Source organism: Lampetra fluviatilis, chromosome 29 (genome assembly GCF_964198595.1).
Source record: "Lampetra fluviatilis chromosome 29, kcLamFluv1.1, whole genome shotgun sequence".
Taxonomy (NCBI): domain Eukaryota; kingdom Metazoa; phylum Chordata; class Hyperoartia; order Petromyzontiformes; family Petromyzontidae; genus Lampetra; species Lampetra fluviatilis.
Genome location: NC_136303.1, coordinates 4,869,307 through 5,013,485, shown reverse-complemented (window position 1 = coordinate 5,013,485; position 144,179 = coordinate 4,869,307). Strand labels below are relative to the sequence as shown.

The 144,179-nt window shown below is 43.7% G+C and overlaps 2 long non-coding RNA genes across 2 annotated transcripts; both read left to right on the top strand.

Annotated features, from left to right (window-relative positions):
- Positions 1–46,687: 46,687 nt before the first annotated feature.
- LOC144943059 (uncharacterized) lies at positions 46,688–115,314 on the top strand. Its single transcript, XR_013639444.1, has 4 exons — positions 46,688–46,759; positions 88,645–88,762; positions 91,756–91,873; positions 115,273–115,314. It is a non-coding gene; the product is annotated as an uncharacterized LOC144943059 (long non-coding RNA).
- Positions 115,315–116,191: 877 nt separating this feature from the next.
- LOC144942967 (uncharacterized) lies at positions 116,192–133,958 on the top strand. Its single transcript, XR_013639432.1, has 2 exons — positions 116,192–116,319; positions 130,766–133,958. It is a non-coding gene; the product is annotated as an uncharacterized LOC144942967 (long non-coding RNA).
- The last annotated feature ends 10,221 nt before the right edge of the window (positions 133,959–144,179 follow it).

Below are 144,179 nucleotides of genomic sequence, written 5' to 3'. Positions count from 1 at the left end.
GATTATGTTGTTTTAAGTATTTTTTTTTTTGTCGCGCGCCGAAGTTTTTTTGCACGAACATTTAGCGGGTTCGGAAGTTGCTCGCGGTTAAAACTTCCGACGAAACTTTGAAAGTTACCGTTTCCTTTTCGCAAGTTTGGGGAAAGTTACTCGTATTTATACGCGCGCGCTAATCGCGGGCTTCTGCGCAAGGACGAGGATTGAAAGATAATCTGACAGCTGGGAAAATTTGCAGTAACAACTGAAACGATGCGTGAATGGATTAAATTTCTCCATTAGCTTTGCGCGGTCTTTTTGGTTTGCTGTAACGGCATACGACGTAATTTGGATGCATGTTGGTCGCCCGCTTTTTAAAACGGTTACAGAAATATTAGCGAACGCTTTGCGACGGAGGGCGCTTTGTGTTTTTTAGCGCGTTTCGCCAACCACGGGAACGAACGTACACGATCGCCGAATGGCGAGCCTGCGATATTGTATGAATAGACAATGGTTTGGCGTAACTTACCCCCCCCCCCCTTCGCAGTTGGAGTTAGCGAAAGGGGTAAAAAAAATTCTATTGTATATATTGTAAGCGGGCTTCATGATAACGTACGGCGGATTTCGATGCGGTCGCCAAAGAAATCGCGAGCGCATCCGGGAAAAAATATAAACCTGCAAATGGCCCGCATTGTTCGATCGCCCGCCGCCTGTGTTTTTGCCGCATACAGTCGCAAAATATTTTGCGCAAACTTTCCGCCGGAACAGAGTCTTTTTTGGCAGTACCGTAAAATTACCCAAAAGCTTCGTAATTCGTATAACTTTATTGGGTGCAAGCACGTCACACGACGCAGCGTCGTGTGCGCTCGTTTAGTCGGACATTTTGCGTTACGGTTCGCACGTAAACAATTGCATCGTTTTATAAAATGACTGACCGCGATGAATCTTACACATTTTATTATAAACCATACGATATTTGCTTGTCGCACTGTGTGGAAGATGATACGCATACCACGGGGGTGTGCGGGGTGTAGAAGCCTATATGGACACCATGTAGGCGCGTGAGATGTTTGACGTATTAATCTTAATTTTATGACACACGTTGGCTAAATGAGCGAATCGGTGCATTTTCCACAAGAGTGTCGAGGTATTTTGCAAGTAAAATTCCAGTTTAATTTTAAAATCATATTAAATACAAAAAGACAGCTTGCTTGGCGTGCGTGCGTCCTTACCGTTGCAGTACAATAGCACTGGTGAAAAATTGCGAGGCCTCGGTGTCTTGAAAGGCATTTCTACGCGCTTCCGTTCTTGAATACAAATATGGAAAACAGTGCGGCAGAGGATACAGATGCTTGCTAAGCCATCTTCTTCCTCATTCGAAAAAGGGCCGCTGAGTGTTCGATATTAGTCCGATCGATGAATGAATGGAACAAAAGCCAACGCGAACGAGACGGCCGCCTCTTGTTTTTTCGCCCCCCCCGCGCCATGCAGCGAGGAGGTATGACGTGTGCTTTCCCACCAGTCGCAGCATTTGTTATGAGTTTGAGGGGGTGCAGGAGGGAAGCGAAGAAGGGGGCGGCAGTTGGGTGACCACCGAAGCTTAAGTTCCTCCTGCTGCTTAACTAATGCTGGGAAAGTTCGCCGACTGAATGGGGCGGACGCAACCGAATTAGCCAGGAGAGCAGATTTAATTGAAATTCATCTCCACGGAAGACAAGTTCACTCACAAAAGAAAGGGGAGCCGAGGGCTTTTTGGAGCGAGACAGACGCTCTGTGTGGGGGCAAGCTGCCCCTGCAGCCCTCCCTGTGCGTCCCCTGCCCCACCCCTCCTGCTGGGCCTGCAACCAGACTAGCTGCGGGGCGCTGGGACACGGGACAGGGCAGGGGCCAAAGGTGGGAAAGGGGAGGGCAGCCGACCAGAGTGAGAAGAAAGGCCTGGCCTGTTTGTCTGCCTGTCTGTTGCCATGGCCACCCGGGCCGGGATTACAGACCTTGCCCTCGGCCCACTGTCTGCTCTCCACCAAGGTCCGCCCTCTCCCAAGGCCTTCACAAGCCATCCCTGTGAAAGGCTGCATTGTCCATTGGTAGGGCTGCATGTGCGCGGTTCGCATGCTTGTGTGCGTGTGCCTTGAGCAGAGCAAAAGTCTTCCTCTCTCTCTTTTTTTTTTCTTTTCTGGCCCGAGCATCTGTGGGCTTTTAATTTTACGTAAGCGTGCGCTTGGCGTAAACGTGCGGAATTGTTGAGTGCGCGCCCGCGTGCGTGCATGCGCGCGCCCCATGTTTACGCGACGCTTTTGTGTTTCCGCTGTTCGTAGCCTTGCTCGGGCGTGTGTTGCCCACATCGCTGCCGGAGCAGGAGGCGAGGGAGCGGGTTAAAAGTGCCATTTCGGGCCTAACTCGGATGGATGGGGTTAGCGGCGTCCGCGCCCCTATGGAAAGCGGACGCCTTTGGAAATTTCAGGAGCGCGTACGCGTGTCCCAACCTTAACGAAATTTTTAAACCATTCACAGATCTTGATTCAGAGAGTGAATAACCTAAAAAATGTTGACCAAAAGCCATCATGGGGGTCAGTTGCTTCATCCAGCGATGAGCTATAGTGAGCGTTGTAATGGAACCGTTTTATTAATTTAATGTGACTTTAGAAACATAGGAGTTGAGAGTTAATGGACTGAAATTTGAATAATAATATTGTGGTATTGTAATATATATATTTTTTTATTAAAATAAGTAATTCAGATTTGGATGCAAATTGGTGTGATATTCAAATATGTGATTCAATATAATATGTAATATTATACTTAATATGCCTTATAATACCACATTTAAAAATATTGTTAAACAAAAGTGTGTGTTGTGTAATAGACACATTACCCAGTTGACTGAAACTGGTTCCACAGCTGAAATGTTCCTTCTTTTTTTGTGTAAGAAAATATTGAACGAAAAATATTGACCACTTTTAAATGCTCTCCACGATGTATTTTGCCAAATGAACTTAGAAAAACCATAGATGTGTTATTGTCTCATTTGAAATTCGATGCATGGAGATAGCTATGTCGAGGTTAGGTCACGGAGATGACGTTAACAGAACTAGATTTCAGATCATCTGAAGTGGACTGATTGCATGGGCCTTTTGAAATGTAGTAGCTACCTCACAGCATTGTGTGTCCTACGTAAACTTTGCAGCAAGGAAGACAGACTTACAATGTAACATTTGAAGGTCAGACTTTGAATGATGGGAAGATAGGGGGCAGCAAAAACTATACTTTTGGTGACTCGAGAGTTTGTATGTAAATGCAGAGAGTCTGTGTGTGCATAGGAGTCTGATCAGAGTGACAAGTCACCGAATGCGGTAAACTTCGGTATTTCACCCAGTGGCGGGAGGGATTATCACTGTCGATGTAATAATGTGTATAGGAGAGGCGGAGGAGCGACGCTCACAACAACGGGCAGTGTGGCCAGGTGGCTAAAGCACAGTGAGTTGGCATGGTGTGGGGAGCGCAGGTGGCGCATCTGATCGTATGCTTGAGTGAGTTAACCATAAAAACCGAAGCGTAACCCCCCTGACCTTTTACCTATGAGACTTTGCCACGTTAGGTAGTCTCAGCATACACCTAGCCGGGCACAAGAATTATGGTGATACCAATGCAGCATAGTTGCAGAATTAAATTGTTCGTGTTGTCTACATTTTGTTATTGTTATAGCATAATATGTTATTGCGTTGAGTAATATATTGTCTATCATTGCCAGGTGTTAAGTAGTCTTATTTTTTTTTAAATCACTTTCTCTTCATGAGACATCAAATAATAAATGTGGCTCTTTTTTAAATCCTTTATATTAAGTTTGCTTGCTTGCTTAGGACCGTGCAAATCTTTCGGTCGTTTTTTAACCCACTTCCCGTGATCCAATCGAGCTGACATTTTGCACACAGACTCGTTGTGCGTGACAATTAATTTTCGTGAAAAAATTTTCCCAAAATTGTACACTGTTTAGGGGAAAATAAATAAATATTTAATTACCAATTGCTTAATGGTGGCAGACAATCATCTGACCCATAGGTGGCAGCCATCTCAAGCCAGAGGACGAGAGGACTCTAGCCGCCCCGATGCCACGCATATAAAGGATTTATAGTGAAAAACTTTGTTTTTACGGGTTAATTTTTCCAAACAAACAATACCTTCAGGCACCTTAACGTTGTTTAATCCATGGTGGATATGCTTACTCATACTTAAAAAAGGGTTCTGGCTTAAAACATGAAGACACTCTCTGAAAATGTGCATGAACAAGCAAGTTGAGTTGTTGAATCGACCCATAAATACATTCCCCAAAGCTCTCTTTGCCAATTTTTTTAAATCAACTTTTGAACACAATTATCTCGAACACCTTGGGTTGGACAATATATTTTTAAGGGCCCATTGTATATAATCCATAAGTTTCATATTTTGGGGCCCATCGATTGTACTTTTGAGGTTTTTTAGGTATCGTTCACATGTGACCTTCGTTATGTGGTTCAGTATTTTGGTGCCAGTTTTTGTTTTCATATATATCTGTGTGAGGCTGTGACGTTTCTTCAAACTGTGACTTAAAAAGTTCAATACCATCGAGGAAATGGACAAAATTTTGGGCACTGTAGTTTCAATGTTATTATAATCGGATGTGCTATTACAGCCCTGTGGGATTTTTCCTCCACATCTAATGGAAAGCAAGACTAAACTGTTCTTCTGTACACGTGGCCACTGAAATATTTACAAGGCCTCAAATATTTTGGAATTCGATGCAAAATAAACATTGCATACACAAAGCACATAGACGAGGTATTTTGAGAGCAATGAGCATGAATAATTGAATGTGATTGAAATTGGGCACTGCTGGAGTTTATCTAATAGTAACATAACGGGAAAGGTCATTACTATATTTTATATATATATTATTTTTCATATAAAGTAAGTTTCCATATTGTGTGTGTACGAGTATGTGTTTCATTTAAATTGACTGTTCTCCACCATCGGAAAGAGGAATTTCCATTATTTCAGGATTGAAAGTTAAGTTCATCAGTGGGCAGTATTTATGAGAGCGTACCATTGTTTAAAGAAGCAGTCTGTATATATTCTAGGCTCTATGTGTGTGGCTACCCTGAACGTAGTGTAAATTTCACTCAAATACAAATACAATCACATTCTTATTTATTTTAAAATATAATTAAATAGAATAATATTAATTTAAGAATACATAAAATGCTTATTTGTAAAAATAAACATTTTATTTGTCAGAAGCCCATAATCCACTTGATATCTATTGATTAATTGGCTACTCAGAAACATCCAATTAACTTGTTTATTGTGTGAATTAGTCAAATAAAGTGTCTTGGGCAATCGTGTTGTAGCCAGGATTGCTCTAAGGCACACTTCATGTCACTGTCCCAGATCTCCAGAATTCATGACAGTCGTTACCGTAGGGTCTCTGGGAGGGCATATACTTGTTCGATTTGAGTTTGGCACCTCCAGGTACATTTTTTTTCAGCAGTTTCTTACGTGGCATACGCTTTCTACCCACGGGTTTATTGAGCCTTAATCTAAGTTGTCTTGTGGTTGTTGTTGTTGTTGTTTGACTTGCATCCCACTGGGATTTTTGCACACAGCGTTGGTGTACGGTGTTTTTTCTGCAATATTTTGCTGTCTTTTCTTGGATTTTCTGTTTGCACTTAGTCACATATTCACTTTAAGATGTTTTCATGTTTTTGTTTTTTGTCTGTTGCGGTTGCACCCGATTCAAGAGCCGAATGGCTCACAGGGCTATACCTAATAAATTAACTTGAACGGTGTGTCATTTTGCCAAAAAAAAAACATTTAGTCATTAACGGTTGCTAAAAAAAAAATGTATGTTCTGTATACTCCTGATTATATAACCGACTCTCCCCCCCCCCTATTAGCACGGTTGACTATGTATGGTATGAATTTCAACATGCATACGTACACCTATATATATACCGTGTACGCCGTGTGTGTGAGTATGTGTATTCCTGGCCACGGACATTGGTCCAAATTAGTCTTAAAAACTGAACTTGCATCTCCCGTTGGTTTTCTCAGAGCCTGAAATGAGCACCTGCTGTGAAGCAACAGACATTGGCGCTGGGGAAGGGGGGTTACAGAAGGAGTTAGTTGAGCGTACTAATGCCCACAACATCAGCTTGTGTGCCGTATTGGCCTTGCTTAAATATGTGCTCGTGCAAAACTTCAACAGTCAAAATTACTCGAGCAAGGGTTCTGTGTGTGTGTGCGTTTTTAAATCCTTTATATTAAGTTCGCTTGCTTGCTTAGGACCGTGAAAATCATTCGGTCGTTTTTTAACCCACTTCCCGTGATCCAATCGAGCTGACATTTTGCACACAGACTCGTTGTGCGTGACAATTAATGTTCGTGAACATTTTTTTCAAAATTTTACACTTTTTACGACAAAAATATTATATTTAATTACCAATTGCTTAATGCTGCCATGCAATCATCTGCCCCATAGGTGGCAGCCATCTCAAGCCAGAGGACGAGAGGACTCTAGCCGCCACGCATATAAAGGATTTATAGTGAAAAACTTAGTTTTTACGGGTTATACTTATTATTGTTTGTGCTTAGATTTCTTCATCTATTGCTTAAGATGAGAAGCTATGGCTGCACCTATGTAGCCATGTATTTAGCCCATGTTTACCAAATAATATGCATGACTTGTTCCCTGATTGTATGAAGCCAATCTGCTTAGATGCCAATCCTAGCTGAGCTTTTTTTTTATTTGTTACAAGAATTGTAACCTCTCCCAGAGAGTAATCATGTATTTTATGGCTATAAATAATGCAAAACTTCAAAAAGTTTACACCAAATTGCTAAATGACACTTTGAAAGTTGCATTATTGCAGATTTTTTTTCCCATGGTAAAAATGTAAACAACATTGGCTTAGGCTACAATAAACAAACACTGGCCTCTTACTTGCAAGGTGGTGAGAGCCTGTATTCCTTCGTGGTGCTGTGTAACACAAAAAATATGGCCCACTTATATATTGTAGCAGTTGTCAAGTCTTGAGTTCAGAATGTTTCCCATCTCCCTTTGCCGTGTCACGCTTTCTCAGCGCAAGAAATTGCGGTCTGCCTGCCCCTGATTGGAGCTAGCAATTGGGGGGTGTGGGAGGGGAGGGACTATCAGCACAGGTAAAGAGTCACCATCATACGACAGGGTACATTTTGAGCCCCTTCTCAGCTTTCCCCATTTACTTCAAACGCGCACTTTGTAACTTACTTTCGGCGTGCTGTTTGGGTTTCTTGAAAGCGTGACCTCGCCTTTCAGTAGTGGAGCGAGGTGCGGGGGTGGGGGTGTGGCAGGGGGGGGGGGCACCAGGGAAGGATTTCACAACGCGGAGAGCATTTGCAAGGCTGCACCACTGCCCAGAGCTAAGTCAGCGTCTTGTTGCCCGAAACGCAACCGGCCCATGTCATGTGGTGACGGGCCAACTTACAACCGCGATGGGGGGGGGGGCCTTCAAGGAAAGAAGGAAAGGCGGCAAGAGTGAAATTAATGGGGAGTCGGCTCCCCTAGCTCCCCCCCCCCCCCCCCAAAACCTCCCCCTCCTACCCCCATGTGCCATAGCTCGGTCTGTCAAAGGTTGTAACGTACGTGGTGAGTCTGCCGTATCTATTACCCAAGAGGGGCCAAATAATGACAGTTATTCATATATTTTGCATTGGTCGGAAAGCCTGCAATTTCGCTGTGATAAAATTATAATGAAAAAAAGACATTCATGATTCAAAAGGTGCAGCGGTGTTCTAAAGCGTTCATGCACTATACATAGGCCCGTGCATCACCATGAGAATGGAAAACACTTTAAAAATAGCGCTCGCCTGTGTAGGTAATAAAACTGAACGTGTGTAATTAAAGCGGAGAAATACATTTTTATGCCAATTTAGTAAAGGTTAAATTTGTAATGACATGAAAAGATGTAGATTGCAGGTGTTGAGTAATTATGATATATTACAAGTATTTTCACAAGTATTAGTAATTACACGACGATATCTTTGGTTTATGTACCATATTTGCTCAATACATATATTCATAATATGCATATCAATTGACCTACGCTGATGTATACATTTGACAGGCTATGCACTTGGCAAAACAAGTGGGTTTAAAATGTCCTTGCCTTGTCTAATTTGGCATAAGTGTGTATTTTCCTTAAGATATTGCAATTTTCTTTGGCCTTAAAATTGGTTAGAAATATTTAAAGAATAGTGGAATGTTACGAGTGAGTAGATTGCAGTGAAGAGTCCCATGAGAAGTGAAATTGCTGCGGTGTTAAGTAAGTGGGTAGAGGTGGAGAAGCTTCCCTTTTCAAGATGAATAATTATTCGAGGCCACGTAGGTCGGAAGATGAAGTCTTCTCCCCCCCCCGCCCCCAATATTTGTGTGTTTAGCTTTCAGTTTAGTGACTTGCCTCGGTTATTGAGGGCTTCCCAGTTGAGTCGCGCTGTGTTGCACGCGTATGAATTCCGTACGAATAAAATGCATGCGAATGTGTCCGCGATACGTGTGCTTATATGATAATATTTCCGTGGACAAAGATACGTATCAATACACTTGATACTTTCACCTTGAACGAACGAATTTGATTCTCTGGAGTTAAAATAATAAAATTCGTGTGAAAATGGCAATTAAACCCTTGTTTTCATGTTATAATCAGCTTTGGTCACCCCTTCCGAGATGTGACATCAGCTTTGTACGGCATTGTCTCTCATTGTCTCACTCTCGCTCCTTGGCCTTTGGCACCCGTGAGCCACGATGCATTCTTTACCCAGCATGCCATGCACTGTAATGCTGGTGTGTCGAAAGCGCTGCTATATTCCTTATGATTCAACACAATTTCGTCATCTCGATGTATACAAGAACAACAAAAAAACCCTGCAGTTTTTGCAACGCCATAAAATCTAAATGTTCTTTTTTTGCAGAGAATGTGAACTCTTAAGGAGGTCATGTTGTGTCCCTATCATTTTACTCTTGCAAAGGTCATTATTTTGCAAAGGTCTGCCCCATCTAATGTAACAGTCACATTTTGCAATACGTAACAATTTGTTAAAGAATGATTCAGTTTGTTTTGACAAAACCAGACTATTAATTGCACTCGGTGTAGATAAACATGTTTTGTATATACAATTTAATCTGCAAGTGAAACATACTAATTTTAAGAAATTCACAATGTTACATCATCTTCCTAATATTTGTTGGGCTGATATTTGTTGTAAATACGTATTGAGTATTTTTTTTCTCTAAACGCATAAGTCATGATCATGACAGCCTAGTAAATTACTCAAGGTCAAATTTAAGAAATGTTTGCATAGCTTGTGGTGTGCGTACAGTGTAGAATGGCTATGGTAAATTCAGTACTTATCGTTTCATTGAGTGGTAACATACAGTACATATTGCTTCAGTATAAAAAAAAACTGAAACCATATATATTTTTAATATATTTAGTATCGTAGGTAGGACATTTTTTGGTAATAGCAAAATACGAAAAAATAGACTTTTTTTGTAGATATATAAATAATAATATTACCGACAACTCCCCCCTCCAATTTTTTTTCAACGCATTCCCCCCCCCCTCTCTGCTAACACCTTTATTCAATATTAAAGGTAACTGTTCAAAACATGTGTTGGGCACATCAGGTGTGATTTGGGTGCCTCTGATTGGAATGAGAGACTTTTGGCTCCACTCCAGACAGCTCCTCATCCCATGATTGCAGTCACCGAATCGATGCCTATTTCCCCTGAACAATGACCAAACAAATATATTGTAAATTGATTGCGTAGTGCTCACTAGAAAATTGCTTTTACAAAAATCATTAAAGCCCGTGACATTGATAGCAACGGGAAAACTGCGGGCACTGTAAATTGTTTGCTTGCTTCTGAGCAGGCTTTGACACAAAATGTAAATCACTTTCTAAAGGGCCCTTTTAGCCAGTGGGGGAAGAAAAATGTGAAAAAGGGTGAAAGTCTTATTGAGAAGGTGGTTGTCATATATTTTATATTCGTAACTTAGCATTTCCCAGGATGACGGTGCTAATGATGTGCACACTTACAGCTGAGAAATGTTAACGAAAGCGCATTCGCAATTAGCTTTTGTGTGTTTGAAGAAATTATGTTTTGCTTAATTTAATTTTTGGGCTTCGTCGCTGGGTTTTCATCCGGACAGATACCTTAGCGTGTGTTTCACACTGTAAGCTGTCATGGGTATCACTGACATGCAATTTTGATGTTGTTTATCCTCAGATCTCATAGGAGCCAGTTTGGGGAGCGGTGGAAAGACCTTGACTGAGTAGCGCATCAAGAATTCTTGGGAGAAACATTCATCCAAAATTATTACTGGGTAAGTGATACGAAATAAGTGCCACTTGAAAAAATATCCCACTTATATGAGCTCATTCATTGCTTTTTTGGAAGTATTTTTTTTCATTGCTGTTGCAGAATTATTTCCCATATTTTTTTGTATTTGATATTTATTGATGTGATATGGAGAGTTTTTCTCGTGAATATTAGTAGCCTGGTTACACTATTTGCTAAAGTTACGTCAAATGTTTCCGTCACTTTTATACTTCAACATCAATGATATTATTTTTGAGCATTGTATCCAATACATACACATGGGATTCAATTATACAGGTACAATTGCCAACACACAGTGATTACATGCGCCCCGTTGTGATTTATAAAGTGGACAAAACTTCAGTATGCACTGCTAAACCCACAGGCTGCCATTTCTCTTTAAGTTGATATAATTGAGTGTTGTTCGATGTGGCGCTGTGTACGAGCACACAAAACTGCCGTGGGACCATCATAGTCCAGTTGCAAGCTCCAGCCACGTTCTTTTTGTTATCCCCTTCTCGCTCTCTCTCTCCGAAAAACAAAAGGCAGCGAGACCGTCGGAACCGACTGTTGACCCCGTGTAGAGTCACGTTGTGTGAGACGCTGCAGCAGCCAGTGGTCAAGGGCGGCAGGATTAGGCGGCGTTGCTGTAATCATTGTACGTTGCCGATGGAAATTGATCAAAACCCGAAGCAAACACGTTTCCCGTGATGCTGCAGAAGCAGTGTTGCAAAAGCACGAATAACAAAAATGCCACACGTTCATCGATAACGCTGCCCTGAAATGAAAAAAATATATTAATTTAGGCAACGGTTATGGTAATGGCCCTTCTCTGTGCTACGAAGAAGGACCATATATACACACGTACCTTTTAGGGCAGTGTTATTGATAGATGTGTTGAGTTCTGTTAAAAAAGAAACAGTGATAATTTCACGCAGAGTTTTGGATCTTATGCAACGCAGCAGGATAGGTTTCTTTGAAAGGTCTTCTCATCTGGGCTTTATGCAGCTATCATGGGGATATTGGATGAAAGGGCAGTCTAAATCACCTCAGCAGAAGCTGTGCAATCTTAATCATCCGTTAGACAGCCGTCCATGAACTGTGTAACCAATGATACTATGGCACACTGGCCTTGGTTTACCATACAAGCCAATGCTGATTGGTGATTTGAATAATGTACTCCCAGAGTATAGGGCTTATTTATTAAGTTAGAGGGTTTGTTTTGTTTACCTGTCAGATGCACTTAGAACGGAGTTGTTTCAACCAACATGGCAATCGTTTTAATCACACGTAATTATTTTCTAACCCGTCCTCCTAATGTTGCAGTTAATTGAAAGGTTACATGGGACTTCCCGAAGCATCAGCTGAAGAGGAGGCCTCATTTTGTTTTTCGTTAAACAGGGGAGCGAAAGCGACGGATATGGCCCTCCCCGACTCGGAGCGTCGTGTTTAATTCCCCTTGACGTTGATGGGTCTTTTGGTGGCCATATTCAAGAGAGCAATTTTTTTACTATTTCCACATGAGGAGAATGTGCAGGCCAATAGCCTGCCTGTGTAAATCTACATTCGCGATATATTTTTTTTCTATTTCACAAGCATTTTTTTTTTCTTTTCTTCCATACAAAATTGTCACGCGGATATATGCTTCTGCTGATGACCCTTTGCTTGTCGTGCTTAAAGTAGATTTTCGGTCAGGGCGTTTACATTATGGTAGACTTGGTTTGTTCCGCAGTGGTGCAGGCCATTGCGTTAAATTGCTGTTGTTGAGAGGGATAGATGTGACTAGAGAATGTTATCTTCAAAGGGCCTTTCTTATACCTTGCGAGCACCAACCAAGAGCTGACGTGTTCCTGCTCCGACATTTATAGTTACTTGTTTATCTTTTAAACTAAACTAAACTATTTTTACTCTTGGGTTTTTTTGATAATTTTGCTGTGACGGTTCCACCTGAAGACGGAGGCTTGTGTTGCCTCCGAAACGTCGTGATTTAATTTATTTGTTTTCTTTTTTAACCTACGTGACTTTACCGAAAAAACCAAAGAGTATGGATCCTTACAGTCACGAAAGCATCAAATCTAGAATTAAACTATTTTTATTTTACCAGGTAAAGCCAACTGTGCTATATGGCTCTTATTCGGACGCAACCTGGCCACAAATGGAAGCTAAACGAAGTGGCTTATGTTTAAATTATACAGAAGCCAAATGCTCTAAACGCACGTTGATTCTAAATGTGGAGGGAAAAACCGGAGGACCCGGAGAAAAATTCACGAGGCCACGGGGAGAACACGCAAACTCCACGTATACAGGCGTCAGAGTTGGGATCGAACCTACGACCTCCTGCATATCCGGCGAGGAAGTTAACATCTCGCCACTGTGGCGCCCGTGTATCATTTTGTATTTGTTGTTGTGACTTGCTCACCCGCCCGTACTGGACAAAAAGAGCTTCATAGCTCATCAGATTCCTCTAGGATAAATAAATAGTCTGATTCTGACAGTAGTTTTTTGTTGCCAATCTCAGGTTATACGTTGAAAGAAATCGGAGGCATCAAAAGAGTTATATTTTATTTTTTGTTCCAAACTCTTTATGTTGGCCACGACTTGGGATACATAGCAGAAGGTGTGGAGATTTAATTTAAGCAGACTTTTAAATGTGGATATCGTTTGGAATTAATCTCAGTTACTAGATCTGTACAAAAAAAAACCACTCCTCTTGTCTACAATTTATCTCATTCTTAATGTCAATGATATGCTGCCCTTCATCAATCCACTGCTAGATGAAGGTTTCCCGACAGCTTGTCAATCATGGGGATTGCTTGACCGCATTGGTCAGTGCAGGTTGGTGAAGGTGAGCGCCCATGAGCGTTTCAGATACCATTCGCCACTAATGTTAGCCGTGGCTCCGAATAACTCACCTTGCCAAGGTCATAGGTCAGCTTGCTTACCACTGCACCATCTCTTCACCCCATCCTAAATTTAGAAATGAGTTGTACATAGTTTACGTGAAGATTTATAGCACAGCTTCTAATTAATGATGGCCAAATTTTAATTATAGTTTCAAATCATGTCATATAGCACGTTAAGAATCCCTTTTAGAAAATATCGCTCTGAAATAAAATTTTGTATAGTTGGCAAACATGCAGATAACACTTGCATTTGTGTTGCTTTTTGCGGTTATAAAATACAAATCTCAACACCAGCTTAAGATGAATATTGTACTGCTTGGTGGGGCGGAATGGATAAACCTAAAAAATATAGACTCAAAATGTCATCCAAGAAATGTCCATACAATTATTCCACATCCGTGTTTTCTGCTTTGCGGTTAGCATCTGAACAGCTTAGGTCTGACTTGCTGCGCTGGCTTTCATGTGTTAAAATTCAAGCATTCAAGCAACACAAAGGCAGCTTATTAAGCCACAACGGTGACTCAGGGCTGAGCTCCAACTGATATGAATTGTTGTTTGTAGCCATGGCAATGCTGCGATCGCATTATCACGAGTCACACACTGCCTGCTCACATGTATTTATATGGCAGCGGAGACTAAATGTTAAGCGACAAAATATATAATAAATTAATCAGTAAACAAACAAAATATGAAAGGTGAAAATCAAAGCTTTGATCAAAAGTCATGAAATTAATTTAACGTGAAATGAATAAAAATGATAACGCTTAATTTTCGATTTATTGCAAAATATGGCTTAAAACGTTCAATGCATAGTAGACATTAACCTTGGACTTGATTCCTAATTGACACTAAACCATGCCTACCACCGTGTGAGGTTTGCATGGTTCAAAAGAGTCCTCGTTTTCTAATGATCAACAAGGTTATGCACAGCAGGGAGGCTCACGCAGTGCACACGCGCACACACACGCACGCACACACGCGCACACACACGCACACACGCACGCACACACGCGCGCACACACACACTCACGCACACACACGCACACTCGCCGCCCGACTCGCTACCATTCCCAGCCACCCTTCCTCCAAATCACAGCCCACACAAAACACTCCCAGCGTTCTCCCAATAGCCAAAACACCCCCCCAACCACCACCTCCCTCCTCCGGCCCCTCCCTCCATACCCCCCCCCCCTCATCCCCCGACCAGCCCCAGCTAGCCCCACTCTCCTCATTCTCACCTGCCTGCCTTGGTAATGATGCTGGATCTGTAGATGGAGCAAGTGGTAGCCCGAGAGAGAGGGAGGGAGGTTGGGTGGTGGCGGTGGGTGCTCCGGAGTGGGGGAGGCCAGGCGTTGGTGATTGACGTGAAGGGCTCCTCCAGGATACGGTGAACTCCAACGCCCGCTCGACATCCCGCACCTGTGGACGCAGCTTCCGATGCGTTAATTGCAGACCGAGCTTCTTCCTTCCAAAGCCCGTTTGTCTCAGTCACCTGCTCTGCCATGTGCATGCACTATTCTATTATCTGGAAGCTAATCATTATTATTATTATCATTATTGTTTTCTCGGGTTGAACCGCTACTTTTCAACTGACGGTCGTTCAGCCAGATAGCGAAGCACGTTTTTACTAAAGTTTTAGTGTCGGGGGGGGGGGAAGCAAGCAAAGAAATACATTTCGTAATTAAATTTGGCACGAGATACTAATGTGATCGTGTTATATTGTGTAGCTGTAGTTTGATAGGCGACTGCCTCGTATGTTTATTTTGTGGCCCCAACAGACCGTTACCTCCCCTTCTTCCGTGGACTGTAGCCAAACATAAAAAAGCGTGTGTTGCGTAGGCCGTATCACTACACACAAAGTTTGTGAGTTCTAATTATATTTTACGATTGGCAAAAGCGAAAGGTCCTGGTCTTGAAACCTCACAATTATTTACGGCAAGTTCCAGGGCTTTGGCCTACACGACTTTTTTTTTTTAAACCTGCTGGCTTGAAGTAATGAGAGAGAGCTTTTTTTACCAGACCAAACAGAGCGCCTTTCAGATGGGATCATTTGTATTGAACTGGTCGCCGGTGATGTAAGCGCCGATTACTCAAGACATACTGGAGAAGGTTGTTATGACTAATTGCCAGCTGAGGTCAAACAGTGGACAGCTGCAGGAGGACACAATCTGCTAACAACACGGAGGGGGAGAAAAACACGGAGCTGTTCTGGCTCTTAGAATAGGACCAAAAGAGGTCAGTACAGACATCTGTCTGTTGAGTCACTTGACGGCCCAAGGAGACTTTAACCCCGTTCAATAGCAACACATGGCAGTAATTTGAGCGAAGGATTTTTTAGTTTTCACGTTACAATAACATACTTTTTACAAGTGAAGGTATGTGTGCGAGTGAGCTGGGGGGGGGTGGGATTTGACTTTTGAATCAACTACAGTGCCCGCTTTTTTTGTTCAGAAATACAGCCATGCAATATATTTACAGTTGTCGAAAATTAAAGCATTGCCAATTAACCAGGAGCAGCCATTAATTAAATGCGCCAAGCCAATTACAAGGAACAGAATGGGGATTATTTACAGTTGCCATAATGCTTATTTTCAACGTTTAATATTGTGCCATGCCAGGACAAGTGCAATGGATTGAATTAAGTACACTTGTGTGTACCTCAGAGGTCGCAAACGGGTTTTGATTCTTTACCCGTACCCGTACCCGGCCGCACCAGGGTCGCAAACGGCTACCCGTACCCGTACCCGGCCGGGTAGCCGGGTATCGGGTAGGGTACGGGTATCGGGTACCCGGTTGCGACCTCTGGTGTACCTACATGTATGCAACACAATTCTATATATTAAAAAAAATGTAATGCAATTTTAAACCATTAAAAAATAATGTGATGTCCAGTGCAGCCGGCTACCAATTTCAAAGTTTGCTGATTTATGACAAAAAAATCCCACTTCCCTGTCTCATTGCAAGGGACGTCATTGTGCCTGGGGAACACTATGAAATTTTGCGTTGTCCTTCAGAGGTGGTTTTCTGTATCCTGACTCGTGGGTCAAAAAGGTCTGATGACACGACTGCATTTGCAAGAGCGGACACCATCGTATCATGCCGCCATGACCATATGTATCTGGAAATTTACCTAGACCCACTAAAATTACCCAGTCGTGAAATCATATGGCCTCCTTGTAAATCTCCTCTGCAGAGTTCATCGGTGGGTACCCTCTATTACAAAAAATGCAAGCAATTGTTAACAGATAACTCCGCAGCTATTGCGCGCACCGCTGGTCAAAATTAAGTAATGGTTTGTTAACATCAGCTCCAGGGTTAATAACGTTTATTTAATCGTTTTTACGTTACGCGACGCGTAACAGTGTAACCAAATGTTGTTTTGGCCACCGCGTGTACTCATTATGAAAAATAAGAAGAAGGTTTTACCCTTGCTGGCAATAAAACAGGCGTTAAGCTGTTCAAACACAAAATAGAAACCTTTTGTAAGGAATCAAGGCAGCATTAAGCACACGCGCTTAAGGTGAACAAATATTGCTCTGATAATAATACATGCAACGTCTTTGAAACTGATTGTTCTTGGCGTTTTCTGGTCAGGCACTGGTGAGACTGGGCCATAAAGAAGGCTGTCTGTCTCTCCTGTAGGCCAATCCGTTTGAACGACAATGCATATATTATCAGAGCATATTTTCTTACATGTTTTGCCACAAGTATGTATGGTTAATGCAGCATTGATTCCTTGCAAAAAGGTATCTATTTGGTGTTTGAACATCTTAACAGCTGTTTTATTTCCAGAAAGGGTAATATTCTATTCTTATTTTCCATACTTTGAAACTGGCTTAAAGGTCCCATAGACACGTATACTCGGGTTTGCTAAAATATCCGGCGGTCTGCGTACGCAGTTGTCAGCGTGAGTATTCTGATGTTTGGGACTGTAACGCATTATGTATGCGTACTTAAAGCCGGCGTGTGGCAAATTGAATAGTTACGCGTCATTTCAGAACATGGGATTAAATGGGACACGCTGCTGTGTGTAGTAGGCCTTGTATATTCCGCGTATTGTTTGTCCCGCGTGTGCAATTTTTTTTTTTACGTGACACACCCAATTGCGAAAAATAAAAAAAACCCCACTCTTGCAGGAAACATCTGGCTGGGAGGGGGCGAGGGAAAATGACTTAAGACCATTAAAATCGTGTGCTTTTATAGATTAATCAAAACCACATATTCTCTCACTGGCATATGTCATGTGATACGTTGGCTTTTCATCAAGTTTACAATTTATGAACATGTTTAGATATTTTAAAAATTATGTGACTTTGACATTCAAAGATGGTTAACAGTTGGAATGAAAGACAAACTCCCCACCCACCCACCCACCACGCATTACCAGAACTGCCATATAAATCATTTTTTTTAAAGTTTAATCAAACATTGATGAAGTAAATGCGAGGTATTTGTTGTGTAATTTAGGCGTATACCACACAGCTACTGCTCTGCATCGCCGTGTTAAAACGTCATCACACATTTGCTCTTTGCTTTTCACGTGGCATGTGTAGAAAACCGATGGAGCGTCTCTCTTGGTGTTACTGTCGCTTCATAATTTTAACAATACATTTTTTGAGATGTATTATTTACACAACGTGCGTAATTATTAGACTCAGAATATTTATACTGGAGGAATCCGATGAGCTGTAAAGCTCTTTTGCTTCGATACCCAGGAATTATCTCATGCTGGATGAACTCCTCTCCGCACCAAATGAATGGATGAAGGCCTCCCCACAATGTATGACCGTGAGTTGCTTCACCATACTTCACCATGCTGGTCATTGGGGTTCGTTAAGGATGGGGGGGGGGGGTCCAAGGACCGGTTTCAGATGTCACTCGTCGATTTTGTTAGCCTTTGTGAGGAATCAAACTCGGGTTCCCAGGCGCATAATGCAGTCTGCTGAACACTGCATCCGCTGCTCCATAAAAGAATATGGCTATTCAATCAAACCCTGCAGTCATGAGTGGTATTATTATGCTCGGTAAATTGTTTACGCTTGCTTAATTACCCTAGGCTCTTTCCAAAACGGATTCATGTACACTCATTATACAGCTATATATCACTTTGAAATGTCTTGTGAGATTTTGTAATGCCACCTGATTAATCGCAAAAAGTACAAATCTGCGTATACGCGTTTTTGTTGGCGTGCTCGTGCATGATCGTGTTTGGACAGCGAGACACTTGATACGTTTTGGTAACTTTGTTACTCTTTTTTGGAACGCTTTGAGAAAGCACAGCTGTGAGGTTGTTGAACAAAAAGATAGATCCACTGGGACAACAACAACAACAAAACCGCGCTTACATGCTCCAGCAATGTAACTCGAAAGCCTCATTAAAGCGTGTTGTATAATAATCTGTCCGTCGCATAAACCAACCGTTACCTCTGCCACTAGAAAATCACCGACCTTAGAGGATGCTTAAAATGTAATCGGTTATCGTTAAACAATTATTTTACGTTTCCATAAAATGAAATGTGAAATTTTGGTTTGTCAAAATATGTGCCTGCTTTGTGGGAGGAGCGTTCGCTTAGTGGTTAGCTTACTGCGCCGTGAACTTGGCAAATATGAATTCGATTCAACAACCACGGCTAATCATGAGTGACGTCTGAGATGGTCCTTGGCCTTCCACCTTCAACCTGCATCAACCGGCGTGGTGAAGTCTGGTCAATCAATGCCCATGATCCACATAGCATCGGAAACTTTCATCCAGCAGTGGATTGAAAATTGTCTGTATATTCTGATACATGTTTAAAATGTACATGTACGCTGTACCAAACAAACTGAGTTAGAATAGAGTGTCCTCTCTCATCGTGTGATCGCTGCGGTGGATTAGGACCACATGTGGTATTTGAAGTCGAAGGTTTGCTGTACAGATTTCACATATTGCTGGCACTGCTTTTGTGAGAAATGCCAGTAATATGTGAAATCTACTGGCTTACCAGTAGACTACAATAGCACATGTCTTATTTGATGCCTTTTTGAAAACAATTCTGGTACCGTTTGACCCACGTGCTGGCAACTCGATAAACCAGTAGCAGATATAAGACAGTTTTTAATTTGATGTATTCTCTTGAAGTCAGCAACAGCAAACACTCGGCACCATTAGTGTAATATTGCATTGAAGTGCACGACTTTAAAGTTCACCGCCACGTGTGTATGTTTCTGCGTTGAACTTCTTTCACACCGTACGTAGCCCAACCGTGCTAATTGGAGGTGGGAGGGGGCGGGAGGGAGGGACAAACAAACTGATGATTTGGCCACGACACCAGGTTACAGCGGCCAACACGGTTGACGAAGTCGGGGTTGTCACTTGTAGCGGGGGGTCCTCAAATCGCCATGAGCTTGCGCTTTACAACGCTGGAGACGGCGTGGTTGTACAGCTTGTAGTTGAATTGTACGCGTGTGAACAACTCGGTTTTGTCAATCCAACCTTGGATGAGGGCCTCTCCCCCCCCCACGCCTTTGCACGCGGGATATTTGACCGACATCACCGCGCCGGTCAGTCAGTTCGGATTTGTTGTCAGGATTAAGAGGAGTGCACTGCCACACTGCCCTCTGCTGCCCACAATGCCTATTACACCTGCCGTTTGCGCATGGTGATCACCCATCCAAGCGCTAACCAGGCGCAAACCCTTGCTGAGCTTCCCCAGGTCTGACGAGACCGGCGCTTTCTCGGCAACTTGGTAAGATCCCTAAGGCGGTTTAGGGCGCCGCGGTGGTGAGATGTTCACTGCCTTGCTTGGTATACAGGCAGTCCTGGGTTAATTTCCCACCCTGACGCCTGTATATTTAAGTTTCCCTGTCTCTCTCTCCGCATAGTCGTGTGGATTTTTCTGGGAAATCCTCAGGTTTTCCCCTCCACACTTAGAAACACGTGTTTAGGGTATTTGGCTGCTATAAATTTCCACATAAGCCACTTTCTTGAGCTATGCTTTGTGGCCGTGTCGCTTATAAAAATGCACTATATAGCTTAGTGGGCCTTATCTAGTAGAATAATTGTTTAGTTTAATAAAAATTGTAACAAAAATATTCATTTGTCTGCTACTGATTGCCAGTCAAGGTACTTTCCTTCAGATTGACCACTTGTACAAAATATCTAGTTCCTTTCATTGAGAAGTAAAGGCCATGAGAGAAAAATGAACCTTGCACACATGCCAATCAATGATGATGCTCTGGTTATGATTAATCTAATACCCATTGCAGCCAATAGAGGGGGCCCATAGTCTGTGTGTGTATACGTGTGTGCGCGTGCGTGTGTGTGGCTGCGTGACGAACAGTGGCATCGTAGTTTTCACACTGTGCTTCGAACTTCGTCAACCTGAGTTCGAGTCCCGACCATGCATAACATCAGCGGCAATTAATATCTGAACTAGTCCTGGTCCTTTGCGAGGTCAACTCAGCTTTGATTTAGTCCCTAGTGTGGTGTGTAAATGCCGGTACTGGTGAGATAAAAGTGGCCCGATTCATGGTCATCACATCACCCCGTCGTTCGCTGTTCTGGCATAGGTGCTCGCTAACTGAACTTCCCAAAAAACGTCTGTGTAGGCTTCATTGGGGGGGGGCGGTCATTTGTCTTTGTCGGGATGTGTGGTCCAGTGTCGGGCAGTGCACATCTGTGGCATATGGTTATCTGAACCTGGCATTGGTCTTGCATAGGTTGGTTGACACAGCCTTCTATAATTATCTGGTGCAGTGTGGTCTACATCAGCACTGGAGAGAGAGTAGCAAGTCTGGCATGTAGTTACTGGCCACACTCATCCTTGTGTTGCTCTATTAGCCATCATAACTCGAAGCATTGTGTCCAAGCCAAATGGCACATTTTGCGACGGTATTTGTCTGTTACGCTTCCGAGCAAGCGTCTGTGTTCAGCTCTTTTAAGTTAACTAAAATTAATTAATGTAAAAAACTAAACTGTTCAACGGTAGTAGTATGGGTTATTCATTGTTTAATTAACCTTTTAACGCTAAGTGTCCCTAAGTTTTGTTAAAACAATAAAGATAGTAGAAGCTTTAGTTCCATGAATAGGATTCGTCAAACGAAACATAATTCTGGGGAAGCAAGTGAAAGAGCAAGCAGGTCCCAAGAGTGACCCCAAATCGAGGGCCTCTGTGAGATGTCAACTACCTCGCCTGATGTCCAGGAGGTCGTGGGTTAAATCCCGACCCTGACGCCTACTGTATATTTGGAGTTTGCACGTTCTCCCCATAGTTGCATGGGTTTTCCGGTTTTCCCCTCCACGTTTAGAATCAACGTGCGTTTAGACTCTAGAGAGCATTAGGCTGATACACATTTCCACGTGATTATCTCACTTCGTTCAGCTATAATTTGTGGCGAAGTCACTTCTTGAAAAAGAGCTTTATGTAGTTCAGGGAGCCTTTACCTGGCCAAAAAATAAAAATAGTAATAAAAAAATAGTTCAAGCTTGTCTGTTCAACAAGGGAGGAGAATCTGGAACACGCACAGAGACTCAGCGGTTTTTGGTAAGTTCCGTTACACTTACATCGTCGTTTTTTTGGCGGTTGCTGTTTTCAGAAGCGCCTAGTTTATTGCTGGTTGTGTTCGTAATAGTACTTCATTATTTCAAGCAAATATCCACGGTTTTATTTTAAACTATTGTTGTTATCGCTACGATTGCAATTGTATTATTTTCACCTTCCGTTAATTAATTTCTAAAATTGATTCCCCCCCCCACCCACCCACCCTATTTCAGTTTTGGGTTCCTGTCATCTGACTTTTAAATAAAAGATGCCACCGATTGATTCCATAGATTACAAGTGTTTCGCCCTATCCCCTACGCGAATTTCCACCGGGCCGCTTAGCAAGGATTACATTTCGATTTAAAGCTTTCGTGACTGCAGGGATTCATCTTCTTGGTTCTTTTGGTAAAGTCACGAAGTAGCAAGGATTCGTTGAGAAGAGCTCTCGACCCCCCACCTCCACCAGTCACTTTTGCCACTGATCCACCCCGCCCTCATTCACTCAATTCCCTTCCACTTTGCCCGCCTACCCCACTCCCCTTGCCATATACCAGCAGGAGGCTATCGATGAAGCTAAGCAAAGCATCCTGTTCATTCGTGCTGCCCCCCGTGTTTGTTTTTGCACAGCGGGAGATGGGGTGTTTACCTACACGGGGGAGGGGGGGAGAGTAATTCACTCGACTCTAATTGAATGGGAGGGGACAGTTTGATTAGCACAAGAAAAGGCAGATTACAAGCATTGTTTAACGCCCTTTCTTTGACGCGTGTGTCGCGTTTCTAAAGTCTGACCAGGGCTGTCAATTGGAGCCACTTTCACAGTAGATAAAACACTCGTTCCCTTTACGGTTGTGGATAGAGAGAGAGGGGGTGGGAGCCCCTTATGTCGCAACTCATACATTGTAACTAAATTAGTGAGAATGCTACGATGAAAAATGAGAGAATAAAATGCGTTGGATTTCTCAGAAGAATAAAAAAAAAACATTCTGCTTATATGTTTCCTTTGCCGAACATTTCCCTAAGGGAATGATTCCTTCCAAGAAAATGTGAAATTAAACTAAAATTTTACTTCGTGCATTCCTTCTAGCAGGCTGTGATACGCCTAACTGTAATCCAATGATACTAATGTTATAAATATTGAAATGAATAGGTAGACTTATAAATATAAGATAAAGGGGGCATAATCTGAGACGGCTTACTTTATTTCTTTCAATTCGAAATTAGTTTTAATCTTATGGACGAGGCAGTTTTGCTACCCCAGCGGTTTACATTTCATGAGAGAAGCACAGGCTCATGGGAAAATCAGGCTGTGAAGTATTTTATTTTACGACTAACACGAGAAAAAAATAACTAATTAAGAAGTTGAGCTTCTAACAGACATGTACAATTCTACTGTAAAAGATTCCGTTTCAAAATATCTGTTAAACCGGTTTATAAATCGTCCTCCAATTTTTTGCTTTTTAGCATAGAAGGAAGGCGATTTTGTTCTGTGGGAAAATTGCTTTAATAAGCAGGTGGTTAACTCAGCCATGAATGGTCTGTTCTTCTCAAGAGGCGAGGGATCTTTAACGTGTCTAAGTGGGGGAAGATGGGTTCAATGAGCGGTGCAATTTGTGGCGATTTGCCTGCCGCATTAGAATGGCAAAATTGGATTAGGTTTCAAATCAAAGCTTCAACCGTGGCAGGTTTTTAAAAAAAGTGACTTCGCAAAGTTTGTATGCAATACTCTAGCCATTAAATATAGTGCACAGCTCTCACATTTGTGAACAGGTGCACCCAATATACAAAACCGCTTCATTGCCATAGCGACGGTGACATCTATGTGCGTCCCTTTTCCACGAAAACAGCATCTATTCTGATGTTCCCTCTTCAGGAAACAAGTAATGTCTGTGTGTGCCTCGCTTACTGTACACGGAATGTGAGTTAAAGGGTAAGGGTCACGTTATTCCCACACACACACAGATGCCATCTTCTGTCATTGCCGTGTTGCAAAAAAAAAAGCCCAGTTGCTGGAATAATTTCCACATTCAGCTGTGGAAACATTACACCACCACCACCACCTCCTTCAAAACAGTCATATCCGGCATATGGAACTGTAAACGTGACACCAGGACATTTAAAATCCAAAAATCTATGAGTGTTACACATCTATTATGCATTGACAATGATACCGATTCAGGACAAGTGTAAACGAAGCACGAGGTTTGAAGGAGTAATTGGAGATGGTCTACTTTCGATCACTGCACTCCGGTGTACTTCAGTTTGTAAAAAATGATGACATCGGCATAATCTTTTATCGCCATTAGCCACAGAGTGTAACTGTCTCGCCGCGTGTGCGCGCGTGTGCGCCGGGGCACGGTGTCCGTAGCGCTTTGTGTGCTTTGTGTTTCATGCCGTCGCGTGATATTTTAAAAAGAAAGAAAATGCATTGTTTGTTTTTTAGGAATTTATTGTTATTCTGGAACAATTTAAATAACCTGAAAGTATTTCTGAAATTGTAATATCGGACCACGCTTCAGCTTGCAACGGTAATTTTTAATACTCGAGTGGCGTGCAGCTCACCGCACATGACGGTTGCATCTTGCACAAATAGAATGCGACGAAATGCGTGCAAAACGCGTTTGCGATTTACATTTATAAAATTAGGTCATAATTGACGCATTAGGAGTGTAACTAGGCAACAGTGACGGTCCCTCTCAGCAGCAGCCTACCACACGGCATCCCAGTCATCAGCATCAAATACGTATTCCCATTAGTTGTGACTAATTCCCATTCATATAATAATTGGTAAGTAACAAAAAAAATTGGCAACGTTTGAGACCTCATCCTCCGTTTTAGTATTGGTTTGTTTTTGCAATGTCTTTACCCGCCCGTTCCTTGACATCTATTTGTTTTTTTTTTTAAAAGCTTCGTAGCTCATCTGATTCCTCCAGTCATAAATAAATATTCTGATTCTTAAGTTTCCCTTGCGCCGGTCAAATTCACCCCCATCAAGGCCGCGGTACAGTGCTGCAAGTCTGCCCTCGGGTGCAGGGTCAGCGACGGTGGGGAGGACGGGAAAAAAAGGTTGATGATTGATGGTCGAATATTTTGCGGCGTGGAAGAGCTCTCCGGCTCGTGTACCGTATCCCCCCCCCCGCCGCCACCCCTCACCACTGGCGTGTGCCCCCCTTTTGCTCTGAGCTCCCCTCTGGAGAACTCATTCCGGGCTACGGCACAGGGCGAGCACGTGCAAAGTGTTAAGTGAGACTTCGTCCCGGCAGAGGTGGGACCTGTGTGAATTACAGCGTGGTGGTGGTGGTGGGGGAGTTAGAGAGGGTGAGGGGGGGGAGTTTGTTTCTATTTCACAACTCCCGTTTTTCTCACCAAATGCGTAGGAAACACTTGTAGGTGTAAAAGTGTGAAAGGACCGTGCCTGATCAATACGCTGGCTGCCCTTTGAGCCTGTGGATGTTGTGGCTGAGTTGTCGCGCGACGTGTACATTGTTCACGTTTTATAGGTGTCAGCGCGTGTGACTGTCTGCAATGCTTCATTGGCTGATTTGGTAATTATTTGTCATCAGGCTTCGGTGTAGATGTGCCACGTGTTGGTTTTGTGTTATGAAGGCTATTTTCAAAATAAATATACGTTGTATGTGTTTCCGTGAAATTTCCAAGAAGTAGGATTGTCATACTTACGTCCGTTAATATTTAGGCCATCGGTAAATGTTCGGAAATGAAAGAGGTAGTTTACTGACATTTAAAGCACTTACTTTAAAACGTTCTGGCGAACAGTAACACAAAGCGATGTTCTGGTAAATACAGGGCAGGGTTTTTTAAAAACTAAAGCAAACATGGGTTTGGAACATGAGGTCACTGCAGTCACAATGTAGTAACATTGTACTTTTTTTTTCTCAAGTGCTATGGATTTTGCCCAAATACACCACCGAGGTCTCCATTTTGGAAGATAAATTCGTAAGCGGGTGTTTCCTTCCTTTTTGTGTGTAGGTTTGGAATATTTTTTTTGGTTTGGAATTATTCCAGCATGTGCAGTTACAACCGTCAAGTTAACAACACGGACAAATAACTGTGCAAAGCTAATGGTGAAGCTCTTTTTAGAGTCCATTCGTACCACGAACACCTGCAGCCAGACAGACAACGCAGTGGGGTCTTCATCCAGCAACGGATTTACAAAGGTGCGAAGATTATTGAATGATGTTTATATCCACAGTACAAAGGGTCGTGATCGTGACTCAAACGATTTGATGATCCAAGTAGTTCCAGTTTGCTTTGATCTTAATTGTGAGGCATATTTCAATGGGTTGGATTGATATGTGGTGTGTGGCAATCGTGGGGAGGGGATTCAACAGATTATTATTTTTTTTTAGACCAAAGTTGTAAGAAATGTATTTCACACCTAAAGGTGTTCCCCATTGTCTCTTTCCGAGAGCCCTCGAGCATGTAGATGTGTTTCAGAAAAGATTTCAGAAGCTCAAAATATCGTGAACATTTCAAGTGCTTTTTTGAGGCCTAGTTCATGTTCACGAACAATGGGCACCGTGAACTTGGGAGTTTTGGCACTGTCGTTTGAAGCCATGTCCAGTATTAAATACCCCAGAGTTTATTTTTTTTGTTACTACACAGAATGTTGACACTGTAACCTTTCACCACGAAGCATTTTTTTTGTCCATGCCTGCATTAATATTTTAAAGGAAAGCATATGGACACAGACCACACGGCCCGTTGTTGTTCCGTGATATATCAGCGACGTGTCCATTTATTATTCTATTTATTGCGCTCTAAATATTCAAAACAATTGGAAACGGAGAAAGAAACCAAACAACCCCCCTCCCCCCCACAAACCATAAAATGTACATTATTAGTAAAGTGTCCCGGACGAGGGAGACACAACACGAGTAAGAGTGAAAGTTTAGGTTTTCACTGCGTGGTCCGGCTGTGAATACAGTAACTCTCCCCCTCCCTTGAGCGACGACCCCTTTTCCAAGTTGACATGGGGGGGGTGGTGGTGGTGCGGAGTGGGGGGCGGTTGTCGGTGGGACGGGAAGAGGAGGAGGGCTGTTAGGGTTCGGGTGGAGGGGGGGGAGAGAACATTGTTGGCTGGTGGGGTTGGTGAATGAGTAAAGGGGAGGTACACGGGTGGGGTGAGAGAATTGAGATTTTAATACACTTTGAAACGGGACAGTGGCCACACCTACCTGCTAAGAGAGGTGGGGTGGGGAGGGTAAAAGACTACTTGTGGTGGGTTTTTTTTCTATCATCATCACCATTGAACTACAGAGCCATATTGTTCTGCTTGCAACTGTACGCAGGGGTACAGTGCGCTGGCTATGGATAGGCGCCGACCCGTGGGTCTGCGCATGCCGTGCATGCGTGCGTGCGAGTGAGCGAGCGAGCGTTTTGCGCGCTATGTTTTTTTTTTGGCCAGAACTTCCAAAGGAAGCCAAGCCCCAAACTCGCGAGGAGGCCCCTCGCTCAGGGTTCAACCAGGACTCGGCAACGCCAAGGTGCTTTGGCCACACCGCAGCAACAGCAGCAGCAGCAATCAACGGCAGCAGATGGCACACGCCAGGTAAAAAAGAGCACTTTTTAGTTACACCGCATTTTGGAACGCGTCACAATGTCGGAGACACGGCGTGCCCACCTGAGTTTAAATCGATCCTGCCACATACAGACTCCTGTGTGTGTTGATGTATGCAATGCATTGTAATGCTTTTAGCGGCTATTATGCTGGCAACATAGGAGCGGGTTTTGTTTGCATTTCGTTACCGATTGATTTGGCGGTTTTTTTTTTCTCTCAAAAATTTTGACGTGAATTTCTTTAATTAAATCTCAATTTAAAAAAATCGACGTTAAATTGTTTGGGCACCTGTTAGTCTTTTCGTATCGCTTTCATGCACAGGGACTCCTCTACTTACGGACATTCGACTTACAAACTTTTAGAGATACGAACAAACTGTCCGTATGTCCAGTTGCCTGTTCAGACCGAGAGCCATAAGTTCAACCGCCGGTGCAATAGACGGCGGTGGTGGCATCTACATCTGCAGAACATGAAGAACCAGTGGCAACTACATCTGCAGGAGATTATACAACTTTTGAAGCCATTCCCCGTGTTTAGTGTACACGCCGTACAACATGTTTGGAATGGACAGGAGTAAAGTTTGACTTGCGATCAAATCGACTTACAAACAGACCTCTGCAACCTAACTCATTCGTATATAGAGGAGTCCCTGTACTGTAGTGTAGTAGTATATAATGTAGTATAGTTGTGTGTAATGTATAGTAGTAGTTTACATGCCGTACATTGTGTTTTAAATGGACAGGAGTAAAGTTTGGCTTACGAATAAATCGACTTACAAACAGACCTCTGCAACCTAACTCGTTCGCAAGTATAGAAGTCCCCGTACAGTTTATGTAAAATATAAGTACAGTCCATAATATAGGTGTTTGGGTTAGGTCGCGTGAATATAAATGTGTTGTTAAACCCGCCACCACCCGACACAGCCAATTAGTAAGTTTTGTCACGTAAACAGAACGTGCCAATTCATCACTAGTACAGCACACCGGTGTGTTGGAGAGCAAATCCGAGTACTGTGTTTCTCTGCCCTTATATTTCCACTGAAATTCCTCGGCTTGTTTCGTTGTTGTTGTAATTCTTCTCCCACGTTTGCTCTCCCTTCCCTGATTCAACCCTGTCGCATTCCAGTCTTAAAACCGGAGAAGTTAAATAATCACCGCACTGTTTTGCTTATTATATTTCATAGCCTGGGGGTGGCGGGGAGGGGGCTGTCACCTTACGGCTGGCGTGTGTTTATACTGAGAAGTTATACTTACAGTTGTCGAATTTAAAGAAAAAAAAACCCCACTCTCGGACTCAAGACTCGAATGAACTAGGCGGGGAAAAATACGCTGGGGGAAAAAAAGCATTCACACCTTCAGGTTTTAAGTGCAAAATCAACTTGAATTACGAAGTACATGTTTTAATGAGATACATCGTTTTTCAAACAGGGCACCATTTATGACAGGCAAGGGCACCCATTTTGCTTTAAACAATGTGGTCAGGCTGAATCTGTAATGAGGCCCTTGGACATGAACCAGGCATTGATCCTGCAGTGACCTTTTCCTCTTGGGGGTTTCTTTGCAGAATGTATAATGGATTTTTGGCATCTACATCCAAAGAAGCGAGAGAAAAGAGTAAAATGTTTTGGCCATTAAAAAATATATTTTCAGAGGCCCCTGTGTACCTGATAATTCAGTAAAGTGTTTAGTTTGATTACATCGCAAGGCTTCTGTTCTTTTTTTTTTGTTGGGACTGCACATTTGTATTCACAAGCAGTGTTCCCAAACACCGGGAAGAACCCACATTAAATTCTTTACCTTCATTGGCTTGACCTTAACTCTGCAGCCTGGCTTCTGTCGCCAGTTGGGGGTTGTTTATTTATTTACTTTTAGTTGCTGTCAGGCTCGCTCTGATGTTGCAGACAGTTTTTGGTCGAGGGTGTGCCAGCCCGGCCGAACGTGCGGTGGGGATGTGAAGGGGAAGAAAAAGGTGGGATGTAGAGACTGAATTTGGTGGAGCTCAAATGGCAGACTCCAGGCGAATTCCTGAAGGCTACATTTCATTGTGTCTTGATCGCCCGTGGTCTCGGCAACGTGGGCAGGCTTACGTGCCCGTCCGTCTGTCTGGCACACCGGTCCAGCGTCATAGGTAACGTGGTTAAAGGGGATGTTATCGCAGGGGATCTTAACTCCCAATGAAACATTGCGAAACTCGTTATTGAACCTTGTTTAAATTTCACTCGAGGACATGCATATTTGCGTGTGTGCATTTGCTCTATGGGTATGTCTCCTTTTTCTGGTGCACGAGTAATCCTATAGAGTAGGACATTTTAGAAAGCAATAAGAGAATATCATAATTTTTTTGGTCTTCCTTGAGAATATAAACGCCTCATGTGTTTTTTGCTGGGCATGATTTTATATACTGTATATATGAGTATGAATGAACCGTCGATCAGATTAGCACTGTTGACGAAAGAGTTGAAAAATATCACCCTTAAAAATGTGCCCCGCAGTTTGAAATGGAAATATCAACATGCTTTATAAAAAAAAAATCACAAGAAAAAAAATATTGTGCTACAATGTCATTTGGTCCCAATGTGCTGAACGCTTTGTGTCCATAAGCACTGGGAACTGGTCTCCCATGACCCAGCAGCAACAGTCCAGTTCTTATCCAGAAGCAGTACCAGTGTGTCCCGACCTGGGTGCCCCGTGTTCTGTGCTCCTCTCTATAAGCCACCCTCCTGATACTTTGGGTCAGAAAGGCAGGTTTTTAGGCATTTTTATAGGCGTTTATTTGGTTAGGCCATGTTACGTGGCGAGATGTTAACTACCTTGCCTGGTATACTGCAGTTCGTGGGTTCAATCCAAACCCTGACGCCTGCTGTATATTTGGAGTTGGCATGTTCTCCCCGTGATCATGTGGATTTTTCTCCGGGTCCTCCAGTTTTTCCGTCCACATTTAGAATCAACGTGCGTTTAGAGTGTTTTTGGAATGCGATAAATTTCCACATGGTAAGCCACATTGTTGAGCTGTCATTTGTGATAGCCAGGTCACTTATGATGAAAGAGCTAAATAGCTCAGTGGGCCTTACCTGGTTAAAATTAGAAAAAAGTTTTAGTTTGTATTTGTAACAAAGGCATGGCTGGGAATTTGACGAAGTGTTGTGACATCACAGCCAAGCGTGTCTTACTTCCACGCTGACCTTGTGACGTTACCCACTCGTGCCCACTGTCTACGTTGCTTGGGTCAAGTGGTGACTTCGGGGGTCCAGAGGTCAGCCAGGCTGAGCTCATGCGCAAATATAGATTCCTGGGGACCAGATGGGTACGAGAATTGCGTTCCCGCAGGCTGCGGAAATGGAGCATAAGATAAGTTAACATTGTCGATGTGTGTTTAATTTTCACCTGTTCCTATTGGTGCTCATATCTTAAATTTGAGCCTTATAATAACATGTCCACTGCATTTTTGTTACAACTTTCAAATACGGCGACTTAAAGCAACTACGTAAATTAATTAATTGCTGCCACAGTGGTCCCTGCACTGTCCAGTGAACCCAGGGTTCCATTCCTGGCCAAGGCTCGCATCAGTGGCAAGAAAATAGATGAACCAATCCTAATCTTTCCCTTCACCGACGTGCGCTGGCCAAGTTTGGTGAAGCATTGTCAAACGACCCCACCACCGGCACTGCATGCAAATGCCTTTACGGAGCAGCGTATTAGTCAAAGGGACGGAAAAGTGTTATTTTTTTTTTATTAAAGGTTAATTAATGACACATTAGCGAGTTCTGCAGACTGATGCATCAGAAGGCCATGGTGGTGCTTCATCCCCAGTGGCATGGAATGAGCATGATAAAACTGGCGCACGATCAAACGATAACTCACATTATTATTATTTAACTCTGATTATAACGAAGGCTCATGAGTGGCATTTTACTATTTCAGAAACAATGAGAGTTTGCGGTGTTTAATTGGACGGTATGTGATTCATGGTAAAGTACCAAAGCAATCTGAAACAGCATTTACGTAAAAATTTATTTAGATCAGTAACTTTTAACGTCCACGCTGGCATCACAAACTCTCTTGTCGTGCCCAGAATATTTAGCAACGAATTAGAGTCCGTGACAAGTGAAAAGAAAAGTGTACGCACTCATTATTTTACTAATTTATGCATGTGCTCATTAATTCATTAATACCACACGTTAATTATTCATGAATTCGTCAGGCAGCTTCTTCGTTTAACTTTTTTTTCACGCGAGCTCAAACGTATAAATTGCTGTCCTTTAGCCAGTTACATTTTAGCTGCTGACACATTCATTCTCCTTCGGATAATTAAGACAAGGGGCTGCCCTTCCTCGGAATCTTATTATACAGCCAGGCAGTAACTTCATACAACATTTCTATGAATCGTGTTAAAGTGGAGATTTGTTTTGCCTAATTTCATTAATGCCCCATAAACCTTGAAGAAAACATTTTCGGGATTATAAGATATTCCAGAAAGGAAGACTCACCCGAAACTTGTCAGTAGAGTTAGACAAAACTGTTCACAGACACATGCACCTAACAGGATTATAAGATGCACCCCCAACTTTTGCTTTAAAATATAGGAGAGAAAAGTGTATCTTATAACCCGGATGAACACAGTGTATTTACTGAAAGATGTAACTTTCTTATTGTACATGCCGTTTTACATGCGAAGTTAGTGTACTACCATTTTTATCTTAAACGTCGTTAATATGAGCCACATAGCCTAGCTTGTCACCCTTTAGACATATGCTCCAAGGACCTCACAACTTAATAAAGTCTGTTGGTATAACTGGGGTTGTAAGTTCGAAGTTAGTACAGTGATCACTTAGTTGGCATTGGGGCATCACACACGATCAGCTGCAATGGCTGAGTTTTATTTTGTTCTCTGCAGACATATGCTTCAGATATCTCCATATTTAAATGTGCACACATGTGCGGGGGGTGGGGGTGGATAACAGCAATGTAAAAACAACCGTAAGGAAATGTTGCGGGACCTTGTCTTTTAACTCTTCTTACTTCTTCACTGCTAACTTGCGATGATGGAAAAAGCCCGTCGGTAAACAGGATGTATGGTCTTAGCTAAAGGTTGCTATCCCCCCCCACCTACCAAGTCGTGAAAGATTATGTTAAGGAATGGAGCCAACGAGTTTCCAAAAAAAAAAATCTTTGATTTTGCCACGAGACAGGGCTGCCAGATGACTGCAGCTCTATCAACGTTGCAGTGAGATTATTCGGTTGAAGCGAACCGGGGCAGAAGAAGCCTCTGTGTTTGCATGAAAGTGAAGAATTCGCTCGGGGTTTGCTCGACAATCGAGCTCGTGGAGCAAATGGGACATTGTCCGACTTTAACGACATGCACAATGTTGAATTGCATGGCAGTGGGTTTTGACATTGAGACATTGTGTTTACACAGTACTACGTACACTTTAAGTGTAATATGCATTATTGGCTGGATATTATAAACAGGGCGGTTTTGTGTCTGAGACTTGATAGTAAATGTAAGGTGAGCAAAGTTTACATGTTATTTTCAAAACCTGTATGAATCCCCTTGTGCATATGTATACACACAGACGTACAACATTTTACCCAATGCAAAATAATATATTTACCATGGTAGTTTATAAGTGAGTGCCGAACTTGTCTCGTTCGTGGGCATGTAGGGGCTCGAGTTTTAGAACATGTTTAAACGTTACTGAATTTACCACAGAATTCCCTGTCAGAAGTGCCTTACACACACAGTTGTCCATCAAATAAAGGGACTATGCATCCTGCATTTGGGGGTTGGAACAGTGCTTAGCTCACCGTGCCACGAACCTCGTTACTTGAATTCAATTGCCGTCCGTGGCTCCTGTCAATGTGCAATTGATATCCGAACCAGTGGAGTACAAGGGGGAACCTCCCATTTATCAACCCTCACCAGAACGGTGAAGTATGGTAAAACACCCCCCCCCCCACCGCTTTACAGCATCGGGACACCCTCGTCCAACAGCGGATTGACACATGCCTTTGAATTCTAGATTTGAAGCTTTCGTGACTGCAAGGATTCATATTCTTAGGTTTTTTCGGTAAAGTCACGTAGGTAAAACTATTAAAATTAATAAAAGTAAAATAAAATAAAAATCACGACGTTTCGGAGGCAACACAAGCTTCCGTCTTCAGGTGGAACCGTCACAGCCACGACAGCTGTATCAAGTAAATGTTTTACCTACGTGACTTTACCGAAAAAACCTAAGAATATGCCTTTGAATGTTTAAGATGACGTCTGTTCGTGTGAAACAATACACAAACAAACCGTGAATGTTTATAATGGTAAATTACTTCTAATAACTGTTGTGGCAAAGAGACGTGTGTTGGGCAATCTCATCTCACCTCGTCTACAAACGTATTGTTTTCTTTCCCCATCAGCTTTGAAGTGACATTTGGGAGACCCCCGTGCCTGGCAGAGTGGTTAACTCTTTAACACCACTGGTAGGCGTTTTAATGTAACATTAAAGTGGATCGAGGAGGAGCAGTGGCGCAGTATTTGGCCTGCCGCATGCAGTGATTCTGGCAACCTGAGGTGGATTGGCGCCACGGTGGTGAGATGTTAACTAACTCAACTGGTATACAGGAGGTCATGGGTTCAATCCCGACCCTGAAGCCTGCTGTATATTTGGAGTTTCCATGTCTCTCCTCATGGCCGCGTGGAGTTTTGTCCGGGTCCTCCGGTTTTCCCCTCCAAATTTCAAATCAAAATGCGTTCAGAGTATTTGGTTGCTATATATTTCCACATTATAAGCCAACTTGGTTGAGCTATCATTCGTGGCCAGGTCGCTTCTAAAAAAAAGAGCTACGTAGCTCAGTGGGCCTTACCTGGTAAAATAAATAAAAGTTTTTTTTTTTAAAGTTTAGATTCCCAGCTATGGCTTTACATGAGTGGCTTGTAATGTCCGAACTGGTTCAAACCCTCCACCCCACGACCCTGAAACGTCACCAAGCCACAGTGGTCAGCGTGGTTGAAGTACGTGCACTGTATGGTCAAACGAACCACGTGACCAAACACCGGGGAAGAAGATATAATACCAAAAACAAGCACGTCAACATGAACTCACCATTAAGGTTACGAGGACCTGCAATTTTATCCACGTTTATTTTAATATTCTTTCTGAAGCGCACGTGTAGTAACTGCTTTGGCAATTACGTCTTGTATTTATCCTAAGAAGTAAATACTTGCGTTGGAAGCTCTGTACGTGCAAAACTTGGGCCTCTTAAACATGCTGTGTTTGATTAACACCCACGAAAGTGTCTCCTCCAAATGTTACTTTCACAAAATGCGCCTTATTAAGCTGCCAAGTGGATGCTTACGTGTTGCAAAATAACCGTGAACACGACCAGCTCGTTTACGAGAAAAACACGAGACGCCAATTTGACGATACGTTTTTGACTGCAGCTAAACATCCCACATGAATCCACATACAGTATTTATTGAGTGTAACCTGACTATATTTTTTTCAATTAAATGCGTGCTTTTACTGTACAAGGGACCACATATTACCAGACCTGCCTCAAAATCGTATCTCACTCTCCCGATCGCTTTTTGGGTTAATGTTCAATAGGGGACGAATGCTGCCAATGAGTAACGTTTGCAGAGTAAATTATAAGCGCTCGACATGCAAATATCGACTGCTTAGGGGGGGAGTCTTGAATGGCTCCTGTGCGCCAACATTCTCACCCGAGTTCTATCGCACAAAATCGTCCCACGCTCGCCCCATCTTGCTGTCGACGCGAGCCCTCGGCCGGGAGATATTTTTACGCCGCCCGTCATTGTATGTGTGTACGTTGGAATTCTTTCACGCCGCACATGACCAACCGCGCACGGCACTCTGGAGGCTGCAAACGTAGCTCCCGAAATGTAGTTTTATAAACACTGTGCGAAGGAAAAGCAAGAGAGGGGTGTTTTGATTTAAAGCTTTCGTGACTGCAGGGATTCATCTTCTTGGTTCTTTCGGTTAATGTCACGTAGAAGGGAAGTAATAAAATAATAAAAATAAAACATAATAAAATTATTCTCGCGACGTTTCGGCCACAACGCACCTGAGGACGGCTGCTTGCGTTGTGGCCGAAACGTCGTGAGAATGATTTTATGATGTTTTATTTTTATTATTTTATTACTTCCCTTCTACGTGACTTTACCGAAAGAACCAAGAAGAAGCATTGCAAGATATCACGACCTCATTTGGTGCGGTGCTTTGCATGAGCTGACAGCAATGAGGCTTGAGTGACGCGTATTTCCTGTGACATGCTCTTGGTGGCCGTAGACCTGTCAAAGCTGGGGGTGGGGGGGGGCAAGTCAAGCTATGTAGCAATCACGTAATTTATTCTGGGGGAAAAAATAACGAATTAATTTATTTTTCCCACATTAAGTGCCCTTACTATCATTCTGCGCCGTATCCATGAATATGTGTTGTGACATCATTATGTGTGGAAGTCAGCTGAATACTATTGTGTTTCGTTTCGCCTTCCGTTTTTCACCAATTAGTTCAGAATGCAAGCTCAGTGTAGCAAACTCTGTCAACATAATAGATGAATGGAGTACACCAATACATCATCTTATCTTCATGCCTGCTCCGTGATTAAAGGGAACAAAATTAGATGGTAGGTTTTTTCCCCATTGGTAAGGCATATTTATATAGCCCTTAATAACCACATGGGAAAAATCCGTGTAGGTGTTAGCATTAATATGTCAAATTGAATAATGACCAGAATATTTTTTCAGAAAAAAAAAAATCAAGAGCCAAAACTGCTTGAAGCACTGCAACACGTGTACGTATGCATTGGAACCCTTGAATAATATTGCACGTGCGAGAAAACATATCCAGTATTACAATCCTATGTAATGAATAGTTGACTTTACTTAGATTGTAGTGATTTTCAGAGCACATTTTGCCAAGGCTCTATCAAAGCAATCCTAAACTTGGTTTAATATGAACATACATTTAATAATGTTGCAATCACAAAGAGAAAATGTACGTGTGTATGTACGTTGAACTTTCGCACATAGCCCACCATGATAACCGGAGGTGCACACAACACTCAAAACATCTTTCATTCCTGTCGTCAAAATTTGAACATTTGATATGTATGTATGTTGAACTTCTTTCGCACCGTACATAGCCAACCGTGGTCTGAAGATGTTTTGTCCAGAAAGATATTGCATTGGGATGTTTGGCCAGTTGCATTAAGTAATGTTTTGCATGTGGGAGAAAACTGTCTCCGTCGCTATGATCATAATTAAACAGCCATGATCTAGCCATTCCTGGATGAAGGCCTTTGCTGTACCGTCGCTATCTTTCATGGTCTCCATATACCACAATCTGTCTCGCTCCTGCACTTGAGCTGACGCAATCACTCCGTCTCCACCGCGGTGGTCATACTCCTTGGATGCGTTCCCACCATTTCCTGCCACTCTATCATCCTTTTCACTGATGTGTTCTGCCGAGACTCACACTTACGTTCCCTTAGAATCAACGTTGTGTCTCTTAATTGTTTGCATTTTGTTCTCGGTTCCATAAGTTCACCTTTCTTGTCTCTCGGTGTAATTCCCAGCATTTATCCCCGTGTGCTTCGTTGTACACTTCACGGGTTGTGTTTCATGAGTCCATGATTTCAATCCATGCCATGATGGGTAATATGCACGGATTGAAAAGTTTTTTTTTTGGGCACCACAGTGGTACTGTATGTTTTCATCATCAAACTTTATTTTACAAAAGCATTTCAAACTGCTCTTGCTCCCCTCTTTATTTCGTCATTTTTGATCCTGGAATGCCTTCAACAATTTCCTGATGCACGTGTAAATGACTGTTGCGCAATTGCTTGCCTTCAACAGTTATTGCCTTCATAATATAGGTTTTTGGGTCAGATCGCGTTATTTATAAATGTGTCGTAACCCTCCACCACCCGACACGGCTAAACAGTTAAAAATGTGTCACTGAGGGTTACGACACATTTATAAATAACGCGATCTGACCCAAAAACCTATATTATGAATAATATTGGTCGCAAAAGCCTACGTGTTAAAGTTATTGCCTTACGGCTCAACAAAATGTGTCGTATGTGACTTTTATTCTGCTGATTTATCTTTAGCCCCACTGTTTTTGCAGCTTGCTTTGCTCAGTTTTTCACTCATTGCCTGTCGTTACTTTCCATTGGTTGTTATAATGACACTGTTTTGAGTCGATCTAAAATGGCTCATCTCTTCATCACTTATATTTATGCTCATCCCCCCCCATTTAATTTACAGAGAATATCTTCTAAAAAAATATCTGCCAATTGCCATGATAGGAGAGTTGTTTCCTTGCCTGACTCGTCCGTCGATGCGTAATGCTTTTTCCTCATGCAAATCTCAGTTAATTGTTACATCTTTATAAATGATTGTGACAATTGCTATATTTTTCGTTTCAAACATCTTGTTTTGTGCGAGCTATAGACAACGGCAAAGGGGACGCAACGGTATTTTGTAATCGCTTCATGGGCCTTGTTTCACGATACTTCACCGTGATGGAGTAATGAGGAGAGACTGCATTTTGTCTTGATTGGGGATACCCTGTCAATTAGAGATATACCGTACTCGGGTTCCAAAGGCTCCTTCCAGCCTCTTTGCCACCCTGAAAGAAAACTGGAGAACCCAGAGGAAACCCATACACAGGAGGGCATAACACCCAAAGCTCTGCAAAGATTGATTTAACAATCCATTGCTACGCTGCCATCCCTTGCCCAGTTTAACACGTAGTCTTTCATCTTCTTGGTTCTTTCGGTAAAGTCACGTAGAAGGGAAGTAATAAAATAATAAAAATAAAACATAACAAAATAATTCTCACGACGTTTCGGCTACAACGCAAGCAGCCGTCTTTAGGTGAAGAATGAGACACTGCCAAGCTAGGAGCTTATATATAAGCTGGGTTGGAGGTTGAAGAAGAGCGCCTTAACAAATCGAAACGTAGTCTTTCGCGACCAATATTATACATAATAGAGGTATTTTTGGGGTTAGATCGTGTTAATAGAAATGTGTCGTTAAACCCGCCACCACCCGACACAGCCAATTTGTGTAGGGTGGTTGCGGGTTTATTTACGCGATCTAACCCAACTAAACCCTCGTATTATGGATGTGAACTTGCAGCTTTGCAGGCCAAGTTGACACTACTTGGCATTCTAAGGAAGTCTTATCGTGCAACTAGTCACCAGGTTATCAACCTGCTTGGCTTATGAGACCTGACGAGATTGCGTGTGCATTCACGGGGTGACATGGTTGTAGGCAATTTAAATACCCCCTGTTGTTATTCACACGGAATTATTTATTTTTCAGGATCATTCAGTATTAATTTTAAATGCGGGTTCTCTCCAATTTTATTGAGGGGCAATAGCTATATTTGTCTAAATTGATCAATAATTGTTTTTAATTGAAGTTATAGGAATATGTAACATTTATTTACGGCTTACAAACTATGCAAATTATTCTCGCAACATTTTGTATAACAGTTTGATTTACATATATATGTACCAAAATACGTGTTCTGTTTTTTTGGTAACAGGTGGAATGTGTAGCATTGATTTAAGAACATTTTACAAATGATAGTACCTGTGCTATTCATCGCTCTGAAACCTAGAAAATAAATAACCCAAAATGTAAAAAAAAAGTTTATTTTTAATGAGCTGAAGCGACGTAACACATTTAAAATTTAATTTGGATTTGTCGATTTAATCAGCAAATTGCAGGAAACTGCACAGGGGTTTAGAATTATGTTTTGACGGCATAGTCTGATCTCTGCTCGGGGAAAAATGCTCATTAAAAGCTTCTTGTAAGGTTAATGTCTATTTAACCGGGTACAGCTTGACTGGCATGGAATGTTTAAGTCTGACCACATTTCAGGTGCACTTTCAAACATGAACTGCACTTACTGCCTTTTACGGGGGTGAGAAGGGAGAAGGGGGGGGCTAGAGGGTTTGGGGGAGTGGTTTATTCGTGGCAAATAAAAAAAATGGCAGTCATTTTGATTTGGATTCTTACCTGTTTGTATGAGGTACAGTTAGAGAGAAGGGTGGCGGGTCTAGTTCTGAGGGAGCTTTATTGATTCACGGTGGGTGTAATTTGACATCTGTTAGCGTTTAGTCGTGCCGGGAGCAGGGAAGGGTGCTTGGAGGGCCTATTAGAGCCGGAATGGAGGGGCCTCCTTAGCAGTGGCCATTTATCAGCCTGTCATGAGTGATGGATGGCACAGGCTGGGAGGGGAAGCTTTGACTCTTATCTCTCTCTTTCCTGCGTCTCCTGATCTCTCTCGATTCCTCATGCTATCGCTTTCCTTTTGTCTTGTTCTCATTCTCTCCCTCTCTCCTTCTTCCATCTATAGCTATTGTGAGCCTTTATATTTCGTCACGTTTTTGCGTATGCCCCCGTTCACGCGTGCGCGGTCCTTACAATGTCCATCTTTGCCGTTGTCTCTTTCTGTTGGGAATGTAGTCGTAATTACCGTTTGTTATTTCTTGGCTCGTCTTCGTCCTCATTGATTTTGAACGTTGCATTGCTCGGTTTTTCTTCCGCTGCGAAGGGGGGGGGCACATGGTGTGCATCTCTTGTCACGAAACATTATCTCGGGCACCTCGTTATGAGGCAAGCGCTGGTCTTTTTTACCGTGAGCTAGAATTTGGAAGCCACGGGTGAATTTTAATGCGATAATATTTTGCTTGTTTAATGTCGGCATCGGTAATGGCAGCATACAGTAGATCATCGATTATCCGGAGGCCTCGGGCGGGTGGTCGTGCCGGATTTTCATGAACGCCGGATAATCACAAAATCATGATTTAAAATAGCTTATTTTTGCACATTTTTGTATGACATGTTTTTAGGCGTTATCTATATTTTTTAGGTGAAATTGGCATAAATAAATATCCTACTTTAAAAAGTGACTTATTTCTTTTACCGTACTTAGCACTCCAATCTCGAAGACTCTGTATGGAGTGATATATGTACGTGCATTATTTTCATTAAGCTGTTTTTAGTGTACAATGTAATGCATTTAATATTTGACACTGAAATCGAGCACAGCTACTTGTTTTGTCACGCACATGGTGCCGATTGCTGTACTGGTTTACAACCTTTGGAGCGGTTTCGCCGGATCGGCCTAGGACTGCTGGATAATGTTGGAAGCAGCCGAAAAATCGATGATCACCGGTATATTCTAAAACGCATTTTACGTTGCGTTCATGATTTTAGATCTATAAGTTGGCACACGTCACCTCCGCATGAATGAAGTTCGTTCAAAGTTAATTTTAACGACAAAGAATTCTGCTAATCGGTGTATTTTATTGCAACAAATTAAACACAGATTTGGCCCATTTATCAATGTCGCTTGTGCATGAACTGGTGAGGATATTTTGTCGAAACTCCTATTACTGTACGACTATATTTGATCGTGCAAAGAGGACTAAATAATGGGAATATATTTGAATGTTTAATTGCGAGAGGAGGGATGTTGGTATACTGGTTAGCATGGCTAACATCTCGATTTAAAGCTTTCGTGACTGCAGGGATTCATCTTCTTGGTTCTTTCGGTAAAGTCACGTAGAATGGAAATAATAAAATAATAAAAATAAAACATCATAAAATACAATTCTCATGACGTTTCGGCCACAACGCAAGCAGCCGTCCTCAGGTGAAGAACAGGTCTTTCGGAAAGACAGCGTCTATTATTATTTCCATTCTACGTGACTTTACCGAAAGAACCAAGAAGATGGCTAACATCGTTGACGAGATATATCCGAACGCATTCTCCCCCACAACCTCAACCCCCCTTAACCAGCTTGTAATGAGCATTGTGGTCAATTATCGACAACGAAGGACCAACATGGCCCAGAGAGACCTCCATCCAACAGCGGATAGACCAGAGGCTCTACATTTTTCACAATATAACTGTTGATTGAAATAAAAGATTGCCGAAACATTTGTGGTTTCCTTGCGGGGGGGATCACGTTACGTATCCATTTCCATCTGGGAATAGTAATGCACATTAAAGGGGATGTGTCACAACATTATTTTCCTTTTCGTCTTGAGTAATTTAATGTTTGTACAGTGAGCCGTAACAGCAATTGACTGGCCCATTAATTTCGACGTTATTATGCATTTATATAGGGTGTATAGAACAGGAAATGTCAATGACATCTTTACAGAGAGTCCTAGTGTTTACAAACTAAGCATATTAATTGCTCACTCACCAGCGGGCAATCGCCTCTTGTCACTCTTCTATCATTACTACTACCATGGTTAATGAGTGAACATCACTGAATGAGTGAAATTTCACGAATTTTCGCATCTTAGCACGGTTGGTTGCGGTACGGTGCGAGAGACGTTCTGCATACATGCGTTCCTCAAAGTGAATTCATTTTAGACAATGGCTTTATCTGATTATAGAGTCATAGTAATTTCCTTCACACATGTTGAAGACTCGGTCGATTACCACACTGACTGTATTGTCTTGTCCGTGCTGTGTTCATATGGGACCTTTTTTGCCAGTATCAAAATGATGAAAAATATTTATGTATTATCATTTTGCCGATCCAAGGACGGGTGTATTGTAGTAAATCTGAAACTTGCAAGCGAAAAGCAGACCGCGACGTGATATTCATTGCATTAGTGCGTGTGCAGTTTGTAAGGGCGCGGTGATACAGACTTATTTCATGTTAAGGTTATCCCTTGTTCATTATGACGTCCTTTTTACTCTGATGTCTCAGTAGCGTTACGGAGATCGCGTGACGTGAGGGTTCTGCCTTTGTAGTGAGGGTTGTAAGTTGACGCTGAGGAGGGGGGAGGAGGCGTCTCGCCCCCCCATGTGGAGTGATGTCACCCGCTAATTAATACTAATGGCGGTGTCCATTTGTAAGACGTCACCTGCTCATGATTATTAATGAGGGGGGCTGTTCGATTTGATGTGACGTCACCCGCTCATGATTATTAATGAGGGAGGGGGGTGCTACATGTGGCGTGACGTCTCCCGCTCATGATTATTGATGAGGTGGGCTGGCCGATGTAGAGTGACGGTACGCGCGGGACACACAGACATCATTGGCTCATTATAGTAGTAAATCTGTTTGGTGTTTGAACATCTTAACATCTGTTTTATTGCCAAAAAATGGGGAAAAGCCTATTCTTAGTTTTGCATAATTTTAATACTGCCAAAAAGGTCTCATATAACTGCTCAACCTGAGCTATTGATACTTTTATACTTGCATTCTCTTTGAACTGTTCACATTTTGGGCCTTCTCTGATCTAACTGGTGAGACTAGGCCATAAAGAAGGCTGTCTCTGGTGTAGGCCAATCAGTTTCAAAGACAATGCATATATTATCAGAGCACGTTTGTTTCCATATTTTGCCACAAGTATGTGTGGTTAATGCAGACTTGATGCCTTGCAACAAGTATCTATTTGATGTTTGAACATCTTAACACCTCAGCGAATGCGAATAAAGTGAGATTAATTTCTATTGACCCTTTCGTTCCAACAAAATATATATGTTTAAACGTTGTTCTTGATAGCTACTCGTCCTGTAAGAGATATGCAGCTGAACGCATATTTGGAATTATGTTAAACTGCAATGAAAAATAGTGTGAGTGTGTGTGCGCATGCCTTAGTGTAGCAGTTAGCGCCTCTGTGCTACGAACCTGGCAACCCGAGTTCGATTCCCGCTCACGGCTAACACCAGTGACGATTAATTGAATCGGTCCTGGGCTTCCCCTAGGTTGATTCAACCTTAAATGAGTACCTGGTGCGATGCGTAAACTTCGCCACCATGGAGACAAAGGCGGCCGGGTGTGGCGCTGTGACCACCCACCCCCTCGTGTGCCGTGCCAGCCTTCATAGAGGTGCTCACTAACAGCACTTTCCCCAACAGTCTGTTGAGGCTATACAGGGGATATTTGTTTTGTGTGCCTGCACGTGTTGTTCAGCACACTGGCAAAGGTTGCCCCAATATCAGGCCATTCCAGGGCATTTTGTAACTCTAAACATTGTTCAAATTCCAGCAAATCTACTCCCAACTTGCCACCCCTCGCTCCTCAACGGGGGCCGTTCGCTTTTAGCGATGTGTTTTTTTATGAGTGTGTGGGAGCCAAGGAAAATGGAGACGAACTATTTTTAATCGTCATATCTTTACAGCTCGAGACAATTGAGCATGCGTATGAATAGAGTATTGATGGGATTTTTTGTGTGCCATCCTGTGTATTCTGGTATCACAGCCCAAATTCCAGATTTAACTGGGAGATGTAATAAACCCATTGGGATACGTGAAACATCGTGGCCGCTTTTATAAGGCCAACTTGGGGTTAAATATTTCATTAAATACTCGTAATTCTAACAAAAGATATGCGAAATAAGTAAACATTCAAACTTTACTTTGCTTAAAACAGATAATGAATCTTAAGTTTTCTCGACCTGTCTGATCCACTTTATGCACTCCAAAAAATGTGTATTCATAATGGCAATTATTGGTCAATTATAATAATAGTAGCAATGATGGCTCCCATATACTCAGTCACTTACATATTACCCATATTAGCCTTAACTAATTAATAGCAGCATTTCACATTGGTGACAAATCCGCATTATCCCTGCAGGTAACATGAAATACTAATTACGGTTTTAAAATATCACTTAAAATTGTCGCATATCTTAAATAAACATCAGTTTTGAAGGCAGCTGTGTGCGGTATACATATTAATCGCACTAATCAGCCTATTCCTAATCATCCTTTTTAAACGTTGATCTTAGGTCACCATTTAAGTTCATTATTACACATCTCTTACCTCCTAGATGTGTCTATTGTCTTCAATCAGCTATTCCAATGTATTGTCTTGTCCTATAATTCTTTGGAAATAAACAATTACCCTCCCTCCACATTAAAGGGTTACCCGCATTGCTGCGAGCACATTGCAAGGGCGGCGAGCGCAGCAGATAGGGAAGGACCTGAATTTAGAAGGAGTACTAATAATAACAACAATTTCGATTTAAAGCTTTCGTGACTGCAGGGATTCATCTTCTTGGTTCTTTCGGTAAAGTCACGTAGAATGGAAGATTATGCATAATGCACGGGCATAATATGACTTTGAAACCCCCCGCCCACCTCCTACGCATTCCACAAGTAGTGACTAATCCCATATCTGCATTTCCCATAAATATGCTAAATTCCTCTTGATATGCAAATTATTTTGTCAAGGCGCTCTTCCCCCTCCAACCCAGCTTAAATATACGCTCCAAGCCTGGTGGTGTTTCATTCAGACGCTGTCTTCCCGACAGACCTGTTCTTCACCTGAGGATGGCTGCTTGCATTGTGGCCGAAACGTCGTGAGAATTATTTATTATGTTGTATTTTTATTATTTTATTATTTCCCTTCTACGTGACTTTACCGAAAGAACTAAGAAGATGAATCCCTGCAGTCACGAAAGCTTTAAATCGAAACAACAATACCAATGCATTTTTTCGATTTAAAGATTTCGTGACTGCAGGGATTCATCTTCTTGGTTCTTTCGGTAAAGTCACGTAGAATGGAAATAATAAAAGAATAAAAATAAAACATCCTAAAATAATTCTCACGACGTTTCGGCCACAACGCAAGCAGCCGTCAGGTGGAGAACATCAGCCGTCCTCAGGTGGACAGACCTGTTCTCCACCTGAGGACGGCTGCTTGCGTTGTGGCTGAAACGTCGTGAGAATTATTTTATTATGTTTTATTTTTATTATTTTATTATTTCCATTCTACGTGACTTTACCGAAAGAACCAAGAAGATGAATACCAATGCAGTGGCTATGTGGATGGCTGAGGCAGAGCGAGGGAGGAATCTGCCTTTGGCTGTGTGGAGGCGACAGGAGGTCAGCAGAGAAGGCCACCTCGTTGGGTTGGCGCCGGGGGGGGGGCGAGTGGGGTGGTTAGCGTTTCTGCCCGAAACACCGGAGCCACTTTCAGAAAAGTGGCTGAACTTTTGTCCTTGTCAAGTGCTTGAGCGCTAATTAACGCTCGTCGGCACAAATGGATGACGGCTCCTCCTCTTGCGGCAACACCGGGGCCTTAAAATAAAATCCGCTGCTGGGTGAAAGGATTGCTCGGTGTGGCTGTTTGCCTTTCGTCCCTCGTTTTTGTTGCATATGTACCGGTCTCCGAATGCAAGGTGCGTTGAATGTTATCTACCCTGCCAGAGTAGATAACAATGAATTGCAACAAATTATGAATATTATGATGAATGCCATTATCACGCAGCTGCTCACTTTGGGTTGTATTTTGCTGTGTGATGTAAACATTTAATTGTCCTCTACAGGCAAGTATAGCCCCCTTCTGCCTTTACAGATTCATAGCATGGACTCCCGTTACATTAATTAGATTGGGCGGTGGGGGAGGCTGGGGAGGGTGGTGAGGGGAGGTGTAGGGGTCTTCACAGCTAGGGGTCTGGGGACCCCTTAGGGGGCCACAGCAACCATCTGGGGGGTACACAAATGATCAAGGACTGCATATGGATTAGCTATCGGGAGCTGAGAACCGGCAAGGAGGTTGTATTAAAGGATTTGTGTTGCCAATGGCATTGGGGCGCCGTGGTGGCGAGATGTTAACTCTCAGGGGGTCGTGGGTTCGATCCCGACCCTGAGGCCTGTATATTTGGGGTTTGTGTGTCTCTGCCTGTGGTCGCATGGATTTTTCTCTGGGTCCTCCAGTTTTTCCCTCCACATTTATAAACGTGCGTTTAGTGTATTTGGCTGCTCTAAATTTCTCCGTGATAAGCCATTTAGTTCGGCTATCCATTTGTGGGCAGGTCACTTCTGAAAATGATCTATATAGCTCAGTGAGCCTTAGCTGGTAAAATAAAAAATAGTTTAGTTTTGTAGTGGTCAATATGTTAACACTTCCATGTTGACAACCATGCACAAAACGCATCAGTGGCAAAACTTGAGTACCCATTGTATTTTATGCCATGAGTTTATTGTTCCTTATGCTTACAGTAAAAAGATACGTTGTTAAAAATGGTTCACATTTCAGCCGAATGAAATATGTTTATAGATATTTTAATCTAGAAATGAAAATCGGATTTTGTTTCAAGAGGCCCCAACTGTTTTAAAGTTGAAACATTTTTGAAAATGTGTGTGGGGTGGGGGGGGAGTGGAACAAATATTTAAAATTATTGAGCAAATACTCCCAAATCCAACCACAGCAGGTATGACTCTTTAACGTAAGAAATAACAAACAAATACCGAAAATCTCTCTCCGTACACTTATAGCAAAGTATTTGTGCTTTTACAGAGTGGGCGGTTGTTGTGGACTGGGAGCGTTCTCGCAAGTGAAGGTCGTCTGTTGAATCGACGGATATCAGCGCTGGCGTGACGTGGGTACGTTCCATCTCCCTTACGCGTTCACTTTAACCAGACAACGGTTTAAGTAGTCTTGAGTAGACTTTACAAAACACACATTTACTCAAAAAAAAATCGAAAAATACGTTCACAAAAACCGTTCCACTGTATCGTGTAATTATTTTAAGGGGTTAAAATGTACGGGGTGTGTTGTAATTTCCGTAAAGCGCTCATTCCGTGCAGTTCTTTAATACGGGATATCACCAGATTAATGGGGGTGACTGGAAAAATAAGTAATTGGGCAATTGACGCTTATAGAACTGTATTGATTAATGTGTGTGCATGATTTATTAGAGTGGCTTTTCGTGGGCAAAACTTTATTTTGAGAAATTTAACCGTCAAATATACAATCAACATTTCATCACACAGAGGTAATTAGGCCAAACCTTTAGCATTTTTTAATTGTTAAATTATGAGTTCTGCTATTGATTTATATAAAGGATGCTATTTTTAAAAAGGCATTTTGCCTCTAATCGAGACCTCTTTAAACTTTAAACAATGATTGATTTGATCGATGTTGAATATTTGTAAAGGGCAAGTCATAACAGCTACAGTCGGTAAATAGTTTACCCAGCGCTTATGGCTAAAGCAGAGGCAGTGCGGTTAAGTTTGAGATGCATCATTAAGCTTGTGTTTTTCCAACACAATTAACTGGGTGGCTGAATATGCTACACAAGATTACAAGCTTGTGCGAGTATTTTCGAACCATTAATATTGTTAAAAGGGGCCGGTGTTTGTTTGTAAAGTTATGGTGATGATGCATTGCCGGCAGAAATTGTACCCAGAGGATGATATCAAACCGTAGGGTCCAACGCCAACACTTTCCTGACGGAATTCCTCCTCCTCCTCGTGGGTTCATTAAATTTGCATGCAACTTTCTTATGCATGTAAATAAAAAATAACAGTGGCAGTCACAACGAAGCAACGCGCTTGCTTTGTGCAGTGTGTTTTGAAATGTGGCTTATTTAGAAGCTTACATTTTTTTTGCATTTTATTTTGAGAGGATTTTGCTTTCATTTTAACAAACCCCCGATTTAATTTTGCTTTCTAGAGACAATTTAGAGGTGACACATTTTTAGACAAGGTTCATTTTATTCCAGTTGACATTTGTGATGCATTTGGTTGGATATTAGTCTTCAAAATCGAAACGTGCATTTCGTATAGTGTTTAACCATCACTTGTAAAATCACTAAAATAATATGATAAAGTGATAGGCCAACAACATGACATAGTTAACAGTTTATCTTAATACTATGCTGTATAATTGTATTAGATTACGGGTGGCAGTAATGTGCATTGCTCCCACACCTGTGCTCCCCGCCTTCACTAACCGGCACTAACCGGCGTGGTGAAGTATGGTCGCATAAATGCCACGGTCCTCACGCCACGGAGAGGCCCTCATCCTGCATTGGATTGACAATTGAACTTATATATTTTGTTATGCTGCTGTGGTGATTCCTGCACTGATAGTGGTAGTGGTGACAGCTGTTGATTCGTGTTGTATTCGCTCCTGAGGCTGCTTACTCATCACAGCAGTTGAACCATGTGTTGCCGTGGTTTATGTTTCGTTGTGGATCCAGTGGTGGATCTTCGTATATTTAAATCATTAATTATTTATTGCTCATTCAATCATGTGTTAACCACGGTCGAGGCGCAGGGGGCTTGGAAGGGTGCTTAGTGTCGAGTAACATCACAGAAGCAGCTGAAATGCTCTCAGTGACCCGTTCAGTAAAAAACGTGCGCTTTCAGCCATGTGCTGCGAGAGTTTGACTCGTACAGGAGTCCATATTCTTTTTCTTGTTGTGTTTTTCACACCTGACGATAATTGCTTGTGTTGCAGTCGAAACGTCGTGAGAATTTTATTGTTTTATAATTTAATTGTTTTATTGTTTCCCTTCTACGTGACTTTACCGAAAGAACCAAGAATATGAATCCCTGCAGTCACGAAAGCTTGAAATCAAAATTCGTACAGGAGTGTTTTGGGGGGTTTTTTTGTTTTAAACGTCCCGGCGTGAGTTAGAATCGAGCGTCTCCTCAACCAGGCGTCAAGTCCACCTTGCCCTCGCCGTTCACTCGTCGTCTGCGCGTGAAAAAATTGTGCAGCGGGGCACGGAAGTGTGTATCCTGATTGGTTGGGGAAACATTGTTGGAGGTGTTGGAGAGACTGACTTTGTTCGTAAGCCGTGGCGCTAAGATTGTAAACACAACGTGCAGCAAAACAAACGAAAAAACAAATACGTATAAAGATAAAATAATAAATTCAATACTAGCAGACGACGTTTCGATTGCAATACAAGCAATCGTCATCAGGTATAAATGAAATAGAAACACAAATCTAGTATACTTAGAAATGTAATGTAATACAACAGAGAGTCGGATAACATAACAGTCAACACCCTACCTGGTTGATTACGTTCTTCCTGAGAATGCTAAATTTGAGAGAGAGATAAAACACAGAACCAGAGACATATAGGTATGGTGTTGACTGTTATGTTATCCGACTCTCTATTGTATTACATTACACTTCTAAGTATACTAGATTTGTGTTTCTATTTCATTTATACCTGATGACGATTGCTTGTGTTGCAATCGAAACGTCGTATGCTAGTATTGAATGTAATTTTATTATTTTATCTTTATACGTGACTTTACCAAAAGAACCAAAGAGTAATTCCTGCAGTCACGAAAGCTCCAAATTAAGTATGAAAAAACAAACACTTTGTTGCGGACACAAACCGTGTTAAGGGTGCCATGCTGTTTCATACATTTACTGCGAATCAAATCAATCACGCGATTTCTCTTATTTAAAACCAGGTGATAACCAGCTGAGAAACAGGAATAAACCCTGCTGGTGAGCAGTAATTGGGAGGCCACTCATCTGCATCAATACATCCTTGTAAACATCTTGTTTGCATAGATCAACTGTTTTCAAATCATCGGTAATAACCCTCCCCCCCTCCATTCCTTTTTTTCTCTCCCAATTATCTTTTTGGGCTCCTACTTCATTTCCCACTCTGTCTTCCTCGCTCCCCTTTCCCTTCAGCGTTCGTCTCATGTGAAGGTTATGCCTGCTTCTCCGCGCATAGCTTCTCAATTAAGCTCTCTGGAAAGACAAAAAAGAAATGTTCGCAACCTCAGCGTCCTCCCGTGACTCCCCGTAACGTCAGGTCCTGCACCCTCCCAGGGGCGGGCGGGGGGGGGGGCATGCCCCCCTCCGTTTGCAACCGCGGCTCTGGAAGGACACCCCATTAGTACATGAGCACCGACCACAGATGCAAGGCCACACATGCATTTCTAGTTGAAAATAAATATTTTTTTTATTTTACGAGGTATAAGGCCCACTGAGCTATTAGCTGCTTTTTCAGAAGTGACCTGGCCACAAATGACAACTCAACGAAGTTGCTTATCGCGGGAAATTTATAGCGTCCAAATGCTCTAAACGCACATTTCTTAATGTGAAGGGAAAAAACAGAGGACCTGGAAAAAAATCCACGCGACCACTGGAAGAATGTGCAAACTCCAAATATACAGGTATCAGGGTCAGGATTGAACCCACGACCTCCTTCATACCAGGCAAGGTAGTCAACATTTCACCACTTGTGAACATTATTTTCAAAGAGCTGAGCAAAACTCTGACATTCTATAAATATATTTCTTGATGTTTGTGTGCAGTACAGAGCAACAGGGCTGTCCGTGTTCAGGCTTGAAGCCCGTCTTGAATTAAAAAAGTGACGTTGAACAGTTAAATATAATGGGTCCACTACATCATTTTAATAAGTCGCAAATACTAGTAGTTCTGTAATAAATTGAAGAAGGGCTATTACTGATACTTATTGTTCTCATATTTTAGTAATCCAAATTTGTGTTAGTCCGAGAGATGGTAATGATGGATGACAATGGCCTGATTATTCTCTGTATATGTTGTCACGGGAGCCTTTTTTATACAATTTGCAGCCACTGGCATACTTTGATAATGCCCAGCAGCGTTGCTGCCGAGTTGGAGAGGTGAGGTTCTCATATGGGCTGATCTTCTGCATGCTTGCCTATGAAATATTAACACGTGCGATGACACGGACGCATAAATAGCTGAGCAGGATTGCGGTGCGCTTGGGGTGAGACCGATCGACTGTGCAAGTCATTAGAGCGGATGAGAGGTACGTTACAGGAGTTGAAAAGGAGTTGAGGTTTTTTCTTTTCTTTTGAGGGTGTCTGAAGGGATTTAAAGGTCCCGAGACTGACAGACATGATAAATAGGAAAAAGAAAAAAAAGTGAGCATACAGACAAAAAGGGAACGGGTTTTGGCCATTTCTAACTTTGAACAAGGTAATGCTGCTGTTTGAACACGATATGTTGGGCCACGATTTTTTTAGTTGCTGAACCGGAATTTTGAACCCGCGACACACCGTCGCTCAGCATTCAGTGCCCATTCGTACAACGTGCAGTAAACCTCATTTACCGTGTTGCTTGGGGCTGCGCGGAAGAGACGGTTAGTTAGTGGCATTGGCTCGTGTGAATACCTCTGTTCCTAGCAGCATCATTGACAAGCATTTGTCATCTTCTTGGTTCTTTCGGTAAAGTCACGTAGAATGGAAATAATAAAATAATAAAAATAAAACAATAAAAGAATTCTCACGACGTGAGAGTAGACAGAGTCTGAATGACCTGTCTAGTCGACAGACCTGCTCTACACCTGAGGACGGCTGCTTGCGTTGTGGCCGAAACGTCGTGAGAATTATTTTATTATGTTTTATTTTTATTATTTTATTATTTCCATTCTACGTGACTTTACCGAAAGAACCAAGAAGATGAATCCCTGCAGTCACGAAAGCTTTAAATCGAAAAAAAGCATTTGTCAATCCGCTGCTGGATGAAGGCCTCCCCCACGCCATGGCCGGTTGTTGACGTTGGTTGACCATACTTCACCACAGCGGTCGGTGTGGGAAAAACGTCATTAATAATGTAACACACTATAAACCGCTTTAATTATAGTCATAGCAATGCTAATAGAACAAAAATAAGATGTGGAAATGTCAATTCTTGTTTTTTACTTTAATAAAAACCCACAATTAGCCATAGATAAATAACATATTTAATAAAAAAGCATTGCATTTACTGATTTATATTTTTGAAAGTTACCTCAGGTGTTAATGAAGTTCATATGCATGCCTTAGTAAATCATTAAACTTGAAACAAAATGTATTATTCACAGAGCCTATGACCATTCTAAAACACACACATTGTGATTGTCTTAATACCATTGTATAAATTGGCTCGATATGCCGCTAAAATCTACACATTAAAATGAAGTTCAATTTGTATCACTCCACAGACTAAATGTACGGATGTCTCATAGAAAAAAATATCCTTTTTTATATTTTATAAAAGTCGCAAGTGATATGTTCCTATAATAATCTTATAGGCATTCGACATTTCAGTAGAAAATGGGCATGGTCAGGACAGAATTCTAAAATAGACAACAATCAATATATATTAAAAAAAACAATTTGTAGCAAAAAGAAGAATGATTGATTTGGAGCTAAAGTAATGAAATCACAGCACAAGTAATAAAAGGGCATACGCTGTGCTTCACTACAATGTCTCTGGCCAGGTGGCTCCAAATTGGAGATGTGAGTTCAACTTCTAGTTGGGGATCTGACTCAGCTCATCATCCATCCAGGGTCGACAAATGAATTACCACTTTGGAAGTCGTATGGAGATTAATACTCCCCCCGCCACAGGAATAAGGAATTTCCACCACTGTGGTTCGGAAGACGTAAAGAGGAGATGAGCAGGAAATAATTTGTGTTCATACTGTTTGTCCAATAGTCTAGTGCCAAACGTAGCCTCGAGTCCACATTGCTTGTTAATGACAAAGATGATGCCCAAAGCAATGAGGCCACATTACTTTTCATCCCCCCAGATTTCTGTCGCCCCCCCCCCGTCCCGAGATATGACCAGGCCTATCCCAATGCCTCCTTATTAATCCCTCCTGTTTTACTATCATGAAAACTACGCCGCCACTTCAAATAATCATTATCCTATGCACAATTTTATAATTGCTGTAAAGCGCACTTGGTAAAGGCGCTTTATAAATCTTGATAATATAAGACAGACATCTTTGAAGTGCTCTAAGATTTTGAAGGGGATTTAAGTGTCCCAAAGATTAATTTTTGTTTCTGCCCATTTTGTTATTGCTTTAACGTTTTTCCTAGTTTTCTTTTCGATTGCGCAATTAGCGTTTTGTGATACTCGGCTAAAAAAAATGCCATCTTAAAAATCGCAGCTAGCATCGCGTTACCCCGTATCAGAGACCAGATCCAGATTGTGACATCACGAAATTAATTCTGAAGTCACTGCTAAAGGCCCTCCTCCGGTATTCACATTAGAGACACATCTGTTAAATGTTTTAAGTCTCAGAGATGGAGTTTAGCCACATCAAGTGAAAACGCACATTTATTTAACATGATGGGATTTGTTGTGCAGTCATTGGTAACTGGGATGAGAGAATTTGATGCAGTTGATCTTGTTTTGATTTCTATCACTTTTATTGATTTCTACGTTTGTCATTTCGGTGGGCCAGGCCACGCTTGCGAATGGTTTTTTTGAGTTCTCACCCTGGTTAAACAACATACTCTTAGGCTGGAACAAACGTCCCATACATGTCAAACAATCGGCTTCACTTAAGTGACCTCATTTACCCTAATTCCCCTTCCCCCTCCATTCACCATCATTGATACCGTCCCTCTTCCCAACCTCCCTACCCATCCATCCATCACACTCACTCATCATTAACCACTCTCTGTCACTTTCAACATCGTTTATTTTACGCGTCACCATCATATTCATCACTCACTGTCATCCTTCTCGTCAGCTCATCTCATCACTCATAATCAACGTTTTTGGGTTTAGATCGCGTTATTTATAAATGTGTCGTAACCCTCCACCACCCGACACGGCCAATCGGTAAAAAAGTGTCACGTTGACAAAAGACAAATAGTTCACTGCTTTAGCCCACCGGTGTGTTGAAGCGTGAAACCACAACATTTACAATTTGAGTACGACGTTTCGCTGGTAATTGCATCCAGCATCATCGGGCAATTCGCCAGAATGGTACTGATTGGCCGTGTCGGGTGGTGGAGGGTTACGACACATTTATAAATAACGCGATCTAAACCCAAAAACGTTGATTATGAATAATATTGGTCGCGAAAGCCTACGTGTTAAACTCATCTCATCACACCGTTTTACTCTCCAATTTATAATTCTCTGTTCAGCGCCTTGGTTTAGGCGTTATCTGTAGATTCAAGTAAGATTTTGAACTTAAATTGTGAACTCGCTACACTTGAGAATCCGATTTAATCACAGGTGGCTGAAACCTGGAGTCACACTCAGGATCTCAGCAGTGCCAGGTCAGTGTCGCTGAACTCTTGAGGCCACCGGCCAAGATTCACAATTAAGAAGCTGTAAGTAAATGCAATGTATCTTAAACTAAACTAAAAACTTGTTATTTTACCAGGTAAGGCCCCCTGAGCTATATGGCTCTTTTTCAGAAGCGACCTTGTCACAAATGACTGCTCAATGAAGTGGCTTATCACGTGGAAATGTTTAGCAGCCAAATTACTCTAAAGCACGTGACGTTGATTCTAAATGTGGAGGGGAAAACCAGAGGACCCGGAGAAAAATCCACTCGACCACGTGGAGAACATGCAAACTCCAAATATACAGCAGGCGTCAGAAACCCACGACCTCCTGTATACCAGGCGAGGTAGTTAACATCTCACCACCGTGGTGCCCCATCACTGTGGTTGCCACCTTTCCTGATTTTTGTAGGACGTTCCCTTTTTTATGTGGCTTTCCTGGGATGTCTAGAAGTTTTTACTGGTAGGAACCTCCTGGTTACACCAGCCCACAGGGGATTATTGTGTCCGTCCGTCATGCAGGGAGGGACTGGGTGGGGAGGGAGGGGCTGGGTAGGGAGGGGAGGGTGGGGAGGGTGGGGCTGGGTGGGGGGTGGGAGGGGTGTGGCTGGGTGGGGAGGGGCTGGTCACCCCGTGGTGCCCTTATAAAACTCAGCGTTTAACCTACTCACGCCGGCTTGTGCCCGCCCTCACAGTCGGGCATATTTACGGAATACACCACGCCGCCGTTGACCCTGGCCATTGACCGAGCAACCCAACGTTCCTACCAGCTCCCTCCGCAGGAATGTGTTCCTGGGACATTAACAGTTCGACTTTACCGTCGGTTGCTAAATAATTCTCTGGTCGGGAAAATGCATTTAGATGTACTTCCCTCATCTTCTGTTATTGTCAGATATTCCTCTTCCATCGGTATGTTCCATTGTGTTGTACCTCAGAGGCAGCAAGTATGTGTCACACTTGTAAATACCACTTCGGTACTATGCAAGCCTTTACCACCTTAGCACAGCAACCTCAAAGTATCATATGGGACCTACATTAAGCATACATTAATAATTTTACAAATGTTTTTTTTTTAAACCATGGGCAGAAACGTTTGATCCACGCCAGGGCTTGTAAGGCACTTGAATGGAACAAGTCGCCCCGTCTTCGTAGGTAGGAATTAACCTCTGAATTCAAGCCAGATATATATATAAAATGTTTCTCATTGGCGCATGCCTGGGCGTGTACTGCATGTCTTCAGGTGTTCTGCTGGCTGCTCCACTGTTTTGTTAGCAACCAACCCTGGCCTTCTTAATACGTACTTATAATAAAATGTGTTGAAATTTGATATGGGAGCTTCTGGGGTGCTGAAAAGGGGAACCAATGTAATTCTTCTTCTTGGTTCTTTCGGTAAAGTCACGTAGAAGGGAAATGGTAAAATAATAGAAATACAACATAATACAATAATTCTCACGACGTGAGAATTATTTTATTATGTTTTCTTATTTTATTATTTCCCTTCTACGTGACTTTACCGAAAGAACCAAGAAGATGAATCCCTGCAGTTACGAAAGCTTTATATCGAAATTTAATGTAATTCTTAAGTCAATTTAATGCAACTCGGTTGACCACCTTGGCACGCACTTCCAAAAATTTAATTTTTTATTATCATTGTCATCAGCCATGATCTATCCACCGTCTCGCGATGCGAAGATCCATCAGTGTGCCGCTCACACGAGTCGATTCCATCTCTCCGTCCCCCGTTGTGGCTGCCCTCCTTTTTCGGTTGCCACCCCTTCGTTAGGTCTTTGACCCATCGGCCATTGTCGCTTCCAGGGACGTGTCACCGCCTCGCACAGACTCGTGGTTTCTTCACAATAAATGTTATACTTCTTTCGTTTCCAGATATCCTCTAGATTTTTGTCTCCTTGCACCGCATTGTTGCTTTTTTTTACCTGAAGTTTCTCCCTTAAATTGTTTCATTAATTCGCGAAAGGACTTGCCATCTAATCTGCGTTTTTCACCGAAGCTGAACTGAGGGAAATGAAAAGACTGTTTGTTGAAAGCAATTAATTTTTTGATAGGGCAGAGGATCGCATAATTATCATGATAAAGTAGACCTTTTGTTTGCAGCCTAACTCTGTCCTTTAGGTGCGAGTGATAGGTCTCTACATTGTGATGATATTCCCCTCCCCTTCCTTCCTCACCCTTCGATTTGGTGAATTGTCACAATTGAGGGCCGCTATTCTTACGCAAGATTGTGTATTTTAACACTGAATGTGACTAGCACATCATGTGGCTGCAGTGACCTCATTACGGTATGGACAACATTATATTAGGCTGTTTAAAACAACGCTTATTAGTGTATAGTCTGGAGGCTGGGGGGAGGGCGGCCCAACTGTGGTTTCAACTACGAGCCCTAAATCCCTTGGGCCACGCCAAGTGAAACTGCCGGCAATGCTCCGCTGATATGCAGGTATTAGGTGGGTAGCGATTCACCGCCTTGCGATTCTGTGAATTTTTTTGCAATTCAAGGATCACGATTCAAGATTCAAATGTTTTTTTCTTGCCTAATGCAACGGGCCTCCGGTGGCTGGGCGGGTCGCGTAGAACCATTGGGGAAGAAAAAATAACGCGAGTCGAAAAATATCCACTCTCTTGCACACGCGCGGGATTCGATGGATTGCATGCATTGTAAGTTTAGGAACGGCTGAATTGGTGCATCGTTAAACCCCTACCGGGAATGGTATAGTCTTCCTGTCAAACACAAGAATGGAGTGGGCCAATGTTGTACCGTTGGTATGTGTACTGGTAACACCCTTGCTTTTGGGAATGAGATCTTTAAATCCCTAAGCCAGCCCGAATATGATACCCCACTGAGTGTATGGTATCAATATATGCTCTGGACTCTTGTGGGAGGCATTAGCCTCAACTGTATATGCCTTCTGCTCAAATAAAGCGGTGCTGCCTTTTCACAACGCATTTATTTCACAAGAGAAAATGCCTTTGCCGTGCCTGGTGTCATGGCCGAATTTCCCCAGCTTTACAATTCTCCCCCCCCCCGCTCATGTGAAGTTAACCACTAGAGGGCATGGCGAGGTGTAGTTTGGAAGAGAAGTAAAATTATTGCTATAGTTTTAGTCGTCTTCTTCTTTCGTATGGCATGGGGGGGGGGTGTGCACACAAAGCAACAGTTTGTATAGATGATGTCATAGCTTGATGTTAAGATCCTTCAACTAATCCAAGGCTGCAGTAGACGCTGTACGCATTGTAGGGACACCGCCAGGGTGTGCTGCGCCTGGGTGATGGCACAAATCGCCGGCGATGCGTTTGACGATTTGGAGCTCTCTACCACACACAGTCGCAGGCTTGCGATTCCTTGATTTCTCCATTTATGGAACAACGAGCACGATGCCGCACGTCCTCCCGTGCGGTTTAGCGAGGTCCACGGCCGTCGTGGGAAGAGAGAGAGATCGCCGGTACTTCCATGGTCGTCGGGTCCTCGATGATGTTTTTGTTTGCCACGTTCGTAGGTTTAATTATATCACGGATACGATCCATAGCAATTAGTGCGATGTTGTGGCGGCACAGGATGTGTGAGAATTCAACGTGTCCCGTGACCAATGATGATGGTTCCTGTTAGAAAGATATAATTATATTAACGATCTCACATTCAAGGAATGTATTCTACGAGCTTCCTTTTGGGAAATAAAGATTATTGTCTTTCTGAAGGTATAATCAGTTTTTTATTACTGTGGACACTAAGGTCTTTAGCATATATATTCCAAAAAATGGCATTGTTTTTTCACCTTATTGCATATGGAGAGCTGTTATTATTTAAATATGAATAAAACTATAAACCAATCGGAATAATATCTTGCAAATCTTGATGAAATAGACGTGATCACGTGAACCTCAGCATGTGCATCCATTTACAGTGTGAATATTTGCACATATTAAACGTGGTATGATTCACATGTCCTCAGTTTTTGGAACCAGTCCGACCGTACGTACACTTAGGAGCAATGCGATAGAGCCAAGATTCCTCTAATGCCCATACTATGGGTAATTCATCCATTTACATTAATTTCAACAAAAACGTTGAACTATATATAAACACATACACACGCAGTATAAAACATGTACAGACTCGCGTACTGGAATTATGTTCACTTCCAAGTAAAGATGACTGGAAACGTGTACATGTTCATTCGGAAAACATTGTTTATGTGCCACACTGCCCAGTGAACCAGGTCACACTGGCAGGTCAGTAGATGATTCCTGTGTGGGAAGGTAAATTGTGGGAAATCCCCCTCTTGGTCGTTGTCGTTTGTCCAGTCATGTATTGTGGCCTGCATAGGTTGAACAAGGCCAACCTTTAATCGTGTAATCAAAGACAAAGATGCCCCATATAGCATTGAACAGACTGTTGGGGCAAGTGCTGCTAGGGGGTGGCTAGCGAGCACCACGCCCAACCATTTTTGTCTCCCGAGTGGCAATGTTTACACATCTTCTTGGTTCTTTCGGTAAAGTCACGTAGAAGGGAAATAATAAAATAATAAAAATAGAACATTTTCATTATTTTAGAAATTTTTTATTTTATTTTATTATTTCCCTTCTACGTGACTTTACAGATAGAACCAAGAAGATGAATCCCTGCAGTCACGAAAGCTTTAAATCGAAATTTAATGTTTACACACCCCACCAGGTACTCATTTGAGGCTGAGTCCACCTAGGGGAGCCCCAGGACCGTTACTGGTATTGTCTGTGAGCAGGAATGTAATCCAGGTCGCCGGGGTTGGTAGAGCAGCGTGCTAACTAACCCCTTTCACTGCCTCTGCCCATGTCCACTATAACTCGCTCATCTGAGTTTGATTCATGACCAAGGCTAACAGCAGTGGTTTGTGATGTCTAAACCGATCCTGGATACACCGTTCTACAACCCCGACACCACCGGGCATGGTGAAGTATGGTCAGACAACCCTCATCACCGCCTTGACGTGATCACATTTACCTGGTGTATAAATCCACGTTGTTATTGTGTGTCCTGGGGAGGTCTTCATCCAGCAGTGTATTGGCAAAGTGTTATGATAATGATGATTGTATTCATTTGAGAAGATCTCCATGGCCGTTATATTCGGGGGATATGGTATGTGGCTAAGGCACGGTAAACGTTAGTCATCCATCGCTATTTCACTGAATACTGAGGCTGAAACACCAACAAAAAAACGACTTTCCAACTTTTCATCCATACGTGTTTCTCCCAGCAGCACGGTTACCCTTTCCTGTTCCGATGACGCGCATGTACGTCATCAGTTTTTCTTCTGGCACGTGATACTGAGGCTCCCACAAGACCATGCGGTAGGGCGTGTGGCACAGTTTGGCGGCAGCTATTGCAGAGTGCGGTCGTGTCACTCCAGTTCTCTGCAGTGAGTACAATGTCTTCAGAAACAATTAAATTAACACTAACTAATATGCAAATTCTTTTGTCAAGGCGCTCTTCCTCCTCCCTCCCAGCTTAAATAGACGCTCCAAGCCTAGGACGTGTCATTCAGACTCCGTCTTATCGACAGACATATTCTTCACCTGAGGACGGCTGCTTGCGTTGTGGCCGAAACGTCGTGAGAATTATTTTATTATTTTTATTATTTTATTACTTCCCTTCTACGTGACTTTACCGAAAGAACCAAGAAGATGAATCCCTGCAGTCACGAAAGCTTTAAATCGAAAAATAAAACTAACTGCTTGCCCGCCTTCCAAGATTCAGGGGTGAACGTAACACCCACCCTGCAACGTGCAAGCGTCTCGGAACAAGAAAAGGTTAATATGCCTTTAGATCAGATGAGTGCCCTCTGCTGGACTGACTACATTTAATTTCACTACGACCGTGCTTAACCGTCGCCTTTCTCAGTTCCACTGCAGCTGAGCACAATTGGAATCGAGTGCAAGTCTCTTTTGTGATTTAATGGGTTTCTTACATTGAGAGCATTCGGCTTCACTTATAAAATGAAGGGCACCATCCTGAAAATTGGAGATCAGCGCTGCGGCGTGTGTGGTCATGATGCTCACCTTGCGGCACGGCCTAAGGAGGCACTGGTTGAATACATAGACAGGGAGTGATAGAACACACACACAGACACGTACATAGACAGTGAGTGATAGAACACACACACAGACACAAAGATAAAACAAAGATCCCCCGTATAGCCTTAACAGACTGTAGGGGCAAGTGCTGTTATCGAGCACCTATGAAGGCCGGAACGGTACACGAGGGGGTGGGTGGCCAGCTCCACGCCCGACCACCTTTGTCTCCCCAGTGGCGATGTTTACACACCACACCAGGTACTCATTTCAGGCTGAGTCGACCTAGGGGATGCCCAGGACCGGTTCAGATAATCGTCACTGGTGTTGGCCGTGAGCGGGAATCGAACCTGGGCCGCTAGGTTCATAGCGCAGCGCGCTAACCGCTACACTACCGCTCCCACAGACACACACAGACACACACACAGACACACACACAGACACACAGACACGTGCATATACAGGGAGTGACAGAACACACAGAGACAAGTGCGTAGGCAGGGAGCGTTAAAGCACACAGACAACGAAGCACCATATCAGCATTTTAAAACGGGTTGCACGTATCCCATGATAAACCGCAGCCTTCACTCGGCTGCCTCAATTTTCACAACACCCACTTTAATATTGAGCCTTGGTTTAATTTCACAATGTTTTTGTACCATTAAAAGAAAAGTTTTAACGATACTAATGGAGCACTCATTATTTTTACTAGCCTAACTAAGCCACTCATCCAAGTTACCGTGATAAGGGCAACACTGTGGAAATGAGCACAGCTTAACATTTTCTCTCACCAGCTGCTTAAGACGATAATTCGTAAACCGTAAAGTTTTCGTAAGGAAACTAGTTTTAGAGTAGGCCGCAATTTTGCCTGTGGAAACGGCTCGCGCTGTCGTCACATTCACGACAAGATTGCACGATTGCTCATCTTGCGAGCGTAACGTGATGAATTAGTTACTATATAAAATAATTTGCGTAAGAAAAGAAAATCCCTTGAAGTTGGTGTGCAGTGTCCCACCCCTCCCTACCTCATCGGGACACTTTCTTTGCAGAAAAAGGGAATTTCCTGCAAGGTATTCACACAGTTTCCTCAATTGCCATGATTCAGCAATCTGCACCGTTAATGCGGTGTAACCTCTGCCCACTGAGGGCCTTGTTATCTTGCATTTATGAAGATTTAATTATCCCTTTTGGGATTATACCGTAGCCCGCCGTTAAGGCAACTTGTTGTGCCTAATACATTACATTTGTGGCAATGGGCTGTCATTTACATTGAGGTTACTTTAAGGGTTATTGACTGAATAGAGTATATATATTTTAAGGCAACATACTCAAGTAAATATTGATTATGCTTTGTTCCTTTAGCGAAGTGAGGTTTTCAGAGAAAAAATGAATCTTGTTAAACCCAGCTGTTCGGAGAGGGCATGTGAATTGATTTTATTGATGTTATTTTATATGAAATATATCACTGTTTGCATCTGTATTTTAAATGCACAATAAGAATGAAGGCAATTTTGCGAATTACGAATATAATTTCTCCTTTGCTTTTAGCATTAAAATTCCCGTTTGAGGTACTGGCTTCGACACAACACAACCTGTGTGTTCAGTATGATTGGCCCCCACTTCTGCCGTTGGTTGTTATTTCCACCATAGGTGGGATTAATTTTTGTTATTATCGTGTTATAATCAATCGGTCGCGCGATGCACATGGACTGTAGCTTGCGCGAGTCGCTAAGAGCGGAGGTGGTTCATGTCTGGCAGAGGTGGGCGTAATGGCTTGCGGTATTTCCACTTTCATATTTCACCACTCCTCCACGATTAAGAAACCATCAAGGCACGCACGCATTGCCGAGAGATACAAAAACAATTAAGGGAGGGAGAAGAATAAAAACTCTTGAGCTCAGCAAAATTGTACGTGTAGGATACAAGAAATCGGGTAAGATGAGACGCATACTCCTGTGTTATGGTCTGGTTAATATGACATCGTTTTTTGACGGGCATAATTATAGGATTTTTAGCAGCCCTCTATGCTACGAGAATGGCGTTGGGCCAAAAGCGTATACGTTCGCTAATAAGACCTTCTCAAACCATTAATAACTGGCAGCAAGAACATTTTTTTATGATTTACTCGGTAAGTTTAAACTTACATTTTGTTAAACATAAGAGGCGTATAAACCTTGCAGCAATTGACATTGATTCCTCGGGTGTGTCGCTATAGGGTCGGCTGTCAGGCATTCTCAGGTGAATGTTCACCTGTTGGCAAGTTTAAATTCTGCGCACGTAACTTTCACTGTGTCGGTCTGGTTGCATGGCACTCGTAGCAAAGCCAAGCGATGGTGGCTATGCACGCCTGTAATCCAGCACCGATGGATGGAGGCAGCGAGGGCTGGTAGATCGCACAAATGCAGCGAAACTCTTTTCCCGTGGGTGTCAAGTAAGTGCCATAACGCTGGCTCGCCAGCAGACGGCAGTAGAGCGACAAATGTGGACCCCCACCTGTTCGCTCTGTGCGGGATCGAGTGTTTCTCCCTCACACGCGTGGGTTCTCTCCGGGCGCTCCAGAATCCTCTCACGTGTAAACGGTCATTAATTAGCCGATACATCTTAATATATAGAGGACCGCAGTGCTTGGGCAATTGTTGACACTTGCTCACCGCTTGGTAGTCTTCCTGCTTGTCCGGTTGCTCACACCCCTCGGTCGTTCTCTCTCGCTTTGAGAGTGAGCGAACACCGTTACAAGTTAACCATTATAATTTTTACGCAAAGGCTTGGGTGTTTGTGTGAATACTCAGCGTATCATTGTAGTCACGCATTTGTGATGTTGAGAAATATGCACCAAAAATGCACTCATCCAGGAAACTTGTAAACCCCATAGCTCATATTTCACATGCTTGGGATATATCCAGCTTTCTGCTGTGACACACAAAGAATTCCACATTTTGTAAGCATCTTTACATTCCTGTGGTAGCATTTATTTTACAGTCGAAATAACAGTGTTCCTTTGTCAAATGATTTTTGTACGACAATTTAAATTTTCACTGCATTATTGACATATGTTGGGAGATCTTTTTACCTCAACCTATTTAAATACTGCACCATACTCTACGGTGTGTGATACTGTAAATTAAAACTCTGTACTTTAGCTGGTTAGTGTGTGGCGTAGTGGTACACACACTGCACTATGAACCCAGATGCCCGATTTACTTTACCAGCCATGGCTAACATCAATCGCAACGACAGCCCTTGCCCCCCCCCCATTCACCCACCCGCGCTGACCGGCGTGGTGAAGTATGATCACATGACCCCTATTACCGAGTTGGGAGGCCTTCACCCCAGCATTGAATTGACAAAGCGGATTTTTTTTTTCAAAATAATCATTCTTCCGTCAGTTTTCTTACACGGAACTCATAGTTACTGGGCATGGCAAGTTACATTTCTATGTTTTTCATATAGAGTTAGACTACTGAGGCAATAGCTGTTGGCAAGCGCCCACTGGTACACGATGGCGAGATGTTAACTACCTCGCCTGGTATACAGGAGGTGGTGGGTTCAATCCCGACCCTGACAATGCCAGCTGCTGTATATTTGGAATTTGCGTGCCTCTCTCCCCATGGTCGTGTGGATTTTTCTCCGGGCCCTCTAGCTTTTCCCCCCACATTTAGAAACATTCCGTTTAAGAGTATTTGGCTGCCCTACATTTCCACGTGATAAGCCACTTCATTGAGCTATCATTTGTAATGGCCAGGTCGCTTCTGTTAAAGAGCTACGTAGTTCAGTGGACCTTACGTGGTTAAACAAATATATACGCTGTAGTTGAGTTTTTGCATGAGTTAAGCTTTTTTTGGTGACGCAGTTAAGTTACATATGTCAGCGTGGCAACTGACAGGGTGGTATGGCCAGCACCAGACCAGACTGTAGTCTTCGAATTGCTAATGTTAATACTGTACAGGGTGGTTCGGATGTCTTGTGACTCCCAAATCATTGACCCTTAACATTTTTTTTCCTTTCGCATATTCGTTTGTGTTTTAAATCAACCTTTTTAAAAATGTATTAAGCTTTAGAGAATTAAATGGGGGGGTCGGAGGTCATAAGACATCTGAACTACCCTGTACACCACACTTAAATGCAGTGGGTTTTCCTGTAACCCGTGTTTTCATAACGCAAATTGTATATAACGCGATGAATGTATTACGGAACACATTGTTGTATACGTAGGAATAAGCGGTCGTACGGCTGCTTTAACTTAGCGTCACGCAGGGCGGGATGCTGCTGGATGCTTCTAGATACTCCCCACACACACCTCAGTCTTTGTTCAGCCTGCGTATGCATCTCACTGCGCTTTAACCCTACATAATATATTTTTTTATGATAACGCGATTTTTCCACAGTGCGGTGTTCTTCAGGAACGCAATCGCCGCGTTACAGGAGAACAGGCTGTCCTCATTTTAGACCGAGACGAACTTTGGCAATCCTGGTGCACGGTGCAAGACACCTGATTGTCAATGGGTGCTTTACGTTGCTTAAAATTGGACGTGATGTTTCTAGAATCGCAACGCAGCGCGCAACCGCGATGCGGATTCAGAATATTTATTTATTTCTGGAGGAATCCGATGAGCTATGAAGCTCTTTTTTTACAGATGTCCAGTAGGGGCAGATCAGAGCGTTCCAACAACAAACGATACTAAAAACACGATAGCAGTGTATATAGTGTATACATAAGCTTGTCCCTATACACACACACTGTATTAAACAGTTAAATAAATCAATGTGCCTTCAGAAACTATACATTGGAAAGAAAAAGAAACATTTTTTTGTTAGAAGTCAGCAGAGTCGAGCCTGTTTGTTGGTATTAGCCAACAAAGGCCTTTCAGTCAAAGCATTCCCTGCTCAGAATTTTTTTTAAACTTTCACGTTTGCCTTGATACACACGTGAAATAAAACCCATCGAAACTACAGTATGTGCACAGTTAATAATGTAATGAATGCATAAATCATTTTAATCCCAGCTGTAATTGTGAACATTGCATACCAACGAAAAATAATCAGTGCAGATGAATGTGAGTCACCGAGAGAGCCTTAAGTGTTTCCTTACAAAAATAGCAGCTGTTAAAAAAAAAGGGTCGGAATATAAATCCAAATAACCGTTAATACGGACATTCCTTAACATTATAAACGGTTTACAACTCAGGTTTACTTTTTTATATGTACGTATATATTACTACTTGCCCTTCCAGAATTGTTTAGTTACCAAATTGAAGCGAGCGAATTATAATCGGGTGCGTTATGGGGGTTGCCTGCCGCTTGACGTGTCTGAGGCTGTTTGCTCAGTGGAGGTAGGCTGGCTGGCTGGCTGGTGGCTGGGTCACGCTCAGCGTGTGCCGTCATGCCCCGGTGCGGCTGGGTGGAGCCGACTGGGATGCGGCGGCGCGGTGGGGTGGGGGAGGCGTTGGGAGGGACGGGACAGTGATGGAGGAATTGCTGGGCGTAGACTGCACAAAAGTCTGGTCAGCACATGCTGGGCATTCCTGCGGAATTGGGCAGAGGAGAGAGAGTGCTGGGGAAATGTGGCCGGCCCTCGCCATCGTCGTCATCGTCGTCCGCTCCTTGGGCCTTCCCTGGCCATGCATGTCCCACCGCGGAGACGATGATGATGAGCAACCCCGGCGTTTGATTTTGAGATGAGCGGCGATTTTTATTGCGCCCTTAAACCCTGGTGAATCTAGCTCTCGCCCCCTGGCTGCAGTTCGGGCTGTCGGGAGAAATGCTTTCGACAAGATTTAATTGCGCGCAAACTTGGTCGGAGTTATTGGCTTAATGGTGCCCAGGATTCTTTTGAGCGAGTACGAACGGTTCCCCAGTGCTCGTCACACTTGTACGGGAGTTGTTCCACGGGACCACTCAAGGTGTGCTTTGTCTCCGAGTCCAAATACACATTAACATCTCATTTCAAATGACATTTCATCTCCAATCTCCTCTTTCACCTGCCGTGTGTGCCGCGGCTACCCTGTTGTGTGTGCTCATTCATTTATAAAGTCCATAATGTTCCGTTTATTGAGCCGCTACAACAATGATCTCCAAAAAAAAGTACTTTTGAATTCCCTCTCGCCCTTCCACCCTTCATCAACCCCTTCCTCCTCTTACCCCGCCCCACTACCCTTATGTCCATGGCCTACAATTAAAAAATAAGATCTTTGCAGGACAACGCCTATTATGCTTTGCAATGCCAAACCACATTTATAATAACATGCGGAGTACTGTCCTGGTCAACCGCACACACAAAAGCCACCGGGGGAGTGAAAGGGGCCACGGACAGTATGACTAAGAGTCATAAGACTCCCCTTCACAATGTGCCTCGGTTTTTTTTTATTTTCGTAACATGCATATTCTTTGTACAATTTGACCTAATTTATGTCAGATTATTAGTTGCATTTTTTAACCGTACACACAAAAACCTGCGTAGAGGAAGTACATGCGCGACTGACAGCCGCAAATATAAAGTAATGTGCTTTATTGCACTTGATTTTAAATGTTATAAAGCATTGAAAAATACGGGTCAACTTATTTCTCTTCTATTATAATCAGTCTACACAACCTATTAAATTATAACTTTCATGTGTTTCATCTCGGATTCTAAATTCTACAATCCCTCAAGTTAGAAATCTGTTAAGCAAGGATTGTGGAAATCATCTTTATCAACACTTTTTTTTTCCGTGACAAATAATTAAGTCTGCAATAACTTATACATTATGATACGAACAAAACATCTACATTAGCGACCTGCACAAATGTGCTTAATCTGACACATTACACCGCTGCATTTTTACCGTTTTGCTTTTTTCCATTTCTGCAATGGGTATAGGTACACCATAAGAACGATTGTTGACCAAATTGGATTGACGTGGAAGGGTTAGAATATGTTTTAATGTGGCGTGACTTTTTGAATGGTGGTTGGCTTAAATTAATTATTTGTGGAGAGAAATACGCAGGCAATGTCATATCCCCACCTAGCGGCCATCCTGCCACACAGGCTCACCCCACACAAAAATACAAAGATCCCCCGTGTAGCCTTAACAGACTGTTGGGGCAAGTGCTGTTAGTGAGCACCTATGAAGGTTGGAACGGGACACAATGGTGTGGGAGGCCAGCACCTGCCCGGCCGCCTTTGTCTCCCTTGTGGTGAAGTTTACACACCTGCACTAGGTACTCATTTGAGGCTAAGTCGACATAGGGGAGGCCCAGGACCAGTTCAGATACTCGTGACTGGTGTTGGTCGTGAGCGGGAATCGAACCCAGGTCACCGGGTTTGTAGTGCAGCGCACTAACCGCTACACTACCGCTCCCTACCCCACACATACACACTCAAACATTACATTTGCACACTGTACTGTGCCGTGATTTGGCTGTGGAATCATATAAGAGGTGTGTACGAGCACACACAGATTGTGTCTCTGTGTCTGAGTGGTATTATAGCGGTTAGCGCGCTCATCTATGAACCTGGCGACCGAGTTCGATTTCCGCTCACGGCCAACACCAGTGACGATTATCTATACCGATCCTGGGCCTCCCCTAGGTCGACTCGGCCTCAAATGAGTACCTGGTGCGGTGTGTCAACATCGCCACTGGGGAGGCAGGAAGCCGGGCGTGGCGTTGGCCACCCACCCCCTCCGTGTGTTGTACCGGCCTTCATAGGTTCTCGCTAACAGCACTTGCCCAAACAATATGTGCAGGCGATATGGGGGATCTTGGTTTTTGTTTGCGTCCGGGTTTTCAACGTAAGCACAACTAAGATGACACCCGCAAAAAAAAATATCGTGATAAAAGTAATACCCCGTAGTGCTTGCACGTGGGGTAATAATTTGTTGGTCAGTTTTCCACATTGATGCCGGTGTCTCATTAAAATGTGAAATACGTGAACTGCTATTTGGATGGGAAATTACATATTGCACAATGCTACGTGAACAAAAATGTGCTCGTTAAATTTGAATGTTTGCAGCAACGTAGTTCTGGACGAGCTATGATTGTAAAATCTAAACATATACCCACGCGGATAAAGTTCGCTAATATTATGAAGTCTGTGTTACCGTATCATCAAAACTCCATATACAAATGTCTTTTTTTTTATAACACAGATTTTTATTAAAGTTTGACCAGAACCAGAGGGTGGAAAGGGTGTTGCATTCACGAGTGCTCTGCTCTGTGATCCTGGCGAAGCTGAGTTGGATTATCAGTCACGGCTAACATCAATGGCGTGCGATATCTGAACCAATCACTGGGCATCCCCCGCTCCTCCAACACCGTGACCACCGTGATGAAGTATGGTCAAATGTGCATAGGGTGGGTAGCCTTTATCCAGCAGTAGATTGACAAGAGGTTTGAAAGATATATTTAATTCGATGTAGCAAATGCCACAGGATGCATATCTTTTGACTTAAAACTTTCGTGACTGCAGGAATGGTTCTTTCGGTAAAGTCACGTAGATAGAAAATGAAATAAATATAATTAAATATTTTTTTTATTGTTATTTGTTTTAATCTACGTGACTTTACCGAAAGAACCATAGAATAGGAAGCATATCGTCCTCATAAGCCAGCGGTTGGTACACTTTGTGTCAGGTGACACCCTCGGAATATGTTCACTCGCACTGGTCGAGACACGGCACGCTCCGATTCTGTGCACACTTTCCGGAGCTCGATATAGATTGTGATGAACTTTCCAGGGAACATTATTTTTACATAGCACGACGGTTGACATTGCAGAGTCAGACTGTTATTAATTATTTACGTGGACCAGCTCAAGAGTGATGTCGCGCTCCAAAATAGTTCTTGACGTTTTTGGCTGGAGAGATATATTTTAAATCGGGGCTGTGTGCTGCCATCACAGCTGTTTTCCATTTGGTTATCCTGTAAAAAAAAATAGGATGATGAAAATCTTTTATATATTTTTATAAATGAACCAAAGCAATTTTTTTAGCAACTTTGTCGTCTCTTCAGTCAAGTTTTAAGCCACGTGTACGTTTAGCTAAAAATAGCAGGCCGTTTCAAAATGATTTGCTATACTTTCACTTGTTTCTAATAACATAAAGTGATTATACACAACATCTCCTGACAAATAGAGCAGACTGCTCGCATCATTTATGTTAACCGTCACCACATTGCCTCTAGAGCTTGGCTTTGACGTCTCACCACATTCGCACACGAGGCCTCGCAGCAGAGCGCAATGGCCGAGGGTCAGTGTGGACACGTGAACCGCCATCGCATTGCGATGAAACTTTATTTTCCTCGTTGTGAATCTACGGGGGTTGAGGGGGGGGCACCTCCCCCCATCTGGGGTAGGGGCACAACTTTACAGACCGACCAGATGACTCCGAGTGGCATTTTCAAGAGAGGACTTGTGGGCGTGGGGAGGATAGCGGCGTTCGGTGGCTGGCGGTGGGAGTCGGGGGGTGGGAGAGAACGCTGACACTGAGCCAGGAAGTCTTCCATCGTCGTTGTCGGCGAGCCTTCACGCGACTGCCGCAGCATAAGCCACGGGGGCAGATGCCTCCAGTGGTAAATCCTTCACCCTTCCATTCAGTCGGCGGCCCCGTGTGCAAACAGACCACACGCTGCCATGTCCGTTTTAAAGGACTACTAGGGTAATAAAACTCAACCTTCACGCACAATGGTGAGGGCATTGTCAAGCCGGAGTGGGTCGGAGTAAGCGATCTTTTGCTCGCAGCGCTCACCAGATGCCCTCGCAGATCCTTGCCCTGCCCATGATTTGTAAAAGTTGGCAGTTACCGGATGGATATTGCTGCCCATTACTCGTGGTGCCACTCTTTGTCCAGATTCTCTTATAACCAAACATTTTTTTACCAATGACCATGAGAGCCCGCATCATGCTCATCCGTCAGGAAAAGGAAAGTTTGGCACTCTAAATAGCTGGCCATTGTAAAATGTAATGTTATATATTAATTATTTGCTTGGTTCATTTCACATTAGGCTCAGTGTGCCTATACTCGGTTAGGCAGCCTGGATTGATGAGTAGACAGGCACATGGGAACCACTTGATGATAACTATTTACATTCCGCAAGCATGCAGCATGGATAATTACTGAAACCAAACTACAAAAATAAAATAATGTTTTTGTTTTAATCGGAACGTTTCAGTTTTAAATATAATCTTTGGTATGGTTCATGTGTGGCTTTTCTGGGCATGTTGAGCATCTTTTTTCTCCAGATTGTTCCGCACACTACCGCGGGCCTCTGAGAGATTTGACATTCAGGATGCAGACCAAACCCGGAAAACCACACATGTGTATTATTATTTGGTTCTTTCGGTTAAGTCACGTCTAAAGATAAAATAATAAATTAAATTAATATATCATGGTACCTAACAATCAACAACTGTAACGTATAAGAACCCACGTACGAATATACTGTGAAAATCAACACTCGGCATTAAGAGTGGCTATTTGCCACTTGAGTTCACCGTACCTATTGGCCTATTGTCCTATTGCATGACCCATTCTTATCAAGGTTTATTTTCACCAGAACCCTGAAATAAGGCGTGTTAGTTCAAATCCTTTATATGGCCAGGTGAGAACACATTGGGGTCAAACATCGTGGAAAAATGCCAAGAAATATGGACGAGAGATGTAAAGATGTGATGGTTTGTACCTCGAGTTTGAGAAGGAAACATGCGTTCTTGGGTCCGCCATATTTCCATATTGCATGTGTTGCTTGTTAAATGCCATAGCGATAAATAATAATGAAACGGCACTGGGTTCCAACAAAACTTGTTTTTTTTCCCCTGGGAGGCTGATTGACTCTTAATTCAGCCAGTCTGAGAAGCTTTTATGGAACCAGCAATTGGACTTTACAGTTTTTCAGTTAGCCTGTGGCATCTGTCACTTGGAGCTCCAAAAACCCAAGGCGGAATAAATCTACCAATCAAGAGTCGTGGAGGTGGCCAGGTGACTCAGAGGGCTGAGCTTGCACAGATGAGACCCTGGGCGAATCCAGGCAGCTGCCCATGATTACAATGGGTTCTCAAGTGTAGCGAATTGACAGTCATGAGCTCAGTCATTAATAACTACACAATAGATGCTCATCGGAATTTGGTCTTCACTTTATTTGGATAAATTCCAACTTAAATTTCGATGTAAAGCTTTCGTGACTGCAGGGATTCATCTTCTTGGTTCTTTCGGTAAAGTCACGTAGAAGGGAAATAATAAAATTAAATAAAACAATAAAATACAAATTCTCACGACGTTTCGGGTACAGTTCAGTTCAAAAAGGTGAGTTTTATTTTTATTATTTTATTATTTCCCTTCTACGCGACTTTACCGAAAGAACCAAGAAGAAAAATTGCAACTTAAATTTAAATGTATTTTGGTTTGATTGTTATGCAATGAGCATCGGTGGCAGGCTCGACGGAAGAGTGCTGGCCCCTACTTCATGGGGCAGAGGTTACTGGAAGGAATCGCGGTAGTAGTTACGTGATATCGACTTCCATGGATAAATTCTTTAGCATGAAGGGTTTCCATGCTCTGCAAGAGATTCGAATGAATTATTAATCTCGAGGCAGGACACTAATAGTATAATCAGAGTAAAATTATCAAAAGAGACAGAAAAAAACACTCTTGAAGTCAAGAGCTGTTGTCCGATTGAAGTCCGCATGACTTAATTGCAAGTCAGGAGTGAGATGATGCTTTGATCCGTACGTATTCTTAAGCTTCACGAAAAACACGCATCGATCCTGTGTACTAGAATGAATATTTTTCGATGTGTATATTATGTTGTGTGCAATGGGTTGACGTCACACCCTGCAGCCACGAAATGTAAAACAAAAGTTTCAGATTCTTAAGATGGCCAGGTGGTTCAGAGGTCAGAGCGTAGTAGAGATCCAGGCAGTTGCCCACAATTAAATCCTGATTCTAAAGTGCAGTGAATTCATGGCCTCAACCCGGTCACTAATGACTGCACGAAAATAAATTGCACAACATTTGGCTTAATTCCACTTCCGAGAATTAAAGATATCGGATTTTCTGTCATGCGACGGACATTGTTTCTGGAGCAGGGCGAGTGGGAAAGTGCTGCCCCCTGGTAGAGTATATGGATAAGAAGTCACTTAAAAGATATTTCAGAAGCAGTTTTTTTAATATCTCCTTTCACAGAATGTTCTCTTCCGTGGGGCGATGCAGTACTCCGCGAGCATTCCAAATTGATTCTTCGTGTCAAGACGTGATGCCGAGAGCACAATTGTAATCATATTGGGGAAGAGACAAAAATATTTGGGGAAAAAATAAGAGCCTCTGGACTGGAACCACAATCCTGAATTGTGACACTTCCTATAATTGTGGTGTGAATCGTGAGAAACAATGAATTATTCTGAGTACTAACGTGGTTGTAATCATGATGGTCAGCTTTACAGATCTGTGGCCGGTTGCGTAAATAACTTCAGTCATATTTCCCTTAGTTTGCCATATTTATCAGTGTAACTGAAGGAGGCATTTCTGTTTAGGAATGTTATGCAACTGGGCCACAGGCCCCTCCCATAACGCTCTCATGAGACATTAATTGTTGAATTATTTGGACTTGTTTGACAGTCAAATGTCATTTTAAGAGCTCTTTTCCGAGTTTATTCATTTATTTTTTGTAAGTACACAAGCCCTCGGCTACAACGCGTTGATGGTTTCTGGGGAAAGGGACAGAAAAACTGCAGGGGGGGGGGGGGGGGCTTGGGGGAGGGCACTTTGAGCACTCAACCATGTTTAGGTGGGGCCTTGGTTTGTTTTATGTTAGTGTAGATGGTATAGACACTTGCCAGACATCTTCTTGGTTCTTTCGGTAAAGTCACGTAGAATGGAAATAATAAAATAATAAAATAAAACATAATATAATAAAAAAAAGTATAATAAAATTCTATAATATTATATAAAAAAATAATATTTTATAATACTATAATATAATAAAAGCTTTAAATCGAAATTTTACTTGCCAGACACTTTTGACCCCCCCCCCCCCACGACCCCCTCTAAACCCTCCAATATTTACTTTCTTCACACTCGTGAAATTTGCAATTATTATGACAACCCCGTAAGCAGTTTCAATACATTGCATTGCACGTTAACGGCAGCACGAGTCAAGGTGCTGATAGTTGCTGCGTGTTTTTCGAACGCATTGATCGGCTTCAAACGTATGTCTCTGTATGTTCAATTGAAAAGCAATCTTTGATTTGAAAGTTAGACTTTTTATTAATTTCCGTGTCTTTTTTGTTAAAGAAGTAGAAAAATAACGTTTCTGCATTTCACGCGCCATTCGAGTTGAATGGCTAAATGGATGATTTTACTGCCTTCCGGGGATATTGCCTCAAACATATTGTGGAGACTCATGGAAGCAACTTACAACGATTTATATTTGTTAAAACCGTATAGCATGTTTTCTTTAACCGGGGCATGCCATCATGGAAACGAAATATCTGCGCGGTATTCTAAATATTTCCACAGCCTGCTACAAATCAGCCTTTAACTCTCCCCATATAATTCATGGCTTTTAATGCCGATCACTTATATCTTTTCAGTATTGTCGTAACCAGAAAATAATATTAGAAATATACGTAACACTCTCTCATGTATTCATCTCGCTGCCAAAAAAACACTTCCCTAAACGGTTCCTTAATTTTAGCGATTAAGGGAAAAAATGCCCTTTCTGTTTTTTTCTTATAGTGGTAAATGCCCGTTGTATATGTGACACTGGCTTCCTCGTGAATATTTTACCTAACCCATGTCAGCGAGTGATTCTGTAATGTGAGAGAGGTTTTAAATTATGTACAACGTGATTGTGTTGTAGTTTAGGTATAATGGTTGGAAACATATAAGCCTTGTTTAGCCTTGTTAATTAAGTTATATGTCTGTGTCTTGAAAGGACTGTGAGTTAAAGTAATATTTGTGGTATGCTCACCAGATGCACATTTCTCAGCCAAAGGGACTTGTAAAATATATACTTTAAATTGTAACGTGAGGACACACATCATGGGACCTCCTTTGCCAGTACTAAAATATGATAATACGTTTTTCCCCTTTTTTTTTATTCTGGCAACAAAACAGGTGTTAAGATGTTAAAACACCAAACTGAAACCTTTTTACAAGGAATCATGTCTGCATTAACCACAATGCTTGTTGTGGTCAGAATGCAAACAAAAAACACACTCTGATAATATATGCATTGTCTTTGAAACTGATTGGTCCACACCAGAGACAGCTTTCTTTTGAGCCTCACCTCTGGTCTCTAACACAGTTTTAAGGACAATGCATATACTATCAGAGTATGTTTTTTGTTTGCATTCTGACCACAAGCTTTGTGGTTAATGATTCCTTGTTAAAAGGTTTCAGTTTGGTGTTTTAACATCTTAACACCTGTTTTGTTTCCAGAAAAAAGGGGGAAAACCTGAGGACAGATTAACACAATGAACATACTGTAATATGGTAGGATATTGGATAAATGCTGGACATTTCACATATCCTTTCTTCTTTATGAGTTAGTATATCCTGCAAGTATAACTTATTTGGATAAATAATACTCATAACCACTGACAAAACACATGTTTATAGATCGGGCATGCACATAGATTAAAGGGTTGCGGATGGTATAGAATGTAAAAAACTTCACGTGTTTTTTTTATATAATACATTATGTATATTTTACGACTCAGAATTATTAAAATGCCCCAACAGCACTGTCATGCCTGGCTTTTGAACTATTTTTTAATAATTAAAAACAAGAATGTGCATTGCAAGGCACTGCTGTGGGTTGCTATTAAAAACAACCAATCGACGAAAAGCACTGTAACGGTTTTCAAACAATGTTTTTTAATTTCCCATTGTTACTCACCACCTGCCCTTAAATATCATGTTCACACACACACATCAATTCCTGGCAACCCCTCATAGTTTTCCCTACATTTTCCCTACATTCGAGCCCCTGTCATAAATAATACCGGAAAGAGTTTGGTGTTGGCAAAAAAAACACATTGCAAATGATTTTCATACCAGTTAATCAACTTCATATTATTGACATAAAACAACGTAATAACTTCAGCTACAAGGGGAGCGCTCTTGGCTGTACTCCCCTGGACGTAAATGCATCTCACCTGGCGCAAAGCTAAAGCAAAGTGATGATGTAACACATTTCATCTTTTAGCTTTAAATACAACATCTATGGGTATCAGCGTTATTGCCTCCGTTCATCCCCTTCATCTCCTGTTCCTTACCGAAGCACATGGTTCGAACACGTAATGCTCCCAACCCACAGCCTCGTTCGCTCTTGTGTGGTACAAGAGGTGGAGTTTACAAGTTCATGAGAGAGAGCAAAATTCTCTACAACTATGGCTGTTAAATTTCGATTTAAAGCTTTCGTGACTGCAGGGATTCATCTTCTTGGTTCTTTTGGTAAAGTCACATAGAAGGGAAATAATAAAATAATAAAAATTAAACATTATAAAATAAAATCATAATATAATAAAATTAGAATATAATAATATAATATAATTATTTTATATAATTATATAATATTATTTTACAATATAATAATAAAACATAATAAAATAATATAATAATATTATATAATAATGAAACATTATAATATAATAATATAATATATGGCTGTTGCCTGATGAAGTTGGTTGCTGTTATGACTGGGGGAAACGTCGGACTCGAATTGTACACATTGTGGGTTTACTCTCCAACACACCGGTGTGCTTTGCTAGTAACGAATTGGCCCGTTCTGTTTACGTGGCAAACCTGACGAATTGGCTGTGTCGGGTGGTGGCGGGTTTAACGACACTTTTACATTTACGCGATCTAATCCAAAAACCTCTCTTATGAGCAAAATATTGTTTCACACCTGTCCAGATGTTGACTTCTCTGTCGCTAGGTATTGTTCTTCTCTGGGTCTGTATTCATCTTCTTTCCGCCACTGAATGAATTGTCTGTGTTTACTGCTTACCAAATATAATCACTCAAAAATCTTCTCTACTCTTGCCATTCCATTTTTGCGCATGGCAACACGCTCTGGCGCTAAATGTCATTGTCCAGGTCGGCTAGCCACGAAAGGGCTTCAGGAGAGCGTTTGTGTGGTTCCTCCTCTTCCGTTGAAGGAGCGCAGACTACAGCGGTGTTAGTGTACGGTCCATAATCTTATTACCGCCATTTGAGCTCGTGTACCAGCAACATCCTGGTGCTGAGATTATTCTCTTTTTGGTAACTGCAATGTCATCCATAAGGGTTCATAGCGGCAACAAAAGTCACGGGACTATTTCACTATTTTTTATTTTACCAGGTAAGGCCCACTGAGCTAGATTGCTCTTTTTCAGAAGCTACCTGGCCACAAATGATAGCTCAACGAAGTGGCTTATCACGTGGAAATCTATAGCAGCCAAATACTCTTAACACGGAGAAAAACCCACACGACCACGGGGAGAGAGAACACGCAAACTCCAAATATACAGCAGGCGTCAGCGTCGGGACCGAACCCACGACCTCCTGCACACCGGGCGAGGCAGTTAACATTTCACCACCGCGACGCCTCAGGACCACACTCCTGAGTGAGAATTATTACGTTTTTGGATAATTACCCGATGTACGATAAACAAAACTGTCCTTGCAGTCTAATTGTTCTCCCGTTTAGCTGTGGCACGCACATACTAGACTATCAGATCAAAGTGCTATAAGCTCTCTTCCAGACATCTCGTCCAAGTCCATACACATCTTGCAGCAATTGGCGCAGACTGTATTGATTTTCTCTATGCGCCATACTCACTGTGAAGCATCCCCTATACCACGGGTCGGGAACCGTTTTGACTGGGAGAGCCATAAAAGCCAAATATTTCTAAATATATTTCATTGAGAGCCATATAGTATTTTTAACGTATAATAAATTAAATATGTCTTACTTCTAATGCGACTTCTGGTGCTGCATGGTTTTGCTGATGGCCTTGTAGTCTGGTTCATACGTGGTGAGGTTGAGCTTCATGCAGGCGTGACCCATGAAATTTATCTTCAAAACTCATTTCTGTTTACTTTAAAATGACACAGTATTATTAAGTAATATCACAAGTATTTTAAAATCAGTTCCAAACTGATATTTTATTTTATTATTTTTTCAACTCAAAATTGTCTGGGAGCCATATGCCGTCACTGGAAGAGCCATATATATGGCTCGCGAGCCATAGGTTCCCGACCGCTGCCCTATACCATTAGACAAAAAAGTCATAAGTTGGTGTTTCAAGAGGGCTCAATGAGGTGATATCCGTGAATTTCATTCTTGTTTCCCGTTACACGCAACCTGTTCTCCAATGAGTGACGTTTTAATATTTTTGCCTCGGCCGTTACTCATATTATTCTAGTGGGCATGTCAACCTTTAACCCTATTTTCAGCACTTTTTGGGGAAAGTTAACTCTGTCGAGCGGCAGTCTCTTCTAAACTCAACGGTGAACATGTAAGCGATGGTGTCACTGTCAGTCTCTCTCATATCTTTACGTCATACAAAGTTAAAAGTAACAAATACAGATGTGTCATGATAAGCATGAAAAACTTGACTTTGTGAATGGCAAATATATGGAACTGGTATCGTATCCAGTTCGCTGTCATCTATGCTGGTCAGTTGCCACAGCTATTCCAAACAATATTTTCTATTTGGCTAATTTTTCAACAAATTCTACTCATGATAGCAAGAAAATCAAATGCCACGTTCCTTATTAATGGTCGGATAAAACAACTAAGATCCACACAGTGCATGCTGTAACATCAGGCGCTGATCCAGACTCAATACCTCTCACTCAGGAGTGTGGTCTTAGGACAGTGCAGTGTGGGACCTGCACCGGTTCTTTGTCAACCCTTCAACATCTCACGAAGTACCCACACTGCACCGCGCGACACGAAGTACCCACACTGCACCACGCGACACGAAATACCCACACTGCACCACACAACACAAAGTACCCACATTGCACCACGCAACAGGAAGTACCCACACTGCACCACGCGACACGAAGTACCCACACTGCACCACGTGACACAAAGTACCCACACTGCACCACGCAACAGGAAGTACCCACACTGCACCACGCAACACGAACTACCCACACTGCACCACATAACATGAAGTACCCACACTGCACCACGCAACACGAAGTGCCCACGCTGCACCACACAACAGGAAGTACCCACACTGCAGCCCACAACAGGAACTACCCACACTGCACCACGCAACACAAAGTATCCACACTGCACCACGCAACACGAACTACCCACACTGCACCACGCAACACGAACTACCCACACTGCACCACGCAGTAGGAAGTACCCACACTGCACCACGCAACAGGAAGTATCCACACTGCACCACGCAACACGAACTACCCACACTGCACCACGCAACAGGAAGTACCCACACTGCACCACGCAACACGAACTACCCACACTGCACCACGCAGCAGAAAGTACCCACACTGCACCACGCAACAGGAAGTACCCACACTGCACCACTCAACACGAACTACCCACACTGCACCACGCAACACGAACTACCCACACTGCACCACGCAGTAGGAAGTACCCACACTGCACCACGCAACAGGAAGTATCCACACTGCACCACGCAACACGAACTACCCACACTGCACCACGCAACAGGAAGTACCCACACTGCACCACGCAACACGAACTACCCACACTGCACCACGCAGCAGAAAGTACCCACACTGTACCACGCAACAGGAAGTACCCACACTGCACCACTCAACACGAACTACCCACACTGCACCACGCAACAGGAAGTACCCACACTGCACCACGCAACACGAACTACCCACACTGCACCACATAACAGGAAGTACCCACACTGCACCACGCAACAGGAAGTACCCACACTGCACCACACAACACAAAGTATCCACACTGCACCACGCAACACGAACTACCCACACTGCACCACATAACAGGAAGTACCCACATTGCACCACACAACAAAGTACGCACACTGCACCACACAACACGAAATACCCACACTGCACCACGCGACACGAACTACCCACACTGCAGCACACAACAAGAAGTACCCACAATGCAACACACAACACGAAGTACCCACACTGCACCACGCAACAGGAACTATCCACACTGCACCACGCAACACGAAGTACCCACACTGCACCACACAACAGGAAGTACCCACATTGCACCACACAACACCAAGTACCCACACTGCACCACACAACAGGAAGTACCCACACTGCACCACGCAACACAAAGTATCCACACTGCACCACGCAACACGAACTACCCACACTGCACCACATAACAGGAAGTACCCACATTGCACCACACAACAAAGTACGCACACTGCACCACACAATACCAAGTACCCACACTGCACCACGCAAGAGGAAGTACCCACACTGCACCACGCAACAGGAAGTACCCACACTACACCACTCAACACGAAGTTCCCACACTGCATCACACGGCACCAAGTACCCACACTGCACCACACAACACTAAGTACCCACACTGCACCACGCAACAGGAAGTACCCACACTGCACCACGCAACACGAACTACCCACACTGCACCACAAAACAGGAAGTACCCACACTGCACCACGCAACAGGAAGTACCCACACTGCACCACGCAACAGGAAGTACCCACACTGCACCACACAACACGAAATACCCACACTGCACCACGCGACACGAACTACCCACACTGCAGCACACAACAGGAAGTACCCACAATGCACCACACAACACGAAGTACGCAACACTGCACCACGCAACAGGAACTATCCACACTGCACCACGCAACACGAAGTACCCACACTGCACCACGCAACAGGAAGTACCCACACTGCACCACACAACACCAAGTACCCACACTGCACCACACAACAGGAAGTACCCACACTGCACCACACAACACGAAATACCCACACTGCACCACGCGACACGAACTACCCACACTGCAGCACACAACAGGAAGTACCCACAATGCACCACACAACACGAAGTACCCACACTGCACCACGCAACAGGAACTATCCACACTGCACCACGCAACACGAAGTACCCACACTGCATCACACAGCACCAAGTACCCACACTGCACCACACAACACTAAGTACCCACACTGCACCACGCAACAGGAAGTACCCACACTGCACCACGCAACAGAAAGTACCCACACTGCACACGCAACAGGAAGTACCCACACTGCACCACGCAACACGAACTACTCACACTGCACCACAACACGAAGTACCCACACTGCACCACGCAACAGGAAGTACCCACACTGCACCACGCAACAGGAAGTACCCACACTGCACCACACAACACGAAATACCCACACTGCACCACGCGACACGAACTACCCACACTGCAGCACACAACAGGAAGTACCCACAATGCACCACACAACACGAAGTACGCAACACTGCACCACGCAACAGGAACTATCCACACTGCACCACGCAACACGAAGTACCCACACTGCACCACGCAACAGGAAGTACCCACAATGCACCACACAACACGAAGTACGCAACACTGCACCACGCAACAGGAACTATCCACACTGCACCACGCAACACGAAGTACCCACACTGCACCACGCAACAGGAAGTACCCACACTGCACCACACAACACCAAGTACCCACACTGCACCACGCAAGAGGAAGTACCCACACTGCACCACGCAACAGGAAGTACCCACACTACACCACTCAACACGAAGTTCCCACACTGCATCACACGGCACCAAGTACCCACACTGCACCACACAACACTAAGTACCCACACTGCACCACGCAACAGGAAGTACCCACACTGCACCACGCAACACGAACTACCCACACTGCACCACAAAACAGGAAGTACCCACACTGCACCACGCAACAGGAAGTACCCACACTGCACCACGCAACAGGAAGTACCCACACTGCACCACACAACACGAAATACCCACACTGCACCACGCGACACGAACTACCCACACTGCAGCACACAACAGGAAGTACCCACAATGCACCACACAACACGAAGTACGCAACACTGCACCACGCAACAGGAACTATCCACACTGCACCACGCAACACGAAGTACCCACACTGCACCACGCAACAGGAAGTACCCACACTGCACCACACAACACCAAGTACCCACACTGCACCACACAACAGGAAGTACCCACACTGCACCACACAACACGAAATACCCACACTGCACCACGCGACACGAACTACCCACACTGCAGCACACAACAGGAAGTACCCACAATGCACCACACAACACGAAGTACCCACACTGCACCACGCAACAGGAACTATCCACACTGCACCACGCAACACGAAGTACCCACACTGCATCACACAGCACCAAGTACCCACACTGCACCACACAACACTAAGTACCCACACTGCACCACGCAACAGGAAGTACCCACACTGCACCACGCAACAGAAAGTACCCACACTGCACACGCAACAGGAAGTACCCACACTGCACCACGCAACACGAACTACTCACACTGCACCACAACACGAAGTACCCACACTGCACCACGCAACAGGAAGTACCCACACTGCACCACGCAACAGGAAGTACCCACACTGCACCACACAACACGAAATACCCACACTGCACCACGCGACACGAACTACCCACACTGCAGCACACAACAGGAAGTACCCACAATGCACCACACAACACGAAGTACGCAACACTGCACCACGCAACAGGAACTATCCACACTGCACCACGCAACACGAAGTACCCACACTGCACCACGCAACAGGAAGTACCCACAATGCACCACACAACACGAAGTACGCAACACTGCACCACGCAACAGGAACTATCCACACTGCACCACGCAACACGAAGTACCCACACTGCACCACGCAACAGGAAGTACCCACACTGCACCACACAACACCAAGTACCCACACTGCACCACACAACAGGAAGTACCCACACTGCACCACACAACACGAAATACCCACACTGCACCACGCGACACGAACTACCCACACTGCAGCACACAACAGGAAGTACCCACAATGCACCACACAACACGAAGTACCCACACTGCACCACGCAACAGGAACTATCCACACTGCACCACGCAACACGAAGTACCCACACTGCACCACACAACTTGGAACTTATCTCTCCAGTCTCATAACAGTGGTGGTCCATCTTGTACGAGAATGTACGGAACAAAATATATAAACGGACAATATTCCTACTTCCCATATTTGTCTCGCCACGTAAAAAATATTTAAGTACAGTTTGACACATCCCATCAGCCACATGACCTGGCAGTGAATGTATGCAGTGGCATTGGTCCAACACTCGCAGACTGGGCTGGTTTTGACATTCAGTGTCTAGTCAGCAGTCAGGCTTGCTGAGAACAATCCTGGTCGTATCTTTTATCAACAGCAATGTTCCTGATTATTTTATTACATATATAGTTTCTTGTTGAGCTAGGACCCATGTCTGAGAGAAGAGGGGTCCATACCTATTAACATCTTGACATTTCCAAAGCATTTCATTGTATGAAAGATCATGCACTACTTGAAAATTTGTAGTCCATCATTTGCAGTCCACTCTAATCTGCATGCTTGGTTTTCTTGCCTTCTGACCGATGGATCTGTTATATGCAGGAAGGTAACCAATCTTGAAATCTTCACCATTAATTCTGGTGTTCCACAGGGCTCTGCTTTGTCTCTCAAACATAATTTCTTATTATTAATCACTTATCATCTTCCACGCAATATGATCCACTCCTTCGTAGATGACTACACTTCATGCTTCATACTCTACGTGCAGATACCTCCCTGTCAATCAGCACTGATTGAAAACAATTCATGTTTGGGGGTGACAAAAAACTGGCCACATTCAACAAACACAAAACCCATTCAATGATAATATAATACAATACGCGGTTTGTCCCATCATATCTAACAATGTTATTTTTCACCGTAATATGACATTTAATCTGTTTGGCACATTAATCTCATTGGATCTGTCATAGAATGGCTGTACTGTATTACTAATCTGGCTAAACGGGCATCAAACAAACCTGGATTTCCTTTCTGTGCAAAAAGCCCTCTTTAACTCTGAACAATTGTTACTTCGCCGATGTAGCTAAAGTTGGAATACTGTTGTCATATCTGGGGTGTAGCACCCAGTTCCTCCCGCACAGTGCATAATAGAATTCAACTTGTGGCAACCGAATGGATTGTTGATTCAGCACTCACTAGTTCATTCCAGTCACTCATCACCAGCAGCCAGTCGCCTTCTTATCACTCTGCTATCACTGCTACAATGGTTATTGTTCCAGTAAACATCCACTTATTGATTCCTCCGCCATGTTAGGACGCGGACCACCAGACCTGAATTTCATTTCATCTACACTGCACTCACCCACCACACTGCAGGTCAAAACACTCCTCGCTTTGCTTCTATTCTCTTATAACCCATGCTAAATTATATAACCCCGTTAACTCTTATTTACTACTGAATTAACTATATTTATTTTACCAGGTAAGGCCCACTGACCTAAAGAGCTCTTCTTTCCGAAGCGACCTGGCCACAAGTGGCTTTGGTTTAATTACATGTAAAACAATGATGCACTTTTCGTGAATTCATCAAAAATATTCGTTAAATTGGAATCATAGTTGCAAGTGCAAATTCAAAAAAATATATTTTCAGTAGGTAAAATTGCAAGTGCTAAATTTAAAAGTTTCTGGCTGTTTAGATACATAGCGTCTTTGTCATTTCAGTACAGTGCTTGCAATATGTAGGAAAAAAATTGCAGACCTGAGGGCTTTTTCAACTGCCCAATGACAGATATTTTGAGCATCCTTTATAAAAAAAAAAGCAATGTTTTAATAAACAGTGGTTATAATGACTCGAATAGTGAAGGCATGTGTTTCAAAGCAACTTTAGGCCTCTCTACACTTTTCATTTTGTTTCATTCCATTTGAGTGTCAAAACAAAACATGTGCAACTTGATTTGTGCATGTGTGTGCCAATATTCAGTGTTTTTGGCTCTTCGCACATGAGGCTGGGCCAGGAGAAATCTGCAGAAGCTCCCAACTTCTTTTGACAGTGCACGGGTCATTTTAGTTTTACAATTGATCATTGCATTCATATTTTCTAGATTGTACATTTGATTTGATTGAAGTACTCTCATGAGGCGGACTGTCCCTTGATGCAAAAAAAAAAACCAGTCGAATCGTCTAATAATAAAATGTATGCCTCACACAAATATTGTTTGACCATAGCAGAGGGCCTTGGCATCATGGGCTGGTAGAATACATGTGTACGCTTGTTGATGTATAGGGCACGTTGGTATATAAGGTCCACCTAAATGTTGCCACCCACCTCAGCAATCTCTGCTCTCTCCCAAGATGTCCCTGCACCAAAATGCTCACGGGAATAATTTCCATTTTGTTCAATTTTTTTTCTGTCCTCCATTTTCGCTGCGCTGTCTCTTTGTCTCGGTGGTACAGTCCAAAGTGTGTGCATCTAAAGACAAAGATCCTCCCGTATAGCCTGAACAGACTGTTGAGGCAAGTGCTGTTAGTGAGCACCTATGAAGGCCGGCACAGCACACGAGGGAATGGGTGACCAACACCACGCCCGACCGCCTTTGTCTCCCCCGTGGCGATGTTTTTACACACCGGAGCAGGTACTCATTCGTGGCCGAGTCGACCTAGGGGATGCCCAGGACCGATTCAGATAATCGCCACTGGTGTTTGCGGCCGTGAGCGGGAATCAAACTCGGGTCGCCGGGTTCGTAGCGCAGCACGCTAACCGCCACACCACCACTCCCAACGCACACCCTGGCAGGACGGCAGGGCGTGCTGTTGGCAGGCAAGTTGGGCAGCAGCAGTAGCGGTAACGTTGCCGGAGAGTGACTCACAGAGCGTTGCCGCTGTGTCGGCACATTTCTCAACAGACTCGGGCACTCGCTGATTCCACCGCACGTCCGTGCCGAATTTTTTGCACCGCTAATGAATCAAAGAACCGTTCTCTGAGGATTAATCATAAATGTGGCGGGGGTGTATTTACCGTGGAGTACTTTATTAAAATTGAAGATAGGTTTGACATAGGCTTTCGCGACCAATATCATCCAAAAAAAACTATTTTATTATGGAAAATGTAAGTTATTAACTCGTGTTTATAGATATGTACAGTGTGGTTTGATTTCATGTATTCTTCGTTATTTGTATTGACTACTTGTTATTGCATTTTGGAAGTTATTCTTGGATTATTCCAGAATCTCGTGGATATGAACCTTTCACCGAATTTTTATTTTGGTTTTTCTAATTAGAACATGAGTTTTACCGAAAACTAAATATAACTATGACATTGAGCTAGGCTGTTGAAAACAATCACAGTTTTGCAAGCAGTGCAAAGCCATGTCTTTGCATGTAACGGTACAACATGATGGTAATTAACAATTAAGGCATTCAAAAATAATTGCAACCAAAGCTCCTTTTGCTAGTTAACCACAGTTTTCACAAGCCACTGATGAATTCTAATTTTGAAGAAAAATAACACAGTTCCCAAATTTTGTAAAAACGATTAAATATTAAAAGCAGTGACAAACAATTAATTGGTGCATGACCGCTGCCTGACATTAATGATTTACAAAAAATGATTTCCATGGCAACGCTTCATTGCTCCAGGTATCGAGGCGACTGCATAGGAATGGGAGATGCATCATGGGAAATGTTTGCTGCGGCAGGGTGAGACTTGGCGCATTGCCACAGTCAATTTCATCATTTTGTGCATAAAGCTGCAAAAAAAATGGCTGCCTGCCAAACTCGAGGTGACCAGGCAATGGGGAGGCTTTCAGCTCCGCCATAAGGAGAAGAGCGAGAGAGAGACGGGGCTATTTTTATTGCTCAGATTTCATTAAAAAGCCTCAATAATCCTGCCAGCTATTAAGTCAGTGGCACCTTCACGGAGTGGACTTTCCCAGAATAATTATGTGGAGGGTTACGTAAAACAAAATGGGGGCGGAGAGAAACGTGTAATGTAAATGCACTACCTGATGCATTTCTATTTTTTTTGTTTATCTTCAACAAATATTCAAATATTCACCTTTTTCACATTTGCCTCTTGCGAAATAACATTTGAATAATTGGTGCGTTTTTTGTGTTCGTGGTGAAAATTATGTTTTTGTTCACAACGAAATTAATAAGCATTTAGTTTTTTAGTTCATAAATGTTTCGTGGCAGCTGCTTTACATCTCATATTTTGCCTCTGGCCCACGTTGGCCAACATGCCATGACTGAACACACACAGGCATGCACGCATATGTCCCGTATACAAAAAAAGAAAGGAAATACAATTTTGCATGACCAAAAAAACTGAATCAAATTTCCAACAGTTGTCAGCAGCAGCCTTCTAGGATGGGTTATTTAGCTTTCCCATTGCATGGCACTCGTAGCCTGTTTGAGAATTTATTATATATTTATTTGTATGCATCATCGCCCGCGCAACTTACCGCTCCTTTAAAATGTCACAGCCACATTGCCAAGTCACCTGACCCGTCTCCCCCCGCCCATTTGCCATTCCCAGACAGCCAGTAGGATCTCGCTATCTCCAGTTGTTGGGGGTAGTTTCGCTGCTTGGCCTATCTGGCGCGCAGGACGCAGTGTTCTGGCTCTGTTTGTCCGACGAGCTTCCAACAGATCAGCCCCAATGCTTATTTGTGCTGCTTTGTCGCCGTGTTGGGGCCTTGGCGGCCCTCCAAGAAGGCTGCCCCCTCTCACGCCCGATAAATCTTTTCATAAACAAAAAGCGTTTATTTACAGCCCGAAAACGCATTTGGGTACGTTTTCCCTTTTCGAACACTCGTCGCTCTCTGCGTTAAAGCATTTATACGCGCTGCAGTTTTCGAACAGAATTCTAATTTCCTGTTAATTTTATTTTTCGTGGTAGGGAGGGCGGTGGGGAGTAAAAAATGTGAAGAGGAAAAATGACGACGTGTGTTTAGGAAGTGTTGCGAAACGAAATCACGGGCAATAATTTAAAGAATGTTTTCCGTTTGTCGTGAAACCATCCTCATTTTGTCTTACATTTTTCAAATAGGCATGCATTGGTTTTGGCATTTTGCCACATGCACCCTATTTACATTTAATATCCCTGAGCAGTGCCATCGCCCGTTGAAACATAATGCTCGGGTATATTTTAGCGAACACACGAGCCGTATTGGCTTGGCATTTCAACTGTAACTTGTAAATTTCTGCCAAGGCAGGCGAGGCAAGCATTATTTTATTTATTTAGTTACTCGGGGTTGTTTTATTTATTAATTTTACAACGCTTACCACCATTGGTTGCTTTTGCCGCTCAAATGTCTCGACGCGTGGGATTGGTAGAAAGAATCCGCAGTGCTTCGTGATCGGAATGTGTGTTTGCAAGTAAGGGCCCAGAGCCAAGAATGGCAGCTTGGGTCCGGAGCCCAGTTAGGTCTACCAGGGGTGTCCAATAAATATGCCTGATTTTTTCTTTTTTTTAATTCATTGAGATTTTTACAGGAAACCGTAAAGCCCCTGTGCAAGCATGCGGCGAAGTGAAACCTTTAGGGGGGGAAAATAGATAGCTTAACAGTTCGCGATGTTAAAACGAGTACGTTTATCTACACGGACGCTGCGATTTTCAGTACGAAAAGTCTCAGCATGCGCAGTACTATTTTCTTTTCGCTCTGGCGTGCTCACTTTTGCGTTTGCTCACCCCCTCTGCAGTCGGCATCGCTGTTGCCAACACGGGCGGCCCGCCATTGTCGCTCAGCGAAGGCAGAGCACTGGGCCAGATTTTTTTTTTACATGGGTCTTGGACGAGAACGCTGGTTAGAAAAGGATGGCAGACTTCCCAGATTTTAATAGTTGGCTTTTTCGAAATAAAAAAAAATCTCCCTGGGAATAGGCAGCGCAGGCCGAAGCACGTCGAAAACTTTGGGCGCTAAGACCCGCACTCCGCCATCAGGCAGCCACGTTCATATTGCCGCCAACGGAGGATCGCGGGCTCTCGTTTTTCTGTCGAAGCGAACTCGAAAACCCGCCGAGAAATTTTCAGCGCTTTCTACTTAACGTTTCGCCGTGTTCCGTTGCGCACGGCTTTTTAAATCGTGGACAATTTTTACTTCCCTTTTTTTTCCTTTCTTTACTGCCTCGCGGGCCCCGTTTGTGGTGCGGCCGACGAATTTAGCGCACAAATTGAGTATCGTACTTTCGAAATGTACCTTGGCAGCGCTCGGTTTTGTTACCCGGTCGTCGGCGTTATTCGTTGAGTATTGCTCTTGACCGATACGTTGTGGTTTTTCTCGCAGGTCTGGTGGTCTGTGCGAGGTATTGGTGGACATCGAGCAACTTGGCGCTACAGCTGCCGGTCACTGACATCTTCGCCGCGCAAAGATCGGGATCAGCGGCAGTGTTTGTCAGATCTTGGTGGGTACTCAAGATTCGATCTCGGAGTAAATCTCTACCCGTGTCACATACGTTTGTGGAGAAAATAGTTTGTTCTTTTAAAATAACACGTTCGGGAACAAAATTGCGTGATTATATTTTTGTACGCGATTTGCGCTCGTTTGTAAGGCGTAACAAAATGGTGGCTTCGTTTTTCCCCTCCGCTTTGCGTTTGTCAGACTTTCGATGCGATCATTGAACCTTACACCTTCCTTGGAGTAACGTATTATCTATTCCGTGAAATTAACGTAGAGCGTTTTAAAAACTAAATTTAAACTTTTGAACCCAGCGCAACTTTAACTCCGTTTTAGCGGAATCGTTGCGTCGTCGCATTTCGTGAGGGTCCAGTTTTCATTCATGATTCTCAAAATCGGCTAATGCGTAGTGGAGGAAAATGAAACGCGTAGTGGAGGAAAATAAAACAATTCGTCCTCTTTTTTTTAGGCCTGGGTTTGTTAAATGGTTAACTTTTGGTCTGACCTATTTTGTTTTATTTCTTTATTTTCGATTATGGAACTTGTCCCAAAATGTAGCGGAGACTTGGCGGTGCTTGGTACTCGAGCATTCTGCCTCGCGGCTTGTGTTCGCTGGCATGCATTCTATGCACACATCCGCGCTACGCTCTTCTGGCAGCTAGCAGACGGGCAATGCGACCCCACCAAGCTTTACAAAAAGAGCCTAAAAAGAAATCAAGCCCAGATTGGTCGTCCTGATATCCCATAGGATGGAAAACGATGTTCTAACGTGCCAAACAAATATAAGTGCGTTAGTTTGTTTTAATTGTGTCTTGTTACTTATTCTTGAGTTGCATACGTGGAATGATTGTCACATGCATCGATCGTAACTTTATATATATTGCACTTCGTGGAGAAATTTGATTTTCAGTTTAGAGCTTTGTTAAAATATTTCAAATGGGTGTCTTTGAAAGCAGTGGTTAGATGGCGTTTTTCTAATGGGACTATACCTACACGTTTTACTTTGCACTTCCAGTTATCACAACCGATTTTCGGATATTAACCATATATATATAGTTGCGAACTGTTGGGATCCCAACATACAAACCCATCACGATGTTTGCTGTGTCGGCGAGGTGGCCTCCTTTAATCAGGGACAGTCGAAAGTCCTTTGCTAGTTGTCCCCCTGGCCTGCTGCCCACAAGCGACAACGTTCTACTTCAAAAGAACTTGGAGCTTATTTCCATTCCTATTGTACATTTGAGGCTTGAAATGCACAGATTTAAATAAACAAATGTTTTTTATCCCAGTAAGTTCTTCATATAATTTGCCTTGTGTAGATTCCAGCTTTTTGATTTTCCATTGCACTTATGTCGAGCGAGGTGTATAATAATCCAATTCCATCTGAACTAGGCCCAAACATATTGTTCCGTAGAAAGCGTTGCGAAGCAGTCACCTTTAAAAAAAATTCTATTTCGCATTGTCCGATTTATGCAATAGATATAAAACAATGCACCATTGTAAAACATTTATAATTCATTTGCAACCGTTTGCCAAAAATTTGAACCGTCGCAAAATCTAACACGATGCAACCTTAGTGAGAACATATCTCAACAAGGCCGCAGATATTTACCAGATTGTATTTTTGCAAGCGTTTGAAAACGCTTTCCACCTTATTTGCCTATCTGTTTACAGAAGTTCCAGCTCTGAACTATTATCTTTGTGTACACATTTGTCCGTCTCTCAATGTATGCCGTATAGCAACTCGTGCGGGCGCCGCGTAATCGCGAAGTAACTCGGATAAAAACGCACAATCGCTTTCAAATAAAAACGCGTGAACCAAGCAACGCGCCGCAATCGCCTCGAATTTTGCGGAAAAAGTTAGAATTAAACGTCCAAATTTTGTGAGGCCAACTTGTGCTTTTTTAAAAGGTGGACTACGCGGCGCTAGCGAAGGGGGCGCAGTAAAGCGGAGAATGGAAATCTCCGGTACCAGGTCTTCGCCAAGAGTCATTTCAACGGGACACTTTCTCTCGCTCCGACGACACGAGCTTTGATTACGAAGGCGGCCTCCTGGTTCGCAACGTTGAAAGAGGGCCCCTTTCGGAGGGCAAAGTAAGCAGAGCGGTTCGGCTCGCGAGAACAACCCCTCGGGTTTTTTTTTCGAGTCCGCTGTAAAACGGCGAATAAAAGTGTTTTCTATTCAAAATACAAAAACTTGGCCTCGATCGCATGGCAACAAGCAGGGTTTTCAGGCCAATTGCCAAAAGGTCCCTGCTGTGGAATCTGTTGAAGCTCGCTCAACTGTGGATGTGTTTATATATTTATTTATTGCTTTAATTTCCCCCTCATTAAATAGCTCTCGCCCCTACGAGTCTGCAAGCTTTTTGCAGCTGCTGTAGACAAATTGGCGCGCTTAATAGATTGTGGTGTGCGACTTAATGTAACAAAAATTATTATTTTTTTAATCTTATCGGGTGCGCAATGCCTCGTGTGCAACCTTTTTAGCTTTTGCGTGATGTTTCCAAACAGTCGCGGTGGCGGCGGCGTTCGCAACGGCTTTGAAATCTTCATAAATCCACAATGAGATGGAAGACTATTCTTACAACAATTCATTGAATGTGGCTTTAAATAGCACACTGTATGTTGAAACCATTGGGGAAAAGGTGTATATTAGAGACTGTGTATAAATAAATGTTGCTCTGCAACGTTTCTTATATGCTTTAGACAGAGCACCTGTGTAGAGTATAAATGCAAAGTGGATAATTTTTGCAGCAAGGTACTTGCAGTTGTTTGCAATAACAGCAAAAAAAATCTAAATAATTAAATCTGCATTTGCACACGACTCTTAATAACGATGCAAAAAAAAATCTATGAATTATTGACGGGAGATTGATGAACGAAAGTATAAAAAAAAACCGCCGGGCGATTGAATTGTTGAATTTGCACGTACGAAAAATGAATTGCGACGGCTCACACAATGGTGCCGCTTCACTGGCGCTCGCGTGTTGTCTGCTACAGACGCGGCCACGAGCATTGCCCGGGCTGAGAGGAGAGACGAGAGAGGCCTGTTCCTACACATGCGAGCGCAGACGTAATAAACGGGACGACCCAAGCCTCTGCCGCAATGCGGAAAATGGTAAGGGGTGGGGGGGTGCTGGCTTGGAGGGATGACGGCTAGCTTGTGAGCGCGTGCGTACGCTCTCGCACGTCTGTCCGTGCGCTCGAGTCCGTGCGTGTGTCTCGTTTGGAGGTAGGGGGAGACGGCTGGTGGGGAGGGTGGTTGAGGGAGCGTCGGCGTTGGGCGTGGGGGGGGGCTCTGCGTGGGCGGACGTGGTGGGCTCGTGGTAGGCAGCAGCGGTAGCGGCAATCGTGGCAGAAGGGGGGGAGGAGTTAGGGCACAAAGGCATGCAAAGGTGGGCAGCTCCCCCACCGCAAGGTATGCTGGGATAGGTGATGCGCGATTCGTTCGTAGTTTTCTGGCCGGCCTCGGCCAAATGGAGTTGAAACAGAAATTTCGAGAAAAATGGGTGCCCGGCCAGGCTTGGTTGCACACATGGGATTTGGTTCATGCTGAAGCGATCACAGACGGTGCCTTGGATGGACTTGATGATGTGTGCTACGAATTGAGTCCTCTGCCTGCCAGCAAAATGCCAGTAACGTTCTTGACGAAACAAACAAAAAAATCGGTTTCGTGTGATTGTCAAAAAAAATTGGCGGCGTGACGCATCCAGAATGAACACTCGTGTCAAAAGTTAACACACATTTATCAGTGGAAATTATTTACGTTGAATATTTGTCGATTGGTTGTTAAAATATTCACCGTTGCAGCTGAACGTTTGAAACAGTGTCGGCATGTGTAATATGCGCGTGCGTATGTTTTTTTTTCTATAAATATTTATGTTTGTTACGACTGGGTTACAGTGTTAGAGAACATCACAAATAGACGAGCAGTTCTGTTCTCTCTACATCCCCTTGTCATCTCTCGACCAAACCTATTTAGCTCACAGGCATGCGAGCGCCCTCATATTTCATTACGTTCCCCTACGTGTGCCGACGCTACGTGTATTTCATCACTCGGTTGTGTCAATCAGGTGATCGTTACCTGTGCCCCGGGCTCACATTTTTTACTCTCCGAGCCAGTGTGCCGTTTGCGGGCGCGAGTGAGCGAGCAGCGTGCGCGTGACACCAAACATCGGTGCTTGTCGACACGGGGCGCACGGGACGGTAGTAGTCGCGGCGGGGCTGGATTCCGCCGGTCGCCACAAACCCGTAGATCCGAACTTGTGGTGGGAGTTTTGCACAAGCTCGTGTCTACGGGTCTGTGTCGGCAGGGCACGCACACGCAGCCACTCGCCGGCGCGACGGCCTAAAAGACAAAGACGACGATTCCGACATTCACCGCCCGTGACATGTTGGGGGCAAGTGATTTTAGCAAGCACCTGTTATGCACTCGACAACCATGCACACACGTACACACACACACACACAGGCAAAAATCCTTGTATGGCAATTAACAGACTATTTGGGTATGTGCTGTTAGCAAGCACCTATTAAGGCCGGAGGTGACATGATCAGCACGATGCTCAGCCACCTTGGTTTCCCCGGTGCCTAGAGCAGGTTCTGATATCATGTGTTCCTGATATTATTAGCCATGGCAGGGACTCAAACTCAATTTGCCGGCTTCATTATGCAGTGCGCTAACCGCTGTGCCAATGCTCCCCAAAGACAAATATACCCCATATAGCCTTATAAGAATTTTGGGGCAAGTGCTATTTGCGAGCACCTATGAAGGCCGGCATGGTACACGAGGGCGTGGGTTGCCAGCACCACGCCCGGCTGTATTTGTCTCCACTTTGGGGATGTTTACACACCGCACCAAGTACTCATTTGAGGCTGAGTCTTCTTAGGGGAGGGCCACAACTGATTGAGATAATCGTCAATGGTGTTGGTGGCCCATAGCGGGAATCGAACTCGGGTCGCCGGGTTCGTAGCGCAGCATGCTAACCACTGTGCCATTGCTCTCCACACACACACACGTTTACAACATTTCAGCACCTTAGGCAAATACACTCTTAAGGTGGAGAAGTCAGGCTGTTTGCCGTAAGTGAATGTAACCTATGCTATGTGGTGCTTGGAAAAAGTTGCCAAAAAAAAGTCAAATCATTTTAAGACCATGCCCATGCTGTATTTAAATTTCAAACTACGTATTAGTTTTATCGCATCTTGCAGCTCAACGTGAATCGGTTGCATATTGCTCGACGTGCTGACTATGCTTAACATTTATTGATGTCTGGTTCTTTTTTGTTACCGTGTTTCTTTTTTTACGTTGCATGCTCGGATGAAATACTTTAGACTGAGATGAACTGGGCAACGTTAGTGCTCACCGTTTCCCGGTAAGCTTCTTCGCGTGAAAATGTCGTTTTCGGCGTTTGTTTATACATGTACGCTATCTGGGGAGCGGTGGCACAGCGTTTAGTGCACTGCGCTATGAACCTGGCGACCCGAGTTCGATTCCCGCTCATGACCAACACCAGTGATGATTACTGAACCAATCCTGGGCCTCCCCTAGTTCGACTCAGGCTCAAATAAGTACCCGGTGAGATGTGTAATCATCGCCACGCCCCCCATCGTGTGCTGTGCCGTCCTTCATAGGTGCTTGCGAATAGCACTTGCCCCAAAAGTCTATCGAAGGCTATATGGGGGAGGAATCTTTGTCTTTATTATCTGACGTCTTTTGATGCACCACACGAAGAAGATTTGCTTCTGAAATACTATTGTCTTATACAATGAAAAGTAAAAAAAAATTAAACAAGGAGGCCCATTGTGAACTTAGGAAACTTTTATACAATTGTTTATATGCTTTCATAATTTACTTCTCGTCACAAAATTCAAAGTAATCACTTGATTAAGGTATACGCGCATTTATTTGCGTCATTATTTATATTGAGATGCTCGCAAAATTAATGTTAGCAATTAGAGAACTCGTGGCATGCCACACTGGTTTTAATTGGTTAAATTTCAAGCGTGTGGTCGTGTTCCTGCCAAATAGAGGAGGAGGAGGAGTAAGCGTTGGTACGCGCGCAACATTCCGCTTGGTTATTGGAAATGGCCCACCCTAAGGACGTAATTGGGTGCAGCTGCGACGGAAAAATTTGTCTGCGAGCAAAATCCCGTTGATTTCATCATATCTTTTATTTTCACTTGCGCTGTAACATGAGCCCTTGGAAGAGAACTCCCTATTGTTTTTGGCATGATATTAAGAACCAAGAAGGCAGAAAAAATAGGCAGGGTGAAGGTGGCCTTTGTATCGCAAAAAAAGTAAATATCACCCACGGTGAGAAGCATTTAAGCTACAATTTGCAGTGTTAAACATGTAGGCTGACAATGCGGGATTGATCCATTACGATGCCTAACAGTATCACCATTTCGTTCAGCGCCCAGGTTTTCGTGTTATTTCAGGATCTATTCGATGCTTGGGTGCCGTGCAGTGAATGCGGCCATCGCAAGATGCGATCGCTTTTTTTTTGGGGGGGGGGGGGGGTGGGGGGGGAGGTTTCAGCGTAAATATTGCGTCTCGGAAGTGGTGGCGTGCCGTTCAAATTTGAAAAAAAATACTAAAATGTGGGCAGCCGTTCGGCAATGCATCGCCGTCCCAATTAATGTTGTACAACACTCGCGAGCGGGTCTTTATCGGCGGAGAGTTAATCAAGCAGCGCACGACATGGCTCGGAAGCTTTTGTTGTGTAACCAGTATGTGCGGCGGCCCCTTTTTGTCCCAGGCGACACCGTGCATGCGGAAGCAAATAACGAAACGAACCTTTTTATTCGCGAGATGTTATTTCCCGTCTTTTAACGCAATCTGTCAAATATCATGCAGCCTTGCAGCAAAACAATTAGCACTAAATGGGGGGAGTTAGCTTTCTCGTCTGGAAAGGAAAAAAACTAAATAAATTGCGTACCCTATCAATCATATTCGAAGGAAAAAACACAATCGTGTTTTATAAGAGTGATATTTAAAAAGTGTCTATCAGATTTTTATTGATGTTCTGTTTATAATCTTCTTGTAAATAATTGTAATGACCTATTTTAATTAATTTGTCGAAAGGCTAATATAAAACCCCTTACCGCTTCAAGTGTTAAACTGTTAATACACTTTCAGAATTAATACACTTTGAAGTAAAATGCACGTTAATAAACATTTGACGCTTTGATTTAAAAAAAGACCTCTCTTTCCCCCCAGTAAAAGTGAAAAAAATGTTTGGACCATAGGTTCATCAGGCATGCTGTGATGTCACAGGTGGTTATGATGCGAGCCCGAGCAAATTTATCGTTTTAGCAGGCCAGCACTACCTCTCCAGAACCTTCTAGAACAGGCAAAACTTACAATGTTCCTCCGCTAAAGATGTAAAGCTTTCGCGCGACCTAAGAGGTTTTGTTTTGGCTTCATTCGATAACCTTTACAAATCTTGCATCTGCTCAAAATGCCTTTCTTTGATTCTTGGGGACAGGCGGGAAAGTGAAAGAAATGAAACTTTTCAAAATTATAGGCCTGTTTAATTTTTTTCATTCGAGTTCTGTGTATTGAAAAACCTTTTTGAACCACCTGTTTTATATTTCCACTCTTGTTAAGTGCTGCCATATTTTCTATATCGATGTTAAGCTACAGCACAATAGGTTGTTTTCCGTTACATTTAAATTACATGCAGTTTGTTTCAAGGCGGCTTTCATTTTTTCAAATATCAACTGAAAATGTGTCCAAGAGGTCTAATCCCGTATCTGAAAACTATAAATCTTTCCATGGATGCAGTCTGGATAGTAATCCAACACTCCATCATGGGAGTTGCCTTTTATTTTTTTTGTCCACGCAGATATTTCTTGGAGGTCAGGAACTAGCTGCTTATCACGGCACAATTTTGGACAGCTTGTCTGCATAATCCAAACACTTGCATTATGGTATGTTATCTGTTAGAACATGAATTTAACAACTTCGCAGCAGAGTTGACCTGCCGAGTAGACGATTGGGTTTCCGTATTTTCCAGCTGCACATGATTACTCGCCGTTGATGAGCATGTATCTGAAATAGCAATAGGCAGACAGACTTTATATTATGTAAGCTCCACTGAGCCAAGTCGCTCTTTTACATGGACGACCATAGCCCAGCAGTGGCAGCATTTGCTCAGACTGTTGTCTGGTTTTACGCATTTAGAGGTTATACAACCACAGTTTATTTTACAAAATGAACTTGCTGTATTGAATCCTAAAATAGAAGCAAGTCAGACATGTCAAGCAATCATTACCTGTCATTGCCATCGATGCCAACACATATGAATGGCAATTAATGAAAATAAGGGAAACAAATTAGGAAAACGCGAATAAATGTTGTTTAATTCAAGACATGTAGAACGAGTTAAACATTTTCTCCGTAGAGTTATAAATTATCCTGTGTGTGCTGGTTCGTATTTTCATCAGTGTCGTGTAAAAGCGTATCAATTAGCTTTGAGTATAGCGGCCAGAGGAGACTCGTTTTATTTAGTTTTATTTTGCCAGGTGTAAGGCCAACTGAGCTATATGGAACTTTTTCAGAAGCGACTTGCCTACAAACGACAGCTCGACGAAGTGGCTTATCGCGTGGAAATGGTACAGCAGCCAAATACTCTAGACGCACGTTTCTAAATGTGGAGGGGAAAAACCAGAGGGCCCGGAAAAAAACATCCACACGACTACGGGGAGAACATGCAAACACGAAATATACAGCAGGTGTCAGGGTCGGGATCAAACCCACGAACTCCTGTATACCGGGTGAGGTAGTTAACATCTCGCCACCGTGCTGTCACGTTGTGCCTGTGCGCGTGGTCACTCCACTCGCTGCTACTGCAGTTGCCCCCCCCTGCTTATCGCTGCGTAAAGGTGTCACACTGACCACTTAATCCCATGGCTGTCTAGATTACACAGCTCTACCTCGCTGCTTTTGCTGAAATGACAACACACCTTAGAGATTTGAAAGAGAGTGCAACAAGGGGCTTATTTATTTTAATATATATATCAAATCTACCAGACCAGAAATTGCAGAGTTTATCACTTGCTAAAGGTCTTTATGAATGAAATTGTTTCCCTGTGTTATTCCACGATGGTGGAAGTTACATAACACACCGGCTGACCATTTTTTCAGTGCAGTCAGTCTGTGGGATGGTGTCCATTTACCGACGTTATGTGTCATACAATAGGTTGTGGCAAACCGGGCATAGATTTCAGTTTTCCCAGAGATTCACATTTTAATATGGTGACACATTTGTGAACTGGGCAGTTACTTCGCGCCAAACTTCTCAAAGTTAAGTATGCAATTAACAGCACAATAAAATGTCTTAATGCGACCGCATCTCTTTCGCAATTTTAATAGCACGTACCCACATATAAACAAAACATTATATCGTTGTAAAAAACAAGTTAAAGTGGTTTTCCCCACTCAAATTATTAGCACGAGTCGGCTCTTCGTGCCCACTCAACAGCCGCTGGGCCAGTGGTGGAATTTCCACATTTCCGATTGTGGGAGCTAGATATTCCAGAGGAGAACCGCTGTTGACTTTCCACGTAATTGTACTTGATCAACCCCCTGTCAAGGAATTCAAACACGTAACTTTTTGATTACCAGCCCGCACGCAATACAACTGCACTACCCAACCAGATAAGACTGTTGTAACCAGATATATGACTTTAAAATGTCCACGGATACATATTTCTTTCTGCCATGGGGCATCACCATTGCACCACTTTTGCCAGCTATCTTTGCTTTTAAAGCGACTGTACGTAGCCACACTGTAGCATTTATCGCGGCATTTTGCTCCTGTTAGCGGGCGACCGCAGAATCAAAAATGAATGGCGACGGCACTTAACGGAGACTCGGCTTATTTGTCTTAGCGAACGCCAAGCTGACGTTCATTGCGTAACGCTGCCTGGACATAAAATATTTTGGGACGCCAAACTTGTGACACGCCAGAGGCCGTCCCGTTAAGTTGCGTGACTGCGTCGTGTCACGTTTCCCACAGGGTCGACTAGCGGAGAAGGCCTCGGGTGTAGTCCAGCATCGGTTTCAGGGTCCCAGGATGCAAGGTGGACACTTGGCCCTCACTGGCAGAAGCCTCCGACTGAAGGCCTTCCTCGGGGGTTGTTTTCGTCCACCGTTATGCCGCTTCGGTCACAAATTGAGACGCCAGTCGACAACATCAGCACAGCCTCCCTCTACTGTGTCCCGCGCGGAAACTCGGTTAGGTCCTTGCTCGTCCCCATATCTCTTGTCACCTGATTGAATTATGACTGCATCACTGTCTACGCGGTGGGGGGAGAGGGGGCGGGAGAGGGCGGGGGGGGAGCCTCTGATTATCAGACGCAACATGTGTGTGCTCCGTCTCATTTGAGAAGGGTTGGCTGAAGAGGGCGGTGGGAGGGGGGGGGTTATCTCCGCTATCTTCTTGTCCAGACCGTCGGTGATTAATAATGCTCACGGGGCCCACATCGTGGTTCCCGTTAAACATTTAACGCTGATCATGGAACCGCGGACAAGTATTAACTGCGTGTATTTACCATACGACGAGTGGCTACAGCCTTCATGGGGGTGAGGCTGTTGTAGTTCGTGTCCGCTATACAGGGTAGGGTGGTCCCAGAAGTCTTGTGACCCCCCCCCCCTGACTATTTAACTGTCACAAAAATGTCTTTAAATTATTATGCAACGGAACAAAAACGTGTGGGTCAATTACTTGGGGGAGGGGGTGGGGGGGATGGGGGGGGATTCGTTTTGAGCCATCAAAATTGTCATTCCGTTGAAAAAGGGGAATTGTGAACGACCCATATTCTTTTAACATTGTCTATGCGTGATGTATGCACCCTTCGTACATGGTTGTGTGTATATATGTGCACAGTATTTAAAATTACATGTATATTAGGCAGCACTCCAATATAACTCACCGAATGGGGTTAAATTGTCCAAATTTCATGGCGGGCTCAATGCAGTCACCTGGGGGGCTTGCGTTGCTTGCGGTTTGCGCGATTTTATTCGCTGCAATCCAATCGGTTAAGTGTGAGATACGCTACGAAGTACATTAGTGTTTAAATCATGGCTGTACAAACAGCGTGGCACCAACGGGAGGAAGAAAAGAAACCTGCGTGCCAGAACTGGATTTTGTTGTTTTGTTTTGCTCAACAGCAATAATGCAGGGAAGTGAAAAGCTAACAAAAAAATTCACACCGGATGGCCTGTCATGAGAACTCGGATACCGAGTGCAGGGTGGTCCATATGTCTTGTGACCCCCCCCCCTCCCTCTATTTAACTCTCTAAAACGTAATATTTAAAAAGTAAGGTTGATGTAAAACAGAAATGTACATGCAAAGTGGGAAAACATGTTTGGCATCAATTTATTTGGGGGGGGGGGGTGTCACAAGACATCTGGACCACGCTGTATAACGCAACCCTTTGTTTTTTCCTCCACGTAAATTGGAATGCTACCCATTACGAAAATGCCGGCAGCAACTGTGTTCTGCTCCAGCATTGTGTCCTTCGATCGTAGCGGCTCTCTCACTCTCTCTCTCACTTCGATGGAGATTGTACAAGTCGCAAATTTACAACCTCTGAGAATTCCGTCCAGTTATACCTCATCAACTATCGCTCAGCCAGCCCCCCCCCCCCAACCTCCCCACATCGGGGTCTACACTCGAGCCTCCGCGCGTCTTCGGGTTGAGGTAGTAGGTTGTATAGTTTAGCATTACACCTACGGAGATAACTGTACAACCTTCTAGCTTTCCCCGCGGGCGCGCAACGCAGCCGACGACGACGACGACGAGAGACGCCTGCCATCTGGGGGGGGCCGCTGTTGTTGTTGTTGTTGTTCCACCGCACGCCCGTCTTGATACACGGCAAACCATGGGATGGATGGAAGAATGGGTGGGAAGTATACGAAGTGTGTGGTCTATTCCACCCTTCGCGCGCTCTAACCGAGTTTTCCAGACAGCTCGTTTTGGGCGTGGGTCTTTTGTGCTCAAATGAATTATCGGCGGTTTGTCCAGTGACTTGTGCTCATAAAAAAAACACGGACTGCGCCTGACCTCGTGTGAACTGTGAAATTTGGTTAGCCTCAAGAGAATGGGTGGATCGGACCAGAGGTCCTGCAATGCATCAAGTGGTTATTGAGGTTTGATGGTTCTGTAACACCAGAGTGGATTGTGCACATGTGCACAGTCATATTTTGCGTATATTGTTCCAAGTAAAAAAATGTATCTTGTGTGGTTGTACTCACAGTTTCTATGCTGCGTTGCAAAATCACAGTTTTACAGCCCTTTGTCAAATCACTGCTGAATGAAGGGCCTCCGCATTTTTTTTTTGGGCGCGGGGATTACTTTACCATATTTGACCACGCCGATATTGGTGCGGGCTGGTGAAGGGTACTGAAGCAAGACCAGTTCCGGATGTCAGTCGCCGCCGGTGTTAGCCGTGGCCGGTGACCGAAAGCCGGTTCATCGTGGCCACGGTGCGGCAGTGTGCGAGACATATTGCGCCACGGGCCCCACCCCCCGATGCATTACGTTATTATTGACACATTCACCGTATATTCCATTTAAATTTGCCAGGGTGGGGGTTTTTTTTGTTAAGTCGCCGTTCCGCTAATCGCACCTCTTCTCGTTGCTTAAAAGGAAAAAAAGCCACAATGATGAACGCAGCACAAGATTTTGCTATTTTTCATTTCCACGCCCCCGCCGTCATATCATAAATGTTGATTCGGACGATGGAAGTTTATTGCTGCTCGCCGTCTCTCTCTTTCTGTGTCTAGTAAAGTCAAATTGCCGCAGATAGCATTTGGAGATTGGGGAGATTTGTTGGTGGACCGGTGTGGCCGGGGCACAGCGCTGGGGCGGCTGGGGAGATTATGAGAAACGATGATAAGATGGAGCAGTGTTTGTTGAGGCAATGGGGGGCAGTGTGGGGGGGGTGCTGGTGGTGAGGAGGGGGGCTCGTCGGAACAGAGGGCATACGGCGGCTCAGCAGTGTCTAGGAGGGGCAGCAGATAAAATGTAACGGCGGCTCGCATTGGCACAGCAGAGAGTGGGGGCCTTTTGGAGGGTGGGTGGGAGGTTTGTGGGGGGGCTACGGGCTGGATCTCTGCAACGGGGAAGGAGGGTGGCGTGGGGGGGCGTGTTGCACTTAGGGGTGCAGTTGAGCAGGAGTTGCCCATGTGACTTTGCTGCAGCTTGAGCATTGGTTGACATACAGCAGGCCATGTGATTCCACCCGGTTGGTCGGCACGGCTATTCACGCAGGTTTGGCTGGCCCAGTTCTGCGCGACTGTCTGGCCAAATCATCGCGGCGTTGTTAGTTTAGGTAATGCGAATCATCCCTCCTATGCATGCACCCTGCACATCCTTAAGACAATGGTTAAAAATATGCTTTTTTTTGCCCTCTCTTTAAAATCAATGATATTGTTTGTGTGCAGCATTTATTTCGCAACTGCATATTTGTTTTACAGTGGCAAAGTGTTGTTTGCATAAAGTACCATGAGAAAAAGGATTGTCGTTTTGATGTTGGCCGAGCGTAAACTCCAGATGGAAAGTACATTAAGTACGTTGTATATTTAAAGTGTTCGCTGCAGTGTTGGATAATGAGTGAGTTGGGGGGAATAGAGAGATATATGACTATTTTTTACTCTTTGGCTGATGGGGTCTCACCGTGCTCGCCCATTGATGTGTTAAAGATCAGAGCAGCGCAGTGTGAACTGATTCAGAGAGCCATGATGGGCAAAACATCAAATGCCCGCGGAAGCGGACTCCCTATGCCGCACCGCGCTTCGCTTCAACGGCTTCGGTCGAGTTTGCCGGTGCCAACGACAACGGGTTCTGCTCACAATCAGGGAAGCATTTTAATGAACACACGCAAACAAGCGAATAAGCAAAAGCCTCACGATTAGTTGAAATATCAAAAAATTACGCAATGTTTCACAGGTTTGAAGATCGGCATGCAAAGAATACAATTTTTTTTTTGCGAACACTGATAACACATTTACGTGGAAGTCAATGACAGTGCATGCTGGTTTTACTTGTACACTATTTCAGGAAATGTAATAGTTTTTTATTTCTTTAACAACAAACTCATTTATCTTGTACATTCGCGAATGAGTATTATGAATTCAAGCTCGGATATATTGTGAACATGACAATTGCGCGAGCTATCAATGCAACTGAATAGTTAACAACACGGATCGGCCCTCAGTAAGACGAGGGCCATCCGATATCTTTATTAAAATGCAAAACAACCATTTGCAGGTGTCGTAAATAATTGAATACTACGCCCTGATTAATTGCCCCGCACACACCTTTTTACTTCAATTATTCAACAGTTTATTTTATTTTACGGACTCCTTTCCTTGTTTGTGCGCGCAGCACGGTGAGCTTACCTGCGCTGTAATCGGAAGCCTTCCCGCGTGGTATCCAGAATCAATCTGAAATCGTTCCCATCGCCGATCGATAACCCGTATCTTTTATTACTTTATGCAAAAGGGCAAAAAAATCAATACCTGCGATCGGAGGGTGAACTTGCATCGGTAGCACGGGGGGATGAGTGGTTGGGGGGGGGACGTGGGTGTCGAGTGGTGGATGTTTTCTGTCGGTGGGTGATTGGAAATTAAATACGGCTGAGTATGTCGAGCATAACGTATACGTGGACAGGTTTGTACATAAAAACCCAAAATATTGCAAAATAAGATGGTATTGCACGCAGGCTCTTGCCGGGCTTTATAGTTTTCCACCGCATGGGTGGTGGCGGTAAAATGGCGTTGCTGTGCGGCATTTAGTCGTTTGGCTGCAGCAGTGATCGCTTCAAAATGGATGCTGGCGCATTGATCTCTCTGTTGCTCTTGGACGGGAACTGGAATTTTTTTTTTTGCTCTCTGCCTCTCCGTCTCTTGATCTTGCCCTCGTTCTGGGACGAGGGGCCGACGTTCCCTTCGCCTTGCGAGCGCGGCAAGCCCCATCCCGATAGGGTCAAGAGTTCAATTACGAAGTGGACAGCGTTAATGCGAGCAAGGTACCCCCCAATAAATAATCTGTCCATGAAGACGGGTCTACATTCGGGTACCCTCTTTAATAATTCAGCATTGTCATTTGGAATTCTGAATCTGTGAGGAAATGGTGTGCGACTTAAAACATGTAACGGGTTGTTGGCTGGTTAAAATTAATCATCTATCTTAAAAATTGAAACAACAAATTAAATTTCATGAAATTCTAGTCTTTGCGATTACCATTTGAACCGCTTAATTAGACCGCCGGTGATGTATTTATTTCTAATGTCATAGATAGTGTTTAAAGAAGAAAGGAAAACGGTGATGGTTAAATACAATTATTTAGTTGTATATTTTCTCAATTAATGTTTAAATATAAATTATTTTAATATATTTTATTTCGCCAATGGCACTCACGGTGCCAACACTTGATATTGCGAAAGCTTTTCCACCAATGCGGTATGCGAAACGGTTAATTCGCTTCTTTTGCGCACAAAAAGCCTATCGTTAATATTCCGTCGCTGTCGATGGTAATAGTACAGGTCGATCAATCGATTTGCGGACTGGCGTGACGAGAGGCGCTATTTGCGTTGCGGTGGTCACCGCTGCCCGCTGGGTCCTCCGGGATTTTGTCTAATCTTGTGTCGCTGACCCCTTCCCGATCCACCGCGGACTGTGCAGCTTCTGACTTCGATCAGAAATGGTTGCGGGTCGCGCTGGACGTGACCTCGTGCGAAATCGCGAAATGCTAAATTGTTAACTTTTTTTACAATTAATTAATACGGCCACCAAAATACAAATGGCTTCAGTCGATCCGAAAACAGCAACTGTTGTGCTGCTTTGTCCGCCGATGTGGAATTTCACCGGAATAGGAAAGACCTTTTTTTTACATCATATTCCATGAATGCGTCAAAATGGAGAGTTGAGCTTTACGGGGGGGGGGGGGGGAGCAATAGACGGGGAGTGGGGGCTCGGGAGGAGAGGGGGCAAGAAAGAGGGTTGGGTGCTCGGGATGTTATAATATTTTGGCCGAGGAAGCTGGGGCAAGCCACCGCCCGTTTAAAGTAATGGCACAGTGTGTCGCGCCGTTGATGATGTCACAAGCGGCTGGAGAATCGTGGGTAGAGAACAGAGGGTGGGCGACCAACAAGAGGACGGGGGGGGGGTAGAGAAGGGGGGGGAGTGAGAGAGGCGGGCAGCAATGTGCAAGGAGACGACTGCGGGAGGCAAACTCGGAGCAGAAGCAAGCCGATATCGACCAGACAAAGCGTTTTTTCGTAACAGTGGCAGGGACCTGTTTTTTCGCTTTTGCGAATTATATATATTTTTTAAAGCCATATTACGTGAAGATTTTTTTTTTTACAAATTCGTAGTGTACAAAAATTACATATTTTAAGAAATGGCAGGGGGGGAGGGAAAAAGAAGACTAATTTTAAACCTTTGTAAATTAAAGTGTTACTTGACAAGCACATTTTTTTAAAATTGGCAAAGTAAAATTAAACAAAGAAGCCGCAATACTAGGAGAAAAGCGAAGTACAATATTTTCTGCGTTCAGCGTTAGTCTGCATGTTACCGGGGTGAAGTGTTACTGGGTTGACTGTCGCAGTGTTGCACGATACCTGTGCGCTTTTTGGGCTGTTGCTGGGATGGTCGACCAGCGATCATTTAATACATGACCTCTTCACGATTGACTTTAACCTCCCCATCGCTCCCTTCCCGATTTCTTTTTATTTGGTCTTATCGACAGACGGAGAGAGCGAGCGAGCGAGCGTGCGTGCGCGCGCGCGAGAGAAAGAGAGGGGGAGTGCAGGAGAGAGAAAGCCGGGTGCTGGATGGAACAGGACAAACTGAGCAAGCGAGAGCGAACGTGAGCACAAGCGAACGATCATGCAGCAGCAGTGCCAGTCAGAAGGTGCGATAGGATTGGCGGATAAAAATAGCGCAGTGTTGCTGACCGGTCTGTGGCCAAAGTCAGTGGCCGTATAACGCGCACGGCGCGCGTTACCTGCCCGACTTTGACCGGTAAGGAGGAGCTCTACTTATCTCATTTCCATAATTCCTTCCACTGCTCGCCCGTTACATCACTTACATATTTCAGCGTGCTTCTGTCAAATGCTTTGCGCCGAGTGTCTTTAACGGTGCCAGCTTCCCCTTTGCACACATTTTGACTTTGTGATGCGTGTGTTAATTTGTCGTCGTCGTCCCTTCCCCCCCCCCCGATGTACAGTGGTTTTCCTGAGTGAGGCCGTTTGCCTGGGACGATTTTCGTTTGTGACACTTTGCTTTACTCTCTCCCTTTGCTTGAGAGGATTAGAAAATTATGCGAACGCTATTTCACCCAAAAAGTAAATATTAAGGTTACCTGTTCAGTTTTTGTATAAGTATTGGATTTAGGTATAGTATGCGCAGATGGATTTCCGACGTATAGATATTGCGTACAAATTCAGATGAAAGCTGCATAGTTTAACTCTTGGAAAACTTGGCTATGAGCGTAGAAAATGCGTAATCTATTAAAATAATGAGGAGACGAGAGGCAAAACAAAATGTTGGCGATGTCTTTGTGTTTACTCCGCTTGAACTTTTACATAACGTCTAAAAGAGCTGGGTGGTTTTTTTTATTGAAACGGCGAACATTTTTTAAATTTCAAAATCAGACTGCACATCGTTCCGTTCACTGTACGAAGGTTTTTTGACGGAGTTGCAACAACAACAGCAAAATCCGCCTGTACGTTGTCTGAAACTGAAAGGTGTTACAAAGTTATTTGTTTCTATCTTAGGTCAAAATATTTTGGATTGTAGAACAAGTGCTTTTTGTTTTTAACCCTGCAAAATTCTTAGAATTCATCTGCCCCCCCCCCCATCTGTCAACTTCTTTACGACATTCTTGGCAGGATATGAGTGCGAACGCATTTTTTCAGAGCGACCAAAGTAATTTCTCTTGGATCTTTGCCGACAATTTCCAGCTCTAACCGAGGCACAGAAACTCCCATTGAGCGTCAAACCCATGAGTGCGGCTAGATAATATCCCGGCGTAAAAAATCTTTATTATCGGACATTTTCTGCAGGCTAAGCCATTCCAGGGTTTTCGTGATGGTTTCGGTTTGCCATGATAATAACGAGCTTGGTGTTAGAGAATGTTCGGTGCAACACGACGATTATATACATAGGTGTGGACGCGCGCCGTACTTTTAACGCTTTATTTCGGCACGAGACAACATTTCTACGTCCGCGTTCGTTCCGTATCCTCCTCGACGAAAGAATAATTTAATTTGGATTTAAACCGATGATGGCGAGTCAACAAAAATTCACCCCCCTCGCACTTTTAACCGTCACAATCGTAACTGTTCTTAAAAAAGTAAAAGAATGTGTTTTTATCGGGCACGGAAATAAATATATTAAAGGCCGTAATTTAAAAGGTGCGCACACGCGCGCGCAGGCACGGCCATTCCGTGAAACAATGCATATGCCTGAAGGCGGCAAGCAGCGGCGGCGGTGGCGGCTGCAGCCCCCCCGTCGCATTGTGCACAGCGAGGCCGTTTGCAGCAGCAGCAGCCGAGCCCGTGTGTGCATCGACGCTATCAATTGAATTGGACGGAGCGCGAGCCGCCGGCAAGAGCGGTAGCCTTGAAAATCTCTCCCTCGCTCGCTCGCTTGCTCCCTCTCCCTCCCTCGCTCTCTCGTGCGCTCTCTCTCTCTCCCCTTCCTCGAACACTCCCTTTGCTTCCCCTGATTCCTGCTTCCCCCCCCCGCCGCCCTCTGCGTTACCGTGGCGTCCCTGCATCTTCTGACATGCTTCCCCGTCTTCCTCCTCATCTTCCTTCTTGTCGTCCTGCGATCCCTTGATGTCGAATAAATAAATTAACGTCGGCCTGCTCGTGATGCTGCGAAAACACCGGGGTTGCTCTCCCGCGCAGGCTAGCGAGCCCAAGGCACGGGCAACGGCAAGTTTTATTTTATTATTTTTAACGTCGACGATTTTATTAAACTACAATAACATTCGCGCTTATTTTCGTATATTCTCTATATCTTCTTTTTATATTTCCTTCTCTACCCCCCCAGAGGCCAGAGGAAGCTGTGCGAGCGGCGTGGTTTAGAAAACAGCGATCTCGAATCTTAAGACGAAACTCGGCGGACGAGAAGGTGGTTGCGGGGGGGGGGGTGCGCAAGGTGTGGGGACTTTGGGAGTTAAGGGGAGGTCGGTAGGTGGCTGGCGGCAGGGTGGAGGGGGTGGTGGCGGGTGGTGGCGGGGGGGGGGTCTGTGGAAGCCCAATGCTGAAGGGAGACTTCGTGCCACCGCCGTGCTGCAGCTACCGAGCGTCGGTGCCTCCCGCGTGGAAGGCGACGGACGGAGTGAGGCCGGTAAGCCTTTGCACCGTTTTCTTTTTGCCTCTCTTCACCTGCGCTTCATCACCCACTCGTGTTGACCGTATGCACGTCCATTACGTTAATTTATGAATTTAAAATCACATTTCCTCGGCTGGGGTTGTGCGCCCGTTGCAAATATCGAGGGTTGGAATTCACCTTTATTCGACGTGTTTTTTGTAGCGGTATTTATCATTGCGATCGTTCGTTGGCTCTTTTTTTAACATGGTCTGGGGATTTCGAAAATTCAGATTATGTGTCCAGCCAAAATAAATATTACAGTTTTTAAAAAGCATCCTACGTCGAAACAAAATAGCGACGGGTTCTTGTGCCGTCCCCGGTTCCCGAGACTGGCTTCCCGATTAAACGTTTTAACACGATGCCGAAACTTGCACACTGCGCTGCACTGGCAGAATTGGTGCTCGCAAACCAAAGTCTGCGCTGCCTACCACAGACCTCCCTGCACTCGGCTCTGCTTCCACGAATCTTGCACATATGTACCTATTCCTTTTTGCAGTCATCGCAGAAAATTCTCGCTTTAAGAGGGCAGCGGCGTTTGTCTGCAGCTAGTTTATGGCAAGGCCTTGGGGTGGGGGGGGTGGAGATGATGCATCATGTGCATTTGAATATTTCACACGAGTGGGCTTTTAGGGAAAAGTTATATCCTCTAGCAACCTTTGGTATGCAATTAGCCGTGTTTTTTTTCTCTCTCCCAGCTGACTGTTATATATTAGAGCTGGCTGTTCATTTTGGCTTCTTGTTCATAAAACGAATGTGTAACACATTGAGGTTTGTTGTAACAATACGCCGCATTCAATGGTCGAGATTTCATCCGTGGAGGTGTCCTATTTTTTTTGGTGGAGGGGAAGGAAGTAAATTCGAATGAAATATTGAAATCGCTTGCGCAGCTTCAGATTTTCCAAGTTGTAAAGAGCGGTTCACTAATTTCAAAAAATCGAGCGGCCTCTTCGCGGGAACCTTAACGAGGTTCCCCGTGCAATCGTGCGCCGAGGTTTTTCTGAGCGCGATGCAAATAATTACCTCGCCAGTGGCCTCTTCTTGTACTCGACCCAGTTGCGGATTGCTCAGCAACTTGCAATGTTACATAACTGGGACAATGTAAATAAGCGAGCGGGCAACAAATAAATAATCAAATACTTTCCATCCATTGCACGCATGCATGCATATATAGTGTGAGGAGTGTGCCTGATGTGTCAATTATTATCAGTCTTTATTGCCAATAAATGTTTGGCCAATTATTACTATGTATTTTAATCAGTTGAATGTTTCGCGTACATATGGCCGGGTCGTTTTAGGATGGTTTGCCTCTTTATATATATTTATTTGGCTGAAACTGATGTAGACGGTCTCCATTTTCACCAATAACCAGTAGACGGGCTTTTAATCATTCACAATACTGTTGTGTAATGATTGGTCCATTTCATGAATTTATTTTATTGATTGCAATGCTGTTTGTGATTCAAAAATTGCGGTGACATTATCCCGGACATAATTTGAAGCAGTGATGGCTCCTTGGCCTAGAAACCTGAAATGGCTTTTAAATAAATATTCCGTACTCTTGCTTTAAAGACGTTATTCCGTCAACGGCACACTGCGTATCCATCTGAAATATAACAAAAATATACAATTTAAATGCACTTGTTCCAATTTTCAGTCTCGCAATGTAACGTGCGATTGAAGAAAACGTGGGTGGATGAATCGTAAAATGTGCATAAATGTAATGTCATTCACCTAAATCTGTGATTTTATTTTTCATTGTCAGTATTTTATTTACGAAATGACTTGTAAACACACACACATCGACACACCTGTAGATGTTACGGATATTATAAGCAGGTGATGTCATTTATTTAAATACGACATTGTAAAGATAGGAGGGAATTGTATTAAGGATAAAATATAAATCCACAGTTACATCTTAAAATAAGCAATTATTCAAGCAAATTTCATCAAAACGGCAGTCGTTCATAGGTTACTGTGCCAAGCGTAAAAAAAAATATGTACTTGCGGTAAAATGTCTTTGATGTATGATTAATATGGCACAAAAGTGTACCTGGTTCGTATCACAGCCATTTAATCCTAACAGGCTACAAGTGTTACAAGTGGACATATATAACCTGGCTGATGGCATGAACGACAGCGATTATGACATTGACGACGATACATAATGAGTTTGTGCTTTTTTGTACCAAGCAAAATTGCACCAAAGTCGGGTGTTTTTTTGTTTAAGATTGTTTTTTATTGCACTTCACTGTGTGTAGCCTTGCTGATACATAAGTGTTTCTTACGTAACACCGCATGTCCGTGTATAATATCGCTCTCTCATTCTCACATGTGTTTTTCCCTCGCGAGGTTCCAAGTAAAATATTGGGGGGGGGGTTTGTTTTTATAAAACAAATTGGCATTTGTACTTTGCTTAACATTCAAAATGAAATTCCGTATATGTTTGAGATATTTATCATTATTATTTTAAATAGGTCAAAATGGATGGTTACATAACGACTGCCCTCCGAATGCATTTCAAGTGATGTTATCGTTTGAAACTGGGAATCCTTTTCTACCGAAAATATCACGTCCGTTTGGAAACTAATCTTAACTTTACCAATTCTTGCTATGTTACTGGTATTGCGTCTGTCTTTAAAATATATATGTATATGCCGCAGCGATTGAAGGCCGGTAAGTCATAATCTCAAATATACGTATTCATCCAGGAAAGCCACACTGATTCGTATGATTCTTCCAGGCACATTGGGTTTTATTTTTAAGATCTTTTCGGCCAACTATTGAGTGTCTCACACACGCGGGAGGAAACCAGAGCACCCGGAGAAAAAAAACCCACGCACGCTAAGGGGGCAACACCCTAATCCCCGTACGGATGGAAACAGATGGCGATTAGTCTAATTGCTGCACTGCCTTCTCCTGTTGAGCCAGGGTTATGGCACCTCAACTCCCACACAGGAGGGGAGTGTCCACAGCATTAGCGCGGTACACCAACCCTCGCTGCCTCGACAGCGCTGCGTCACAGGCAGGCGCCAGCACCGGCCCGGCCAAAGTGGAGATGTTGCACATTTCAAGCGATGCTTGCGTTGGTTGCACATTATACGCGCAAACTAGAGAGTTGCTTTCTTCATTTTGCACTGCGGAGACTCGTAATCTGATTGCACCGTATTATTTTTCTTTGCAAGTTTTCTTAACGCGATGAACGGGCTTCAAATTAAGTGTAACATTTTTATCGTGTGACCTTTGTACCTACCTCGTTCATGAAAAAAAAACATTTAGGCTCCTCCCTTGTCCTTCTATAATCATTGAGTGACGGATTAAATGAGACAATTCTGCACGCAAACTTTTAAATGTGTTAATGACGCGAGAAAACATTCTAAAATAAACTGGTGCTGTTTGCAAATGCGTGTAAGGGGGAAATAATAATTAAATAAATTTCATTTAAAGGGAAAACCAAAGCTGGCTTTGCCTCACATATTTCCAATGTCGGCTTTAACAAAACCACACCCGTACGCATTTGTAATTGAACGCGACATTTTCCACATTGACAGCAGTGATCACATTTTTGGAAGTAATGTGATTTTAGGAGTACGTTTAGAAATAGTACGAGTTGGATGAAAAATAACAATAGGTTTTACCCTTTCTGGCAATGAAACAGGTGTTAACATGTTGAAATAGATACCTTTTTGCAAGGCATCAAGTCTGCATTAACCACACATACTTGAGGCAAAACATGCAAAGAAAACTTGCTCTGAAAGGGTAAAACCTATTATATGTATTTTTTGGTGCTAGCAAAAAGGTCCCATACTTACAAGTTTATACGTAATCAAAACCATTGAGAAAAACGGAAGAACCACACTGAGGTTACATAAAGGAAGTGCCACATTACATATTGAAAGGGGAGTCTGGCAAGGTGATGCACTTTTTCCAAAGTTATTCGACGTGGCATTTGGGGATATTTTCGTAAAATTGGGACGAGGGAAGACATTAACCGTCCTCGGGTTTTGCGCAGCCATAGTCGTGATAGCATTCAATGAGATTGGACTACGGGAAATGTTAGAAGGGGCAAATGTGCCTCAATAAATTGGAAATTTTTCATCAAAGCGTACAACCCCAGCAATGACGTGCGGATCAGAAACATGGATGTGAACAAAGAAAATTGAACAAAAACTGAAACGTGCATTATTGAAATCGCGTCGAGAGACAGACAGAAAGACAGATGAGAGATCTGAAGCAGGCTCAAGACAAAATTCAAACTGTGGGGCTTGGGAAGGATGCGTCGCTAGAGTGGACGATCAACAATAGTGAAGAAGTGGCAGCCAAGGGGATGGACCGCGTCCGAGAGGAAATACATCAGGGAGATGGAGCAACGAAATCAGCTCGTGTGTGCGGGTTTACGGAGCAATGTTACACCGCGGGGTTCATGAATGTTGGCAACAGGTTGGAGAGGCCTTCATCCAGCAGTGGAATGATCGTGGCTTATGATGATGGTGGTGAAGAAGACGTTTTGGATACAACTGCTTTTTAAAAATAGATGTTATTTCCTTTAATTGGATGGGCTTGGTTGACCTTAATAGCAATAGATTTCAATGGAGAACTGGATTTCTTGGCTGTCCGAATACATTTTTGAACAGGGTAGGGAATGGTTTGCCACTGTTTATTCCCCAAAACAAATTATCCTCTTTTATAGCTGCAGGGATGGATGGCTAACAAAATTAATAATGAATATAAGCACGCCAGAGCTATATTTCACTTAAAGAAGTCTGTGCTTTTTGTATGTTTTTTTGTAGTCGCTAAAACTAATGCAATAGTTGGCACACATTTCTGGTAGTATCCTGACATGCAACGAAAGGCCTAAATATGGGCAACATAGCAACTCTTGTCCAAAACGCAGTCGTTCCAGGGACAAGCTCCAAGTGTCTCTTTTTTTAAAGCCTCTCGTTATCAGCACATTTTTTTTTAAGTCATCTTTTTGAAAACGTGGGACGAGTGTAGGTCCTCAGAAATAATTAGCTTGGCTAACATTTATCATGACATGTACACGTATGTACATATATATATCCCATGTTAGTGTTTCTGTATTGGTTCGGGCACTGCGTAAAATGCCAGCGATGCCCCATTGGCAACATTCATCTGAATCCGGCGTGAGCCGCCCTCTTGGTCAAATCAACCTTTAAATGAATGTCCGGTGTGATGCATCAACATCGGTGCAGGAGAGCTAACGTCAAACAGGCAACGGTGGTGGCTGTGCATCACCCCCGCCCCCCATAGGCCTTTGCCATTCTTAACACGTGACGCACAAACAGCACAAGTGGGAGATGGTGGTGCGGTGCTTCATACACTCTGGCTTACTGGTTCCACTGCGGACCGAGAAAACAAGAGTTCAGCTTCTGTCCACGTCCATAACGTCGGTGAGCGAGCGGTGTCTGAACCGGTCCCCGGCCCATGCCCTTCGCAAAAACCCACACTGGTCCAGTGTGGTGAAGTGTTGTCCAAACACACACCCCCTCCTTTGTCGAAATGGCAGAGTGTATTGACAAACGGCTCTAAGTGAAAACTCCTTTATATTGTACTAAGCGCAGCACTTGGCGGAGCAGTCATTAAAGCTAAATGGTGGGTCATCATTGTTATCTGTGTGTGCAGTCCGCGTGTGAGTTACGCGCTTAACGGTATGCAAATGTAGGAAAGTTACGTAATGGTACCTTTAGAGTGGCAAGAGTGAGAATGAACGATGGCTCGCCCTAGCTGGCTCGAGGGACTTGCAGTGTGTGCTCACTGTGGAGACATTTGCCCTCCACAATGTGTGCCATCGGCTCCTAATGCTGCAGGTGTGTAGCAGCGGCAGTAGCCCACGCCACCCACCACCTGTTCACGTTTTATCTAAACGCCGAAAAAATTGCGCAAGCGACCCTTTGCGAAAGACCACGTTTCATTACCGCTCTGCCCAAGTCTTACGAAAATATCTGTGCCCTGCTGCCACAAGTGCTCGCTTTGTATGCCAGCCTGGAGGAGGGGGGGGGCAGCGGTGGGGAGGGGGGCAGTTGGTTTTCGGCCGCGCTCAGCACTGGCAGACAGTCACGTCTGGCTGTCTGGTGGGCACCGGGATTTTCTAGAAATTTCCACTGCCCCGGCTTGCGTATCCATTCGCCGCCGCAGCACTGCCGCGTTTGCAAAAGGAGGAGTATCCTTCCGCTGCGGTAAATAGTCTCCGATAAAATTACCCGTTCACTGCCCGTTCTATTTTCGCAAAATGTTATTAATTTACATTCGTCATTTTCATATTTCCATAGCGTCCCTTTCAAATATATCATTTCTATAATGCTGTGCATCTTCCCTATGAAAGAAAATGTAAGACAAGTCAAGACTAAGAACAAAAGAAATGGATGCTCAATAATGTTAATTTACCCAAAACAATAATTCATACGTTTGTTCTTCAAAAGAATATACAGATTTGCTACGATGTCGAATTATGTAATAGTTTCCTGCTATGCCTGCGATGCTCTCCAAAAATAAATGCAATTATATTTGTTGTATATGACATTTAACGATAAGAGCCCTCGGATAGATTGGGTGGGGACACGGAACACGGATTTGGGGTTGCTGGATTGGTGAGCCTGCTCCCATTATCTATGATCTTAAACTTGTGCTCCACAGACCATCAATTGTTCGACTAAAAGCTCTAATGGGCTCTCAATCAGCTACCGTTATGAGATTACCAAGTCATGCACAGGGAACAGGATAGTAATCTTCAATTCAGAATGTTTCGGTAATATTTTATTTGGGATTATCTTCTGGAGAAAAAAAATTGTTCACTCCTCCCAAAAGGTCTTTTACATCCTTCCACTCCACATTAGACACATTTTTGGGGACGGTGCTGGGTTGGCACAAATAACAAAATCCCACCACATTCGTCAATAACACCGTGGCCTTAAAAGGAACAAAATCATATCACGGGTGACATTTCAGGCAATGGGCCCTCCTTCATAGCACATTGCTTCCACATTAGGTTTGCATTGTAGTTGCCATGGCTTTGAATATTTTACATTCTTGCTGGTGATGCCAAGCATATGTGAGTGTGTGTGTGTGCGCTCATAATACCCTGTCTTGTGTTTTAAAGCGTATTGGGAATCATCTTTGTGTGCCAAGTCTCTGGAGCAAGACGTTGATTAAACGCCGATGTGAAATATCCTACGTTCGTTCAGAATCCAAGCCACAGGTAAAAATCAAGAAAGAAGGTGGATTTAAATTTCGATTTCTAGATTTGTTTTTTTTTGTCTCGCGTGAAAGTTATGTAACCTCCGGGTCAGGCGTGAGTAAATTATCTTTGTCTTCAAAGAAAATTGCGGTCTCTCATTAGTATTGTTATCACTCCTTAGACAGTTTCATAGCCCTTCATCAAATTTTTGGCGTAATGTCTGCTCTTAACACTCCATTTTGAAGTCTCATCGGCAGATAGAGTGTTCGGTTTTATATGCGTTGAGATGAAGCCCCAAATATGTACAATGTACATGAAGACCAAGTTGACCGTTGAATAACAAATATTGAACTACTTACCAAGGTGGCAATGATTGTATACGAGCTGTCTTTAAAGAGCTAAATTGTGCGTGTGGTGCCCGTGATGTGTGGAAATAAGCTAAATATTTTTTGTAACATTTTAAAATTGGACAGACGCAATGAAAAGTACTCATACAGGTACCTTTGTTGTTCATGACCTTTATTTGGACTCTCTGAATGTATTGGCACCGCCTAATCCCCCCCCCCCTGTTTGATCACAGTACGCCTTATTTAAAAATGTTGTCGAGAAATAAATTACAAATCTGTCTGCGTTACTGCGAGCACGTTGCAGATCCTGGAAGTAATTCATATTATTTCATTTATTCCCTTTAATATCTCTCTCTTAATGCCGATATCTTTTTCTCTCCATTAAAGGGGCCTAGTTCCTCATTGATTGATGTGGTTTGTGTAGGGCTTACACGGAGAATGCGAAATACGTCCCAGCGAAGGCGCACGGTGGGTCGGGTGGCACATGGCACGGGAGCAGTGCCTCTTTGTGCCACCTCAGCCTTCCTTTCCTCCCTTCCTCGGGGGTGACCGGCTGTGACACGGCCATCATCACCGGCGCCCTCCCCTCTCAGCTCGGCGGGACCTTTCATCAAATATCCCGGTACCGAACGCAAAGGACACACGAGACGTGGAGGGCGAAACCCAGTGGCGACGACGCAGGCACGGAGCGATCGAGCCTTTTGCGCGATCCCTGAGACCCTAACTTGTGAGTTGGTTGCCCTGTCACTGGTTAGGCTCTTGGGAACCGTGCAGAATGGCAAATCTGAGATCGAAGGAGGAAACGCCGTCTTCGCCTTAGCTGTCCATCGTGAGCCGTGGTGCAATGTTCTTGAAGCAGCGTGTGCGGATTGACGTACGGGCAGAGCATCGGCACTTTATTCTGCCTCGTTGCGTTTTGTTGATAAAAGCCCAGAGAGATGTGTATTACAAAACACTGTGCAGGGCCTTGTAAAAAAAAAAAAAAAATTCTTACGCGTGTGACCGTAAAAGTTAAAAAAAATTAATTGTAAACTCGGAAACTCTAATGATCTTAAGTGTCTTATTACATCTAAATTTCCTTCGGCTTCAATGTAGTTGAATTACGAGCGATAGATTTGGGGGCGGTGTCCGTGCACGCAAGGGGAGGGATGCTGCTGTCTTTCGGCACGGGAAGCAGCAGCGGTCACACCGAGACTTAGCATGGGACTGCAGGAACAAAGGGGTGGTCTCCATTGAAGCTGGTTTGTAGCATGTCAGGCAACCTTGCCCCTTTCAAAGGAAACACGAGTTAAAAGAGGGTAACCTGTTTGAACGCACGTTAATGCGCGTGTTTTTTTTTTATTTAAGAGACTTAAAAGGCGGGGACCCTTTATTATATTTGGGATGGAAAATATAGTGAGGACGTGACGGCGTTGTCTATTAATGCGTTGACATTTCGCTCGAAAACGATGCGACGAATGTATTTCCGTGAGAGGAGGCGGCCGAGTTGGAAGCGAGCGGTTTGCCTGCCTGTTACGATTCGAACGCGCCGCAGCAGCAGTAGCAGCAGGTGCACAGACCGGCGGTTTCCATTCGGATCTTTTATTTTCTCAGCGATGAAATTTGTTGGGTTGGAAATCACCGTCTCCCAGCCAAAGGGGGGGGGGGGGGTATAAAACTGAATGTTTCCAATATAACGAGCTGCGTGGAAACTAAAACTCGAGGCACGAGAGGTCCTCGCTTGACCACTAAGATTTTACGAAGTCCGCCAATGCCTTGCGTAAATATACATGGAAATTAAAATACGTTTAAAGAGAACATGTTTGGACAGGTTTTAATATTCAGTTAACAGTGCGCAGTTTTATCAGTTGGTTCCTGTTTCTGGTGTTAAACTGAACACGTGTATTTTCGATAGCAGTTTGGTTTTCTCTTTTGTGTTATAAGGCCTTTTTTTTGTTTGTTGTTATGACGGTGACGGGGGTTATTCAAGGAAAGCCAAACAGCCACTTATAACCCCCGGGCGCTCAACGCAGGGATTCCGAATCCTCCGACGTAAAGCGATGGTCCAGTTACACGACGTTTCCAATCGCGATTTGCAGGTCCAGATTAAATGTCCGATGCTCCGCCGTTGTGCCCACGTCTGTTGCGTGCGCGCGCGTGTCTTTTGCAGTTTATCGAAAAATGTGTCTGTAGTGATCAGTCGCTGGCCTGGGAATTCGGTACAGTCGGGCGGCTTGTCAACTATTGACTGATGCATGGTCACTCAAGAATATGAGCTCCGATGATTGAGAACGGACAAGGACGCTCGTGTTTCACCCTTCGATGATGAACAGAGTTAACAAAAAAAACAAGCCTTTTATACATTTCTTTTAGCACTGGTGTTGTGGTTTAAGTTCGTTGTCCTTCCCCTGCACCTCCGATTAGCACGGTTGGCTACGTACGGTACAAAATAAGTTAAATATACAAACATTGAACAAAAAAGCGTAACTAAATCAAATGTATGTGCTGTTGAGAAGTTGACATCTCTTTGAAGGGAATGGCCAAATTATAATTCCAAACCAGTTGGCCGAATACTGATAAACTTTTAAACGCGTTTATGTTCTGATGTACACAATAGCTAACGGAACGCATTGTAAATGTGGTGTGTTGGTATTTGTGCAAATATTTTTGTTACGAAAAAGAAAAGCCAAATTATTTTATAAAATAAAAATGCAAAAAAAATTCCACGCGGATAAATTATAACGTAAAGTAACCCCCTAGAGGAAAGCTTATCAGCTCGGGCTTCGAGTCTTTTCTGTTTTGAGAAAGTTGTTTTACCATTTTAATAGAATTAAAATGTAACTCTCCCAGTCATGGTTTATTAATACAGAGAGTATAAGTAAACATGTGGAAAAAAAACTCTGGATATACCAACACAGAAATAATCCAGCATCCTATATATGATTTACACATGTATAAACAAAAGTTTTTGTTACATTCAGTTCATTCATAATATAACAATTTACGATGTTTAAATTGTATTAGTTGACCTGCTGTCACCTGTATTATATCTTGCGTGTGTGTTTGAATGTACCGGTTGGATCCGAACTTTCCTTGGCAATATCAATTCTTCCACAATTGGACACTTTGCAAACTTGTGAACATTTAATTTTGCAAGTAGAAAATGAAGCATGGCATTGTTGATCTAAATCAGCAACGCTTTAAGACAAATATGAAATTCATAAAATGGCCGTAGTATTGGCATGCATTCTTGTATTGTGTCCTGGGAAAGCTTAAATGGCTGTAGCATGCATATATATACATTTGGAAAGTACTGATCTTTTTCAATAGGAATATTCGTATTTAAATGCCTATAGGTTATTGGGCTCAGGGGTTAATAAGAAGGGTTTTTGTCACGGGTATTATTTAATAAGGTTCATTTTTTTAAATGCCGTGCTGCAGATAATTTTTTGAACGTGTGTGTTTTAAAATGTCGCAAGTATAATTTTTGCTCTAAGCTTGCCTAGCTTCTCCTGCTGCTGTTCCCTGTATATTTATACTCGTAGACACAGAATGTGGATGTATTGTGGGTAAATTATTTCAACTTGGTTTTTTCCCTAGGGTTTTTTTTTGCAACTGGAGCACACATTACATAAGATGTAAGGCACATACATCAACCGTTTTTGCTTCTGCGGTAGTTGCCGAAAGTGAAACTGTGTAGAGGGATGAGTTAAAAGGAAAGTAACGTTCATTTGTTTCCGCGCAAACAATACTTCGTACAAAGTCCTTTGATCGTCGTTTACAATACGGAAACGTAAAATTATTTTTACAATTTTTGTGGTTGCACGTTTAATTTTTGTGCACGAAAATTATTCCTGAAATGTTTTCGCAACGTTAAGTAATATGCCATATGTTCAAGTTGTGAATTTCTTTATTTAAGGCACGTTATGACTTTGTGTTACATAACTAGCGCATACTACCCTAACGTGGATTAAAATATTTAGCAAGGCTTGCAATGCCTTCATATTGCTATGGCTGGTCATGTGGAAAGTATCAATTCGGACATAATTTCCAATGAACGTCATCTTTAAACACCACTCCCCTCTCATCTCTCCAGCATGTCTCTCCCTTCGAGACCAAATTTGTGAGCAATTTAATAAGGTCAGTCCCATTGAGAGCATTATGCATATCATTTGTGTTAAAACCGTACAATGTGCACACAACTACATTATTTAACCAAGTACTTGTTTATTTTTATGCAACGAAAAAAACCCTCTTCCCTTGGAGAGGATGTTAACATCTATCGGTTTCATTCTGTCGTCTCGTTCAAGACCACACAACGGGTTTTGGCGAACTTGCGTTGGCCATTGGTGCAGGTGGAGTGGCCAGATTAGCCTGCCCCCCACGGTCAAATCAAACCCCCTCCCCCCCCAGTGAATTCTCATGAGGGCATTATCTTGGAAGGATGTCTACTCATTATGTGCCAATTAAAATAGACCATCATTGGGTTCAAGATTGCTGTGAGCAGTGTAAGTAGGGCACGCGGTTTTTTAGGTCGGCCCAAATTCCCCGCCTACTTGTCTGCTCTGCACCCCTTTCAAACAGCACTTGAGCAGTGGCTCATTATAAACTCTCTCTCTATTGTATTTCAAATGAGCAAATTAGGCAAATTACGTATTTTCTTTACGTGTCTCAATTACGTCATTGCAAAGACTGCGGCACAAGCCATTGTTAGGGTGGAGATCTTTGCCGACGGGGTGTTTTTGTGTGTGTGCGCGCATGCGCGTCTTAAAGCAAATATTGCAACACACCCCCGACCACGTGCGTGTGTGTGAATCAGAGGCTTGTGAAGGATGCTACTGGGCAGTTAGAGGCATTTACCCTCCAGCAACAATGGAGGACAGAGGAGCGATGCTCACAACAACGAGCGGAGTGCCAGGTGGCTAAAGCACAGTAAGTTGACAGTAATAATAATGCAATTTATAACGCGCGCAAATTTGCGGACGTAACGGCCGCAAATCAGAGGCGCGGAGCCAAGCTCAGAGTCATTCAAAGCGAGGTTATAGAGGTAAGTTTTTAAGTGTCTCTCGAAGGAGGCGATTGAGGTGATGCTGCGAATGTGCAGAGGGATATCGTTCCAGACTGTTGGGGCTGCCACCGAGAAGCGGCGCATAGACGTGACCATCCTGGATCTTGGTATCAAGAGGAGGTCGTGAGTCGCGCTGCGCAGGCATCTGCCGTGTGCTGAGCTGCAAGTTGTCAATAGTGAAGAGAGGTACGGCGGGCAGGCAGATGTGAAGGCGCGGTGGCAGAGGCAGGCGATCTTGTATGTAACCCTACTGGTGATGGGTGGCCAGTTGAGGGCACGGAGTCAGTCGATTGAGTCGAGACGGGGATGAGTGTGGGCAATGACGACGCGTGCCAGGTTGTTTTATAGTCTTTGCAGTTTTTTTAGGTTGCCAGTGGAGGTCCGGACTAGTACGGAGTTGCAACAGTCGAGGTGAGACCCAACTATGCAACATGCCAATGTGTTGGCAATTTCAGTAGAGATGAGAGGACGTATGTGTCTGAGAGCCTTCAGGTGAAAGTTACATGAACTGATGATATGGTTGGTTTGACGGTCGAAGGATAAAGTTGAATCTAGCATGACACCGAGGTAGCTGAAGTGATCGGTGAACCTGATGCTGTGACCGAAGATGTGTGTGTGTGTTGGGAGTGCTGATGAGTTGAGACGTTGCTTGGTACCTAACATGATGGCCACTGAATTTTTCGGATTAAGGGCTAGGTTGTGTGCAGTGAACCACTGTTGCAAGGCGGTGGTACATTCCGAGAGCCTCTCGAATCCAGATGCATTGCTAGAATCGATGGCGGTGAATAGAATAGTATCATCCGCGTATGAGTGGTGCTTAACACCGACGTTTGCGATGAGCCGGCCGATGGGGGAAGTGTAGGCTGTGAAGAGGAAGGGACCTAGGACGGAGCTCTGGGGAACCCCGCATAATGCTGTTGTTTCAGGCGATGTGGACGTGCCCACCCTGACTGAAGATTGCCGGTCAGAAAGGTATGAAACTATCCACTTGAGTGCTGAGCCACATATACCGAAGTCAGATTTCAGGAGGGAAGTAAGGAGCGAGTGGTTGATGGTGTCGAAGGCTGACTAAATGTCCAGACTTACAAGTGCAACAATGGAGCCGGAATGAATGATCATTAAAATGTCATCGAGCACTCCAGTGAGTGCTGTTTCTGTGGAGTAGTTTTGACGGTAAGCTGACTGGAAGCAGCAGTAGTTTGCGGAGGAGGTGATGTGTGGTTTTAGCTGGGCGAGGGCTAGAGGTTCGAGAGATTAGTGATGGGACGATAACTAGATGGGTCATCCGGGTCGAGACTTGGTTTCTTTAACAAGAGAGAAACCAGGCCAGATTTTAGGTTGGACGGAAAACACCTCATGGAGAATGAGGCATTTGCGATGTTCCTGATCATGATGGCGAGTTCCGGAGCACATTGCTTGAACAAGGAACCTGGGAGCACGTCGAGTGGAGATGACTTCAATTGAAGTGATTCAATTAAAGAGAAAAAACGTCTTTTGTAGTCACCGGCTTTAGCGTAGTTAGAAAGGTGTCTGGGTGAGTGCTTACAATTTCAGGTAACTTGAGCGGGGTACAATGGTGCCATGTGTGGGTAGACGTGCAAGAGTTTGCGATGGTGATCAGGTGGCAAGTTCAGTGAGGCCAGGGGATCGCTAAGGTGAGGGACCATGGTGCACACCAGGGTGTAGAATGCGTGGTTTTCCGGTTGCTATTTTGATGCGTTCTTCAATGTAGGAGGCACGTGAGACAAGGATGAGTTTGTTAGTTTTCCTGCAGGCAACTCTGTAGGCAAGTCGATCAGCAGGTAGACCACTGCAGTAGGGGGGCACAGGTTGTGCATCGGCCAGTCATCTCAATCAGGCAACCCATGGCACCTGGGTCTGCCCCGTGACTTCCTGCCAATGGGCGTTCAACACTTCACGTGGCCTTAACGTGCACATAGCCTGGCACAAGCGCTGTGGTGACGTTACCGCCACTTAGTGGAGAATGGTGGTTGTTGTTGTGAATCAATGCTTGATGAGAGGTTTCTGGTAAACGAAACGGAGCGCACTTCAATCTGGGTTGGGAACAAACTGCATAGAAGCAATAAACTCCTTCTGTTGCTTTACTCCAAAACAATGGGTGGTGGTGGGGGGATTGCTTGCACCATTTGCCAGCAGATAGCCCCCGTAGGTCTCCACTGCACATTTCGTCATTTCTTTCCACTTTCCTCTGTCTTGTAGTGCCAATATGCTCAAGTCGTGGGCCACATATGTCTGGCAGCGATCTCTCATGACGTCGTCGTCAAGCACATCCTCTGTGAGGTCTTAACTCTCTTTCCAATTCTTCCCATTTTTCCGAACAACACACTGTCAATTCTCCTGTTGTTGTCCATCCTACATATGTGCGCAAATAGTAACAGTTTCCTTCTCATTACTGCCTGCATCATCAGGTCTCTTTGTATTTGAGACCTTTTTCACTCTTTGGGTCCAGCTTCGATGCAGTATCCTTCTCTAGCAATACATTTCGAGTGCCAATATCTCACCTGCCTGGTACAACAGTGGAAACAGTGTAAGTAATGAGCAGCACTGTACCAATGTCCTCAATGTAAAAACATACATCTTCGGCATATTTTGCCCGCTATTAACGGATGTTCATTTTAAGCCACTTAAATGTCGCAAGATGTGCCGTTTGTTTCCCATCACATGCCCAGTTCTCTTCCAAGTTTAACAATAAATGTAACGATTACATATCAATAAGTACAATGCCAAACTTACTTTTGGCAGTTCGACCCAGGGAGACCCCCACCCCGCCTCCGTAGCAACGCAGGGATGTGTGCTGCTTGTAGCGAATGTGTACATGTAACGTTATCACATTTGTCGTTTGATGGATGACTTATGACGTGTTTCCAATACGCGGCTGTCTTAGAACCGTGTGTCAAACGAGGAGTTGGGATAAGCCAAGGGGTAGAGACTTTGTCCACCCACAGAGTACATAAACTTTAATGTACCCCAAGTGTATAATCCACATTATTAGTTGCTATATTGCTTTGGATTTTATATATCTTTGCATTGTTTCCCATGGTTCTTAATGCACCGTTGGTGATCTGGATTTTTTAATGTTCTTGCAAAAGAAAATCCCGTGGGAGTTTCCACATGTTTCAACGGAATCTTGCAGATATCTTCAAACTTAAAATCCATATTATACTTTATTGTGTATCATTTTCTTTCGAATCCCCATTGTGGAAAGTCTGCTACTGCCATATTATTTTCAGGTAAGATGTATTTAAAGCGTCACGTATCTACTTTGAAAGGGTAATGTAGCTGGGGCTGTTTAAGACAATTTCTGTGTAACTGGAGATGGCTATAATAGTGTTTAGATTGATCTTGAATTTGGCTAAGGATATATTTCCTCTGCACTGGTAAAAGAAAACCTCTGAACTAATCCTTTACAAATATTGAATATACCAGTGGCTCTCAATTGTAGCCTTGTATTCAAATTAACGTACCCGTAATGGCATGATCACCATGAAGAGCGATGACTGAATAGCCTTGCGTTTGGCGTGCATTTGTTACTTCCTGATTGGTAAACGTGTGCAGTCTGGATCCTGGAAACACGACACGCTATGTGCGGTTAGACCCAATAGCATGATTAACAAGATTGGGCTTTGGTGTGCTGCTGTCAGTGATGTCATAGTCTAGCAGTGATGTCATAGTCTAGCGGTGATGTCATAGTCTAGCAGTGATGTCATAGTCTAGCGGTGACGTCATAGTCTAGCGGTGTTGTCATAGTCTGGCGGTGATGTTATAGTCTAGCGGTGATGTCATAGTCTAGCAGTGATGTCATAGTCTAGCAGTGATGTAGTCTAGCGGTGATGTCATCAGTGATGTCATAGTCTAGCAGTGATGTCATAGTCTAGCGGTGACGTCATAGTCTAGCGGTGTTATAGTCTAGCAGTGATGTCATAGTCTAGCGGTGATGTCATTGTCATCAGTGATGTCATAGTCTAGCAGCGATGTCATAGTCTAGTAGTGATGTCATAGTCTAGCAGTGATGTCATAGTCTAGCAGTGATGTCATAGTCTAGCAGTGATGTCATAGTCTAGCAGTGATGTCATAGTCTAGCAGTGATGTCATAGTCTAGTAGTGATGTCATAGTCTAGCAGTGATGTCATAGTCTAGCAGTGATGTCATAGTCTAGTAGTGATGTCATAGTCTAGCAGTGATGTCATAGTCTAGCAGTGATGTCATAGTCTAGCAGTGATGTCATAGTCTAGCAGTGATATCATCAGTGATGTCATAGTCTAGCAGTGATGTCATAGTCTAGCAGTGATGTCGTAGTTTAGCAGTGATGTCATAGTCTAGGGGTGATGTCACAGTATAGCGGTGATGTCATAGTCTAGCGGTGATGTCATAGTCTAGCGGTGATGTCATAGTCTAGCGGTGATGTCATAGTCTAGCGGTGATGTCATAGGCTAGCAGTGATGTCATAGTCTAGCAGTGATGTCATCAGTGATGTCATAGTCTGGCGGTGATGTCATAGTCTAGCAGTGATGTCATCAGTGATGTCATAGTCTAGCAGTGATGTCATCAGTGATGTCATAGTCTAGCGGTGATGTCATAGTCTAGCAGTGATGTCATAGTCATCAGTGATGTCAGAGTCTAGCAGTGATGTCACAGTCTAGCAGTGATGTCATCAGTGATGTCATAGTCTAGCGGTGATGTCATAGTCATCAGTGATGTCATAGTCTAGCAGTGATGTCACAGTCTAGCAGTGATGTCATAGTCTAGCAGTGATGTCATAGTCTAGCAGTGATATCATCAGTGATGTCATAGTCTAGCGGTGATGTCATAGTCTAGCAGTGATGTCGTAGTTTAGCAGTGATGTCATAGTCTAGGGGTGATGTCACAGTATAGCGGTGATGTCACAGTCTAGCGGTGATGTCATAGTCTAGCGGTGATGTCATAGTTTAGCGGTGATGTCATAGTCTAGCGGTGATGTCATAGGCTAGCAGTGATGTCATAGTCTAGCAGTGATGTCATCAGTGATGTCATAGTCTGGCGGTGATGTCATAGTCTAGCAGTGATGTCATCTGTGATGTCATAGTCTAGCAGTGATGTCATAGTTAGCAGTGCTTTTGCTCGATTCTGACAGGGGTACAATTATGGTGCAGTTGCTCATGCATCGTGCTGTGAACCCAGCAAACCTGTGTTCAATTCCCTGGCCACCGCTGACATCGGCGGCGGGAGATATCACGTGTAACCTCTTCCCATCTGCGTGGAGACATTTGGCATGGGGCCTACAGGGGGCTCTGGCATTGAAGAGGAGGGTGGGCGTTGCAGGAATCAGAGTGAAGAGGCGTTGAGTAGTTTATCCTGATTACAATGATCATACCTGCAAGATTTTGCGTGACTTAACCCCTTTTTCCGTTCCGAGACGTATTCAACTTGCGGGGTAGGTGCCCCCGTTCACCGCTGAATCTCGGAACGCACGAGTACTTCAGCGTTAATTTGATTTAGCGAGACATTGCGCCACCGTTTCTAAAGACATTGTACTCACCGTAGAAAACTGTAGCGACACAACCTTATGGCCTTTTACCCCGTTTCCCAATGGCGGAGCCGGGATTTTCAGGTAGTGTGTGCAACCCCTCCAGCAATGAAAAATGATAGAGGAGTTGTTAGTACGTAAGGACTTGTCCCTTGCTTTTCATTCGACGCGTGTGCGGCGATGGCGCAGACGTCGATAGAGGGTCGAATTCGAACCGCGTTGTGTGATCGGCATCGCACTCGCTGAAGGTGAATGCCTTCAGAGAAAACGTGTACTGTATACGCAACTGCGCACAATTCTTAGTCACTTATAACCGCTTTGCCGTTACTTATTGCCAATTATGGACTCAGACTATTATCCTATCATCTCATAGAGTCCCTGGCACGTAATAATATGCCACACAGTGGCAGTGGGGGTCGCAAAATGCCAATTTATTACTAATAAACCCCAATGATCCGATCTAAATTAGGCATTTCGATCGGATCATTGGGGGGGCATGTGCCACCCCCCCCCCCCCCCCATTGGCTCTGCCAGTGCCTTTTCCGATGATGCAACTGTACGTCATCGGAAAGGGTTAAATGCCTCTCATTGGGTCCAGAAGCTGAACATCACGTTGATATTGGCAACATTTGACTCACGACGATCAGGGACTTCCATGCACTCATTTTGCTTCCTGGGAACCATAATTCCTACAATTTCCTGCGAACGCAGTCCAGCTTTTGCACATTTGTCAAAGCTGGTGTAATGCCCACGCCGTTATACAACCTACGTGTGGATATAGATGATTTATCAACAATTCTGGGTGGTCATGAGCGATATTGCCCGAGGACTTGCGTTTGAGAACCACTAATCTATAGCGCTACCCCAGGCAGTAATGGATTTAGGTGAAATACGTTGGCTTTCAATCACTCATTTTTGGATCCGGCTTAGGGCCTGGTTATCGACCGTGACTGGTCAACGTTCGACCTCCCGATGGCATGGTTCTAGAGGCCCTTTTCACACCAGCCATACTGACTGTAGCAAGCCGATGATCGGCAAATCTCCTCTAAGTTGATTTTGCAGACATCGAGTAGCGTAAGTCGTGAGTGCGCGTTCGTTTGTTCTAGATGTGATACGGGACCCGAGTGCCAATGGTTATGGCTTAAAGAGGCAAAAAATACTTTACCTCACATTTTTTTTATTCTTTAGAAACACGTACAGGGAAAATTTCAGATTTTTTTTTTTCCAAATACCAGTCCTCGCAACCCACCACTTAAATTATTATTATAAATGTTCTCCATTCAAACACAGATGGGGGCATTAGGTACTGCTCGCCCTCACTGATTTGTAAACATGCACCGCCTCCGATTAGCGCGATTGGATACGTACGGTGCTACAGCGGTTCAACATACGTACATGCACACACAGTGCAGAAGGTGCTGCTTGATATCGAATGAATCGGCAATGAAGTGCGATTGCTGCGGCTTCATCGGAGCATTTTACCACCAAACAGCAACGTTTGGATGTTAAACATAGTCAGGGTACCTCATCGTCATGACAATCTAGCACTGATGAATAATCGCACGTTGCCTCACCATTCCAGTTAACGTCCCACCTACGTTAGTTACTTTTAGACTGGCAGTTGTAAGGAGAAGATTGTTCCCGTCTCAACCGTTGTCCACCTCCCACGGGATCTTTAGAATTTGCGAAAAGTGACAGAATGCTCTTGAGGGGCCAAGTGTGACGGTCTTAAGGTTTCGAACCAACAATTTTGATATCCTATGACTAAGCCCTTGGGTAATCATCCAAGGTTACACAAAGTAGATCTCATACGCATCAAATTTGAAAGTCTCAGAACCAATCCCCCAACAGTGGCACAAAACGTGGCCTAAATTGGCATTTACACTTCATTCGGTTTTAGCTATGTTCTGAGGGTATAAAGACAGGAAAAAAAACGACATCCCCGAACACAGTTGAAACACACAATCTTCCGCGCAGTCGGCGTTCGCCTACCAGGGGTGACGAAGATAAACCTATTGAATCGAGGCCCGGGCGAAGCCCAGCGGTATCTGATGCCGGAGTTGTTCCCTGCCGAGCCGTGCGCGCCTCTGAAGTCGGCCCGGCTGTTTCCGGTGATGGAAGGGGCCTCGCTCTCTAACGGATGTCAGGAGCACAATTGGAGGGGAGGGAGGGGGGGTGGGTTGCGGAATAAAAAAATATAAAAAGCTCGGTACAGTTCACGCATGCCCTGTTCAGGGGGGCACACTCTCGCGCGGGCCCACAAACTGTTACTGTGCCGGTGCTTTCATGAAAACCTCTTTAGTTTTAAATCCTTTATATTAAGTTCACTTGCTTGCTTGCGCGCTTACTACCGTGCAAATCTTTCAGTCGTTTTTTAACCCACTTCCCGTGATCCAATCGAGCTGACATTTTGCACACAGACTCGTTGTGCGTGACAATTTATTTTCGTGAAAAAAAATCCTAAATTTTACACTTTTTAGGGATTTTTTTTTTATATTTAATTACCAATTGCTTAATGGTGGCAGGCAATCATCTGACCCATAGGTGGCAGCCATCTCAAGCCAGAGGACGAGAGGACTCTAGCCGCCACGCATATAAAGGATTTATAGTGAAAAACTTTGTTTTTACGGGTTAATTTTTTTACAGGTTAACCGAAGATATATCATTTTTTTGGTTCGAAAGAGTGCATCAGATGCATTGCTGTAGACGGAGCATGTTCAGTGTCATGTGTTGCGGTCGAAATCATTCTCGGTTCACTTCTAGCTTTCTGAGGTGAGAACCACGTTCAACACATTCATTTGACCGCTCCAGAATGCACCCGATCTCATCAAGATCTTGGAAGCTAAGCAGGCTTGAAACCTGGTCAGCGGTTTGGATGGGTGACCAACATGCACCACGGGTTGTCATGGGCAGCTGGTGGGGTACACTACACAGAGGGCAGTGCAGCCACATCCACTATTGTACTGTTCTTTGTGCACTCCCACAGCCATGCTACCTGATACAGCTATCGTGCTGTGACGGTTCCACCTGAAGACGGAAGCTTGTGTTGCCTCCGAAACGTCGTGATTTTTATTTTTATTTTACTTTTATTAATTTTTATTTTTTACCTACGTGACTTTACCGAAAAAACCTAAGAATATGCTACCTGCCCTTAACTTTCACTGGTCAGCATGGTGAAATTGGGTCAAATAAACCCAACTGGCCAGCAAGACGTGGTAGCAGTGGAATGACAAAAAGCTGTACGTGTACACGTGGTGAGGTTAACTCAGACTGAAAAGAATAATCAGAGGACAGCCTCATTCGACATGTTTGTCGGGTAGGGCAGGACTGGCTGTCGACCCCAATGTGTGTCCTTGTCAGCGCAAGGACCACCAACTCTGCCAACATTAAAAAATAAATATTAAATATTGGGGGCTCTAAACATGTTATTCAGTGATAAACGCTTTGCCGTTTCAATGGCAGGAATGCTTGTAAAATTGCGACTCATTAAATGTGACTCATTGACTTTCCACGTGTTGAAATAAAGCAAGCAAAATAATACATTGTAAAAATTCAGAGAGAGAAATTATAAAATAACGTACAAACACTGACAACGCTTCCAATGTCTGCACATCATGCAAAAATGTAACTTAACTTTTTTTTAATCACTGTGTATTTCATTAGATGTTGGTCAATACTTTTAAACATTGCTATTCAGCGTTATCCACGACTGCAGCACTGAAATAAATTCCTAAAAGCATGTTAAAGCCTTTAATATACGGCAGCTTAAGTTTGGGAAAAGCCTCTATTCACTTAATTGTATTTAAAATGTGCTCGAGACTTTGAGGTGATTTCAGGTATAAAATATACAAATAAGTTAGCACTTTAAAGCACGGTTTTGAAAGTGCCACAAAATATTTTCAAAGTTAATTTTGCGCATGAAAGAAATAAGCTTTAGAGATTTATATGTTGGTGTTTATTTACTTCATAAAATCATCACCTTTTCGACAAAGTGTGTTTTTAGAATTGTAAACCTGGCTTTTTTTACTTGTTTTGGAGAAAACAATTGTGGTTTTGAACTATTTGGTATTTGATTGCGTTATCGCAGATTGGTTTATGGGATGGAGCAGTTTTAACCACAGAACACAACTTTCGGATTTGCAGTAGGATTAATAAGAACAAAAAATACATTGCGTCACCAGTTTTAAGTTTGCGCACGTAAAGGCACATTCCCTCTCACTTTTTGAGAAATTCCATGCGTGCGTTGACAAAACACTAACTTGCTTCTGCGAATCTTTCAAACTGGGCTACGGTTACAAAAAAAATACAACTCGTCTTCAATGCGCGAGGCAATTTTGAACTATTGTATTTTGTTTTGTATCCTTGAAATGTTGTGCAACGCGATATTCGCGCTTGCGTGCGTGTTTGTGTCCAAACGCAACGGAACCTCCGTCTTGTTTTTTGCGCGTGGGTACAGATCTGCGTTAATGCAAATTGTTGGTTTTTTTCCCCCTACAGGATATCTCGGGTTACTCTGCCCCTCTTTTGCAAGGCAAACTATAAACAACTTTTGTTGTTATTTTACCAGGTAAGGCCCTACTGAGCTATGTAGCTCTTTTTCAGAAGCGACGTGGCTATCACAAATGATAGCTCAACGAAGCGGCCCATTATAATGTGGACATTTACATCGGCCAAATTACTCTAAACGCCTGTTTCTAAATGTGGACGGGAAAACCCGGAGGACTCGGAGAAAAATCCACGCGACCACGAGGCAGAACATGCAAACTCCAATTATCCAGCAGCAGGCGTCAAGATCGGGATCGAACCCACGATCTCCTGTATACCAGGCGAAGAAGTTGATTTATTGCCACCGCTGCCTGCCTTCCACTCTTCATAAACACGCACGCACTCTTACAAACAACTCCGCGACATTGCCCTAAATGCATGAGCCGCAGCAGCCACGGTCAATGCACTGGTGGATGGAAGCCTGCCCCAAGCTGTTGCCACCTCTCATGGTCGGGCAATGTAGCGATCCATCCTGCTCTTGTAAATGGGGCTGATTTCATCGCTGCATCTCTGCACCGTCCCTCCGTTGGCTTCCACTCCAATGTCGGTCGTCGTTACAGTCATCTTCCTCTAGGACGCCACACTTGAAAACAAACAAATTCAGCAATGACTACATTGGCACAATTAAATGATATACAAAGTAGGTTTTTATATTTTTTTTGTTACTAATAGGCATTAGATAACGTGTGCCCACAGTCGACGGACGGTCAACTAATTTACACAACATTTTCCACGTGCAACTTAAGTAATGGACATATTGCAATACAGCAGTACTCTGTGTGGCAATTATGTATTAGAGTGTTATGGCTGGCTTGCAGTTGACATGCTGACATGGGCCGGCGTTGGGCGATTTAATGGTGAAACGTTGGCCAAGTGCGTTCACCAAAAAAAAAAATGTTGGCTCGTCGGCATGCGGTCGGTGCTGGCCCAGGTATCGCAGCTGACGTCACCATAACAGGTGTCAATTGAGAGCCCCCCTTACCAGATGTCGTTATGGTGCAAGTGCAGGAGGTAATGCACTCCCTTTAATTAATAATCAACCCCATTGCTTTATACGCCCGTCTCGGCGAAGCTTGAAAACATGCACCCGGTAAATTTAGCCTCGGCATCTGTTGTCCCCGTGGAATCGGTAATAGCTGGGAGAAATCGGAAGAAGAAAAAAGGCAATTTAGCCAATGCACCTGTGCATCATCCGTATGACATCGCCTCAATCGTTTAGTTGGCGGAGTCAAATTAACGACGTCCATTTCACCTACATGAAGGCATTGCGGTTCAGGTAACGTTACATTTAATAGGTGAAGCAGCAAGGACTCTACCTTCTCCCACCCAGAACAGCACGAATTCTCTCTCTCCCCGTGCCCTCTCGTGGCGAGCAGACCCCCTCCCAACAGCGTGCGTCTCCAGAACACGTTGCCATACACGCAGGAAGGGAATACTGCAGTTGCCGGGAGAGGGACATGCTTAGGCATTCATGATGAAACGTGCGCACACACTTGTTAAGGCAGGGCCGGATCCTGGATAGTGTTCATTTGATGATGTTATTATACTTGGTTACCCAGAAAAGTCTCACTGAATCTCATGACCCTTTTTCAGGAGGGTCCTACCAAGTGTTTTGCAGTCGGGGATTGTGGGGGGGGGGGCAATCATTGCTTTGTAAATATTCCAATAGAGCAGTGGTTCTTAACCTTTACTGCAGCCTTGCACCCTTTTGAGTCTTAATCCTTAAAACATGTATAATGTTAATAAATGGTGTCTGATAAAAACAAAGTAGTACTTACGTGCCCGTGCTTAATTTGTGTTTTCGATAACACTGGTCAACAAAAAAAAAAATTCTGGCCTGGACTTTTGCAGCTGTTTTAGACTCATTTCAGGGTGCTGATTCCAAATCTGATCTCAGATTTGGTCTATCACATCTCATTTTATGCTATCGGCATACCCCATTTTCATTGATTTTACCCGAAATTAACTCTGTCACTTATGATTGCAAGTTGTTGCGAGTCAGTGACTGATTTAGTGTTAAAATATGGTGCTGTATTTTTAGGATAGTGTGTTTATATCATTTTATGTAGATATCCACATTTATTTAATATTTTTCTTCTGCAGTTTTTATTGAAAATGCAATATTTGATATCTTAAAAACCTGATGTGATCGACAAAAACTGATGCCAGATTTGGAATCATCACCCCAAAATGACCTTAAACCCGTTGGAATACCTTGTGCCAGAAAAAAGTGTGTTGACCAGTGTTATTTACCTTCTAAAAAAAATCTGTCCGTGTCTCGCACCCGCAGAAAAAGGGCATCTCGCACCCCCAGGGAATGCGTGCACCCCGGGTTAAGAAGAACCACTGCAATCGAGTAATGTGGGTCACTTTTTTTAAAATCTCCAAACGCCACAAAGTACTTGTGTGTGAACCACAATTGCACAAGACGGGCGTTGTTGGCCGCCGAGAGCTTTACGGTGTCGACGGGAAGGCAGTTCAGCCCAAATCCACGATTGTTACAGGAATTAAGCTCCCAGCATTTACGGCTGCTGCCTTCGCTAAGCCACACTGGCCGCCGTGGTCAACTTATGGCCCCACGACCTGCGAGGATGTGGACAGACGACGGTTGTGTCTTTGTACTGTTGTTGTAACGTTCTTGCAAACCCCTACTGACTGGACATCTGTGAAAAAAAGCTTTATAGCGCATCGGATTCCTCCAGTTTAAATACACATTCTGATGAGGGCCTCATTCAGAAGTGGATTCATGAACGGCTTGTACATTAGCGCGTACAGACATGGCTTGCAAGGCAAGAACGACGACCTATGCATGGACGTATACGGTATAAATGCATGGTAAAATATGTAAAATATCACCATTTAAACTATGTTTAATATATCTTTTGCATTTTCGATACGATTTTTTACGTTGTGTATGAATCGTTATTTTCTGTATGAGTTGGTGATGTAAAGAAAAATGTATTGACAGTTATGTAATACTGATATGTTTTAAGTGAGTAGGCCCAGGCTGCTGCTGTGTATGTGTACAATATATTGTTTGGTCTTGAGTTCAATCATACGTTACGAAGCCTGTATGTGAATTAAATATCTTTCACATCAGAATGTATGTATTGGTTTATAATTGGTTATTAAAAAATGAACTGCACTTACTGTTTTTTTGTCTGTCTTGGCAATGTAGTTTTCATCAAACACCTATTTATTAGCACTTCAAAAAAAATACACGGCATAATTTCCTGAACTAAATTGACCATCAATGCCTTAATTCTTTTAGCAAACGTGTTGAGTTTCATTGTTTTGCTACCGTTAGCAAATCCACAGATGTCTTTTCTACGTGTTAAACCTTATTCCAGTTTTCAGAAAATATCTTCTGTTGCTGTGCATATGCTTAGAGCCAATCTCCTCGACTAAGTCCCCTTACAATTTATGTGTTGCCCCCCCCCACACGCAATCTGAACAAACCATTTCGTTATTTGAAATTGGTTTTAACCATTCCAAAAACGTTTGCTGTGACGATGTTTGTTTCAGGAGTTGTAGGTTGTGTGTCGTATATGGTGGCGTTGGCGTGGCGTGTCCGCTGCTGCCACCGTTGTGAAATGTTACACGCACACCAAGCCCCATACATCGGGTGTGGAGAAACGTGGGGAGCGGTGGTGCAGCGGTTAGCGCGCTGCGCTACGAACCCCCGGCCACCCGAGTTCGATCCCCGCACACGGTCAACACCGGTGACGATTATCTGAATTGGTCCTGGGCCTCCCCTAGGTCGACTCGACCTTAAATGAGTACCCGATGCGGTGTGTAAGACATCGCCACTAGGGAGACAAAGGTGGCCGGGCGTGGTGCTGGCCACACACCCCCTCGTGTTCTGTGCCCCCCTTCACAGGTGCTCGCTAATGGCACTTGCCCCAACAGGCTATACGGGGTATCTTTGTGTTTGCACGCACATGGGGGAGGGGGGCGTCATAAACACGTCACAAGTCACAAAAACGTTACAAGTCACAAAAACTTCACAAAGTCGTCACAAAAAACGTCACAAGTCACAAAAACGTCTCAAAGTCACAAAAACGTCACACAGTCATAAACACATCACAAAGGCATCACAAAAAACGTCAAGTCACAAACGTCACAAAGTCGTCACAAAAACGTCACAAAGTCGTCATGATAACGTCACAATCACGTCACAAAAACGTCACAAAGTTGTCACAAAACGTCACAAAGTCGTCATAAACACGTCACAAAGTCATCACAAAAACGTCACAAAGTTGTCACCAAAACGTCACAAGTCGTCATGATAACGTCACAATCACGTCACAAAAACGTCACAAAGTCACAAAAACGTCACAAAGTCACAAAAACGTCACAAAGTCGTCATAAACACGTCACAAAGTCATCACAAAAAAGTCACACGTCACAAAGTTGTCACAAAAACGTCACAAAGTCGTCACAAAAACGTCACAATCCTGACAGCCTCACCCTGGCGAGAAGAGATGCACGGCTGCTGCGAGTCACCAACACTTGACGCCAGTGACGCAACTGGCCTCTATTCTCATCGCATCTCAACGGGATTTATACATCGCGCTTTAAATCAAGGCACTTTACAAATAATTAACAACGCTACAGAGTGTGAACGGAATTGATGCGAGCAATGAGCAAATCTGTGATGTGTGAATTCGATGAAAATGTAAATGATGATGAAAGGAATGAATGGGGTTAATGGCTAATAATATAGTGAGAATATGATGAGGGAGCAGGAACGGTGGTGATTATGAGGGGGATCTTGGGGTGAGCTAGGGAGCAATGAGTGAGTTTTGAGTGAGCGAAGCTGAAACGAGTGATCGCTTAATGTTAAGGGAGAAGTTTGTTTCGGTGAAGGGGAGCGAGCAGAGAGAAAGAGCGAAAGCGTGGATTGATCACAACGAGGAGGGATGAGAGAGAGAGACAGCGAAGAATGATAACGTAGAGGGCCAGAAGGCACGCAGAAAGATACAAGAGTGGCAATACATGGTGGGATAAAAAAATTAACCCGTAAAAACAAAGTTTTTCACTATAAATCCTTTATATGCGTGGCATCGGGGCGGCTAGAGTCCTCTCGTCCTCTGGCTTGAGATGGCTGCCGCCTATGGGTCAGATGATTGTGTGCCAGCATTAACCAATTGGTAAATACATATTTAATTTTTTTTTCCCTAAACAGTGTAAAATTTTGGAAAAAAAATTCACGAAAATGCATTGTCACGCACAACGAGTTTGTGGGCAAAATGTCAGCTCGATCGGATCACGGGAAGTGGGTTAAAAAACGACCGAAAGATTTGCACGGTCCCAAGCAAGCAAGCGAACTTAATATAAAGGATTTAAAAAGGGATTTGTAGACCAGGGTGAGGAATTTCAACAGGCAACGGCAGTGCACATTGTGGGAGGTGGGGGGAGGAGCACGGTTTAGCTACGGACGGTGCGAAAGAAGTTCAACATACGTGATCACACATTCCCGTCTCGCCACGCCAGTGTTGGGGTCGTGGTCACTGCGAGGACCCCATGTGATGCATGAACATCGCCGCTACTAGGGAGGCAAAGGCGGCCAGGCGTGGTGCCGGCCTTCAAAGGTTCTCAAAGTCTGTTAAGGCTATTCGGGGGGGCCTTTGTCTTTGTGTGCGCGCGTGTGTGTAATGAGGGGGGGGGTCGGTAGTGCAACGATTGGCGCGCTGTGTCACCAACCTGGCGAGCAAAGTTCAATTCCCGCTCGCGACGACGATCTGAATGGGACCTACGCAGCTTTGGGGTTTGGTGCAAAGTGGTTTTGTGGCCACGGGTCATGAACTCCGAACCCCACCTTGTCCGGGCCGCCGCTAAGCCTCGACCCAGTGGGATCGGCGCCGTGCGTGCAACATTCGTGGTGAAGGTGGCCGGCGGTGGTGGTGGTGGTGCAATGGAGGAGTGACTCGAAATTTAACCGACTCGAAAGAACGACGGCAAGCTCCAGTTCAGCAGCGCCACTTGTGTCCCTGGCAGAGACTGCAATAAGAACCATCGTGTGATGTCTTCGTGTGGCCATCTATCCATGTATTTAATTTTAGTGGTAGGAACCTCCTGGTTACACCAGCCCACAGGGGATTATTGTGTCTGTCGTGCAGGGAGGGGCTGGGTGGGGAGGGAGGGGCTGGGTGGGGAGGGGCTGGGTGGGGCTGGGTGGGGGGTGGGAGGGGTGGGGCCGGGTGGGGAGGGGCTGGTCACCCCGTGGTGCCCTTATAAAACTCAACGTTTAACCTACTCACGCCGGCTTGTGCCCGCCCTCACAGTCGGGCATATTTGCGGAATACACCACGCCGCCGTTGACCCTGGCCATTGACCGAGCAACCCAACGTTCCTACCAGCTCCCTCCGCAGGAATATGTTCACGTGAAAAATATTCAACCTGGAACGTCCTTTGAGATGGAACGGCTTGGCTTGCAAAGATGCTGCCCACGGAGTCGTTTGGAACGTACGTAGCAAACACGAAACAGTGCATGATGTAGGTTTTGTTGGGTTATATCGCGTAAATATAAAACAAAAACTAAACAGGGTGCTGACATTTTTTTTTTAGTTATTGAGCTATTAGATTGAAAATGTTTGTTTATAAATCGACCAATCTTTAGGTTTCTCTGAGCATCTCCCTCAAAATATATTGGTATATATACGTCTATATAACCACTGGTCTAACTTTAAAGCTACATCAAATGAAGTCGTTTCACTTTACATGTTAGTGAACTACTGAATGTTGATAAAAATTATGGCCCAGAGTTGTCTGGGCTAATTCACGTTCTAGATTTTTCTTTGTCGAGATGCATTCATTGCTGTACCTGGCCAATTATTTTTTTTTGTTTACCAAAAGAAACAACGATCCGAGACATCACTGATTCGTGGCTTTGTTGGGGTCCCTACAAAATACATGGTGCTTAAAAAAAAATGTTAACATTTATACGGGGCTATCGTTTTTAATGGAAAAAGATACTATACTGTAACACGATAACAAATGTGATGTTAATAGCTTCAAAACGTCAACGAGTCTCCGCTTGTTCGCCATCATTGTCAACGCGTGCTTGGAATCTTCTCCAGGTGGTCTCCAGAGCCGAGAGGAACATTTATCGTGGTGTTGTTGCAAATTTTCAGAAGTGTTAACATTTTTTTGAAGCACCCTGTATTGTGGTTGCTATTGTTTGCGAACGCTTACGTGTTAATGACAAAACAGTGCATTCATTTATTTATCCACACGCACTTACGAATGTACCAATTTATTTAATTAAGTAATTCACTTGGAAAAACATCCCTCGATGGGATAAAACATCCCAAGGGTTCCATGGTGTAGATCGAAACTTAGGAAATAAAAACAGTGCATTCATTGAATCATCAATGCATGGCATTGAGGCATTCATGCATTTATCCATTCATAAATCAGTTAATTCATTCTCACCTTAATGAATTCATTCATTCATGCATTTGACAATTCATACATTGGTTCGTGGGCTGTCTGTGCAATGCGTGCAAGCCTGTTTGGCACGGGGCTATATGCCGGCCACGGGGAATCTGACTGCAATATGCAAATTGTATGAACGTATGCTGCACGACACCAACATTGAACAACAACAATCTGAAAAGTGCGCAAAGCATGGATAAATGCATGCTTGGAAGTACTGTACAGGGTGGTCCAGATGACGTGTGACATAAAACATAAGCTAGTTTGGAAGTAAAGTGTATTTAAAACAAATGAATATGCGAAGGGTCAAAAAAAATGTAGGTCAATTAATTGGGGGTGACAGGAAATCTGGACCGCCCTGTCCATTGAAAAGCAGGAAGAAGAACACGTGGAATAGACACGCGGAAGTTTAAACCCAACTCGAATGACTGTTCAAATCAGTAGCGGGGTCGAGCAGGACAAGCCGCTATAGTGGCCCAGTGGTCGAGACTCGTGACGGACTGTCAGCCAAGGGAGGGAACGCACAATCAGAGAATGCACTCCCGTGGAGATGGAGCGATACAATCGGAGCGTGCGCAGGTGCTCTGGGTGGAAATGTCACGTTGCAAATGCAGGAGAAAGGACTTGTTTTGGTGGAGAGGCCTCATCCAGAAGATGATTAATCCTGGCTGATGGTGGTGGTGATGATGATGAATAACACTCGCTTTCGAGGCGAATAACGAGGTGATGATGTGATGCAATGACATCATCATATGGGACGCAACTGCCATGGGATGGAAAACAACGTTTAAGCATTTAACGTTGCGGTTGTTGTTTTATCGCCAAGTTCTGGGCAACCATTTGATAAAAGCTTGGTAGATTAATTGTTTTTCTCCTGGGGTTTCAGTCCCAGACTGTAACGCAACTTTCACCTAAACTTTCATTTGTTGCATAATGCGTATAAGTTCTAGTGACTCCCCCGCTGCAGACAGAGATACGAGACAGAGCACACTCCGCTAAAGCTTTCAGCCGTACTGCAGTTGGAAACGATTATAAACCATCTTCTTTGTTCTTTCGGTAAAGTCACGTAGAATGGAAAAAATAAAATAATAAGATAAAACATAATAAATAATTCTCACGACGTTTCGGCCACAACGCAAGCAGCCGTCCTCAGGTGAATACCAGGTCTGTCGGGGAGACAGCGTCTGACGCTGTCTATTATTATGAATTATTTTTTATTATTTTATTATTTCCATTCTACGTGACTTTACCGAAAGAACCAAGAAGATGAATCCCTGCAGTCACGAAAGCTTTAAATCGCGATTATAAACCACCAAACAAGACCCAAAACACAGACTACAGGCACTCCTCTACTAACGAACGAGTTAAGTTCCAGATATCTGTTCGTAAGTCGAATGCTTGTAAGGAGAGGAATTCCTCGACAAAGACAGCAGCAGCAACAGTCGCTGCATCGCCGCGCTTTCAGATGCGCATCTGCGGCCGTCTGGAACGCTCTTCCTTCCGATATTAGGAAGCCACTGGAGCTATGCACTTTAAAATCATTTAGATTGACAAACTAATTTCTTTATGTTTTGAGTTAAAACTTTTGTGACTGCAGGGATTTATATTCTTGGTTCTTTCGGTAAAGTCACGTAGAAGGGATACAATAAAATAATAAAAATATAAAACAATACAATTCTCACGACGTTTCGACTGCAACACAAGCAATCATCATCATTGCTTTCTACGTGACTTTACCGAAAGAACCAAGAATATAATTTCTTTATGACTGCTTATTTCGTGTTTTAGTTTGTTGGCCTTACCCCGCACCTCCGGTTATCACGGTTGGCTGCGTACGGTGTGAAAGAAGTTCAACACACATACAGTAACATACGCATGCTCTACATACAAAGGGGCAGCGACACAGGTGGGTGACATAACGTGCTTTTAGCTCTGCATTTCACAGTAAAAACTCGGCTAGCCGGACCATACCAGTGGTGATGGGGGGGGGGTGGAAATATCAGAGAGAGAGAGAGAGGAGAAGGGTGGATGGGAGATGGTGGATTGGTGCTGGAACACTCCCCGCACCTACAACACCTAAGTCCTGCGCAGCACACCATGAGTATGTTGTGGGCTGTGCACACATCGATGTATAGTAATGATAAACTTACCGCATATAATTTAAAACAAGAAAACGAGTTGTATTTTACCAGGTAAGGCCCACTGAGCTGCACAGCTCTTTTTCAAAAGCGACCTAGCTATCACAAATGATAGCTCAACGAAGTGGCTTATCACGTGGATATGTATAGTAGCCGAATAGTCTAAACGCGTGATGTTGATTCTAAATGTGGAGGGGAAAAACCGGAGGACCCGGAGAAAAACCCACACGCTCACGGGGAGAGGAGAGACACGCAAACTCCAAATATACAGGCGTCAGGGTCGAGATCGAACCCAGGATCTCTTCCATACCAGGCGAGGGAGTTAACATCTCGCCATTGCGGCGAGATGTTATTCTGTTTCGGGCAAATTTTGTTAGCGAGCACCTATTTAGGCCGGCACAGCATCAGTGTTATTATCATCATAATCAGCAGCACTGTTATCATCATAACCAGCAGCAGTATCATCATCATAATCAGCAGTAGTATTATAATCATAATCAGCAGCAGTATCATCATAATCCGCAGTATTCTCATCATAATCATCAGCAGTATCATAATCAGCAGTAGTATTATAATCATAATCAGCAGCAGTATCATCATAATCATCAGCAGTATCATAATCAGCAGTAGTATTATAATCATAATCAGCAGCAGTATCATCATAATCCGCAGTATTCTCATCATAATCATCAGCAGTATCGTCATCATAATCAGCAACAGTAACAATGGGCTGGGCCTCAACTTGGGAACTTGCAATTTCCACCACTGACTCAGGACCACCCATGAAGATGAATGATATTGCTTATTTGCTTAATGTTGCGTTTTATATTCTGCGTCGTCCGTGAAAATTGCATCTCACGATCGCTGAGCAACGACAAGACGAAGCTGGGAGGCAACCAGGCAGTGGACCGGCAACAACAGTTGCCCAAGCTCTGGAGTCCTCTTTATATTAAGATGTTAACAGCTTATTCATGAGTTGATTGGTCCACACCCGAGACAGCTTTCCTTAGAGCCTAGTCTCACACGGGTTGGATGACGTCATCTGGTCCAACCCGAGACTAGGCTCTAAGGAAAGCTGTCTCGGGTGTGGACCAATCAACTTCAAGGACAGTGCATATATTATCAGAGTTATGTTTTTTGTTTGCATTATGGCTGCAGGTATTGTGGTCTATGCAAACATGACTCCTTGTAAAAAAGGTGTCAGTTTTGTTGCCAGATAGAAGGGTAAAATTTTTTTTATATTTTTTACTGGCAAATGAGGTTCCAATGAAGCTAATTCATGAGTGTTAATACACGAACCAGGGGTTGGCATTGGGAGCCAGGGGTTGGTTGGTTCCCAGTGCCTGTGGATCTGTGTTTGTGTGAAGCTTGAGTCTCTGGTCAGGTGTGTGAACATCACCACTGGGGAGACAAAGGCGGCCGGGCGTGGTGCTGGCCACCCACCCCCTCGTGTGCCGTGGATGCCTTCATAGGCGGCGCTACTGCTACTCGCGAGCCGCACTTGCCCCAATATCCTATTAAGGCTATACAGGGAGGGGGGGGATCTTTGTCTTGTTGTTAGCCTACGGAGCGTGATTGATCAGCTCCAGTAGTGGTTGTGGGGCGGGCGTGATGATGATTTTCAGCTGCTGCTGACGCTGCATCTACGCTACGACTGGCTTAGCCTGGTGGCTCTTCCCTCCACGCTCACGAATTCGGAAAAACGTCCCTCTCTGATTTCATCATAGAGGTTGCTTTTTTTTGGGTTAGATCGCGTAAGTATACATCTGTCGTTAGACCCGCCACCACCACCCCCCCCCCAAAACGTGCCAATTACTGGTAATTACTACTTCAGCCCACCGGTGTGTTGGAGAGTAAATCCACGACATTTACAATTTGAGTACTCTCTGATTTCTCGGCGGCAGTGAATACTAATAACCTGTACTTTATAAAGCGCCTTTCGTATTGAAGTATCTCGAAGCGCTGTACGTACAAAAATAAAACTACACTCCATAATAAAGGTTTCTTTATTTTAATTTTGGGCTAGATCTGGTAAGTATAAATGTGTTGTTAAACCCGCCACCCATCCGACACAGCCAATCGGTAAGGTTTGTCACGTAAACAAAAACCTGGCAATTAGTTACTACTCCAGCACACCGCTTGTGTGTTGGAGAGTAAACCCACAACACTTACAATTCGAGTCCGACGTTTCGCTGGTGATTACAACCAGCTTCATCGGGCGATTAGCCAAACTTGGTGGCGGGTTTAACGACACATTTATCAACTAGATTCGAAGCTTTCGTGACTGCGGGAATTACTCTTTGGTACTTTCGGTAAAGTCACGTGACTTTACCGAAAGAATCAAAGAGTGACACATTTATACTTACGTAATCTAACCCAAATATTAAAAAAACACATTATTACGGATAGTATCGGTCGCGAAAGCCTACGTGTTAAAACTACACTCACGGGTATAGATAACATCTCAGCGGCATAGAAAGCCGATGATAACAATATCAATGACTAAATAATGTCCACCAACGAGCAGCCCGTCACATGCAAGTCAACCACGTCACTCGCCCCTGTGGGTTCCGATGCACTGTTTGTTCAACTTCTTTCACACTCTACGTAGCCAACCGCGCTCATCGTGAGTGCGGGGGAAGGGTTATAGTTAAATGTTTGTGTATGTTGAACTTCTTTCGCACCGTACGTAGCCAACCGCGCTATACCTGGCCGATAATGAAGGCATTCTATACACACTTTGTTTTTTTATTGTTGGCGATTCAATAAAATAACGAAAATATGTCATGGGTTAGTTATACATTGTCATACTTTACATATGGCATTATGTAGCTCTTACTGTTGAACATCATTCATGAACAACAGCATACAATCTAAATCGCTAAGATAGAGTGTTTTCTGCCCGTATTAACACATTCCTGCGGAGGGAGCTGGTAGGAACGTTGGGTTGCTCGGTCAATGGCCAGGGTCAACGGCGGCGTGGTGTATTCCGCAAATATGCCCGACTGTGAGGGCGGGCACAAGCCGGCATGAGTAGGTTAAACGTTGAGTTTTATAAGGGCACCACGGGGTGACCAGCCCCTCCCCACCCAGCCCCACCCCGCCCACCCCCCACCCAGCCCCACCCTCCCCACCCAGCCCCTCCCCACCCTCCCCACCCAGCCCCTCCCTGCACGACGGACACAATAATCCCCTGTGGGTTGGTGTAACCAGGAGGTTCCTACCAGTATTATTAGTATTATTTAAAATCAGCAATTCGGTGGGTATTTGGATGGAATCGTTCTTCACTGCATTTGCATGTTTCCCGAGACACCTTGGATACCCACCAAACGAAATGTTCCATCCGAATTGATTATCCAGGTAGTAAATAAAAATACATAAATAACATTTACTTTTCAGCATTCAATTTCATAACTTTTTTAAATTTGCCCTTTTCTGAAAGCCAACCCTTCAAGCAGCCAATTAATTCACTGCTGACCAAACCTCGTCAACGCACCTCCGTTTAGCACGGTTGGCTACGTACGATGCGAAAGAAGTTCAACAATGCACGTATGCATACAATGCGTGCATTTATGTTGAAACACACCTGGTCTTGGCACAGGTATAAATTATCTTTATAACCGTTCGCTTCGCCGGTAATGGGTGACTAATGTTACCTCTTCATTAGTTTCTGCCTATCATCTGGTGTCTGAAGCGCACGGCACACAGCGGATCTCATATTCTGATTTGAAAAGTGTTTTTTTTTTGGTTTAACGCCGTGTTGATGGCAATGCTTTCCTCGACGTTAT